A 144179-nucleotide genomic window follows, 5' to 3' on the forward strand; every position below is an offset into this window, starting at 1 on the left:
TGTATTTACACCGTTAATTATGTTCTTAAGTGCAATAGTTTAACATTTACATTCAGATATGTACAAGTAAATGAATTGAAAGGAATACTCTTCAGTGCGCGTTGCACCATAGAGCTGATGTCAACTTATTTCTTTAATAAACAGGATTTCATATCCTTTCATTCCAGATCCCTAATTTCTGAAGCTTCGTATGCAATGCGGTATTCACAATTTCATCAATCATTCCTTCTTATATATTTTGAGAAGAATAATTTAAGTGTATATACGTATATACAGTAAATATACCCATAATGTCTTACTTAAAGGGTGTAAACTCCGAACCACCCTTTTGTGTACGCCACTGTTAGTGTGTATCACTTTGAAATGCAGTGGAACGGAAGTGGCTACGTTTTACTGGTTTACTGACCCCTTATAGCTACATTATGTAAATACCCAAGAAATTGATCTTCAGGTACAACCTTAATGGAAACCGGTTCCTTTTGTTTTATTTCTCATTTTTTTCTTTCTTTTTTTAACGAAGCTAACAACTCTTCTATTCGCCCAGGTGTTAAGTCGATTTGAATCACAATTAAAGGCAGGAAGTTTATCAAAAATGTATAAAATCATAGTCAATCCGCCACCAAAACTTAACCAGCATAAAATCTACAACATATATTAACGGTGTTGACTACGCTACGCCATCTTTCTTTTTTCAATCAATTGATTGATATGAGGAAATTATTTTCTTTTTGTTTAGTTCTTAATGAACAGTGATTTTTAATAATTTCTTCGCGTATAGTTAAATGTCTGTTGCCTTATTTTTCCTTGTTATTATACACAGTGGCAGGGACGTACGTGGAGGGTGGGTCCCGGGGATCCGGACCCCCCTTCCCCCGGAAATTTTGATTTTTGTGTAAATTTAGCCTAATATTAGGAGCAATTTTAGAAATTTTAATATAAAATGCCCTTATTTTGAGTTTGGACCCTCCCCCGAAATAAATTCCTGCGTACGCTACTGCATAGTGGTAAAAGTGGATTTGAAAAGGTAGGGGGACGCATGACGTCACGCCTCCCCCTTTGAATATCTTTGAACTTAGTAATTTTCAGGAAGTGAAAGTACGGAATTGATTTTTTTGAAAGTGGAGGAACGGCATATTTCCTTGGTCCCCCTCACTTTCACACCTGTTTATATAAATTTAATATGACTAAAATTATATTTGAATATGAAATATTTTTAAATTAAATATCACACATTTAATCTATATATATCGTATAAAAATGAAATTCCCTATACTTCTTGACTTAATACCTCTTGAACCACCTAAATGATCTCGATCAAATTTTTAACATAGATGAGATTCGGGCCTGGAATGGATTTTATCATTTCACTTTGATCGTACAACTTAGGGAAGGAGGAGATATAAAATTCATCGAAAATGAACGAAATTAGTGTCGAATCCATTGTTTTCGGTATCATTGAGGTGAACACTGGCATTTCCAATGCTGTTTTAAATCCAAATTTAGCCTCACAACTTGGGGAAAGGGGATATATATATATATATATATATATATATATATATATATATATATATATATATATATATATATATATACATTTTATTGATTTTTCCTTTCAGATACTGCAATAAGCGCCATATAATCTGCAAACCATATTGACCTAATCATTCTATCTCCTACTGAAATACCTCTTCATTTTGTAGGCGAGAGGCAGGATCCCTGTCGAACTTCCCTTCCAACTGCACTCTTCTATGTCATTTCTTACCCTATTCTAATACTTACTTGTTAGTTCATATATTAGTTTCTCATGAGCTTCCGATCTTTCCATTCTAGCAGAACCTTCTTTAGAACTTCCAACAACTATTCCCAATTCACGCGCTTAAAAGCCTTTTCTAGATCAATAAATATGCAAATCTTTCCCTTTTTCTATACATCTTTTACTGATCACTCTTAATAATCCAATTGCATCTCTTGTGCCCTTACCTCTCCTAAATCCTAACTTTTCCTCCTCAACTTTTTTATTTGTTCTTCAATACAACCTTCTGTTCATAATTCGAAGCTTTTTTTTTTTTTTTTTTGCTGCATGAGATATGAGACTAATAGTTCTATAATCCTCATATCTCTTTGGATTCCATTTCTTAGCCTTTGGTATCGTGATTGTCTTCAGGAAGTCTTTTGGCGACTCTTCTGTTTCACATATTTCATTGCACCGACAATTGATCATTAGATAATTTAAGTACATTATTACTATGGTATGTTTCTAATTGATGATTCAATTTAATGGTATGGAATACCTTCACGACCTTTAGTTTTAAGTCCGTTCTTTAATCCATAATCCTTACTTTATTGATTCATATGGGAAATTATTTCTCTCTTTTTTAATCAAGCAGAATTTTACCGATTTCGTCTTCAAAACCATCTAAAATAATTCTTACTTTTTAATGAATTAAAAACAAGCAGAATGCCCGTCCTTCGCAAGGGCAGAATACGTTTCAATTTGGACATAAAGGCTTAAAATGTGTCAGCAATCAACTTAGTAACCCCGAAAACTATGAATTCGAAAATAATATCCGTCATTTTCAATTATTTTTACATGTCATCATCCTCTCTTAAGAGTACAATTGTAATGGGAGGGGGGGGGGTGAATTTGGATTTAAACGGCATCGGAAGTATCACTCTTTCTCTCAGCGTCTCCGAAAAGATTCGATACTAATATCAGTCATTTTTGATCACTTTTATATATCACCCCCTTCCCCAAATTGTGTGGCTGAATTTGGATTTGAAATGGCATCGGCAGTGTCACTGTCCATCTCAGCGACTCCGAAAACTATGAATTCGACACTAATATCGGTCATTTTCGATCATTTTTATATATCATTCCATTTCCCAAGTTGTGGGGCTCAACTTGGATTACAATGGTATCGGAAGTGTCATTGTTCATCTGAGCGACCACGAAAACTATGGATTAATGTTGGTAATTTGTGATCATTTTTATACTGTACAGGGTGGCCCAAAAGTAGATATACAGTCCCGTCCTGAGTGGCTCATGGTATTTTATATCATTTACTTATTGCTATCTAGACAGATAGTGACTTAGTTCCTTTATTTATTTGTTCTCAATTTCTTTTCACTCATACTTAAGCTTGGAACAGAAACAAACAAACTAATCATCTTAATATACTAAAATGTCATACTTGATCAATGCAAGGCGGTATACCTACTTTTGGTCCACTGTGTATATCATCCCCTCCTTCAAGTTATGGGGCTGAATTTGGATTGAGACTAACGGAAGTGTCACTGTTCATCTGAACGACCAGAAAAATTATGGATCCAACACTAATATCAGTCATTTTCGATCATTATATATATATATATATATATATATATATATATATATATATATATATATATATATATATATATATATATATATATGTGTGTGTGTATGTGTGTGTGTGTGTGTGTGTGTGTGTAATAAATATACTCCATAGTTCTGGATAATCACAATAACATTTTGAAACATTTTTCTGACCAGAACAAAATCTGTCTTTTCTCAATGTCTGATGAAGAGGACGTTAGGTTCTTGAAACTGTAACAAAAATCGTATAGTTATTAAATAATTCATTTTGTTCTGGTCTGAAAAATGTTTCAAAATGTTATATATATATATATATATATATATATATATATATATATATATATATATATATATATATATATATATATATGTTCGAAAACGTAAGGAAGGGCTATGAAGAATATGGGACGAAAATAAATGTTAGAAAGACAAAAGCCGTGGTGGTTGGAACGAAGGGGTCTGTGTCAAATATAGAAGTAGGAGAGGAGAAAATAGAACAGGTAAGTAGTTTTCGATACCTGGGTAGTATTATTAGTGATCATGTGAAATGTGAACATGAAATAAAAGCAAGAATAGGAATGACGAAAGAAGCCTTTAGGAGAAAGTAAAGACTATTTTGTAGGACCTTGAATAAAGAAAATTAAAAGGAAAAATGAAATTTTTGAGCTTTACAAAAGACGCGGGGGAGGGTGGAGCGAAGGAGACTTCAGTTAACCCGTAAGTGCTCGCGTGGGGGTCTCCTGGACCCCCAGCAAGTTTCGTTAGTGATTTTCTTGAAAATGGAGTTTGTTATACTGCTGCCACTTACAGTACCTTCCTAAAATAGAACAAGCATTCTATCAAGGCCCGAAAAGAAAGGTTATAAGGAATGTCTGTAGCAATTCTCACCGCAATATTTTAATTAACAGCTAAAAAAACAACAACAAAAATATGGGGGTCTTTGGCACCCCCACGCGAGTACTTACGTTACAAAAAAAGGCGCGACTACTTACGGGTTAATGAAAGATATCAAAACAGAAAAATCATACGTGAAGACGAAGAGAAGATAATGGAACATGGACGCTTTTCAGTTGCAGCAAGTGACCTGCCAATACTGGCAAAATATCTATGATGAAAGGCCAGTAGAATTACGTATCCATCACGGAAGTAATTATTAATGTTCGTTTTATTTTCTTCAGTGTTTTGTTGTAGTTATCTTCTTCATTAAATATTTAAAAAAGTCGTCATTGATTAGATTTGTTCTAAGCCGTCGATTAGGAAAAAATGGCATACAAGGAGCAGCAATACAACTAGACTTGTCACCCGGGGCAAAAGCTCGTCTTAGCCCCCCGGACCCCGGACCCCGGACCAACCAAATCAAAACGCTCCCCGACTACACCTGATGTTGGCATCACACAATAATTCCCCTATTCCATTTTTACTTGAAGTGGTAAAGCTTGATTTCAAAATTACAGTACATAATTTAATTTTTAGTACAAGATAAACTATCAAACTAATTAGTGTTTGATTGCCAAATAATCTAAGAGTAGCATGCATAATTTATTCTTATAGTTTTATCATAATAACTGCAAATCACAATGTTTTTGGAATTATATCGGGATGTACATATTAGTCCAGGAACTGTAGTCAAAAAATGGGCGTTTCTTCGGAAAAATTAGAAGCCAAGGTTTTTCTTCACAAAAACCTTCATTAGCTCATTCTAAATGGCGTATCAAAAGTCCCCGACTTTCTACTGTACGCTTCCCCTTTTTCGGGGGGTGGAAGTGGGGGAGGAAAACGCAATTTAAAATACTATCAAATTCACCTTATTTGCATGTTAACCTAAATATTCCGAATAAAAGAACAAACTTTACCGGGAACGCTTAGCACATTCGCTCGTAAATGTTTCACAGGAAGTCCCAAAGAATATCGAGTCGGGTTTCGGAAATATCACGTCATCAAAATGGCCGACACCAGAATTTGTAGTGTTTTGTGGGAATGGTTATTACTTCCCGCAGAATAGTGGTAAAACCGAAGTTTTTGTTTCAGATTGGAGATAAGTAATTACCAAATATTAGGAATGAAACGTACTGTTTGCATTGTTAATTTCTTTCGAGATACAATAACAAAAAAAAATAGTTTTTGAGTACCTGATTTTAAGTGTAAATGCAAATAACTCAGTAATCATGAGATATTTCAAAATATATCTTCAAATAAAGGTTGTAGAACATTATAAAGCCTTTCGAACGGTATTTACCCTGCAGTATTATGGGACCAGTATTTAGATATGGTGTTAATCCTCAAAGAGTTTATTAGGGCAGAAAGGATGGGTGATTGGAAGGCATATTTGTCTGCAGTGAAGAGGATGATTTCGTATTTCCACGCCGCAGGACATTTTTGTGCGCTAAAAGTGCCAACTTATTTGTACAAGACATGGTAAAGTTGGAGAACATAATGGATGGAGACATCTATAGAAAATTTACTGCAGACTTTTTCACTGTTAAGTGATCAGACAAATTTTTAGTGGAACTCCAACAGATATGGTAATAGAACAGTCACTCATGAAGTCTTCAAAGGTACGAGGAGGCTTTGTGCATGGAAGAAATACAAAAGAGAATGTTTTAACTAAGTTTGTTGTTGGTTTGTTAAGTGCAAGCAACATTTCTGAAGGACTAGAAAACTTTTGTGGGATTTCGTTTTCAAGTGAACAGCAGAATGTAGATGCACTAGAATCTCGAATCAAACGGGACCAAGATGTAAGGAAAGTATCAGAGTGGTTCAGTGCCCACAATCCTTTCCCAAATGTTTAAGTGATCATGTCTATAGCAACATGGGTTGCAGGTAATGTGGAGAAGATAAACTACTACGATGTACTGAACATTAGAGCAACCATGATGGAAAGAAAAGTTTGTGACAATTTTCATGACATAAAATATTCTCGTACTGATAGGGTTTTTTCTCTTCAAACAGTGAACAGTAACCTTACGGTACATGATGTTACTGTGCCTGTCGATCTACTGCTGTTGTTTCAACGATTCAGCGTAATCAAAAGATCAGATGATGACCTTCGAGCATGTTTAAATTTCGAACTGGCTCCTTACCCAATGGCTCTTTTTGATGCAACTGGAATGAGAAAAACGAAGAAATCATCCTTATTCAACATCTTCAACCCGACCAACATTAATCCTCATCTCGGAAACGCAAACCACGTCCTTGATGGAGGATTCCTTCTTCATCGAGTGGTGTGGCGTCAAAACGATTCTTTCATGGATATTTGTGATAAATATGTGGCATATGTGGAAAAACACTTCGGTCAAAACACTGTCATCGTATTTGATGGATATGGTAAGCCTCAGAGAAATATAAAAGGTATGGGGCAATTTCGACGGTGCTCGAAAGCAGCATCAACAACAATTATATTTGATGGAAACATGGTTGCGACTATGAGCCAAGAAAACCTCGCCAATGCAAACAAGAAAAGTAGGTTGATTGATTTGCTCACTGATAAATTCAAGGCTGCCAATATTGATGTCAAACAAGCATAGAATGATGCTAATGTCCTCATTGTAGAAACCGCACTCACGATATCAAAAATGTATTCTAATTCTACAGTTATTGTTGGTGAGGATATTGATTTATTAGTAATCATGACAGCTCGAACCCCGCCGAATTTAGAAATTTTTTTCTTGAAACCAGGAAAAGGAAAGACAGAGCCGAAGATTTACTCATCAAGGAGTTTAGAAGGTGTATGCAAAAATCACATTTTATTTCCACATGCTTTTTCAGGCTGTGATGGAACATCTGCCATTTTCAGAAGGGGAAATCGGCTTGTTTGAAATTATTACAAAAACGTCAAAATTTAAAACATGCCATAGAAATTTTTAATCGAAGTAATGTTTCCCATGCAGAAATAACTGAAAATGGCATACAGTTTTTTTTTGGGGGGGGGGTTATACGGTGCATCTGCAAATGACATTTCACTAAATGATGAATGTTATCATTATTTCACCAAATCAGTGAAGAGAAATAAGTCTGTCGATTTAAAAGCCCTACCACCGACTTCAGCTGCAGCTTCGGGTTTATGACCAAATACAAACATGACTCGGAAACCAACTAAATCCTGAGGAGTGGGGTTGGGTTATGAAAGACAATTTGTTAGTACCAATTCGATCACCTGCTCCACCGTCCCTTTTAAAAATGATTTTATGTTCATGATTTAAAGGACGCGGCAATGTGTATGGATGTCGAAAGCTAGGTCTGTTCTGCTCTCTTGCTTGTGCAAATTGTCACGGACAATCCTGTCTGAATGTCACTTCAACAGAAGGAATCTCTGAACGTGAAATATTCATGGACGCCGAAGAAATAGAGGTAACAAACCAGGTCGACCTGCTATAATTACAATTATTATTTATTAATCAGCAAAGGAACTCAATAAGTAAACCATTTCAGGTAAGTTGAATAGTTTACATTTCTTATTCATTATTACACTGAATTTTACATTTCTCATTCTACAAACGATAAGAATCTATCGCCGAACGTTGTAAATCCTCATTTTTGTATCTGTGTCTGGGGTGTGTGTGAATTACGGATTCTAATGCGATATTGAATCTTATATTCAATCTTTCCAAAATTAAAAAAAAAGAAAATAGGCTTATATTGTCTTTACAAGAGTCGGTCTATTAAATAAAACAACATACCTTCCTTACATTTCAAAATACAAAAAAAAAAAAAAAAAAAAAAAAAAAATGCAGGTACAGGTACCGATGGAAAGGCTTTATAATGCTCTACAATCATTGTTTGAAGATATATTTTGAAATATTTTATGATTACTGAGTTATTTGCATTTATACTTCAAACCAGGTACTTAAAAACTAGGTACTTAAAAAAAGAAATTTACGATACAGACAGCACATTTCATTCCGCACATTTGGTATTTAATTATCTTCAATCTGAAACAAAAACGACGGTTTTACCACTATTCTGCGGAAAGTTACAACCATTCCCACAGAACACTACAAATTCTGGTGTCGGCCATTTTAATGACGTCATATTTCCGAAACCGGGACTTCCTGTGAAACATTTACGAGCGAATGTGCTAAGTGTTTCCGGTAAATTTTGTTTTGTTTTTTTTTTTTTTATTCGGAATATTTAGGTTAGCGTGCAAATAAGGTGAATTTGATAGTACTTTAAATTGCGTTTTCCTCCCCCACTTTCACCCCCCGAAAAAAGGGGAAGCGTACAGCAGAAAGTCAGGGACTTTTGATATGTCATTTAGAATGAGCTAACGAACGTTTTTGTGAAGAAAAACCTTGGCTTCTAATTTTTCCGAAGAAAAATGCTAAAGTTCCTGGACTATATGTGTAGAATAAATCAACAATCTGTTGCTTCAGAATAGAATATTTAATTATGACAAACAGTGAATCTGTTGTCTCAAATATTATACTCCGACATTTTGCAAATTCCTTGAATCTATGTAAGTTAAATGAAAACACAAAAATCTTGATCTAAAATTTATCTTTGCGGGCTCTTTTGACTGCAAAGGTTTTTACAATGTCCTCAAAAGGTAGCTTTAAAGCTAACTTACGCTCTTTGGATATGATCCTTAGATTGGTGAGTCGTTGTTGTCCTGTGAAGTTTCTGATATGTGAGATAATTTTTTATGATCTTTAGTTTGCTAAAACTCTTTTCCTTGTCTTATAGTGAAAAGAAATATTTGTCTAGGGCTGCACCCGGGACACAAGTCCCGTTTGCCCCCCTTGGCCCCCTTAGTTACGTCACTGACTAGGAGGCACATTCATTCAATTGTGGTTAATTTCTATAACGGTTAACTTTAGGAAGAAAATAGGCTGAACAAATTTGAGAGGGGAGAAATTTTCTTATCAAATAGAGTTTTTTGAGTTTTTCAAGACTTATCATTCTTCAGAAATGATTTGTCACTTTTCTTGCAAATTAAAAAACAACTGAGAATTGTCGGTTTTATGTTGAAATGCTTTTAGGGTGTTTTATTATAATTATTATTGTGGAAGGTGAATGTTAGGACATTTCTCTTTTCATGACAATCCCGGAAAATTTCAGGACGTCCTCCTTCCCCAAAATTACTAACAATCAAGATGTTTGACTTCGCGAATCGCATCCCAGACGATTAGTGTAGGCTTGAAATGCAGAATTTTAAATCAAATTAAAATATAATAGTATGCAAATGCATATATAGGCCTATAAAAAGTTTTTTTTTGTGTGTGTGTGTGCTCGCGGACTTGCCAGTGTTGATAAATGATCGCCTCTGAAATCTATCCAAGAAGTCGCCGTCATTTACAAAATCTTTTCCAACAAACGACAGAGACTTCAACCAAGGAAATAACAAACTTGGAGCACAACTGTCTTCACTAGAATAACACCAAAGCAGGTACATGATGACAACTTGAAACGTTATAAAATCCCATCTTGAGAGTCAGAAATTCCCATTTTGGTCTTGAATTTCCCGCGCTACACTAGACAAAGGAAAGGGCTAATTCAAGCATTCGGATGTTAGAATTGAAGTACGTGTTCCTGCTGTGAATATTATTGCTCTTAAAGGGTTCATGTAATATCAAGATTTTCAAAATACATGAATGAATACATGAACAATGAAATTAGTATATATCAGTCATTTTCTTCTGTGTGAGTGAATTATCCAAAAATCCTGATTGTAAATGTTTATCAAACAACTTATTTTTAATTGAAAGAACAATAGAAAATAGTTATGAACATTAGAACATTTTCTTCTGAGTTAAGTGTTTCCAACAAGCTTTTATGTCATAATCTTCCACTAAACATTTGGTGGGCCCAAATTCAAAATGAGGATAAATTATATTAAAATATGTAAATTTTCCCTCAAGACTAAATTTACAGAGAAGTCGGAATTTCCAGGCCAAGTGAGTCTCGGACCCCCACAACCCGTCCTCTACGTACGTCCCTGAATATACTATTTAACATGTTTTAACAGCTGAAGACTGAAGAAAATAATTATAAAATTACATAAAGCATTCTTATCTACAGGGTGTTTCAAAATAACACCGACAACGTTTGGGAGGTGATTGATGACACCAAGATAAGAAAAAGTATCGAGCACCATAAGTGCACAAAAGCTTCCTTTCGGAATTATAGGCTGCCGAAAACATGAAAAGAAAAATAAGAACTTTAACATCCCATAGCTCCAAAACTACTCGACCTACCGTAGCCGAGTCAAGACTTCACTTAGGAACTAATATGCGCCCTATTCAAATATTCATGTTTCAGAATCCTAAGGTACTCATGCAACAATTTTTATAGAGTTAGTTGGTGAGTATTGCAAATTATATGCCTGTAGACAAAGTCCCTCTAAAAGAAATTGTTGCGTGAGTATCTTAGGATTCTGAAATTTGGATATTTGGATAGGCCACATACTAGTTCCTAAGTAAAGTCTTGACCCGACTATGATAGGTCCCATAGTTTTGGAGCTATAGACCTTTAAACTTAATTTTTTTCATGTTTTCGGCAGCCTATAACTCCGAAAGGAAGCATTTGTACACCGAGGTTGGTCTATACTTTTTGTCTTATCTTGGTGTCAGCAATCATCTCCCAGTCGTTGTCGGTGTTTTTTTAAAACACCCTGTATAGAAGGCAAACACATATCTGGAACAAACATGAAATAGAAAGAATAAGTATCGTTGCAGCCAGATTGGTTCAAGAAATCAAATGTTGCTTCCGTCAAAACGCTTTAGTTTTAGATAAGAAGCAGAGTTCGTAGGCTTAATTTTAAAAAATGTCCCTCAACTAAAACAAAAATTTCCCTTTTCTTATGAAATTTTCCGTAGTTTCTTGAGTGTTCAGTTCATACAACAGAAGTTATGTGATAAAATTAATTTATCTGTATTAAAGAAAATGCCAAACACATTTGTTTTATTCATTTGGTTTTTGTTTCTATTAAAAGAAAACATTTTCCTCCACTTTTTTAAACAAAGAATACACATAAATACACCCAACTATTAATGAGTGCAATTGTGCTACTCTGAACAGACACACATACTCACACACCGGAAATTATAGCTATTGTATTGATTTCTTTCTGAAGAAAAAAAAAATCAGCATTTATTTTGGTCAATCATTCAGGACGAGAATTTCCCTGGATTGTTCACGTTTTATCCAAAAATTCCCTTTTTCAACTTTTTGCTAAATTTACCTATGAAATTTCCCTAGATTAGAGAAACTTCCCTCAAAACTACTCACACTAACAAGAAACGACAAAATCCATGACTGAATGCTACATACTATCCCGACATTCTTGTGTGAATGAGAAAACGCAGGGAAAACACTCATTCAAAATGGCTGAGCTGAAAAAACTGTTACAACTTTTCGACCGAGTGTCCACACCAGGAATCGAACCCGCGATCATTCGCACCAAAGGCGAGAGCGTTTGCGACTAAACTACGCGGAGCCACTTAGAAGCTTTCGAAATGTGAGTGTGAAGAAGAATGGAAATATAAGCAAAGTCGAGGTGAAAGTCAATTAGATGAAGTGATAAAAATAGTAAAGAAAAACAACTGAGTTTCGTTTCACATTCTTGAACTACAGTAGGCTTAAAACTTATGCGAATTCCAGTCTGAAACCGGAAGTAGTAGCTCTATTTGCAATTGCAATAGAGGAATATTTTAAGATTTGATGCATGTTCTTCGGATGCTGAATTCATATAAAAAAATAGTTTTAGACGGTCTCTTACAATTACTAGACTTCCAAACTATATTCCGTCCGTCTCTCTATCTGTCGATAGGTATCATAATAGAACGACTATGTACGTCAGTTTCTTTGTCTGTTTGTCGACTTGTATTATTATAGAACTACTATGTCCGTCCGTCTGTCTGTCGCCAGCTATCATTATAGAACTACTATGTCCGTCCGTCCGTCCGTCTGTCTGTCTGTAAACAAGAATCAGAGCATAAACGGTAAGATACTTCCAGGAATGATTTCTTACAATAGATTCAGCGTCCCAAGAATATGTTCCATCTTTTCCGTTATTCTTCTATGTAAACCACAAGTGGTAGAAATCAACCATTTCCGGTTTCAACGTCGATCGCCAAACAATAGAATAGAGTCGGTAATAGACAGCGCTCAGCGACAATCCACTTTAGCAATCGATTCACTGTCCCGAGAAAGCAAACATTTTATTCGTACCCGCAACAGTCTATCAAAACCAGAACTGGTTAAAATTTACAAATACTTCCGGTTTCAGTACTTATTTCTGTACACCAAAAACGATAAAAGATACCGAAAAGATATTTTCTGACACAGATTCAGCGTCCATAGGATCAGTTTTGTTTCGACTTTTTTCTGTCTGTTCAAACTTACGACAGGTGGTGAAAATCTAGTCACTAATGAATAGTTTGGAAGTCTATCGTTGTTTCACACTGTGAAACGGAACTCAACCTTACTACTTATATACAGTAGATATCAACTAGTTTTTACTATTTCCGGTTTTAATAGCAGATTGAGAGTGTATGTAAAATATATAGGAGAAGTTGGGGCATAATGACTCCCGCGGCAAAATGGTCACCCCGGCATATAACGGTGTTACTCTGACGTCAGAGAACTGGTACTACTGCACAAGCCGTAGTTAGTGTGGCGAGAATTGTTGAGAAAGGGAGACGTCGTTACCTTCAATGGCATGTGAAATTAGCGGGGAAAACAATTTTCATGGTACCTCGATATAAGATATGTACTGAATATTCTACATGTTGCTAAAAAAAGTAATTGCTTGAATAAAACATGTTACACATAGATAGTGAGAAAGGTTTGGCCATCAGACAATTAGGCATGATTTTCTTGTGGAACATGGCGGATAGCAGATAAAGGGTTTTGGAAAGATTTACGGGATTGGGGCAAAATGGTCCATTAAAATTGTACAGGGAACCAAAATGTCGTTTCCCATTGATGTTCTTCCAATCTGGAAAATCGCATGCCAGTCAAGCTTGTCGTTCATGACGGAATCAGAAAAGCGATGACGCATGCAATCACAACAGCACGGAATGCACAATTATCGATATACTAGGGTATCTCTTAACACACTGACATAAGAAAGTCATTGCTCCCTGTAACCGAGCGTGTGCCCTTGTTCTGCCATCTGTTGACATGTTAGAGACCTAGTCTTAAATATTTTTGTTAGCCTCTGTATTCCACTTTGTATTTACTTTTTTATTTAGTTTTATTTCAGTTTATTTTCGTTTTTATAGTTTCCCGCTCATTTATTTATAGTTGTGCAACTAATTGTTTCACTTTCATTTTCAATGAATAAGAAAACTAGCATTTCCTTATCCAAATATAATTTTGGTTAATATGTATAGGCTCCAAGGATGGGACATTTTACCCATGGGGTGGGGTAAAATGATCTTTTGCAATAAGTCAATTTATTTGCACATACAACTTGTTTGGTAAAAGTTTCACGCCTTACATCTATTTACATTTGTAGAAGAAAGTATAAAGAGTATTGTACTGCAAAATCGTCGACTTTCCATTCATAGCAACGTTGGCATTTCAATTTCCATCTTAAGGTGTCCATTATGCCCCCACCTCCCCATACTTCGGACTATAAATCTACATCAAAAACAATTTATTGTCTCCTATTACAATTTTCAGTTTATGGAAATCAATATTAGAACCAGGCACGGGTCCAAGGGGGGGCTATAGGGCCTGTAGCTCCCCCTTGTCGCTCAGGTATGCATTGGATAAAATGGACTTCAATCCTGCTTTACACTGGATAAAGCGGCAAACTATGGTTTAGCCCCTCCCTTGATCATATCCTGGATCCGTCACTGATCAGAACCGGAAGTAGCAGATATCTATAAGTTCTTCTATGAGTTAAGGTTGCAATAGAGACGTCAAGTCATGGACGCCCAAAGAAAATTTTCTAGGAGAAGGCATTCCATGGTTGCTATATTAAGTCTAGCATTTAACATACATGGTTTGCTATATTATTTATACATTTTCTTGAGCCATGGGACCCGGCCTCTCTGCCTTCCCCCTCCTTCGGGTTTCCATGCGTAAGGTCGAAGATGGGACCTATCTTACCGAACTGAACTTATAATTACAAAAAAAAAAAAAAAAAAAAAATTAATGTTTCTCGCTAGTTATTAATTACCGTTTCTTTGCTAGAACGACGACTATTGAAAATGAAAATGATAGATTTCAGCAGTTCTGGTTTAAACAGAAGGACAAAGGACGAAGAATATGATATATTTCAGTTTAATGTTCCACAGGTATGGCCTTTAGGCTAAAGGAGACGGCTGATTAATGGGAAAAAATGATGATCAATTAATTGGTGGAATGATAATGTGAGAGGAAACGGTAGAAAGGCGAGAAAACCCACGGACACAATGTTGTCCACCACAAACTCACTTCTCCGGGGGGTCGTATCGGGTACTCCACGCAGCAGAGGTAAGCGCTATGCCACTGAGCTACACTGCCTCACAAGACAAAAGTCAAAATTATACTGATTGATGGCAGCTGAATCAATATGAAAAAGTAATTACACGTTATCACTCACTGTTTCTGCTTTATGAAGATCAATATGGAAACCGGAAGTATTAGTAGATTTCTACCACTTCCGGTTTTGGGATATGGATGGAGATAAAATCTTTCATTGGGAAATTGAATAGATTAAAAATTTCTAGCACTTCCGGTGTTGGGATACGGATGGAGATGAAATCTTTCATTGAGACGTTGAATAGATTAAAAAAAAAAACGTTCCTTGATACGTATTACCACTTAAGTTCCAGGGTAATTAATGTTGAAACCGGAAATAATTGATTAAAGAAATGAAATCTTTCAGTTTAACGTCCCACGTTTTTTCCCTGTAGAGTCAAGGAGACAGTGATTAAGGCAAGTAAATGATGGTGGAAGAATTGGTGGAATGAGAAAGTGGAAAGAAATGGTAAACCCACCTAACACGGTGTTGTTCACCACAAATTTACTTGGCAGAGGATCGAACCTGGGACCAAACGTACTGGAAGGATAGCGTTCTACCACCGGAGTTGAGTCACAGAGTTCCCCAAGGAAATCGTTGATTTCTATCACTTCCAGTTTCAATAGAAGTTAATAGAGAAGACGGATTCTTTTCTTGAAACATTTTATAAATATATATAAAATATATTTCTCCGTCTCTGTTACCATTTTTGTTCGATTGAATTGATTTTGATTTTTACATCCCTTTCAGCAGCGAGGCTATATGAGACGAGACCTACTGATTAACGTGGAATCCTAACTACATGAGCTCCCGCCGGGAATCGAACCCTGATCTCCTACGCCAAAGGCACGTACGCTAACTGCTTATTCATGAAGGAGCGCCATTTTTTGCTCGGACAGACGGACGAGCAGAAACATGGACAACAGAACCGTTCTATAAGATATTCCATAGTTTGGAAGTCTATAAACAATTTTAAGGCAATTAAAAATGATAATAGAAGCTAATTAAAACATTGCTTTAGAAGAATTGTATTCTAAGAGGTACGATAGCGGACATAGTGGAAGGAAAACGAAGAAGGGGAAGCAGAAGACTAACACTGATGGGTGGTATTAAAATGAATGTTTGTAAAAAGGAAATCTTTCAGTTTTCCATGTTCAACGTTATGCCCTTTAGGCTAAGGGAGTAGGATGATTAAGGTAAGTGAATGATGATGGACGAATTGGTGGAATGGAAATGTTGGATGAAACGATAATACCCCTGCTGTGGCGGATGCAGGACGGACATATCTGGGGGGCGGTGGGTTGTAATACTGTTACTTAGAGCTACTTTTAAGATCTCTAAACTCTGGGATGGGTTTTATTTATATATAATACAAGAAAATTTCCTCTTCTGGGGAGAATGGTCGCCCCAATCGCCCCCCTGCATCCGCCCCTGGTACCCTGAGAAAACCCACGGACGCAATATTGTCCACCACAAACTTACTTAGCCGGGATGGAATCAGGGACTCCACGCACCAGTGGTAAGCAGATTGAGCCAAAGTGCTCCCTCTCCTCAAAACGGATGTTTGTGTCAAGACAGTGGCTACCTGAATACCAGAGTGCTTGGAATCTTGTTAGTTGACGGCATATTTCTACCTGCCAGAGCTAGTAGAATATTTATGATCCTGACAAGAGTAGGGATGGTACCGAGACCGAGACCGAGACGGACTTTTATATACCGAGACGAGACCGAGACCGAGACGGACTTTTAAATACCAAGACGAGACCGAGACCGAGACAGACCTCTATAAATCGAGACGAGACCGAGACGAGACTTACGTCAGTCTCGAAAGTCTCGGTCTCGTCTCGAATATTGATATTGATAGATGCTAAAATTGCCATCACTCAAAACTTGTTTCGCTGCTGTGTTAGATAATATGAGAACGGTTGACTGATGTACATTGGCGTATTTATGGGGTGGTTATCGGGCTCAAACCCCTCCCGAAATAAATTTGTGATAATTTTTTTGCATTGCACATACAACGCAAATGTTTCTTACTCGTTTCTCAAGCCTCTCGAGAAAGAAAAACCAATGCTGATGCAAATAGAATTCTCTCTCTCTGTTTCTCTCTCTCTCTCTCTCTCTCTCTCTCTCTATATATATATATATATATATATATATATATATATATATATATATATATATATATGGTCGCGGTGCCACCCAGTTCCGCCCTGCATAGGTTCCCGGGCCCAACTTTAATTATAAATGGAAGCAAGGGGTGAGTGGTACCTCGTTCGATAGACCTTGAAAAACTAAAAAGCGTTGTGGCAAATGATCTTTCATATCGGGCACTGTATTCAAAATGGCCGACAAGACATGTTGCCTCTATCAGATACAGTAAAACGTGCAGTACCACTAATATGAAAACGGTTGAACATAAATGAACCGAACAAAAACTCAAATAGAAAATGTCATGTGGCACATAGCTTGATATTGTCGCGGAGGTTCCCAGGGCCACCCTTCATGGGGGCCCAGGGCGCAACATTAAAATTGTAAATGGAAACATTGGGTGAGTGATACCTCGTTCAACATATCTTTAAAAACTAAATAGTGCTGTTGCAAAAGATTGTTCATATGGGTCACCGTTTTCAAAATTACCACCAAGACATGGTACCTACATCATGTAAAACGTCCAGTATCACTAATATGAAAACACCAGAACAAATGTTCGAATAGGAAATCACAGAGGATATTTATCATTCTATAGCTCAGGAATGTTGTAACAGTCGAAAAGATGATTAGAGTGAAAGTGCCATAATGGAAAGGAAGAAATCTAACTCCTAGAAATTTATCCTAACCTCACTCCGTAAGTGAGTGAAGCGGGAAGGATCGGTGAAATTGCAAATGAAAGCCTTAGTTTTTGCAAATTGTATCTATGAAACAAAGTTATTTGAAATGTGTTTTTATAAGAGAGAAATGTCTCTGTAATGGGATAAAGTATGTAAAATTCTTGTTAAATGGTACCTTCCATTTTGATTGCAGGCAATGGTTTTATGCAAAAATGAATCAACTGAAATGCGATACCAATTTGTCGAACAATGCAATTTTAGAACAATGTTTACAAACGTTGGTTTTGTTCAACAGTCGTCTGCATGATATTGGTTCGCTTCTTTTCCTTCTATGTCTTCTTGCATGTGATAGAATATGAGTTTCACTGAGATGTCCACAGTTACATTCCGAATAACTTTCAACGGTAATTTCAGTTGTGATCCTTAGTAACGAAACGGTACATACTGATGCAGATATGTCCCAAAAATCTTGCACGCATTGCGTTAAATTACCAGGGCGAAGGGGCGGGCAAAATGTTGTTAAACTTCAATTTCACCTTATTTTTATTCACCTTATTTCACTTTATTTTTATTCATTATAGTACCAGTCATTTGTACACACAAGTGTTTCAGACAAACCATATCTATTGCAAATAAAAGTGAGGTTCTCATTTGAAATTTTACCATTCATTCCGGCTTCACCCACTTACGGACAGAGATCGGAAAGATAATTTTCTATCATTTCCTCTTTTGCATCATGTCAATTATACTTTAATAATCTTTTTCTCCATTGCATTATACTCGAGCCGTGGAATGATAAAAACCCTCTTTGCTTTCCTATACGAGTTTTATTCTGTTCATCAATTATTTTCATATTAGGGGTCTAGTGGTACTGGACGTTTTATCTGATACAGGCACCATGTCTTGGCGGCCATTTTGAAAAAGGTGACCCATATGAAAAATCTTTTGATACAATATTGTTTAGTGTTTCAAAATTTATCCAACACGTACCACTTGACCCATATTTCGGTTCAAAATTTCTAAGTTTGGCCCCCTTGAAAGGCAGCCGTGGATCACTGCGAGAACATCACTCGTCGCGCCCCATGCCTTTCCTGTTTCACTTTCTGACTGTTCGTTTATCTCCAACTGTTTTCATATTAGTGGTACTGGACGTTTTATCAGATACAGGCACCATGTCATGGCGGCCATCTTGAATACGGTGACTAATATGAAAAATCTTTTTCCACAACGCTTTTTACTTTTTAAAGATCTATGGAACGAGATATTACTCGCCCCATGGCATTTCCTATTTGAGTTTTTGTTCGGTTCATTTATGTTCAACCGTTTTCGAGATATCTCCGTGGAAAGATTAAAATGGGCCATCGTGTATATATATATATATATATATATATATATATATATATATATATATAGCCACGGACCCAGTATTTGATCAAGGGAGGGGCTAAACCATGGTTTGCCGCTTTATCCAGTGTAAAGAAAGTAGGATTGAAACTCATTTTATCCATTGTATACCTGAGAGTTAAGGGGGGCTATAGTCCCTATAGCCCTCCCCTATTATCTGCGATATATATATATATATATATATATATTAAAAATGCTGAAATTTTGTACTAAGTTTGGAAAGTCTTCTAGATACTCTGCAATATCACTAGATAAACGATGTTGCTAATAGCAAAATAAAGTTGTATTTTCTCAAATTGCGCTACGTAAAGTATTACATATTATATTTCTAATTTAGTTATTTAACAAAACCACAATAGCCCATACATTATTTAGTGTAACAAAGGACAACACAGTACCATTAACATCAACATTTTGGAAATCTCTAATAACTCAAATGGCATGGACGGTGCCAGGGGTGCCCATCCCCCCCAAAGCTGATGGCGCACTCCCCCCCAAACTAATAATCTCTTCCTTCCTCAAAACTCAAGTCCTCTAAAAACAATTGCCCAGTGTAGCAGTAGTTTTTATAGTACTAGTAATTGTTATTTTTTTGTTGTTTTTATTTCCTGTAGTAGTATTATAGAATGCTTGTAGTAGTAGTAGGGGCAGTAGTAATTATAGAAATGGTATTACTTTTATTAGTAGTCTTGGTAATGTACAATACTAAATATGTTCTATAAGGATATTGAAGGTTATAAAAACTTCTACACACTGTCTATGGCACAGGTATTCTTTTTTTTTTTTTTTTTTTTTTTTACAATTAGTAGTATTATTTTTTCCTTTACAAAATATTGATATAATTCCCTTGTACATGAAACGTAAGACGCAAGTTACAAGTTATTGAGTTTGATACCAAAAGAAAATGTTATCCTCGAAATTAGCCTACAAAATGAAGTGATATCCAACAAAAAACATTCCTGTAAAAGAGCCAAGTACGAGTGGCCTTAAAAAGAATTGAAATCACAAAAATAGGCGCCAAGTTCTGGTGGACAACAGTTACAAACACTCATTGGCTCACTTCAAATTTAGATTTGAAACTTGGCTGTTGTCTGTATGGTTACCACTAGCTAACAATTATGTCAAACTACTTTATAATTTTCAACAGACAACATAGGCAAATTTCAAATCTAAATTTGAAAGTGATTCCTTGAGTGTTTGTAACTGTTGTTCACCAGAACTTGGCGCTCATTTTTTGCGATTTCACTTATTTTTAAGGCCCTGTCTCTCGCCACTTTAAGTCATAGAGATAAATACTATACAGAGTGCGTGCTGAGGTCGTTTTATTGGTGTCATTTCACGCAGTATAAAATTATTATAGCAGTACCAAGCTATTTTAACCGATCTATTATTCGGTTACGTTTACATTTATTTATTTATTTATTTATTTATTTATTATGGACGACATATAATACGTAACAATATTCTGTTACTACTTGATGTATGATGAATGATCATATTTTCTATAGTTTTCTATGTGTATGAATGTGTGATTACATTTTCCAGGATCTGCGAAAAACAAACAACTGCCTAGCTGACTTCACTCTGTACAATACATGGAGCTGAATATATAGAATACTTCTGGAGCGACCTCTCACGGAAAGTCTCTATTGTACCCAGTGATGCCACTTTTGAGCTGGTTTTCACTTTACCGCAGGCCCCGCAAAATGTAATCGCACAAACAAGAAAATTATACAAAATATTATCATTAATTCATTTATTATACATCATGTACCAATTCAACAGCATTACTTATTAAGTGTCGTACATGGTATAAATAAGAAATAAATAAATGCTCCCAGCAGGAAATGGGTAAATTACCTACACAAAGCGATAAACCGACCAGCCCATCCTTTCATATAGCAACTTGCGCGGTACTTCATTCATAGAGTTTCTAAGCAGGGGGTAGGGGGATTCATTCTCGAGATTTTAAAAAAAATCGCATCGTGTTCCAATGTTATTCTGACGACAGCAAAATTACTTATTCGACATTAGAGTAAAATTCTTCCCCAATTTTTTTTATCCCCCCCAACTTCCGCCATTCATCCCTCCTGTGGGCGGCCCTTCTCTCTTAAAACGAACCAACCTTTCGTTTCATACGGCTACTTGCGCGGTACTTCATTCATCGAGTATCGAAGCAGGGAGTACGGGGGTTCACCCCGGAAATTTTTTTAAAATTAGCTTCTCAAAATCGTGTTCTAGTGCTATTCCGACAGTAAAATTGCTAGTTCTAAAGTAGAGTAAAATCCCCCCCCCCCAAATTTTTTCTCAATGGCGCAGCTTGCGCCATACATCTTCCCTGTGGGCGGCCTTGGACGGTGCAATGCGCATCAACTGTATCTTAGCGTCAAATACTGTGATCATGGTATAATATATTTCGAATGAATGAGGGAACAAAGTTACAAGAAACGAAAAATTTAAATGTTTCTAAAGACTTTACTTCGAAAACGCGCTGACATATCACGTCTCATCATGCAGATGCTTCCAAAAGACTTCAATGCTTATAACGCCATTTACAACAATTGTTATTTCAAGTCATTTCAGAGATACCAAACACATTGGTAGTGATTGTTGTACTGCTTAAAATGACGTATTTGTATTAAATTTTTATAATGATTATTGCTTTCCTTTGCTTCTATAACATTACAATGATAGTTTTTGGTGGTTTTAATTACAACAAATGGCAGTTACATTATTTTAAGCAGCGTTGCCCACTTAAATAAATTGCTAAATATTATTCTAAATATGTGCAAATAACGTAGATGAACTGCAAGATATTTTAAAATTACTCGTAGTTTGTTTTATGGTGCAAGAATGCTTTCAAGAGAAGACGTTTTCCATAGTCTTTGGGCTACTTATAATGTTAATGTTTAAGTCTTCGTTCCAGCAATACAGTAAATGCAAATTGTAACTGAAATTAAATGTAACTGATACATTTTCAGTAACACTAGTTGTTCCCCCTAAGCCTTAGGCCTGGTGTACACTTTAGATTAAGACCGTGCTTAATTAAAAGTTCTAATTACACACTAATTACATTTCACTTGCTTTAGTTTGACCGCCGATCACATCAAATTCGATCCATACCATATAGCTATATGCAATTATTCAAGGACTTACAATTAGTAATACACAGTGTTCACTTTTGTTTTGTTTTGTTTTAGTTTAACGTCTCACAGTTATGCTAGGGCGGCTAAAGGAGACGTGGAGCTAATGATTATGGTGGAATCCGAACCACTTCGGTCGTTCAACTTTACCCCTACCGGAAATCGAACTCGAGACCACGCGAACCGAAATTAAGAGTGCTAGCCGCTAGACCAAATGGGAGTTCTCACATTATGTTGATTTAAATCATTCAGTCAGTGTTGCCAGATCCGAAGATTAAAAAGTAGCGTGTCTGTACTCGGAAAGTAGCGAATTCGAACTATCGGTAGCCCAAATATATAGAAATGAATACTGATGATGCTAATGAAATAATTTAATATGAGCTGGAAAATGTACTGGACGTATTGCAAGAAGAAATTATGATCGACGGACGAAAACAATTCTAGACTGGACACCACAAGACAAAAACAGCCTAGGAAACCTCCGCATACAAGAAGGTGTGATGAAATCAAGAGCCACTGAGGAGTAACCTGGAAAAGAATTACCCAAGTTAGATAGTTGTGAAGACTTGGAAAGACTTTCATCCAGCAATTGATTGATAATGGTTGATTATGATGATGGTGATGATTTTATTCGTAATTTTATAGAAGCAAAATACTGGTTCCTCAACTAAGACTATATATATAACTTTTAATAGGTAAGATAGGGTAAAAATGGATCCAAAATTTAATGAAAGTCATAGAGCGAAAAAAGTATTTTTGACTATTCAATCCATCATGTTGCAGCAAAACTACGAAAATTAATACAAAAGAAAACTAGAAAGTTAAGAATCACTTGTTTTGGCGAGTGAGAAAAAAATAGATACAGATAACTCGAATTACCTATATACTTACATAATATGTGCGTCCATGTTTCGCAAGTAATTTTTAATCAATATAAAATTTCAACGTAATGAATGCAAGATTAGTTTTCTCGAATAGAGATTGCATGCACCGTTGAGAGCTCAGGAATAAGATTAATCTATGTTACGGCACTGGATATGTGCTTACGTAATGCATTACGACCTTATGAACTTGTATAAGAAACAGAATGCACTTAAAATGAGACGCGCATTATACGAAACATCGGACTTTGAATCTAACTTGTTTTGTGATCCAACTCGAGACCTCACATAGCAAAGATGAGTGTAGTAGCTCCCACCACAAAGTTCAGGACGTTTGTGTTATAAAGTGTCAATTAAACACGGAGATGTGAAATGGTAATAAAGCATTTAATCAATTTCAAACAAAATACGTATATTGTAGTAATAATTTACCCTATTAATAATTTACCCTACTTGTTAAGATAATGAACGTTATATTCTGTTTTTAAAATGACAGTCAAAGCAGAATGTATTGAATAATAAATGAGAAATTGTAAAAAGTTTCAATTTCGGCACGATTAAATACATTCGTGCTGCTATATGTTGCTTTATCCGTTAGGAGGTATTGAACAATTCTGATTCAAAAGAAGGAAATATATTACTGTATAGTACTGGAGTTAATTTAATAGAGTTTAATTGTATAGGCAGTTCTGAGGCTATATGAGACAAAGTCTATTGCTGAAAGTGAAATATGGGTTCTATTAGGGTTTTAGGGTGATATACCCACTGATCATTGAACCTGGAATACGCGCATGGAAAGCATTAGCACTAGCAAATTAGCTATGAAGAGGTACACCATACCATAATTCTAAGTCAAAATGAAAGGAAAAAATAAGCGAAAACGACAGATTGTACGAGAATAATACTTTCACTATTTTAATTTCACACTATTTATTTCGAGACTTTCGAGACGAGACCGAGACTGGGTACTCGAGACCGAGACCGAGATCGAGACAAGCATCTGTTGACCGAGACGAGACCGAGACCGAGACGGTGATTTTTTACTCGAGACGAGACCGAGACCGAGACCGTTATTTATCAACCGAGACGAGACCGAGACTGTACAAAGTCTCGTCTCTTCTCTTCTCGATACCATCCCTAGACAAGAGCACCCATCAACGCTACCAATCCTGTTCGGCGAGGGGGGGGGGGGACAAGGGTACCGTGTACCGCCCAAAGTATACTTAGGCCTATCTAAAATAAAGTGAATTTTAATTTTTATTTAAATCCTCATTGATGTATTGTTAGACGGTGGTACTGCTGGTGTCCACAACTGAAAGAGAGCGGGGCAGGCCCGTACCCACGGGGGGCTAGGGAGCCGGACCTCCCCTAAATTTTTGCTGCCTCTCCTAAAATTTTCACGGTAGACTTGCAAATGGACTATAATATGGCAATAAACTATAATATGGTAGAATCGGGCCCCCCTAATTTCTACAGTCCGCCCCCCCCCTACATTTTAGGCTGGCTTGGAGCGGGAAGCATGACAGAAGGTAAATTATTCAAATTTTAGGGCGGGTTGAAGAAAAATTAAAATTAGTGACAAACTAAATAGATTGTATTCAAAAGTGAGTAATTTATAAAGACAAATATTTTTTTTTTTTTTTTTTAAATCAAGGTCTACCCAGCTTTGGGAGAAAAGGTTTTAATCCAATAATATTGAGTGAGTTTAAAAGTACCGTAGATTTTTCTTTCTTGAGGGAACATATCAGATGCAATTATAGGGATGTGATATAGACAGACTAACGGATGGGCTGTGATGAATATATAATCAGTCTTTCTTCCAGGCATAACTCCCCCCTTTCTCCCCACAACTAAAGTAAATGAAATTTAGATCACATGACTTTTAAGCACGAAACGTCCTACAGCAAATAGTGTCCTAGTGCAACCCCTCAAATTTTGATTCTTCCTCCTGAACACAATTTTCTAACAGAAATCCTGCATTCTGTTACGATAATCTTAATTGATAAGCACATACTTGTTACGTAAAATGTTCGTGGAAACGAATCAGGGGCGTCATTTATGTGCTTGTAACGATGTGTTCATTTACAAGAGGTAACATTTCAAGATATATTAGTCATGAATATAATAATATACTAACGAAAAATGTGAAACTATAGTCATACTGGAACCCCCTTTGCCCCCAAAGAAAATCCTAAAATAATGTTACTGGAACAAGCACTGGTGTGACTATGATATTTTGCTTCAGGGCGTGATCGTTTATATCAAGAAATTGAGAGAGTCTTGTGAGAGTGCGTTAGTTTCTGTACAACATTTGGAGAACCCATACAAGTTTGTCAGATACCATCTAACCAGGAGGGCACCCACGGGGAGGGAGTCCACCGCTTTCGGACCCTCCTGTCCCCCCCCCAAACTTTGCAAATCGATATTTATATATATATACTTTCTTAATAAAATTATACTTGTATAGTAGAGAAATTTTTGATATAGGTTAAAAATTTGATCTTATTCATCATCTATACTATTTCTTTTCTGATAAAAACAATCTAATTTTATCACTTTTAGTAAGAATATAGGTGTAAGTGCTTAAAAATTACTGTATTATTGGACCTCGAAAGTTTGAACCTCTCATAATATTATATATATATAAAGGTACGCGCCTGCCTCCAACATCAGTGAAGATTTTAGTACAAGTATATAGGACCAAATGAACTTCAGGGAATTCGGATTCCCTTGATCCCCAGAATTAGTTCCTATGACTTTCGGTCCAACGATATTCAAGGGGAAAATAGTGTTCTGGAAGTGTTTGTCACCTTCTAGTTACGCCTATAGGAACGAGCCACTATACTATGTTTGTATAACTGAGTCGTGCCTGTAGAAATTTCCCTTCTCAATGTAAACAACATAGCTAAAGTTTGAAGTAACAGTTTCAGTTCATGTGGCAGTACAAAGCGCGAGAGTTTCTTTATGGCTAGTGCAGGGGTTCTCAACCGATGTGTCGCGACATACTGGTGTGTCACACAGTCCCTTACGGTGTGTCACGAAATTTTAAAATTTAAAAATCTTGAAGAATTTAATCATAATTAGTTAAAATCGAAACAGACTGTATCAGTAAATACCTCCAGGTAGCAAGAGTGCTCAGTGCTATATATAAATCTTTAATTTTACGTCCCATGCCTATGCCGGCGAGGCTGAAGGAGACGGTGATGATGAGAAATTAATGAAATGGTGGAATGGAGAAAGTAAGGGAACCCGGAGAAAACCCACGCACACGACGTTTGTCCATCACACAGTTCACTTGGCACCAGCTGGGATGGAACCAAGGACTCCAGGCACCACAGGTAAACGCTCTATCACTGAGCCACTGCGGCCACCAGTGCAATATAGAGTCATTATAAAAGCTAATTCGTTTCATTATAATAATAATAATAATATTAGTTATAATAAAATATCAAACAAGTGCTTCGCGATATCCAGTAAAGTGTGTCGTCAATCAAAAAAGGTTGTGAACCACTGGATAGCGTACACGTCTTTGGCCTGAGGGATTCGGGCTCAATTCCCGGCGAAAGCTTGTGTGATTTGTATTCCACGTTAAGTTTTAGGTCTATGTCTCCTATAGCCTCGCTGCTGAAAGAAAATTGAGTTGATGTTGAGCTTAACGTCCCTTTCAGTAGCGAGGCTATATGAGACGGGATCTACTGATTTACGTGGAATCCGAACCACATGAGCCCTGGCCGGGAATCGAACCCGGGTCTCCTACGGAAAAAGCACGTATGCTAACCTTTAGCCACGAAGGAGCTTACTGCTGCAAGGGACGCGGTGAGCTCCGTGATTAAATGGTTAGTGTACGCACTTTGGCGTGGGAGACCCGAATTCCAGTTAGGGGCTCATGTGGTTCGGATTCCACGTTAATCAGTAGGTCCCATCTCATATATCCTCGTTGCTGAAAGGGACATTAAACTCAAAATCAACTCAACTGAAAGGAGCTCAAATCCAAATATTCGAAGAAAAGAAGAAGAAAAAAACAGAAAAGGGGGCGGAAAAAAGAAAAATATAGTAAAGCCATCATTGCATTAAGAAAGTATACTAAGATCAATGCTGTAGCCCCAGCTAGAGATTCTTAAAAGGTTTAGTCAATGCTCAATTCTTCGAATCGTTTGAAATGTAAAATATATTAAACCTAAAGGTGATTATCCTGCTGGTTAAAAGAAAAAGTCAACGAATCTTGTATGTTAAAGAAGTTCCCACACCATTGACGTCTGTAACAACTACAATGTAACTTATATTGATTACCTCACGTGTCGTATAAGATTCACACATAAAAATGTAGATACATACCAGTTGCTTGTTAAAGTCAAGTAAATGTACAGAACACAATGCAACTATCGGAGACAATTTAATATGTATGATTTCCGGTAGGACTGTAATTCAATGTCAAATCTTCTCATCGTATGACAATGAGGGCATTGCCGAGTATTGTTTCAAGAAATATTCGTGGGAAAAACTGCAGAAATACATTAATGAAGAGGATTGATTGGCCGTTGCAACTGGACACTTATCGCATGGTTCCTTCGTAAACTTCCTGGTGGCAAAGGTTTATATAAAACAACACACTCGTTTGCTTTTGGTTCAGTGGCGAGGAAATTTCTGTTCTCCTTCGTCACCACCGTGTCTATCTCTGAATTCTAGTTTTATTTTTTAGATCTTCAAACAAAACAAAAGGACTTATGATTTTCTAAATTTGCTTCAGTGTTTGTGTACCTCACTTTTATTTCCAAAAAATCGAGAACAAAAGTTTTCCAGTGTTGTTGCTACTAATTTGAAATTCAACACATCGTCCTGAGATTTTTTCGAGGTAAGTATATTTCAGGAAATAATTTCTTACTTTCATTTGGAAATTAATGCTAAATATTTCTGAAATTTGTACTTACTGCATGTTCAGGACAAGCCCTAGAAAATTTTCCGCCCTGTGTAATGGTATCATTTGCGACCCACCCCCTTCTCCAGAAAGAACAAATCTTAAAAGCTACGATGTTAAGTTTGCTACCCCATTATGCACAATGAATGGGAGGGAAAGAGCACTCGCACTCAGAAGGACCTAAACATTATCGGAACTAATAAAATCCCATTGTCTGTCTTTTTTTCTTTAAATAATAATCTATTATGTTAGTGAAACATATAATAAAATAAATATGCGTGTAGAGAAAATATGGCAATCCTTTTTATAGAATTGAATATTGAGATTCAATCTCAATATATCAGTTTGAAATTCCAGTAAAACTAGCTCTTTTATTCTTATTCCTCCTACGTCTGTTAAAAGATTTAAAAGACCTTCGTTTCCACCTTCAGTGATAAGGAACTTGTTTGTGACAAAGACAGGACTAGCTTTCATATCAGAACTGTGATAAATAAGTGAAACAGGTTTACGAGAATTAAGTTCTTGTATTGACAACAATCAAGCAATTCATGCTGGGATTCGTTTGATCATTTACTTTAGCACTGTCCATGTGACTTTAAACTAATGCGATCTAAACCTGATTTATGAATGTAGTATTCAAATAGAAGGTCAGCTTTGTAAATTTAACTACCATCATCATGAAGTGTGTTTCCAACAAGAGACACTTGTTTTAAATAATGTAGTCATGAGAGATTTTGTCACCTTTTGAAACTTACCGTCCCGTTCAATGCACGTGCTGCATATATGGTAGAGACGGGCTGCGCATATTTCATACAAGGAATATTAAAGAAATATTTGGAGAACTATTATATATCAGGGGTGGATCCAGGTGGACGATCGGGGCTATCCCCCCAGAATAGGATATTTTGTATTTTAAAAATACAGTGAAACCTGTCTATGTTGGCCACCATCGGTTCCATTGAAAAGTGGCCAACTTACAGAAAATAAGTGTGATTGGTGTGTTTTTAGAATAGGGTTTCTAGTGTTTCTTGATTGTATAATTTTAATAAGCAACGGCACAACGGATACTTTTAAATAATTTATATAGAGTAATAATAACAATACCAGTACTAGAAAAATTACTACAATATATTTAATTCGTTTCTCTTCCTGAAAACTAGTCTGGTACACTGAATTATTCGGATTGAAAACACAATAACACAAACAACCATAAAATCGAAACGTATGTACGCAGTTTATTGAAATTGATACTGTAGCACACCGAGTTATCCCGACTGAAAATAGGAAAAGCAAAATTATAAGTTGAACAATTTATATGCAGCTTATATGACTTTTTTCTTCGACAGTGACAAATATTTTCTGTAGATACCTTTTGGAAAATAGCAAACCAGTTATTAATAACAAATTTACTCATGATGGTTCATTCTAGACGTATATATTTTATTCTTTTTGGCACATATGCACATTCTAATTTCGTAGTTAACTACCTTTTGTTAATGAGCTACAAGTGCTTCCCTTGGAGTGAAAGATGTTTTGAGAAAATCTTAAGGAAATTCATATCTCAAAACCTCCGCTACCTTTCAACAAGCTGCCAGGTTGCCAATAGATAACAATTGAGATGATTAGCTTTAACCTTGAGAATTTTCCGGAATTACTAAAGCTCGCCACTGATGAAAGGAGCCGATATAGCTAATGGTTTTACCAGAACAGACAAGGTAAACAAATACGTACAACCATTTCCTGAATTCTTGTACGTGCTTTTCCTTATTGACATCTTCCTTCACCTCCCTTTGTCAGGGTAGTGTTCTTGCCATTGACCTCCAAGAACAAATCGGGCGAATCTATGCTTCTCTGTCTTTAGTAACAAATACAAAACATTTGTCTCTCATATGGAAATACGAAAGAGTTCAGAAAAATAACAAAATGTATTTTGCGTGACCAAGATACGCAGGTAAATTAATCATTATCATAATAACATAAACATTGCTTCAATGCGGCCAACTTCCAAGGTAGACAGGTGGCTAACTTAGAGAGTAATAAGCAACGAATGTCTTATAGGAAAATGCAGGTTCAAGACAAACCAGGCCAAGATAATCAGGTGGCCAACTTAGAGAGGTGGCCAATTTGACAGTTACTGTAAAGTCTATCCTAAGAATGTTCACCTTTGCATTATAAATGTAAAATAAAACCTATTGACTTCGAACGACCGCCCCCTCCAAACATTCAGCCTGGATTCGCCCCTGTTATATATATAATAAGACTAAAAAACATTTGTTGTTTCTCCAAGTCTGGCTTATCTTTAAATTTCCTCTAAACTAGCGACATCTTTTGGCATCTGGTAGGAAATAGTGTAGTTAGCGACATCGTTAGCCAGGTTGTGAACTATTAAGAATCTTCCGTGACTGGCAGATTGAAGCTTTTATACTTAATAGATATTAAGAATACGTATCTAATTATGTTTGCGTAGATGTTTCCGCAACACATCATCCTTCGATGTTTTGAGGTTTGCTTATTAGTATGACTGACAGACTTTGCTATTACAATAAGAATTCAACTAAAAGTGGTTTATCCCTTCTTACCGCTAGTGGGGTGTAACGGCAGGGAGGTTTCTTTCTGATTCCGTATTTTGAGTGCTTGCAGCAACTTAGTTTTTAGTCCATTGATTTATAGCGAGATGTTATCTTCTCGTTTCTTTGACTTGATTAGGTTTTTAATAGGTTGATTTATTTTGTATCTTTTTCAACTCTGGTTAAAAGATATTTCGAGTTTCTTTTTTTTTTTTTTTTCAAAAGAACTTTCTGAGAATTGAAAGAACCTTATTCTGTAATCCAACTGTATTCAAAAAAAGAAAAAAAGTGTTTTGAAAGACAAAAGTCATGGTGATTGGAACAAAGCTGTCCGTGTCAACTATAGAAGTGAGAGGGAAGGAAATAGAACAAGTGGCTAGTTTCCGATATCTGGTTAGAACTATTAGTAATGATATGAAATGTGAATGTGAAATAAAAGTAAGGATAGGGATGGTGGTAGAAGCCTTTAGGAGCAAGAAAATACTATTTTGTGAGACCTTGAATAACGATTTGAGAAAAAGACTCCTAAAATGCTTCGTGCGGAGTGTTTCACTGTATGAGTTGGAAACATGGACATTGCACAAATGTGATGGGAAACGACTGGGAATTGTGAATGCAGAGAAGAATGGAAAGACTTAGCTGGATCGGGCGGAAAACGAATGAGAAGATGTTAGAAAAGGTGTGGGAGAAAATAGAACAATTTTAGATATATTAAGAGGCTTAATCACTGCGAAATTAAAATTTTACAGTAATTATGTGATATCTTCAAATAGGTAAAAGCTAATCGAAATGTGGAACAAGAGAGCACTAAATATTATTTTGCATGAGGTATCGTTATCACGAGTCACCTAGTAGCTTTCCGGTTGCAGCCATTTAGAAACGTGAAAATAAGTGCAAATTATCTAAATAGCTGGAAATCAAAAGCAAATAAGTGAGTCGTGATAACTGTATCACATATAAAATAATACTGTCTTGCAAGTGGGACTGTATTATGAGGGACGTGTTAGAGGGTATGGTGCAGGAAAGAGAGGGATATCAAAACAGAAAATCGTATGTGAAGGCGAAGAGGTTAACGGAGGACCGTGGAGTACTGAAGCTTCTCAGCTGCGGCAAGTGACCTGCGAATAATGGCAGAATACATATGATGACTGAGGGATGAGCAAAATTATATAACACTAAACTTACTTTTCATGAACTAGGGGACATTTAAACTAGGTCTGAAGGGTAATTTCATAGAAGGCTATATGAGACGTGGATCTACTGATTAACGTGGAATCCGAACCACATTAGCTCCCACCGATAACCGACACTGGGAAAGTATACGGAATAGAAATCAATTATCGGAAAGTCGAAACTCATGAGGGGAAAACGCACCCTTACGGGTCAGAGTAGAGCAAAGGGAACTTGAAGAAGTCGAGAATTTCAAGTATCTGGGAAATATTTTGACGAGAGACGCTTACAGCACCAAAGAGATTAAATAATAGCCATAGCCAAAGAAGTATTCAACAAGAAAAGACCACTCTTAAAAAGCAGGCTCAATATTGGACTTAGGAGGAAGTTGGTAAAGTGCTATATATGGATCATTGGACTGTATGATGCGTCTACTTAAATAATCTGTTTTATTACTAAAGTCATAGATGTCACATATAAGTGTCGCAGTTCTATCAACATTTTTGTATTGCAATGGTCTTCTAAAAAGCATTGCCTCATCCATTTTTATTTATAATTCTCGAGTTTCACTGTCTTTTTGATTCACATTTAAGCATGAGTTCAGTCTCGTGTAGCCTCAGTGTTGAATAGGAATTTAAAAACTCTATATAGCCTCAATGTTGAATAGAAATGTAAAAAATCTGTATAGCCTCAATGTTAAATAGGAATGAAAAATCTATATAGCTTAGATGTTGAATAGGAATGTAAAGGAGCTCTATATAGCCTCGATGTTAATAGGAATGTAAAAAATCTATATAGCCTCAATGTTGAATAAGAATGTAAAACGACCCTATATAGCCTCAATTTTGAATAGGAATGTAAAAAGCTCTATGTAGCCTCGGTGTTGAATAGGAATGTAAAAAAACTCAAAGTAATACAATCCAATTCAATATAGTTCGTAATGCATCACTGTTCAATCAATTAAAACATATATACCTAATCGTTTACATAATGATACACTTTCTGATTATGGAGAGCTATAAAATTATACTTCAGATTTCAACTTCGGTGTAATCTGAATTACAGGGAAATACTGGTAGTTAAATAACGTACTTTTTACTTTAAAATTTTCTAGATATAATCGTTATACTTACTAAAGAAAAAAGCAAAAGCACATACTAGGAATATGTAAGAACAAATTTACAGTTACATTATTAAGTATAAGTTGCATGATGGAGTCTAGTAGCTTTAACTAAAATAAATTATTTCTATATTTCGCTCATTTTTAATTTTAGATTTCCGCAGCCACCTCCAGAATGTCACGACTTGAAGACTACGGCATTGATCCAGAAGACATTGTTATCTCTGGTTTATCAGGCCGCTTCCCTGAGTGCGATGATGTTCACGAATTCAGAGATAAATTATTTGCCAAAATCGATCTCACAACAGACGATGATAGACGTTGGAGAACAGGTAAGGAACCAAGATTAAGGGTCTTAAGCTAGGGTTACCAGATTTTTATTAATGAGTCAGGAGGTGCTTTTCAACTTCAGTTGCAGAGCATACGGATTTTGCTTTAATACTACCTCGTAAAATCCAGCGACTTTTCTCCAGAAATGGGAATGTCTGGTAATCTTATCTTAGGTGACTTATTTTGGAATCACTTATGGGCAAATGAAGTTTATAAAGTAATCTATTATGTTCATACTGAAATTTTTGCTTCTTGTGAGCATGATCGTTTATCTTAGACTCGTTAATGAAACATTAAATTAACTTGTTTTTCTCCTTTAATCTTACCGTTAAGTTTCTCATTGGCTAACCAACAAGTCAAATAAATGAAAGACATAATCGTTTGACATTCCTCTAGCAGCACAGACCCCCAGTAACAGACGGTGGGCCAGCCAACTACCAATATTAGACTCTATATTGTAATTCGCCGCTTTGTCGAGCATTTTCCAACCAACTTGATTATTATCGTTGGTTCTACATCGTAATTGATTGCTTAGCCGAGGATTTGCCAACCAACTCAATTGCCACATTGGCTTCACATTGTAATTGCCGCTTTATCGAACATTTGCCAACAAAGTCAATTGCCAGCGTGGCCCTGTATTGTAATTGGCCGCTTAGCCGAGAATTTGCTAACCAACTCAATTGCCAACCTTAATCCTGTATTTTAATTGCCATTTTGACGAGAATTTGCCAACCAACTCAATTACCAAAGTGGCCCTTGTCGAAAGAAGACAAAATCGTCGTTGTGAATGCAAGCAGTGCCGGATTTACATATAAGCTACACAAACTATAGCTTAGGGCTCCACGCTCTTGGGGGCCCCAAAAATTCAAAGAAAAACTTGAATACACGTTTCCAAAATATAAGAAAAACAATAAATAAAGTAAAATCTACATATAGCAACAGTGCTTCGTTTGTGTAGGCCCCTATAATGTAAGTCATGGGGCCCCTTCTGCTAGCGTGCTTCCTAAAATATCACTAGTTTCTTCATTTCTGTATATAGGGTCTTACGTTCATCTGGACACATAAAGTGCCCCATTATCTTCAGTATATTAGGGCCCCACCAAACCTAAATCCAGCTCTGAATGCAAGGTAGAAATTGTTGGAAAAATGACGTGTAATTGTTAGTTGGCCAACAAACGCTACGTTAGGCCAACGTATTTTTCAACTTTATGATTACAATTAACAATTCCTAACTATGCCGACAATTACTTTACATAAGGCCTACCAATATATATATATATATATATATATATATATATATATTATTAGCTACAGTTGTTAATAAAAACTAGCTATTAAAAAACAAATGGTCATTACCCTACAGCGCAAGATGGTCATTAACTACCCCTAGTAAACACAATTAAATTAGTTCTTGTGTTTATGGTCTATAATATTCATGATATTAATAAAATTGAATCAGTATTTGTTAAAACAGCGTCAGTCAGTATTTTAAAGATTTTAATTTCTTTTGCTTTCTGGAGTCTGTACGGATGCGACTATTATTTAGCGTTGAAAGAACTTTGAAAGACAACTTTTACGAATAAGTAAAACACTTTGTGTTTCTTACTCAACACCGTTGTATTAACTTATTGGATGCACGAATGACATGATAAATATATCCTATCAACTTCGAAATAATGACAAATCTTTATCATAATGGTACAGAAGCACAGTTAACTCAAATTATTTTATTGTATTTTTTTGCAGCAAATCCTGAGATTCCACAACGAACTGGAAAGATGAAAGACATCGGAAAATTTGATTATACATTTTTCGGCGTTAATCAAAAGCAAGCAGATGTGATGGATCCTCAGTGTCGTATAGGATTAGAAACAACTTTCGAAGCTATGGTGGATGCAGGTATATTCATTGTATTACAATTGGCTTATTATTGAATAGAATAAAATGAAACTTGTAGTTTTATGTTCCACGAATATGCTCTGTAGGCAAAGGGAGACGGATGATTAATGAGAGTGAATGATTATAAAAGAATCAGTGGAATGGTCACGTGGGAGGAAACGTCAGAATCACGAGAAGACTCACGGATACGATGTTGTCAACCACAAACACATATGGCCTGGGTTCAAACCAAGGACACCTCACACTAGAGGTTAGCGCTCCACCGTGTCCTTTGATAATGAATGTTTGTGATATGTCATGACAAGTAATGAACACAAAATTCTGTTCTAGTGAGTAAAGTAATATAGGAGCCTAAGAGAAACCAATCTACACGGACAAAACTTAAGTGTTTGCTTTTATGATTTTTTTTTTCCCTTGTGAATCTCAGAAAACATAAAACGCAATGCTTTCACTATATGATCTTTTGCAAAAGTACCACCATAGTTATGCCAAACATTAATCGCCTTAGAGCTGACGAGAGGAAGAATATAAATAAACTTATGTTCGTATATTTAGAACACAATCTAGTGTGAGGTTATTGAAAAGAACAAGTTCAAGTTTCATTATGTAATATATAATAAATTTCTGTCAATATCCCTCTTGTTCAGGCTCCAAAAATCCCGGTGATTGGAAATACGAGTCTGGCTCCTAAATAATTTAAACCCAAAATAAAATTATATAGAGCCATGTATGAATTGTATTATTATGGTGCCTAGGTTTCAGTACCGGCGCCTAGGTCACAAGAAAAAATTTCGAGCACTTATCTTGTTTGTGATGCTCTTTCGGCAGCCTAACCATCTGTCTGCCTTTATTCGCTAAAGCTTCCTTCAGCTTCAAACCACCGCGGTGACCACGAAAATATTTCTCTTGTAGAAATATGAAAAAAGTAAAGAGCTATATAATACGATTCTTATATAATAGCATTATGATATAATAGCATTACATTATGATACAATAGAGCTATATAATAGCATTATGATAAAAATAGTTATGGAAATGGTGTGGGCTGACGAACCGCTAATATGTACAGAATAGCAGAAAAGTGTAAGAATGTAACAGAATACGGATTTTTTGAAAAAGGATTGCTTTTAAGGAATTCGGAGCTTTTTGGTGAAGAAAGTGCATTTGTAGCCGTAGTAACATAGCATGGAGGTTCACGACAAATCTTCAAAATAAAGAAAAGATATAATATGGTGACCTAGATATTGTAATCTGCCCGTGACTTAATTTGAACTGATATAATACTTAGACTCCCAATGTTTTTGGTGTAATATAATAATAAAGTAATCCTGCTTAAGTGTACAAAGTATTTAAAATATTTATAATAATAGAACATTACAAATGACCTTTAATGCATTTTAAACTAGAAAACAAGTCTTATTAACATGTAACGTTTATATACAATAAACATATTACTTATTTTGCAGCTTTTTCTTTCACTATTCCACTAAATTTACTTGTAATTTGCAGTAAGAAACTGCAATACGAAAAGATTCCCTGAAGCTTCCAATGCAACTCACAGAAGGATATTGAATTATAACGTCACGCCAAAACGCCTGTTTTTGTTGTTGTGTCGCAAAAGCAGCTCATTTTTTGCATTGTTTGAAGCTTTATATATCCGTAACGAAGAAATATGTTTTCTGAAACTTTCGGTATGTGGTATATTAAAGACTAGTTCTAACGCTGATGTTTTTAAATTACAACCTTTGGTCGAAAAGAAAATGTCCATTAATGGTGATCCATTGAGTAGTTCTTAAGATGAACTTCTCCGTGGCTAAGCGGTTAGCGTACGCGCCTTTGGCGCAGGAGACCCTGGTTCGATTCCCGGCCGGAGCTCATGTGGTTCGGATTCCACGTTAATCAGTAGTTCCACGTCTCATATAGCCTCGCTGCTGAAAGGGACGCTAAACTAAAAAATCAACTCAATCAATCAACTAGTTCTTAAGATTCACTGTGTTCTGGATGGACACGTGGTGTAAATATTTGTAAAAGATTTTTGGTAAACTAAGCTCCTGAAAATTAAAATTAAGTGTTCCCCAGTTATACGTATCTTTCATTTGTTTCATGATAAACATTTTTTAAGTAACAGTTATGAATTTTCATCTGTAAAGACAATTAGCAGGCAAAAAAATATGTAAATTTAACTAAATTATAGATATCTATAGAAAATAAAATCTGTGGTTCATTATGACAATTTGTGGTTTTCTTTCTTCAATTTAAATTAAAATTGGATGAAACAAGCTTGTTTTAAATTTACGAAGAAAAGGAGAAAGAAATGAATATCGAGAATATCGGAGCATGATAAATATGTCACAAACATAACAATTAAAAGAGATTTAGTAAAGTTAAATTTATATACACCTAAAGAGACTTTCCATTTCTTGCCGTCCGACAAAAAACAATTAAATTTGTTGCTGCTTACATAACAAACATCAGTTATCATTCGTAATAAACTGCCACATTGCACAGACCACTCGTTAGAACACGAACTCATGATGTCAGCATGTGTAGCTTTAGTCTTGCCATGTAAAAAAAAAAAAAAAAAAAAAAAAAAAAAACAGTCAGTGCCACCTACATATCTCCAAGACTTCATTAATGTTTCCTCACCTGGTATTCTTTTCTTTAAAGTGGTTAAACTTTAAACGTATAGCACTAATTAAATTCTTTAAGTCTTATCCTTTCACTTCTCGTTATCAGGTATAAATCCTTGGACAATTCGAAGATCGAAAACTGGTGTCTACATAGGAACTTGCATGAATGAATGTGAATACTTCTACCTCGAAACATCCAAAGACAAATTCAACAAGTACATCATGTCTGGTGTAAGCAGAGCTATGATAGCCAATAGAGTTTCATATTTCTTTGACCTTACAGGTAAGGATATTTTTTTTTTCAATCTGGTTTTCCATTATTTAATCTCACTTAGCTATTGTTTTAATTTTTAAAAGTTGCAAACTAATTACACATTATATACTTTTACTGCGACAGTTTTATTGGTGTAAATATACAGGGTGGTACAAAAATGTGTCACAGTATTTTCGAAACAGATTACTCACATCTAAATAAGAAAAAAAGTTCATATAGATCTGTAGTCAAAAGTTTTGTAGTTATAGAGAAGTAGGTGGTTAGTGACCAAATACTTCCAAACAACCTGTCTAAAAATGATTGTGCAAGTACCGGAGGTTCTGAAAGATGGATATATGGATAGTTCACATACTAGTTCCTCAGTGATATCTTGACCCGACTACGATCGGTTCTATAGTAGTGGAACTATGGACCTTTAAAGCATATTTTTACACGTTTTCGGCACTTTATAACTACGGAACTATAAACTTCCGACCACAGGTCCATATGAACTTTCTTTCCTATTTTGATGTCAGGAATTAATTCCCAAAATAATGCGACAAATTTTTGTAACACCCTATATAATATAAAGTTAATTTTACTTTTCCACATTTAACGAAAATTTAATATTATCCCGGTAAATAATATTATGTATCTAATGGTATCTAAATCCACATTTAAAGGAAATCACATTAGTAAATTTTCTACATTTTATCGAAAAAAATTGAGGAAGAAACATCATTAGTGATGAATAAAAGGTATTGATATACAACGATCACGAAACGATATATTCCGAAGATATTATAATATTTTGTTTATGGAAAAGAAAAGAAGTATTCTTTATACGTGCGTTTATTTTAATGTTCGTGTTTAAATGTATTAATTTAATATGTTTTTAAGAGTCCTCTACAAGCAATGACCTAGCTGAATTTATTCATAGTTATGTTAATCTTCTTAGCTCAAAAATTTTAATGTTAGCAATTCTTCTTCCTCATATTTTTGTTAGTTTCTCTATTTCTTTAAACGTTTGATCATTTTTGTTCTGTATTTCTCAGTCTTCAGAAGGGGAAAACACTGATAATATATTTTTAAATGAAAGTTGGTTTGATTTATTGGTTTGTCATTTACAAGCTATTTTAAACAGATGTTTTCTGTATTCATTTAAATACAATTTTCTAAGCTTTTAAAATGAGCACTCCCTTAAAATCACTCAGATCTACTTTTTTAAAAATACAAAGTATGTTAAAATATTAAGATTTCATCTTACTGGAATTCTTTTCTATGACCGCGTCTTTGGCGTGGGAGACTCGGGTTCGATTCCCGGCGGGAGCTTATGCGGTTCGACTTCCATGTTAATCAGTGGGTCCACGTTTCGTATAGCCTCGCTGCTGAAAGGAACGCTAAACTAAAAATCAATCAATCAATCTTTTCTATGATGTATACTTCCATCCTTCCCCCCCAAATAAAACTCTTCTTCTGTTTATTTACTTATTTTCATCATAAATACCAACTCTGGCTTCTTTGAATGAACGCGTAATAAAGATTCTTATTTTGTTTAAAAAGAAAAAAAAAACGTTAAATTCACAAATTCAGTAGACAAGCTGTTGGTAGAATCAGCGAAACAGTTCCTGAAATCGAAATAAGTAAATAAACATGACATTAATATGCCTCATTCTCGTTACCGACATTATCCACACAGTAAATGTACATGTTCGTATATCTCGTTCCGACTAAAATTAGAGTCTTTGTATAAATTTAAAATAAAGTTAGAAAAAACTATGAATTTATGACCTTAAAAAACTGTTAAAATATGACCCTGAATCTGATTTTTTCCTGGTCTCATTTTACTTCTAGAAGCAAATAAAACAGTTTATAAATATAAACAAAGAAGTAATAATTTACACCCAATTGAAACTTGGAATTTTAAGAATCTTACGTTAGCTGGTTTATATGTTTCGTAATAAACATTCTTTTAAAGTAACAATCATGGATTTTCATCTGTAAAGACAATTGGGAGGAAAAAATATTTAAAATATAACTAAATTATAGATATCTATAGAAAATACAATCTGTGGTTCATTATGACAAATACAAGGTCTCTAATTTAAATTAAAATTGGATGAAACAAACTTGTTTTAAATTTACGAAGAAAAAGAGAAAGAAATGAATATCGAGAATATCCGAGCACAATAATTAAAAGAGGTTTAGTCAAGTTAGTCAAAATACACATAAAGAGGCCTTTCATTTCTTTGCAATACTACCAAAATATAACAAACTTGATGCATAAGTACTACATCAGTGCGCATTCCGTCATCTTACTCTATAGAAATTAGCTCAATTGAGAATATTTTTCATGTAAGCAGAGCAATATGGCTTCTCTTTGAGATTACATCAGCACACATTCCACCATCTTGTTCTCTGAAAATTAATTCAACTCTGTGTTAAAACGTTGAGAATATTTTTCATGTAAACAGATTAGTCCGGGTTCTTATGACTCTCAAAATCTGTTTCACCTGCGTTACGCTAATAGAGACCACTCCTTGTTGTCCATTCTCTCTTGTATAATGTAACATTAATTAAAAGTTTTGCTAAGAACTTTTATTGGAAGGATTTTGGAAAGTTTATTACTATTTTATTTCTTTCTTTGTTGTACAATATTTTTTTAAATAACTTTTGCTTCATTTGTCAAGACTGCACTTGTTGGTATTGACTTTTGCTTTGTTTGTCAAGATTCCAGTTATAACTGTTAAGTTTTTCTTTGTTTGTCAAGGTCCCAGTTACGTTGTGGATACTGCCTGCTCGTCAAGTATGTTCGCTCTCGAACAAGCCTATAGAGCTATCAAAGAAGGATGTATTGATGCTGCTGTAGTCTCTGGTACCAATCTGTGTCTGCATCCTGTTACCTCAATGCATTTCTATCGTTTGGGTGTTTTAACCAATGAAGGAGAATGTAGACCTTTCGATGTTGATGGTAAGAAATAAATCAAAATTATTAAAAATACATAGTTAATTTTGTCAAATTTATAATACAATGTACGTAGAAAATTAACCTACTTTTAACCATATCTTCACTTTTTACGCACTGAAGATGCAAAAAATAATGAATCAAGTCTTAGCTCGCTATATGTGGATGAATATAGTCTTTCCAATATTTAGGCTAAACGAATGTCAACTTTGATCATGAAGATAAATTATTGGGACACAGGAAGAAGATTTCTTGGACACAGAATTGATTTTACAAATACCGCCATAGTAACAAAATGCGGCAATTTTTGGGACAGAACAATAAGGAAAGCCATAACTATCTCATGGTCACGGGAAAGGAACAGTCTCAATAGAAATAATGGATTTCCACTCAGCAACTCAGCTCTATCTGGTTGGTCTTTTCGTGAACAAGAAACAAACATTCAACAAAGTTATTTCTCGTAGTCACAACAGTAGTCAATCTGGAGCTAGCTTCTCTCAGCTAATCAGAAGCCAGCATTTTCCTCAGCCAATCACGGGCCCCCATTCTAAGCTCTGCCCCTACCTATACAACTAAGGTCTCCGATCTCTTCATTATAATTCCTGAAGATGAATGCGATGTCTGCATCCGAAACGTAGGATATCAATACCTTCATCTGGCTGATAGCCCGGGTAGACTTATTACAATCCCTGAAGATGAATACGGTGTCTGCATTCGAAACGTAGGATGTTAATACCTTCATCTGGCTGATAACCCGAGAAGAGTTACTAATATTTCTAATGTTTCTGAGGAGAGAATTGGACGATGAAGATTTTACAACTGTACTGTATAGCGTACATGCCTAAGGTACGGGAAAACCGGGTCTGATTCTTGGTAAGAGATCAGATCAGGGTTGGGATCCCAACTTCGGCTGTAGGTACGCATCTCATAGAACTTAGGTGTTGAAAGGAACTCCAAACCAACAAACCAACCAACTGTACTGTAAATATTGATAATATCCAGACGAGTGATCTTTATGAATGTACATTCGTTAATTTTATAAAATAAATCTCGATAGCATTACATCAATTCTTACAATGCAGATTTGTAAGTTTGTCTCTCTCCCTCTCTCTCATCATTCCAAAACCTTCGAAACAAACTCATTCTATCTTAGTGATCAAGGACGGTAATAGTCAGCCGAAATATTGAAGAAATCACGTCTTTTCATACACAAAGTATTTAGTGGGATAAAATTGTTTCAGTAGTTTACTTTTGTGATTTTGTAAAGGCAAAAAGTGAAGAAAATAAATAACATGCAAATAATTTGTAATGCAAAAACTTTATTTATAAATATCTTTTTTTATGATTTCGACTACATTTATGAGAAATCTTCGAAATACTTCGTGGTTACTTGGTCATAACCATAGAATACAAACCATCCTTTTACTGTGTTTTTTAGTAACATATTAAAAGAATGTTAAATTCTCTTACTTGTATGGAGTTTTATGACACAGTTAGCAAAAAACTATCTGGATTTAAAATGGTATTTAAGATATGCATATCGCTTCACCTATTGTAGTTTTCTATGCTGAAAACGTATTTTGTCAAAATTGAGATTTTTGTCTATTCTAAAACGTCTTTTGTTCAAGAGTTGAGTAACGGGCTTACGTACGGACGAACGTACTAACATTACAACTTTACAACCAACTAGCGTGATTCTAATAACATTACAATCTTATAAGGTCCACTGATGTGATATTAATAATATTGAAATTTTACAAGGCTCACTAGCGTGATTCTAATAACATTACAATCTTATAAGTCCCACTAGTCTGATCCTAATAACATTACAATCTTATAAGGCCCACAAGCGTGATTCTAATAACATTACAATCTCATAAGGCTCACTAGCGTGATTCTAATAACATTACAATCTTATAAGGCTCACTAGCGTGATTCTAATAACATTACAATCTTATAAGGTCCACTGATGTGATATTAATAACATTGCAATCTTATAAGGCTCACTAGCGTGATTCTAATAACATTACAATCTTATAAGGGCCACTAGCGTGATTCTAATAACATTACAATCTTATAAGGCCCACTAGCGTGATTCTAATAACATTACAATCTTACAATCTTATATACACTGATGTGATATTAATAACATTGCAATTTTATAATGCTCACTAGTGTGATAACATTACAATCATAAGACCCACTAGCGTGATCTATAAATATCCTCATAATTGTCATAGATTCTTCAATATCTAGTTGTTAATACGGAAATTAAATTATTCTGACAATAAAATAGGTTTCTTTGCCATAAAAGTCAGTCCATATACTTTGGTATATTATTTTCTCACTTTCTACTTAAGACTTCCGAATTTTGAATGCTGAAGACAAATCTTAACCAAAAAAAAAAAAAAAAAAGTTATACAACCACTTTAGCATTTTAACGTAAGGTTTCCTTAACTTATAATGTTTCTCTTCTTCATTGGAATATTGCTCAATTAGTTTCACAGATATCATTTAATTATGTTTTGAATGGGTTCTGGTTTAAAAAAAAAAAAATCATACTTTTGTTTTCTTTCAGCTTCGGGTTACATTCGAAGTGAAGCTGTAGTTACAGTGTTTCTACAGAAGGCAAAAGACGCAAAAAGAATTTACTCCAAAATAATCCATGCCAAGACTAACAGTGATGGTTTCAAACCTCAAGGTGTCACTTTCCCATCATCTAAGTTGCAACAATTACTGCTGGAGGAGGTTTACAAAGAATGTGGAGTAGATCCTTCGTCATTGGGATTTCTTGAGGCTCATGCTACTGGAACAAAAGTACGTTTTTAAGTTCAAGTTTCATGATACATTAAGTAAAAATTAAGTTCGTATTGAGATTCAATAACATACTTTTTTTTTAAGTTTCGATATCGTGTTCAGTTCGTTTCTAATATCCTGAAGAAGATTCGTACTGCGGATTTTTAATTGAGCAGCACATGTCTTAAAAGTTTGTAGTATGTTTACTTTGATGAAGGGGCAATAAAATATATGAAACAATTGCTTGAAACATTAGTAACTAGCTTGAAACACTTCCACGATATAAAAAGTGCAAAACTTTTGTTCTTTATTTGGACGGGTATAAATGAGCTTAGTGGAAGGTTAAATGAGTATATTGGAGAATATAAGAAGAATTCGTGGAATAATTAATTTGTTACTAATGGAAAATGAAAATGAAATGAAATGAAATCTTTAAGTTTTAAGTCCCACGGTTATGCCGGCTAAGCTAAAGAAAACGGTGATAATGAGAAATGAATGAATTGGTAGAATGAAGAAAGGAGAAGGAAACAGGAAAACTCCGAGAAAACCCATGTACACGGTATTTGTCTACCACAAAGCTCACTTGGCGCGAGGGGATCGAACCTAGGACTACAGGCACAAGAGGTGAACGCTCTACCACTGAGTCATCGCAACCTCTTGTTACTGATAGAGACAAACTTCCATTAATTTAGTAGAAATTGATTATTCTTCTATATTTATTAATACTTTAATTATCATATTTAAATGGAATGCAGTGTCACAGAGTAAATTATATTGAAAGCTTTTAGAACTAATTTATTCACTATCAGATTGCCACTCAGATGATAATATACTTAATTCATACTGTTAATAAGATGTTACTTAGACTGTAAATGACGTCATTGGGTTAAAGTGGTATCAGGACAAAATATAGTTTGTTTAGTTATTATCCGAGTAAGCTTCATTGAGCCTTTTTTGTGATTATAATATAACGGTATAATTTTTGTTACTTTTTAACGTATGTATAAGCCATAAATCCATGAAACTTATACAGAACCTGGTATCGCAGTGAGACTGTGTAACATCAGTTTTATTAACATATATATTATAGAATAAAATTAAGCTTACTTTTGATTAAGAAACTATTAACAAACAAACTAGAGGCCTTGGTTTCAATTAATGTATAATATAAAGGACAATAAAATATATCCTGTTAGAAAGGAAAATACTACAAGTACTGATATTGGAAGTTACTGAGAAGGATGGTGAGTAAATCATGTAACCTTGAATCTTTATAGGTGAGAATTTGCCTCAAACGTTGAAATATTAGAGCTTACTGAAAAACAAAACGTGTTTAATTGTTCAATAAAATAAATTTTCTCTTAACTGTCAACATTTTTTTCAATATACTTATATTTGCTAAATAATTGAAGTTTATATGACATACAGTATCTTTGTTGTTTGATATTGTTGTTTTGATATTGTCATTCTATACTGGGTGCACAGATATTTATCAACAATGTGACAATTTCCATGTTTGTAAAGTAAACCTTGAAACTATTTTCTTACCATAGGCTGGTGATCCCGAAGAAGTTAAATCTATTGACGAAGTATTCTGCAAAAATCGTAAAAAGCCTTTGCTTGTAGGAGCCCTGAAATCCAACATGGGACACTCAGAATCCGCTTCAGGACTTTGTTCTGTTGCAAAGGTTATTATTGCTATGGAAACGGGATTTATACCTCCAAACATTCATTATGAGACACCAAATCCTAAACTGGCTCCAATCATTGAAGGAAGGTTGCAGGTAAGATTTTTCATAGTGTGATACTTTGTTTCATGTTTTGAAAAATTGTATATTGCTTATAAAAAGAAATTGCTTTACTTTTAAATGAACTTCCAGAAACATATCAAAGAAGTACAGTACTATATTATTGTTCTGTAAGAAAATAAGAATTTTAGTAATGATTCTACGGAATAAGCCCGTCATACTGAGTCAAGTGATAGTTTGGGTTTGGCTGTACTATATGTAGGTCTACAGATATAAGGCCTACTAGAATTTTTTTGATTGAAATATATTGGATCTTTTGAACGAAAAATGAAACTTATACACAAATAGAAAATATTTACCTAAGCAAAACGAACTATTATGTTTGTACTCATGAGCAGCACTTAGTTTATATATATATATATATATATATATATATATTGTTTGCCTCATTAAGCTATCATATTACTGTTTTAAAGGTTTTCACTATCATCTTATCTGGTATTTCTTAAAAGCTCATGGATTTCTTCAGTATGTGATAACTTACTTTTCTTGTGGCAAAATATTAATACCAACAAACTTACGTGGCACTTACATTGTTATTTAGTTGAGGGAAATACTTCAAAAGTTTCAAATAAGTTGTGGTGTCTTTGTAAATATCGCAGTATGATGTTATGCTAAACTATTCATCTTAAAGTTACTGGTATAACTGTACTTAAATAATAAATTTCATTGTTGTTATACTAACAAGATTGAGTATAAAGAAACCTAATACTAAAAAGCACATCTATCAATACTATTAATACTATAACATTTATGCACAAAAGACAAAATTTAACCACATTCTTTTTATTCCATATATTCCTAAACATATGCAGCATACGACATTTTGTGTCATGCAGATGAAACTTCAAGCTGCACTCGTATTCTTCATCTCTCGCTCTAGCAAAAATTTAATTCGAACTTCAGAGCAAGTTTCAAACCATTAGTTCTTTTATCTTTTATACATCAGTGTTATCAAAAGCTAGGGCGCCGATCCTGGGGTGCAGAGGGACCTGTCCATGCTCAAGTGGGCTCCCATGTACTTCTATGAATATGTATTTTTATTGTTATATGTATTTTTTTATAAATATACAACATTTGACATAATTTGAATTCAGTTTGTCTTAAAATCCTCATGTATTTCTTCATAGACTCTTGTCTGCAACCAAACACACATCTGAATGCCCCCCCCCAAAGTTACAGAGAAATTGGCGCCCTTGATCGAAAGTAGCTTTCCTATGATGAGCAAAAAAGTATAATTCCACATTATAAAAATAAAGTCCTCTGAAATTATAAAATAGAAAATAAGGTACAATATTCCTCCATTAATTTCAGCACAAATATTACGATATTAGTATAGCATATTCCTATTTATCTTCGCGCCAATACTATAAACAAGAGTACACCAAGAGAACGGAAAATAGAAAACGTAATAAAATGTTTATATTAAAAAATTCATTGACGTAAATAAGTAGTTCAATTCGTAAGGAAAAACTATTGGAATCCTCCTCTTTCTGAAAACTTTTCAGTGTAAATTTATATTTTCGAAATACCGTTACAACTTGTAATTTTTCTTTTTAATGAAAACGATAGAACAAAACCACATTTCAATATTCAAATAAGATACTATAAACATAAATCCACATTTTACATCAAATTATTACAGTTTAAAGTATAGTTAAATTATTACAGTTAAATAATATTAAAGGTATTAAAAATTAACTTTGAAATCCTTCACTTCAACTTAAGACCGAAGTTAGAATCATCAGAACTACGAGGGTGTGTTGGACTTAGTAATGAATTAGCATTTGAAAGTTGTATTACAGAAATTTTGTTGAAAAGTAAGTTAGTATCAAAACTAGTTTGCAAATTTTAAATTTTGTTAGTCAAATGCAAGCTTGAATTAAGATATTCATACCGACTTCTTTTTTGTAAAGACAACTTAAGTTTAATTCACGACTATTTGTTGTCAAATTTTTAGAAAAAGGAGTAATATTTTTATGCAAGCAAAGTATGAAATAAACTCTATTTTGCCATATTTCCGAGAAAATATTTAAAAATGTAGTGTGCCTTAGATCTACCGACAACTCAAATAAAATAAAAGAGTACACGAAGAAAAATTATCAATATAGTAAGCGGAAAAATAAGAGAAAAATGATCATTGGTAAAAAATAAAATAAAATAAAAAAGTAGAAAGTGATAGTAACAGCGATCGACAGTAGCAAAAAGAATAAGTATAAAATTTTCAGAAAGAATTCGATCAAATAGCTAAATAAAACAATTTTATTAAAAATCACAAAACATTAAATTGTTCAATCAACTTGAATTTTTCTAGGTGGTAACAGAAAAGATGCCATGGGATGGTGGTAAAGTAGGTCTCAGTTGCTTCGGATTCGGAGGAGCTAATGGTCACGTGGTTATGGAATGGTTCAACAAGACAAAGGCTCCACCACAAGACATCAAAATTCCAAGAATTGTGATGGCTTCTGGAAGAACACAAGAATCTGTAGATAAGATTCTTACCGAGGTAATATTTTTAGAAATTAACAGCAATATATACAGACCTAAATTGATAAGGCATGAATTAACTAGTGCTTATGGTTTAGAAGGAAGAAATATTGTAATTTGATAATATTTGAAAAAGATTACTCTTAATTTGTTGCTTAACAATAGTAAAATTTGTGATACGTTCACAGTATTCACAGTATTCTACGTTTCGATTGTTAAGATTTGAAACTGTAATAGAATTTTAAAATGCTGAAGTTCGGATACGTTGAATTTTTCGTCCCTCTCACTCAATTTACATTATAATAAAAATATTTTGATTGGTTCTGGCTCTATGTTTTCCTCTGAGCAATTCAAAATTTACTTCAATAACATTGATATGGTCATTTCACCAGAGTTGGTATTATCTTTATCCTCCAGGTTGAAAATAATTCTACAGACGATGAATTTATAGGCCTTATACACTCTATATTTGAAGAAAACATCCCAGGACATGTATATCGAGGTTTCACGGTGTTGAATGCAGGCAAGCCATCACGTGATGTACAGGTAAGTTATATATTTTCTTTTTCAAGAAAATTATTGGTTCATAATGTAAACTTAACTCGTTTCTCTTGGTTTGAATAAACTCTAACTTTAACGTTATGAAATATATTTCTTTTCCTTTTTCTTTCCTGATATAGTATGTTTTTAATATCGAAAGTTCATTTCTTCTGTGATTTTGTTCATAGCTAATTCATTGTTTGAAGCAAATATAATTATTTTATTTTCGATAACTTTGAAATAATAAGGTTTATTTAAATATGTTTTACCTCATGAAAATTAGAATTTACTTATGGTGAATTAGTTCCATCTACGTCAAAGAAAATTATTTCCAAGTGGGGCTTTTGCTTATTTGTAAATTAATGGTAAAAGAGTATGGAAGGGCCGGTGTACACTATTATGACTAGCGTACTAAATATTTAGAACACACTGGGAAAAGATTCTTCTACCTTGCTTTACGAACTGAGAATCATTACACCTAATATTCTCAGTTTCCTCCTCAATGCATCTTCTACCACTACACCCCTCACTTAAACATTGTCCATTTGAGAAAGCTCACGCTTTTATATAAAGGCTTAGTAGAGAGAACAAAGTTATTTATATATGTTAATGAAAGGAGAAAACAACCGATTTTTATTTATTTTTTTTTTTACTTACACACCGGTCCTCTATAGATGCGAATTCAATAATACAGAGTGAAAAAGTGGACGTCTGGGTCGAGACTCAAACCCGGGATCTCCACCATATTGTCCTGTCAACCATTTTTTCACTCTTTATTTGTTAAAGTTAGATTAATCTACATTTTATGAAAATTATGTTGCTTGATGAAGTAAACACTATATGATACAAAAAGTAATTATAAATCAGAAATGTGTATCATATATCCAAAAATAGTTATTTACTTTTATAATTGTGGTAGTACGTATATTCCTTGTTCGTCAAATTATATCTGTATGCTGTGCACATAGGCCTCTTGAGCTTCTGTTGCTATCATTAACTAACATAAAATGTGGATTAGTCTAACTTTGCACTCTCTACAAACGCTTTATATAAAAACAAGAACTTTTTAAGAATGGATAGAGCTTATAATCATGTTTCAGTGAGCGGTGTAATTGTAGAAAGTACATTGAGGAATGGATAGCTTGAAATTCTTTGCTGTAAAGTTTCTCAGTTACGGATTTTAGTAAGTAGGAACAATTTTAACTATTATTAGTTATGCATTAGAAACTTTTATAAGGAACGTATATTTATTCTTGTTTCTTTATATTATCTTCCTTCATTAATGAGGAATTCTGTTCTTTGATATGCTTTACCAATTATTGACTGCTCCCGCCACCAGAATCCTACCTAAATATTGCCCTTTCGTGAAGTTCTATTATTCACGAAACGCTACATCTATTTGGATAAAAATTGACTTAAAATTATAATTAATAGTCTGCTTAGGTAACCTATCAATTTGATTAAAATCAGTCTAGGTCAAGAGTCAAAACCGACAATGACAAAAATAATATCCTAATATGAAAGTAGAGATAACAGCAACTGTTTAACCGATTTAAAGGCAGTTGATAAACTAGTAAAACAAGAACTTTAGCTTACACTAAAATACAAATGCTGAGCAAAGCAACATTTTATTATAAAATAATAAATGTGACAGTTTCGGATATCTAACATATCCTTCTTCAGACACTATCGAAAATAAATGAAAATGCATATATACAGGGTGTTTCCAAACAACACTGACAACGTTTGGGAGGTGATTCCTGCCACCAAGATAAGATAAGAAAAAGTATAGGCCAACTTGGGTGCACAAATCCTTTCTTTCGGACTTATAGGCTGCCAAAATCATGAAAAATTGAACTTTAAAGGTCTATATCTATGGGACCTTACCGTAGTCGGGTCAAGACTTCACTTAGAAATTAGTATGTGCCTTATCCAAATATCCATGTTTCAGAGTCCTTCGGTATTTCCGCAACAATTTTTATAGACGTAGTTCTTGAGTACTTCAAATTATGTGCCCGTAGCCAAACTGCCTCTATGAAAACTGTTGCGGAAGTACCGCAGAATTTTGAAACATTGATTTTTGGATAGCGTACATATTACTTCCTAAGGGAAGTCTTGACCCGACTTCGGTAGGTCCTATAGTTTTGGAGCTATGGACCTTTAAAGTTCAATTTTTTTTATGATTTCGGCAGCCTATAACTCCGAAAGGAAGCATTTGTGCACCCAAGTTGGTCTATACTTTTTGTCTTATTTTGATGTCAGGAATCACCTCCCAAACGTTGTCGGTGTTGTTTTGAAACGCCATGTATATATAGTCATTGTTATGACAATTTTAAAATTCTTTAACAGACATATATTCATCGTTAAGATAAATTTAATTTCTTTTACCTTATATATATAGTCATTGTTAAGAATTTTTTAATTCTTTTAACAGACATATATAACAGAAACACGGAAAATTCTGAACGCTGATTGGCTAATCAATAAAGAATCACCCAATCATAATAAAAGTTGATCAAATTGAAACTAAACACTAGATCCTCCCTGGTCCAGTGAAAAATAAGCTACAAAATAGCTTGTAGCTTATTTTCCACTGGACGAGGGAGGATCTAGGTATTTAGTGTTTAGTTTCAATTTGATCAACCTCTATTATGATTGAATGGTTCTTTATTTATTAGCCAATCAGCGTTCAGAATTTTCCGTCTTTCTGTTATATATGTCTGTTAAAAGAATTTAAAAATTCTTAACAATGACTATATATACACACCTGTAAGTTAAAAGAAATTAAATTTTTCTTAACAATGAATGTATATGTCTGTTAAAGAATTTTAAAATTGTCATTACAATGACTCTCTCTCTATATATATATGCATTTTCATTTGTTTTCGATAGTGTCTGAAGAAGGATATGTTAGATATCCGAAACTGTCACATTTTATAAATACGTTGCTTTGCTCAGCATTTGTATTTTAGTGTAAGTTATTGAATATAGCAAAGCTGGTATGAATCAGTTAGTTAAAGAATTTTAGAAATGACCAGAAATAAATAAATAAATATTGAAAAAGTAAAATAGAAATTAAAAAAATAAAAGGATCAAAAGATTGCAATCTTGGCCAAGAATTTTAAGGAATGATCCAAAAATGCATCAGAAGATCTCGATCTTTGCCAACAATTACTTTTTGGATCAGCGGCCATAATTTTTTAACGGTCCCTAAATGGAGTTTTCGTATTTTTTTTTACTGAATAAGCACATCATGCTGAGTTAAGTGATAGTTTGGGTTCGTCTTCACTATATGTAGTTCTCCGGATATAAGGCGTACAAGAAAATTTTTGATTGAAATATAATAGTTTTTTTTTTATTTTTAGGGGCCACAAAATTTTTTGAACGGCCCCTAAATTGCATTTTCGTATTTTCTACGGAATAAGCACATCATACTGAGTTAAGCGATATTTTGGGTTTGGCTACACTATATGTAGTTTTCCAGATATATAAGGTATACAAGAACATTTTTGATTGAAATCTATGAACACCCAAAAGCCGAAACTAACAAAAGTATTTCTAAAGTAATGTCCTAGTATAATCTTAGAAATAAGAAGTTCTAGAATAAGTAGTAAGCTAGAAGAGGAAGGAATTAAAATCATAAATTATCAAGTTTATCCATCAGCTAACCCAATCAAAGGGACTTTAAAAAAAGTCTTTCCATTAAATAAATGAATTCTAGTCATTGAGAATTTGTCTTAATAGCATGTTCGTTTTTGTATGTCAAGCTACATTAAGAAATATATTTCTCCTAATATTTTGCATTATATTACTCGTGTAGTAGTGTTGAATATGGCATTATGATTGTTTTGTTTCGTTAGTACTTCGCAGGTGACAAAAGACCAGTTTGGTTTGTGTTCTCTGGCATGGGCAGCCAATGGGCCGGAATGGGCAAAGACTTCCTTCAGTTGAAAGTATTCGCCGACGCCATTGCGAAGTGCGATAAAGTACTCAAACCAAAAGGCATTGATGTCTATAAGATCATTACTCATGATGATGAAAGCATGTTTGACAACATTTTGAACTCTTTTGTTGGAATAGCAGCAATTCAGGTAAGTTGAACCTACAAATTGTAGACAACAAGTAAACAATTGAACGCTGAAGATAGTACAATGATAGTTTTCGTGTTTATTCATGTAGTATCATAAGGATTTAATATTATTGTTAATAGAATTATAAAATTATAATTCAATAGTTTATGTTTTTTATAAAATAAATTAATAATTGAATTACTTTAAAATAAGAACTGAAGCCTTCTTGGCGTCGTGATGCATATAGTTGTTCTCAAATAATCAGCCAGGTGGGTTCTATGTCGTCCAACGTTTCGAAAACCGGCAAGATTGTTCTCGTCTTCAGGAGGGTAAAGTACGAGAAACCAAAAGCAGATGCCTTTATTATGTAGATACTGGTAGGAAGGAGGGCGGAATTTGATTGGTCAATGGCGATGTCCAATCAGCGTCAGTCTATGGTCTCAGTTAATTAATCGTCAGTCTATGGATTACTATAGTTATTGATATACTTTCAAGAGAAAAGGGTTAATCCCTGTAAACACAAAACTCATTTTTCGAAGAATATAAGTATCTATGATGAAAGTGTGTTTGCAGAATATCTAAAATACATAGTTGATTGGAAACCTTTATGTACAGGTATGAGAATGCTAATTACTTTGCAAATATTTCTTGAACGCAGAAATGAAAGAATGCTATTTACATTAAGTTGCAACCAAATAATATGCAACACAATTAATCATTAAAGAGTACGGTAACCTTGAAATTCTGTATTAATATATATATATATATATATATATATATATATATATATATATATATATATATATATATATATATATATATTATATTCATGCTTTAATGGAAACAAAGTTTTAAAACATTAGTATATCGAATTCCAACTTGTTGCTAGGAATAAAATCACTAAAGCGTTTTAAAAAAGGTCCCGGATAAAGGAATCAGAAGTAGTTGTTCTAACTCATTATTTTTTCTAAATTTGGAGATTGAATATTTTATTAGAGACTTAAATTACATTATGGTTTCATCTATTTCCTTGACATTTAAGAGTTTTACTGAAGTAATCAATTTCTATTATCTTTCCTTCAAAATATAGAGTTTTTCATGTGCCATTTAGGGTAGTTTTAGGGTGAATTGAGTGAGTCGGTTTATAGTAGCGATGCACTGTGCATCATATTAAATCCTGCAAGTCAAATCATAACATAAAAGCAACAAATTTACGTTTCTCTTCTAAATGACAGAATTCTGCCCTGGTTCGGCTGATTTAAAAAGGAAACTATTATTGTTCTTATTGGAAAAAGGAAAAGACAAAGATCAGATTTTAAACTTTGTGGTTTTTCTTTTTTCTTTCTTTGTTTGTTTTGTTTTATATATGTAAATATGAAAGTGACTATGTTTGTGACTTAACTCTTGAACCACTCGACCAATCTCAATCAAATTTTCAACATATATGAGATTTGGGCCTGGGATTTGTTTTTAATCATTTCACTTTGACTGCTCAACTTTGGGAAGGGGGAGATATTTAAAATAAATGATCGAAAATGAACGTTATTAGTGTCGAATCCATGGTTTTCAGGGTCGCTGAGATGAACAGTGACACTTCCGATGCCGTTTAAATCCAAATTCAGCAACTATTATTACTCCTAATGAAGGATGGTGACATGTAAAAATAGTTGAAAATGACCAATGTTAGTGTCGAATTCATAGTTTTTAGGGTCTCTAAGTTGATTAGTGACAGTTTTGGTGCTTATGTCCAAAATGTAACGCATTCTTCCCGTGCGAAGAACGGGCATTCTGCTAGTTTTTATTTTAAATTTGAACATCTGTCGTTTTGAAGAAAAGGTGTGGTATTAAAACATTTCAAAAGGATGTAACATTCTTGAAAGAATGTTGTTTACAATAAATTACAATCAAATAATACGCAACGCAATTAATCATTAAAGACTATGGCCACCTTAAAATCTTCATTCTGTCATATTAATTCTGTTTAGTTTTTTCCAGGATGTAAAACTGATTATTTTAGAATTGGTGTTACCATACTTCTTTTATATCTATAGGTTGGTTTAGTGGATGTTTTACATTCCATTGGCATACAGGCCGATGGTATTGTTGGCCATTCAGTCGGAGAACTTGGTTGCGCTTATGCTGATGGATGTTTTACTGCTGAACAAATGGTTCTGTGTGCATATTCCAGAGGTCTTGCTTCAATTGAGACTGTCTTTATCAAAGGTCTCATGGCAGCTGTAGGTATGCCTAATACTCAAGTTGTTTTGTTATATTCTCTTGCAATTTTGCTAACAATTTTCATCATGTTTATGTCATTTATATTAAGCAATAACATTTTGTAACACAATCAAGTATGTTTTATTTCTTAATGGTTTACGTAACTATTTTTTACCTAATTTGCCAACCATACTTGCAGAATATAAGATTTCTGAATATGATCAATTCTTTCTTTTCTATCCTTTTTAGCTGTTTTCGCTATACCTAGGTCTTTCTTTATGTAATATGTAGAAACAATTGAGTTAACATTTAGTACTTTCTTGTAGGTATGTCTTACGAACAAGTGAAGGAAAAATGCCCACCAGGAATTGAAGTTGCTTGCCACAACGGACCAGATAGTGCAACATTATCAGGACCAGCAGAACAAATGAAAGAGTTTGTGAAGGTTCTGCAGGATCAGGGAATATTTGCAAAGACTGTCAGGTGTTCCGACATTGCTTATCACAGCCGGTACATTGCGAGTGCTGGACCTAAACTTCTTGAATATTTACGTGAGGTAAACTTAAAAGATAAAAATATTTTATTTTTAATAAGATGATCATAAGGTGGAGTAATACCTAAAAGATAAGTACCAAAAATATTTCATGAATTAAATAATAAAACTAAAACTATTACGCAAGTAAACACGGCATATATATATATATATTTATATATATATATATATATATATATATATATATATATATATTCAAATGTTCATTTAATTTTATGACTATGAAACAAAATGTGTAATTTTACATACGGATATAAGCACATCAATTAAATACCCTTCCGGCATATTTTTAATTAATAATTGAAATAAATTTTCTTTGATATAAAGAGAACTTCGTTCTATATAAATTTACTGATAATTGCACTTAAAATGGGCCTTCGTTCTGAAGTTACTGATAAAAAATATATAGGAAGAACGTAGATATTTTCTAGAAAATTGAGATACTTTTTCAAAATGTAAATATAAAAATTTCCATAATTTTAAATATGATTGTAGAAATTATTTTAACGTTTCAAGTAGGCAAATATAATCACAAAATAAAATAAAACTTCCAGTAACACTTTTCTTGAATATATATATATATATATATATATATATATATATATATATATATATATATATATATATACATGTATATAGTGTATTATGGTACATTTGTCGCCTTTGTCAGAAACATGTATTATCTACCATAATACATGTTTCTGACGAAGGCGACAAATCTTGAATATTATAAGTAATGAAGTTTGAAAGAGATCTTATGAATAGATGTTTAGACTATTGATACTTCCTTATTTTGAGCAGTGATTATTATATTTTTGATTAGCATAATCAGAAATATTAAACAGTGGTGTATATATCAACATTAAGTTGAGGTTATATATCAAAATGTGTTTTGCTTTTTAAAGAAGAAACTTCTACAAACGTAAGTTTTCTTCTTTTCGTTTAATTATTTATATAGTTTTCAGACAACTTAGTAATAATGCTATGCTAGTTTCTGTTGAAGTTAACCTGGTCCAGACTTAACGATAGTTTATTAATAAAAATTGAAACAGAATTCTAAAATAGACCTTTATGCTTTATAATTGTGTATCTTATAGACACTTTCTATTATATCGTTTTCAATAAACGTTGTAACAGTCGAGTCCTACCCGCTGGTCTAGTGGCTAGCAGTTATATCTTTAGTACATACAGTCTCGGATTCGATTCCCAGTGGGACAGCACAAAAAAATAATTATACAGGGTGTTACAAAAAAAATTGTCACAATATTTTGGAAATAGATTCCTCACATCAAAAAAAAAAAAAAAAAAAAAAAAGTTGATATGGACTTGTGGTCGGAAGTGTATATTTTCGTAGTTATAGACTACCGAAAACATGAAGAAATGAACTTTATAGGTCCATAGTTCTACTACTATAAGACCGATCGTAGTCAGGTCAAAACATCACGAGAAACTAGTATGTGAACTATCCAAATGTGAACACCCTGTATAATCATTCACTTTCATTAATTTTTTATTATTTTTTTTTTTAGCCTAAATGGTATAATAGTGGGACGTAAAGCTAAATAATAACAATACGAAGAAAGGTTTAGAATTGTGTAATTTGTGGATACTTTCTATGTCGATTTCAATAGATGCTTTGACAAACCTGAAATAGTCGTGTCAATATTTTTATAACACTTGATGGAAGGTCTTTATTTATATACACATATTTATATACTCATTGTGGAACATTCGAAGAGTTTCTGCATTAAAGTTTTGTCAAATAATTTCGTAAGCTAATATAATTACTTTTTGATGTAACTACATTTTTCTTTCTTTGAACAGGTTATACCTGAACCTAAAGCAAGATCTTCAAAGTGGGTGAGTTCTTCCGTTCCTGAAAGTAATTGGGATTCAGATCTGGCCAAATATTCGTCTGCAGAATATCATACCAACAATCTTCTATGTCCAGTTCTCTTTGAAGAGGCTTCTAGGCATATTCCGGACAACGCCATTGCGATTGAGATTGCACCTCATGGGTTGCTGCAAGCCATTCTCCGGCGATCTCTATCCAAGAATTGCACCAATGTATCTCTGGCAAAGCGAAATTACGAAAATAACGTTGAGTTCTTCTTCACAAATATTGGAAAGTGAGTTCTACATATGTGTATTTTTTGAATTATGATATAGTTCACGTTGTAATCTACTGTCAAACACATGTAGAAGCAGCAAAAAGTTATCTGCTAATTTGCAATTCTTTCAGTTTATTATTACTGTTTATTACTCAGTTTGTTACCCTTTCAGTAGAGCTTTCATGTACTTTTCAGTACATTTAATCTAATGATAAACAAGGGAAGAAAAAGAGAAAAAACTACCACAACTTAAGATTATCTTGGTAGACATATAGACGTATTTTCTTGAGACATTATTTAAAACTTCCATATTTCTCTAAACGTAATTGCTTGAAGATTTCCTCCCCCCCCCCTTTCTTTCCTAATCAAGTAAGGAGTAGTTGATATGGAAGCTAGCAACAACAATTGGAACTACATTTAAGAACTTTCTTCTTAATAGTACTAAATACTTACTACGAGATACGCTTTGATATGTATCACTGCAGTTGAATTTCAAGTAATTTAAGTTTAACGAGATACGTTTTGATATCACTGTAGTTGAATTTAAAGTAATTTAAGTTCAACGAGATGCGTTTTGATATCTATCACTCTAGTTGAATTTATAGTAATTAAGTTCAAAAATTAACTATAATAATTTTACCAATAAGCTCAGTCATTGTCGTTCTTGCTTCTTCAAATTCGTGTACATTATTTAATATATATTAAACGTTGAATTTTTTATGTCAACGTTGTTAAGATTTAGATAAGGAACTGTATTTGATACAATGTAAACGTTTATTTTCCATGCACCTTAATCTTGCCAAATTCTGTTCTTTACTTAAGTCTTGGCAATGTTGATAGGACAGTAAGTAGTCACAGAAAATTTGACGTTCGATACATTATATATATAAAAAAAAAAAAAGTTAGTGGATGAGTACCTTCTGAGTTTATTGATCCGACTTCTCTTCAAACCGCTTACATTACAATAACTAGTTTAATACTTAAGGGATACACAGGTTTAACTCAGAAAATAGATAGAAATAGATGTTAGCCAAATCAATTTGAGATTTGATTTAACTAAAATAGATGTTAGTAAAATCTGGAATCAATTTGAGATTTGTTTTAACTCAGCATTTGTTGATATGTTTGTTTTATGACTTAATTATTTGGTTTTATTATTTTGAATTTTTGACTATATCTTTTTATATGGAAATAAATGTTGAGGTGTTTAGCTTGTATTACAACTATTTTACATAATTTACACGTGTAATGTTGTATTTACGAAGATTTGGCTTATGGAAAGTTATAATATTTACATATTTATATAAACAAGAAATTTTTGTTATACAAGGTGTTTCAGAACAACACCGACAACGTTTGGGAGGTGATTGCTGATACCAAGATAAGACAAAAGTATAGACCAACTTGAGTGCAGAAATGCTTCCTTTCAGAGTTATAGGCTGCCGAAAACATAAAAAAATGAACTTTAAAGGTCCATAGCTCCAATACTACGGGACCTACTGTAGTCGGGTCAAGACTTCATTTGGAACTAGTATGTACCCTATCCAAATATCATGTTTCAGAATCCTGCGATACTTCCGCATCAATTTTTATAGAGGTAGTTGGCTAGCACTTCAAATTATATGCCTGTAGCCAAACTCGCTCTATAAAAATTGTTGCATGAGTACCGTAGGGCTCCGAAATATGTATGTTTTGGAGCGCACATATTAGTTCCTAAGTAATCTTCACTCGACTATGGTAGGTACTATAGCATTGGAGCTATGGATCTTTAAAGTTCTTTCTTTTCATGTTTTCAGGAACTCATAACTCCGAAAGGGCGAATTTCTGCAACTAGGTTGGTCTATACTTTTTGTCATATCTTGGTGTCAGGAATCTCCTCCCAAACTTTGTAGGCCTTGTTTTGAAACACTCTGTATAAAGTTGACAGTTTAGCCTTTGTTATTTTATTTTCATAAAGTTAGAATGTTGCAAATTTGTAGAAAAACACTTTTATATAATAATAATAATAATAATAATAATAATAATAATAATAATAATAATAATAATAATAATAATAATAATAATAATAATAATAATAATAATAAATAATGTTATTTTAAGTGCTGTGAGCAGCTCATAGCTAAAAATGCAACATTATGTTAAAACCATTATATAATCATTTTCAACTGACCAGAAAACTTGTAGTATAGAATGAATATTAGAGAAGGTTAAGGTACTTATCAGAAGGTTAATATATTTAAATTACAAGGTTCAAATTGATTTATAAAACAGGATTAAAATAAAAACAGTCAATTTCATAAAATACTATTTACAGAACTATGCAAATTAAAGCGTCATTTAATTATCATTTAAAAGAATGAGCTTACCTTGCTTAAAATTGCAAATCCGGCATGCAAAAGATCCTGGTCACTTATTGTTATATTCCAACGTTAAAGATTGGTTCTTTGAATAAAAGATTATAACTAAGATATTCTGAAGATACACAATAATTATAAAATAAAGATTGGCAATTAAATCCCTTGTCATAAAGTTAAAACAGTTCATTTTTTGTAAAGATTGCTCTGTTACTTCTCCCAACATATGTTCATTTTAAATTGTTGTAAGACATTGTTACTCTTCTTAATATTTCTCCTTTGAATTAGTACTACCAATGTCGATCTACTCCTTAGACTATACATCGGCACTCATCATCATCATCATCATCATTATTATTATTATTATTATTATTATTATTATTATTATTATTATTATTATTATTATTATTATTATTATTATTATTATTATTATTATAACAATAATAAAAATTGAAATCAATAAAATATGGTTACTACAATATGTATATAATCTTTCAAAAACTTATATTGAAGCATCTCAACGACAAAATAACTTACAAACGGTAGCATATTGTTTCTGTGAGCACATTCAAATAAATCCATAAAAAAAATAAACAAGAAATACATTAGCTGTATGAATACATTAAACTGTTTTCCTCCTTCCAGGTTATATGAAGCAGGGCTACAGCCCAAAGTACAGGAAATGTACCCCAAGGTCCAATTCCCTGTTGGCAGAGGAACTCCAATGATTTCTCCTCTTGTAGTTTGGGATCATTCAGAAGACCTTAGTATTCCTGATTACAACCCACTGGTAAACAGATGCTCATCTTAATATGATAATCGATCAATAAAAATATAATTTCATTTATCTATATATATATATGTATGTTTAAAAATGAAAGTCACTATGTTTGTGATTTCGTACCTCTGGAACCACCCGATCAATCTCGATCAAAGTTTCAAAATAGATGAGGATAGGGCCTGGGATGGTTTTTATTATTTTACTTTGCAACTCATGGAAGGGGAAGGGTAGAGATACTTGAAAATGATCGAAAATGACCGACATTACTGTAGAATTTAGAGTTTTCGGATCACTGAGACGAACAGTAACACTTCTGATGCTGTCTAAATTCAAATTCACTTTTTATGTCCAAAATATAAGTATTCTCCCCGTGCGAATAACGGGTATTTTTCTAGTGTTCTATAATGATTTCTCTTTCATAAAGAAACGAGATTCATTCTTCATTATACTCGTACAATTTATATGTATTTTGAGTAATGCAATTTTTATTGTTTAGTTTCGTACTACATTTTTATACATGGAACAAAAGGAATTAGGAAATTGTGATTATGGATAACATTAAACAATGTGATTTTGTGTGACTCAAGAAGTTAAATCGCTGTTTACTGCAGGTGTCTGCAAGAAATTTAGAACCAACGCATACAACAGAGAGAATACGCAGAGATAGATATTTTTATTTCAGGCCAAACGTAACTGTTACAAGATTTTTAATACTTCCAGTTTTTGGTCCCGAAATAAAATATTTAGTACGAAAAATATGTTTAAATTCATATACATGACAAAATTCAGCAATAATAGATAGCGACGTTCACTTAGTTTAACATTTCTCTTACAGTTTGCAATTATTTAATACACCATATCAACAAAAGTTTTTGAAAGATTTTATTGTAATTAAGGTCTTAGTTAGTCACCATAATTAATAAATCAGTTATCACAACCACTCAAATGAACTTTAGGTATTAAATATCAATAGTTTATACAATGTCATCACAATTTACATGCAAAGATCTCTGAAACAATATCAAATACTTGTGAGGCTTCATCAGCTTTGTTGTACAAAGACGATACATGAGAAATTCCATAGTTTTTCATATTATAAATTAGACGAGCAATAGACAAAAAAATAATACACTCTATACAAAGTTTTTTTTTGTTAAAACAATAAATAATAGCTATGCCATCAGAGTAAATGTGCACTAAATTTGGAAAGAACAATACTACCGCAAATGCAGCTGCAAGAAATTCGATAACAAAAATAGGACGGGTGTGTAACCCTGTCTATTGAAACAATAAGTCATTCTTTCTGGGAAGTGACTGCAATGGAAGTAGGAGTAGCATCTACATAACATATACTTGCAGGTTGAGAATTTTCCCAAATACACCGAGGTTGCGGTTCAGCATTGTATTATACAGTGTAAAGAGAAATTGAATAGTTTTTGATGAAGAATAACAACAGCTAAAAGAATTTGCATTCTGAATTTTAGGAAAATTTTCAGCGTCTCGAGTTACACTTAAGGCGGTCATATTACAGTATATAACGGAAGCTATTCAAAACATTCACAAAACATCCAACATAAATTTTTAGTGACATTCGTAAATTTTGACCCATGATATCAATCTGTGACTATCGAGATTTCGCTATACTTCTATCGTTAACATTTCCTAGCAATAGTGTTTGTACCAGTAAAATCACAACCAATGACGTTATTCTTTGACCAGTTCAAGGGCTAATAAATTCAGTTCAACTGACCGCCAACAAGCTCACGTTACGGGCTTTCTGTTTCATTTGATTTTTGGTTTAAATTTCACTACAATTTTCATCCGTGAATATATGTATTTCTTCCTATTATTATTAATAGTCACATGTACAAATTTGGGTATGAAGAAATGGTGATTTGCACATATTCGATAAGTGTATCCCGTTTTGGGCTTACCGAAAAATAACAACCCTAATGCACAAATGCGTCATTTTGGAGTTACACCCTGCTCAAAATAGTAAATGAAGGTTGAAACTTTAAAATGAAGAGTAGTAACTCGAATTGTAGGATAAAGATCAGGTGAAAGTACATTCTTATTATATTGACTCTAGATTCTGTTAATGTTGATGTGGAGCTGGGGCGATGGTAAGATTAGCTCCGTAGCATAGAGAAAATTCATGAGATCTTCTACAAACGAAGAAGGAAAGATCAGGAACTGAAAACTGGTATACATTCCATATCCAGGCACAAAATAACTAATGTTCTTTCACCTGATATTCATCAAACATTTCGTTCTTGAGTTATGACCCTTTTTCATTTCATTTCGACCAATCCTTGGTGAGTTATAACCTCAAAATGACGCATATTCGTCTATATATATTTGTATTATGAAGGAGGAAACAACCAATTATATTTTAAACAGCAGATCCTCTGTAGGTGCGAATTCAATAAACACAGAAAGAGTGAAAAAGTGTATGACTAGACACGTGACTCGAACCCGGATTCTCCTTTCATTAATATACACGAAATTACAACCTTACAACCGAAAGGTCTTCTCAATGTATGAACTCTGAATTGTCCAAGCACAGCAGAAGGCTGACAATATACAGTCAGAAACAATATTCAATATGGGTTGGAGGTATAAGAAATGATAGCTCCAACCTATACTTAACATTGTTTCTGACTGTACAAGCCAAGTAGTCTCAGTGGAAAGCACAGATTTCGAGAGTAAAAGAGTGTATGGCTATTTTGGGAAGCACACTGAGTAGCTTAGTGATTATCGCATTGGCACGGTATACCAGAGATTCCGGGTTCGAGTCTCGGTCCAGCCATTCACTTTTTCACTCTTTGTATGTTATTGAAACCTATTTCGTTGGCGATTATTAATTTCACAGCAAACTGTCTTTCATATATATCAGAAATTTACCAAGTTGATCAGCAACTTCTACTTGAAAAAAGAAAATCGGCCACAAAGAATAGATGAACACATGACAGAAACGACCAACCGAAGAGGTCGGCGTTTTAATAAATAAATAAATAAATAAATAAATAAGAACAAAATCACCTAATCACTAATTTATGCTTCATATCTTACAGCGCCAGAAGGATTCCACAACAGATTATGTGGTTAAAATTGACGTAAGAGATGAAGATGATGAATTCTATCTGGGCCATACTATTGATGGAAAAGTTCTGTTCCCTGCTACAGGTTATTTGGTAAGTAAAGTTGCTTATTGCACTCTTAATAATTTCAGAATAATATTTATTTTAACTAGGAAAAGCAATAAGGAACCACGCACTGATATACAGATATATTACAAACAAGGAAACAAAAAGTCAAGAATAAAATTTTCTATTTATAGTGATTTTGTAGCGATTTTGGAGTTTGCAGTGCATCGGGAGAGAGGAATATAATAAATTTGTCAGTGTAACATAATATATTTTTATTTAATCTCATAAAATGTTTTAGTACTTGATTTCAGATAATCTGGAATAATGTATGTTCCCTTTCAATAGATATAAAGTAAAATACAGGGTGGACATAAAGTCTCTCTCTGAATACAAACATTAATAAAAGGAAATCTAAGAATGATAGAAGCATGCGGTTTGTGGAAAATAATAGGAAAACTCAAAAAATTTATATTTTAACCAGATTTATAGGATTTCCACATGTGCTTCATTAGTTGTTCTCAAGACATCCATGCGATATTCAATTTCCATCTATGTGTTACTCAGCATTTCATGAGTCACTGTGTCTATAACGATTCTTATCCTGTTTTCGAGTGTTGCAATATCACGGAGAGGTGTTGCATAAACCCTGTCTATAATGTAACCCCACAGGAAGAAGTTCGCAACGCAAGGATTTCTGTGGGCTTCGGGGTTGAACAACACGAACAGCTTCTACACGTTCCTCACTAAGACTCCATCTACCTCTTCTATCACCTAAAACACTCCTTGTTGCAATAAACTTGCTATACCATTCGTTTATTCTCTTAACATCTGGTGGCTGTTATCCATGCTCTCTCCTGAGTGTTCGTTGAATTGTATTTCATGATACCGCAACACACACTTCGCTTTCCGCTGTACTGATGCCATTTCTAAACAAATGACTGTCGCACTGCTGTCAGCTGCAGTAGATGGTAGCACAGGATCTGGCAAAATCTTAAAATAGCAAGCAATATTTTCAAGCAACATGCATCTATCATTTTTTTTCTTCTTCTTAATATTTGTTATCAGGAAGAGACTTTATGTCCATCCCGTATTTACCCTCAATAAAAGAAGCTTTACAAACTTTCAATTATTACATGGACGAACTCTTTTTCTTTTTGCAAAGGAAATTTTATCATGATCATAAAATAAAGTCTAAAAAAAATTGTTACTTGTCATTTTTGTTTTCAAATTTCTATACACGATATTATCGACGAGTTAGCCACATGAAGTCTTTAAGAAGAAAATATTTAAATTCATAACCATGGCTGTAATTGATACTTAAATGTACTTCGTTTTCATTTTGTTTCTGAGTTTTATTGTTTTTTTGCAGAAACTTGTTTGGGAAGCCTTCGCCAAAATGAAAGCTTCAAAATACGACGACTTTGGAGTGGTATTTGAAAATGTAAAATTCCTTCGAGCTACAACAGTCCCTCGAGAAGGTAAGGCTTGAAACAAATATTCAAGATTGTCTTGTTAATGGTTATAACATTACTGTGTGTACAGCGAAATCATATTACATAGCGGTATAGAAATTGAATATTGAATGGTTATTATTTCTATGACAGAAATAATGTTTATTTTGCCTATAGTAACCACTTGTTTTAAGAGTATAATTTATATTTTTTTTTATGTTTACTCTAGTAATACTTTTAATGAATATTCACATGTTCTTTTTAAATCACAAACTCATAATTCACTTATTTATAATTAAATTATCTCATAAACTATATGCTCAGTTTGAAGGAATACTTGCTCCTGGTATAATCCTGCTGTGGGAGTCCATTAATGGGTTTTACCATACGTCACTTGTATCAAGTTAACTTCTAGCATACATAGAATGAGAAATGCTTTTCGAAAACATGCAATTTATTTCATTAAGTTTCAACATATGTAAAGAAGCAACAAGTAATAACAAATATATATATATATATATATATATATATATATATATATATATATATATATATATATATATATATATATATATATATATATATACTTAACAAGTAAAGCTTTCTAAACTGTTTTCGAAAAGTGAATTTAAATTTGAGTTTGTGTTTAATCCATTATCAAATTCGGAAGTGAAAAGTAGTTGTATAACAACAATGCAGAATCTTCATTAATTTTGAGTTATTAATTTCAAAATAGAGTTTTCCCAAAACAAGATTAAACATGCCAGAAGGGCTGAAAGACGTATTGTCCCTTGTGTGCAAATGCATACCAGCACCCAACAAGTTCAGTTAAAATTTCTATTATATCTAAAGAAAGAAAAAAATTAGGTTCAAATTTAGAAATAGTTTATATAAACCTTTTGAATACTATGTGTACATTTGTATACAAATTTATCCACTACATATAAAGCCCCGTTCTTCACACTATTTTCATAATTAATTTAACATTACTTTTCACAAGAAAATCAACACGAACTGATGTTCCATTAAACGACACAGAAAGCGAAGCTTCTTTATGTATTCATTACTTTTGGTCAAGTAGGCAACTCTCAGCGCGAGTACAACGCACGTAATTTCTACCTAAATGGCAACATACATCAGAGTCCAATCAAATGTTTACAGTTTTGCTATCTCATATTCCACAGTAATTTTTTTCCCTGTGAAATGTTACAAGTTTCACGAATAGTTTATCGTATAGCTTATAAGTAGTAAAATGGAAAAACAATAGTCCTTGAAACTAAACCCCTTTATTCCCAAATAAGTAACTAAAGTAACTAAATACAGTTAGCTTTGGCAATCTCTCGTAGTACAGAAAACTGCCTAAATGACATAAGCTACATGTTATATACTAGTAGTAAAACTTGTTTATTTATTTATACCTCTACAGCACAGCGGCCAAATTACACCTAAGGTCAATTTTATAATGGTGGCCCACTCTTTCAGCTTTCTGATAAAATTTTTGTCTTCTATGGTGGTACACAAGTGGCCAGCTAACAGAGTAATAAAATCATGTCGATCTTGTATCTTGCACAAAAGTAGGGCCAACTGAAAGGGAAAAAAAAACTTAAAAATAATTTATTTTACAAACTACAATGAGGTTGAAAAAAAGAAAAGTAGAAACTATTGCAGAAATAATGAAATTTTACACTATTATCTCCAATGATTTTGTAACACAATACTTGCTAAAACAAATGTTACATTTACACAATGAATGGTGAATTGTAAGCTAATCAGAAGCACATAAATACTATGAGCTATTGCATGAATAATAGAACGTACTCATGAAACATTATCATAGGACTATGCTACGAGATCTATAAAAACTGAAAATTTTGTTAACTTTTTAATTTGTTTTCTTAAGCACGTTACAAATTTGTTTAGCTTCCTGTTTCTTGCTTTCCAGGAACTATCAAGTTCTCAATTATGATCATGTCGGGAACGGGAGATTTTGAAATTAGCGAAGGTGAAAGTACAGTCGTTACTGGAAGGATCAGGATACCGTTGAATATTGACAAAGAGATTGTAGAATTGCCACCAGTGGATGCCGCCACTACAAAGTCTGAGTATTTGCCTCTAAACACAAACGATGTGTACAAAGAATTGAGACTTCGAGGATATGATTACACTGGATTGTTCCAAGGAATAATGGAATGCGATACAAAAGGTAGGTACACAAAATAGACTCAAATAATTACAGTTTCTTTCTTTTATATTTACTACAAAAATAAAATTTTACCTTTCCTTACAAATTCTTCCTCGAATCACTGGAAATTCGAAACGTGGACACTGAACTTACTTCAAGTTCAAACTGATATTATACTTTCTTATTTATTTTCTCAAATGATATTCATGTTTGATTTGTAAAGTTATACATTTATTCTTTCTCTCTCTCTCTCTCTCTCTCTATACTTGTACATATTCTCTTACAGGTGAAACCGGCAAATTACGTTGGGAGTCAAACTGGATCACTTTTATGGACACAATGATGCAACTATCCATTCTTGGTCAAGAATCAAGAGGCCTCATGGTCCCTACTGGTGTAGAAAGGCTTATTATTCATCCAAGGAAACATCTTGAAATTGTGAACAAGTTAGAAGAAAATGAAGGTACACATACACACTTTTTGTTGCCAAATATTCAGAACACAAACATAATCAAAAGATTATATTTAAATCTATTTTCTGTTCATTAGGGAAAGCAAATTCTTCAAGCCGCAAACAATTTTTATATTCACATGTTTATAAAATTTATTTCTCAATTTCTGCCTTACAACTATGTTGTGTTCAGTTTCCTTTCAGATATAAACTCAAATTGTGGTCTTCCGTACACAGCAGTTATCAATAATAGTTCACGTAAGTTGTGTCAACATAGTGGTTAATACTTCTGTTACACAAAGTGTAAGAAAAAAAAGCCAAAAATTATTTCTTTTTACCGTGACTCTATTTTCTTTTCTAACAAGAACCATTTAACAAAACGTAATTTTTGTTATGAAATAAAACGAAATGTTTAAGTTTTACGTTCCACGCTTATATCGGCTTGGCTAAAGGAGACGGTGATGATGAGAAATGAAGGAAATGATGGAATGAAGAAAGTGGGAGGAGACGGGAAAAATCCAAGAAAACCTATGAACACTGTGTTTGTCCACCACAAAGAACGCTTATGCGAGCTGAGATCGAACCAAGGACCCCATGCACCAGAGGTGAGCGCTCTACCAATATTCTTCTGCTGTACTTCATTCTATAAGTAGATGCATTCATTCATATAACTTCTAATATTATCTTTTGAGATTCTTATCAAATCCTCTAAACAGGCACGTAGCAAAGGGGTGGGTTCGGGAGGTCCGGACCTCCCCTCCAATTTGGAACTGGAAAAGAAAAAAATAAGGAATGATGAAACAAAAAGAAGCAAGAAAAAGAAGAATCAGCGTTAAAAATATAAAGCTACAGCAAGTTACTCTTTCTTATGAGGAGCTTTGTATTGAGGAAACGGGAGGGGTGGAGGTCAAATTGCAAATGGATATTATTGTAACAGAGCATTCCGAATTCGACCTAGCTCCATGCTAATCCTATGGACTACAAATGACAATCGATAAACCGGTTCGATCAGATAGACTCTCAGGTAGAACTTAAGAAATGACCACAATCACGAATAATATGAGCCTGGCAACATAGATTCTAGTTACATTTGTTAAAGAAACTTTGAATTTTGCGGCAACACTAATCCATTTTATAGAATGTCTTTACTGCCGAAATAGATCTCGTTGCTATTCTTGACGGTATTAAATGAAGATAAGAAAAAGAAGGAGAAAGAAGACAAGAAAAACCGACTTCGAATGACCTCGGAAGACAACATCTTTTTCAATACTTTTTATAATATTCTTTTACTCGAGATTTCTTCATAGTTTGTTATTAAAATACTTATTAACAAATCCCCACTTTATTGTCCTAACAAATTAATATATGTTGCCTGTAAAAAAGTTTAGATTGATCAAGCCCCTGGTGTGTAACCACAGTGTTTCATGTCACGCACCCCCTCCCATTACGAAATCCTAGCTAAACGATCCAATATATGTTGGCAGTAAAATAGTTTAGAATCATCGGGCCTCTGGTATGATAATCACAGTGTTTCATGTTACGCCCCATTATCCATTACGAAATTCTGGATAAACGAACCAATATATGTTGCCACTAAAATAGTTTATAATGATCAAGTCAGTGGTGTGATAACCACAATACTTCGTCACGGACCTTCCCTATTACAAAATCCTGGCTACATGCCTGCTCTAAATCTTCTTAAGTCAGGTAACAAATCTGTTGAGGTCAATATTTTAAGCTTGATATAGCAGAAGATAATAGTACGTTTGTTCCTAAATTTCTTAATTTTAAAAACATTTGAAGATCATTATTATTATTATATATGTGTACGTTATCGAAAGCAATTTGTCAAAAGATGATTTAGTAGCTTTAATTCTGGAACTTTCGATGTTTGGGATGTTCCTCGCAGTGGGCGACCATTCACAGTAAAAGTGGATTGTATTCTGGCGAAAGCCGAGGAAGCAGTCATGACCCAAATATCTATCCATCATCACATAGTGTTAAGCCATTTCGATAAAGCTGGCTACAAAAAGAAGCTCGATCCTTACGTACCATATAATCTGATTCAAAAGCATTTACTCGATTGAATTTCTATCTGCGAATCTCTACTGAAGCGGTTGACCACGAATGATGAAAATTGGCTATCCTACCATAACAAAGTGTGTAAAAGATCGTGGTCGAAACAAGAAGAGGCTTCACAGCCTGTTTAAATGCCCCCACTGACGCTCAGGACCGTTACGCTATCATCTGATGGGATTTGAAGAACACTGTGCATCACAGACTGCTTCCGCCGGGCTGAACGATAGACTCGGAGTTCGACAATAAGAGCATTTAGCAATTTAAAAGCAACGGCCTGAACTGATCAAAAGAAAAGATGTCGTATACCACGCTGACAACACCAGACCTTCTACATCTTTAAAAATATTTATCAAAAATTGAGAGAAACTGAGAGGCTTTAGAGCGTTTACTGTATAGTCCAGATCTGGATCCGTCAGATTTGTTTCCGTCTCTGAAAAACTTTCTGAATGGTGTTAAATTAATGTCAAGCGAGGCTTTTGAAAACCACGAGAGGCTTGTGGAAACCACATGTCACATTTTTTTTTGACAAGAAACCACGCAAGTTCCGTAGTTATGCGATGATGGTGTTGACTGAAAAATGGCAGATGATCGAACAAAATGGCTCATATATGTCTTCATATATATATATATTTTTTTAAATCTCAAAAATGTATCCTCAATTTTGACTTCTAAAGGCTCAATACTTACCGTATTTTACGAACCGTAAGACACACCTTAATTTATAAGCAATTAAAAACGATAATACCGTAATATTTTTCCATTTTTTTTCCCGCAGAGTTTACGGTCTGTATATTCTAGTCTGTGTTTCTGGGTTTGTGATGGCGGGGCGGGAGGGAGACAGTGTTAGCAAGCTTGTGAATCTCCGCAACTCATGTTTGTTGCATCGGTGCACTGCTCCTGCCAGTTGAATGTTACCAGATAGAGATATGGTTTCCCGCGGCATTGGACATTTTTATATTAACTTACAGTATAAGACGCACCTGAATTTTGGAGGCAATTTTTCGAAGAAAAAAGTGCGTCTTATATACCGTAAAATACGGTATTTAGACAACCCGAATACGCTAAATATTTGAAAAGTTTAATTTGCAAATGTATATTAATAGACCAAGTTAAAAAACAGCAAAAAAAAAAAAAAAAAAAAAAAAAAAAAAAAATGTAGCCTAACCACAAAATTGCGTCAGTATATTTCGGACAACAATCTTTGTCCATTCTCAAAACAAGTAAGTAGAAAGACCACAGATAAAATTTCACTGCGGGTTATTTAATAGGGTACATATTATAACGAAATACTTTGGATAGATTAATAATTACCTGCACCTTAGGCAGAAAGTGCTCATACACAAGCACTATACCTAATATAATGTTAATGTAAAAATAACAAAAGAAGAATGTTTTTTATATAACGAAATACTTTGGATAGATTAATAATTACCTGCACCTTAGGCAGAAAGTGCTCATACACAAGCACTATACCTAATATAATGTTAATGTAAAAATAACAAAAGAAGAATGTTTTTAATATATGTAAAAAAATATATTATGGGATAGTGTTATGTAGTTAGTTGCTATGTAGTTAGTTGCTATGTAGTTGTTGTTTATGGATACCTAATCATCTTTTATGTATTTTCATTCAAATTGTCATGCACACATACAAGATGATTAGGTATCCATAAACAACAACTACATAGCAACTAACTACATAACACTATCCCATAATATATTTTTTTTTACATATATTAAAAACATTCTTCTTTTGTTATTTTTACATTAACATTATATTAGGTATAGTGCTTGTGTATGAGCACTTTCTGCCTAAGGTGCAGGTAATTATTAATCTATCCAAAGTATTTCGTTATAATATGAAGAATTATTTAAAAAATTGCAGAAAGTGTAGACGTTACAACTTCTTACAATACGTTGTCCGACATGATATAAATTAGTGAATGATACAGGTGTAACATTTCTGTTCTTAATTCTTACAGAATGTACAACTCAAGTTTAAATTCAATTTAAATCCAATTCTATTGTGTTATTATGAATGAGTTACATTACTTTCTCAAAGGCTAACAGTTTTTCTTGTCTTTTTGTAGGTATTTTTGTTCAACTAGAGAAGGAAAGCAGCATTGTCACTTCTGGTGGAATTCAGCTGAAAGGGCTGAAGGGAACTTACATAGCTCGTAGAAAGCTGCAGGCTTCCCCAGTATTGGAGAAATTCCAATTTCTTCCTTATATTAATCCGTTCCCAGCGAATGAGGAGAATATCAAACAGACATTGCGAGTTTGCTTAAACTTAGTGCTTGAAAATGTCCAAGAGATTCAGCTAAAAGTGGTAGAAGTTCCTGATGACATCCAGCGATTCCTTGCGAAAGAAGTTGTAGATTTCCTTGGAGATATTCCACTTATACAGGTAATTTCAAATTCTGAGTTATAAAGTTGTGAAGTCGCTAAGCAAATAACTTTTACTAATAACTTAGGAATGATAAGCTTCTTGGTCCGTATATAAGCGATTAATTATTATTATTTTTTTTCGACACGAATGCTCTTCTGAAAACTATGTACAGTTTATTCGTGTATAAATATTTTACATCATTCTTGAACCCATGAAAAAAAGAATATAAAAAGATTGATAGTGGTAAACCCATTTTCAATTAAGTAATGTGACCTGAATAACTTTAAAAAATAGTAAAACTACAAGGAAACAATAGAAGAAACTTAGAGACAAAAATAGGAGAAATAACGGTTAAAATTAGTTAATTAATTAACTTTTTGATCTGGGTGGTGTATTCGTTTATTGTAATTTCTAACACTGTTTTACGCTGCATTAAAAATCTGACTTGTACGATGCGAGAACACCACACTTAACAATGAAAATGAGACGAAAGGATTTATGCCAGATAGTTTTTCAGTTCGTATCCCCAAAATGGCTGAGTACCATTATTCATTCCTCTGTGTGTGCTGTTACACTATGTTATATACGTATATAAACAACTATTAGCTAATTCAGTGGTGGATCGTAAGGGAAGTCACATCAGTAAAAATTCTAAAAAACAATAACACCATAAACTAAGGAAAGAAAACTTACCTACAATTTTATCGCTATGAACTAAGGGAAGAAGACTCACCTACAATTTTATCATTACAAACTAAGGAAAGAAAACTCACCTACATTTTATCGCTACAAGCTAAAGAAATAAGATTCACCTATAAACCTATAATTTTATCATTACAAACTAAGGGAAGAAGACTCACCTACAATTTCATCACTATAAATTAAGGGAAGGAGTCTTACCTACAAGCTAAGGGAAGAAGACTCAGCTACAATTTCATTACTACAAGTTAAGGGAAGAAAACTTACTTACAATTTTATCAATACAAACTAAGGAAAAGAAACGTACCTAATATTCTGTATTTTTAATACAAGAATTAGTTGGGTAGAAAAGAATTCTTACCTTAGTTTAAAGCGTTAAAAGTTTAATTTTTACCAGTGTAACAAGAGCCGTTACTTCGAACACCCGAATTTAAACTTCACTGTCCAAATAGACGTTTTTATATTGATAACTGAATGCTTTTTTGCGCTAAAATGCTTCCAGATGTATTCAAATTAACAAAAAATGAAATATTTTAGTTTAATGTTCCTCGATTATGTCCTTAAGGCTAAGGGAGACGATGCTTACGACAACTAAATGATGATAGAAGAATTTTTGGAATGATAAAGTGGAGGAAAGCGGGAGTATCCCGAGAAAACCGACGGATACAGTGTTGTACACCACAAACTTACTTGGCCAGGGGTCGAACCAGGGACCCCCACACCACGGACCAGTGAGCCACCATGCCCCCTACCTGAATCACAAGTATTCTAAATTGATTTTGATTCAGAATAAAAAGCAACACTATTATATTTTATCATCAATCTCATATATATAAATTATTTACTACAGTTGTTTTCTTGTTTTACAGCCTGATGTCACAATCAATACACCGTCAACGTCTACTCTTCCAAGAAACGAATTGGAAGCACTTAATATCAAGGTTGAAGAAAAGAGATTACTTCAAGAACCAGCCTACGATTTAGTAATTGGAGAAAATCTGCTAAAACGCTCGCAAGTGTTATCGGAAGCTAAGGCGTGCCTAAAGAAAGATGGTTTCTTACTTCTTCGTGAAGGACATGGAGCAGATCTTAGTTCACTTCTGGAAGAAGGTTATGAAATCGTTCTGAAACAAAGAAATGTGGAAGAAGATGTATTTCTTCTGAGAAAGGTATAATTCTTATGTTCAGTAATGTTTAGTTTTGTATGTTTCCAATAAGAAACAGAAGTTATATAATGTATATACTGATTTCTTTAATCTTATTCCGAATTTCAGTAAAATTTATAATGGTTTTCTTCTTACTGTCGTTATAAACACAAATTGAGTACGAGTAATTGCGTTCTAACGTAATTACAAGACTAAAAGATTATATTTACTGTTCCAAATGACATAACTTATATAAGTAAAGAAAGCATAAGTTGGCTTAAATTTCGTGTTTATTTTCACACAAGTAAGTTTCTTTTTCGCTTACCTTCCATCTCTTTATTCTCGGAACTTTCTTTGATTGGAAAATTAAACGGAAAGTACAATTTTCCTTGCACTAATATGTTTGTAAGTCAACAAAAATCGTTGCAATTTCTGTATTTTGTGTATTCGTTTGGTAAATTATGCCGACAGTAGCAGACTTGACCCATACGTCATACTTGACCCATTAATTTCTTTGTATTGTTTCCCTTTATAATGTTGGCCACGTTCTTCTTTCATAAAAGGTATCAATTAGTACTCGTACTAAATTTAAAATGATAAAAAGCATCTTACCTTACATTTTTATAGTAATTTATAACATATACTGTTTCAAGGTATTGCTTACTTCTTTTTCGGTGACTTTTCAAATTGTACTGCTAAATGTATGATATATTGATAATTTTTTTTATTCTCTAAAATCCTGTGACTTGAATGAAATAATCTTAAAATTAAATCCTACACATGTTCATTCCACACAAAGAAGGTCGAAACCTTACAACAGTATATGCTACCATTTATTATCATATAATTGTGTAAAGCAGGCATGTGCAAGTTGGAACAGAGATTGGGCCAATCACAAAGGACTTACTGGTGTCGAGGGCCGTATATGCATTTTTACAAGAATTAAACAGCTATGGAGAACGGAGAAACTTCTTCATTGCACAGTTACATCACAGAAACATGAAAACTGCTATATCTGCAACTAAAATATTTACTTACTAAAATACGCAGAAAAATTTATTTACTTACTATTTTAGTGGAAAAACTTGATCCTTCATGTTTTGAACTAGTCTTTCAATGTTCGGTGGCAAACTGGATGTTCCAACGCGAAAGGTAATTTCAAGGGGGCATCAGTTATCCAGGAAAAAAATATCAATTTAAGTTAAGAAATTACGTAAGAAATACATTTCTAATAACGGATCAGGCGGGCCGGATGAAATAGTTCAATGGACCGCAACCTGCCTAAGGGCCGGCTGTTGCACATGGCTGATATAAAGTAAAATGTAAGAACTATAGTTTATATTATATAAATTTTAATACTTCTTTTTATTTCACTTTTGCCTTTATCTCGTAGGTATTTGAACTAGAGAATGTGATCACTGTTCGTATAACACAGAAGAGCTTCGAATGGATAGAAGAATTGAAATCTGAACTAGGCGATAACGTATCGTCTGGAAAGAAAGTTATACTCTATTCTGAAGGAGAACCACTGTGTGGAATAGTAGGTCTTACGACATGCCTTAACGCTGAAAATCCACGAGGAAATTTGAGGTAAACTTCCATTAGCTATATCTGTGAAATGTTGAATTCAGATATTTTGTACTCTTTGTTCTTATACTGTTTGCCATTGTAATCAATAATATTAGGCTTAATGTAATGTAATATAAAGTAACAACTACATATATTAATTATATTAATCATATTTATCAATATAATTATAATAAGTATTTTACCATTACTGACTGCCAAAAGAATGCAACAGAACAAATGTCAATAAATTAGACAATAATACGTACTTTGTAGTGATTTATCTTATATTTATAAAAGTATTGTGAGAATAGTTAATTATTATATAATGCTTGTACATTAAAAAAAGAAAAAAAAAACAATAAAATCAACAAACTTATTTTCTTTTTGAAGGAAAAGTAATAAAGTTTGTATTTGTATATTATTTAGAATGGTGTTTATCCGAGACGAGAATGCACCACCCTTTGATTTATCGAATCCATTATATGCGAACCAGTTAAAGAAGAACGTTGTAATGAATATTTACCAAGATGGCCAGTGGGGTAGCTTCCGACACATACCTTTGGAAAACATCGAGAAAATCCCTGTACGTTACGCCTTTGTTAACAACTTGGTCAGAGGAGATCTGTCTAGTTTGGATTGGATAGAGAAGGCTGGAAGGTAAGTCAATGTTAAAGAAACAGAGCATGATTTTCAACAATGCATGCTTTTTTATAATTTAGTTTAGTTATGGACTGTTCCAGAGAAAAGTACATAATGACTTTTGAAAATACATAATAATATTTTCTAAATTGCATTGATCTTTCTTTTAATCCTTATAGGCCACCAAGAGATATTGAAACCTTTATTGAGATCTACTATGCTGGTATCAATTTCCGTGACGTTATGGTAGCTTCTGGTAGATTAACACCCGAAGTTATGGCGAAATCTCCACTTCAACAGGTAAGAACAAAATCCTTTTAAAAAAATCTCTAAATTATAGCTACATATAACATAGCTTCTTATGTGCTTATATTCAGTACATTGAAAAGTAATAAAAGGTATATTAGAATTGAATATTATCTTCAGAAAGAAAATACCGCATTAAATTAGTTAAGCCTTGCCATTTTATTCAGTGTCATTTAACATTGCAAAAAGCTAAAAATAAAAGAAAGTATCAATGAATGTATTTAAGTCAGTTACAAACAAGTATCTTTTGGACAATTGTTTTTATTCAGTAGATGAATACCTGTCTGCTAAATGCAGCTTGTAGATTGTATAGTGTAATTTTGCCTCATATAACACCATAGCGTTATTGTCTTTTAGTATGTAATAACTATTTCTTTGTACCTATTTATTGACGTGTCCGATTCATACGCTCGTCTTCCTTCGAGCTTCATGTATGACTTATGGATAAAAATAAAGTAAAATGAAATGAAACGAAAGTAAACATAAGATTTAAGTACGATTCATTCATGAAGTTTTTGAAAACTAATATGAAAGTGTCACTAAATTACAAATTCTCTTTTGATAGTTTTTATGGCTTTTGCAGACATACAGCTTTTCATATAAATAAATAAATCCACTTATTTAAATCTAATGAACGTGAATTGTTGTACAATTTGGTACAAAAGAGAGGCGACAACAAAGTTCATCCAGCCATAATGAAGTTGGATGTTTGTAATAATATTGCCCGAAATATGCTTTCATATAGATCTTAGTTGGGTAACATTGAAGATATGTCCGAGATATTTGTCAACACAAATTAGTGAGTTTTTCAAAAGATAGTAACTTTATGAATTGTTCTATTTTTGCTTCAAGATATTCTAATTGAAACATTCACCTAAACGCGTATAGTCCTGATCAAAACGACTGACCAGCCACCTCTTTGAAAATCTGTGTATTCTCAGTGTTCGTAGTTTGAGGAAAAAGTTTCCTAATCTAAGGAAATTTGTAGTTAAATTTAGGACAAAAAGGAAAGGAAGGGAATTTCTCGATGAAGCGAGAAAATCCAAGGAAATTTTCGCGCTGAGTGATTGACCAATACAAATGCTTAAATTCTTTTTGTTCTTCAGAAATAAACCAATACAATTGTAATAATTTGTGTGTGTCTGTTAAAAGTAGAATAATTTTGCACTCATTGTTTGATGAGTGTATTTGTGTGTATTTTTTGTGAAAAGAAAATGAAGGTAAAAGTAAGAAAATAGAAGCAAAAAGCAAATGAATTAAACAAATGTGATTGACACTTCCTTTAATATAGCTAACTTAATCTTATCACATAACTTCTGTCTCAAGAATTGGACACTCAACAAACTAGGGAAAATTTTATAAGAAACGGGAAAATTTTAAGTCAATTGAGGGAAATTTTCTTAAGGAAACCTAAGAAACACTGTTTGCTCTAGTCTACTGTTAGAATTATATCAAACAAATGCGAATTTTCTTTGACAAATTGAAATTTTTATTTAGAGTCGAAGTATTAGAATTTCCAATGCACGGTTGCTTGGAAATATCGCTTTCTAAAGCAAGGTGGGTGGCCAGAGTTTTTTTTAGAACAAGATTCTACATGCATCATATACGTAGACAACAGCATAAGTCTTACGGTACTACAATACTAAAATAATCTAGTACTCGCTTTTTCGCTTCAAAAACATGCTACAGTTGATCTTCTTTATTGTTGAAAGGAAAGTTTTCACATTTTAAAATATCTTTCTGTTTCTACAGTATACAAAATATTGCAAAGTATGAAAATAATACTTTCAATATTAGTTTCGAATATGTATTCTTGAAACAAACCTATGGATGTTTAGTTAAAAGAACAGAAAGCCACTATCAACTCTCAAATTACTAACCGAGAAATGCGTAAGCGGTTAATGAAGATAATCAGAAATTCGTTTTTTCTGAAACGGAGAAGTAAGTGATAGAGTATTTTAATACCCATAAAAAAGAAAGTGCTCTGCTTACCAAATGCAATAGTATATGTTGTGTTATTTTCTAATTAATTTGTGCCTTTCAGGACTGCGTTCTGGGTCTAGAGTTTGCTGGTCGTGATCCTAACGGAAGACGGGTAATAGGTGCTGTTCAAGCTGAAGCTCTTGCGACAAACATTGTTGCATACACAGATCTGCTAGTTGACATACCTGATCATTGGACCTTGGAGGACGCCGCAACAGTACCTATCGTTTACTACACCGTAAGTATCCTTATATGAAGGAGTAGGACTTAAAATTCAATGACATTTTATCTACATATCTTAGTTTTCTGTATAGTACATAGGAAGATTCGATTCCCAGTGGCTTGCCTCCAAACAGAAAAGAGAAAAGATACCAATAGGTACAGTTGATACTTTGAAAGAAGAAGTAGAATAATACAAACTGATATTAGAACCATATGCCATTTACCATTATAAGTAGTAGTGAGAAATAATAATAATAATAATAATAATAATAATAATAATAATAATAATAATAATAATAATAATAATAATAATAATAATAATAATAATAATAATAATAAACAAGTGTAAACTTTGAATATGAGTCAATCATGAAGTTCTTTCAAAAGAAAAATAATATTATAGATTTTGTTGTATTAGTTTTTTTATTTCTTGTAGACACAGTTTTTCACATAAATAATATGCTTAGTGCACTTAATTATGTTCAACGAAAGTGGAGTTTTATATATTTCTATATATAAAAAAAGAAAGTGCTTACAAGTATAAAACATTGGTTCAGTCATAGTGGAGTGATAGTTTTGTTTGCAAAGATATGTTTTAACATAGATATCAGTTAAGTAACAAGTTTTGAACAAGAATTCAAAATATATATTGATATTAACACAATTTATTCAGTTTTTTAAAAAAGGCAGTAAATCGAGGTTTTGTGTATGTAAAGAGGAATATTTTAATTTACATAGTAAAAGAAGTCTTAAATGCTCATAGGTATGGAGAAGGGGGGCAGTTAGACTCTACGCTATGATAGGTATATCGTGAGTTTACTATACACTTTCAGAAACCTATAAATAATAGCTTAAATTATATATGTCACTCAAAAACTGGGGGTTTAGATCTCCCGGCCCTGGGCTAGAACCGCCACTGGTTATGGTGTACAAAGAAGATACATTTAAAACACTACAATATAAATTCGACTATGTATTGTTCTAGTATTTCAATACTTCGTTGCTGATAAATTCACTGACTCGAACTGAACTATTTCCTTTGTCACAGCAATGAGAAAGGATGGACTAAAGAATAATAAGTGTTACAGAAGGTACATTTATGAAAAAGGAAAACAATTGCCAATTGTTAATTTAAATTCTTCGTTACAATTATATGCTGAAAAATTTCATATCACTTTTCAATAACGATTTGTTCTTTTATCAATGTTGCCAGAATAATAGCCATAGCTGTTGTAATTGGCAAACTGTGAAATTGTAAGTCATGATATAGCCATCAGGTAATTTTATTATCTGTTAATTAAGCCGTTTATTATTGTGTTTCAATCTTTATTTACGACTTTTCTTTTGTAACTTTCTTACAAATTTACCTTTGCAACGCCTGTAATTTACTAATTTAGTCTCTCCATTTGTCTGATGAAGGTGGCAGTTCAGAAACAAGTCACTAAAATTATAAGCAATAAAATATTCAAACAGCATTACCTAAGTATATTTATTGTTAGAAATGAAATTATTAGTAATATATAAAATATTTAATTTCATTCAATTATACTTTGGGATCAATATTTTAATACTTTATTTAATTAACCAATTATTTTAATAATTGATTGATTATTTAATCAATTATTTAATCAATTATTTTAATAATTTTATCGTTATTTCACGAAAGAAAACAATAATTTGTGTTAAGATGGCATCTGAAAGTTATTAATATTTTCGCATTACATTAACTGTAGGACCCAAAATAACTGTAATCTTTGCGCAATCTTGTCGACAAGAATGATATTTGAGAAGATAGGAAAAATACATTTAATTGAGATTCAAATGTTTTTAAGTTAACCTGAAATTTTTCTTCTTTCCGACATGTTCTAAGAATTTCATGCCACTTATACTACGAATAGTTTATTGCATTTTTTTCCATTGCTACTATTACATGGATGAATGTGATGTAGAACAGCTATTATTTATCACTAGTAAAAATATAGCATAAATTGTTTAAGCATTATTTTTATTTGTCATTCTTATTTCATGAAAGGAATTACGAAAGAAGCCTTTAGAAGGAAGAAAAGTATGTTTTGTGGAATCTTGAATAAATAGTTGAGAAAAAAATTATAAAATATTTCGTATGGAGTATTACACTGTATAGGACAGAAACATGGATATTAACAAACATGACGGAAAACAACTGGAAGCTTTTGAAATGTTGGTGTGGAGAAGAATGGTGAGAATTAGTTGAATTGAACGGAACACGAATGAGAGGGTGTTAGGAATGGTGCAAAATAAGCTGAGTTTGTTTATTCTAACACGTGCCTTGTTGACAATATTTGTTTTCCTCATTTCAGGTACTCTATGCGTTAATTCTTAAAGCTAATATGCAACCTGGAGAATCCATTCTTATCCATTCAGGAAGCGGCGGTGTTGGACAAGCCGCTATTAATGTTGCACTTCATATGGGATGCACTGTGTACACTACAGTTGGTACCAAAGAAAAGAGAGAATTTATAAAAAGCAAATATCCACAGGTAATAAGGAAAAAAAAAAGTACATGTTATTAATCATTATTTGTGATGAAAGAGTTCAGGAGAAGAATATGCTAAGCGCTATTTTTAAAACTTTACAAGAGATAATACTATTATAGATAATATAGATGGTTATTACTTTGTAAAGACATTTTTCTTCTAATGTCAATATATTGTTTCCTTGTGTCCTTTACTACATCCTAAGCTTAAGGAAAGTAAGACATTTTACTAGGCAATAACAGATGAACCAAGATTTTGTACACGAGAAACTGCATTAACCAAAACTTCCTCTTTACTAATCATTTCAGATAACTGACGATCATATTTTCAATTCTCGAGACACATCATTTGAACAAGATATCATGAGAGTTACACGTGGTAAAGGAGTGGATATCGTTCTGAATTCCTTAGCTGAGGAGAAACTTCTAGCTTCCACAAGATGTCTGGCTTTCCGTGGACGATTTTTGGAAATTGGAAAATTTGATTTAGTGAGCAACAATCCTTTAGGTACAGTATCTCCTGAAGTAATTTACCTATCATAGCTAGATAAGGGATATTAATATAATAGAACAAGAGTAGGCTGGCCAGTTTGTTTCTCTTGTGGTTTAGGAGAGTATGTAGGTAAATGAAATTAGGGAGCTCGAATGACGAAAGATACAACGAAAAAATGAATAATTACGGATTCATTATACAAATATCTACTTTCACATGTGAATTGAAATAAGGCATTCTGATTTCCTGTATTAAGAAGTTAAACAGAGCAATTGCTTCTAGGTATGATGCAAACGAAGTGGCATTCTTTATAAGCATGATTTCAGTTCTGAGTTACTAAACTTGAAATGTGATTTTGAACGTTCAGCTAAGGATTAAGACTACACTTACAAACACTATGAGTCACGTTTAAGAATTGTGTCATTATTAGGATTATATACGTCAATGTTAAGAGTTGTGTGTCACTGTTAGAGTTATAGGCTTCACTATTAAGAGTTGTGTCACTATTAGGATTATATGCTTCACTATTAAGAGTTGTGTCACTATTAGGATTATATGCGTCACTGTTAAGAGTTATGTGTCACTGTTACGATTATATGCGTCACTGTTAAGAGTTATGTGTCACTATTACGAATATATGCGTCACTGTTAAGAGTTGTGTCACTATTAGGATTATATGCGTCACTGTTACGAGTTGTGTGCACTATTATAATATGCATTAATGTTAAGAGTTGTTTGTCACTATTAGGATTATATGCGTCACTGTTAAGAGTTGTGTGTCCCAATCAGGACTATATACCTCACCGTTAACAGTTGCGTCACTATTAGGATTGTATGCGTCACCGTGAAGAGTTGTGTATCATTATTAGGAATTCAGTAACAATTCTAATAACAAAATGTACACTATTGTCAGTAGTTCTACAAGTAATAAAACGCCATTGCTGAACATTGAAATTTCAATAATATTGCTTCATATTACTCTCTTTCACTTAATTTTTGTAACTTTTTTGTGACTTTAGGAATGGAGTTATTCTTAAAGAACTGCAGCTTCCATGGTATTCTATTGGACGACTTAATCGAGAATAAACCAGAGGTTACTGTAGATAGGATGAAACTGAAGAATCTTATGATTCAAGGTATAAAGTCAGGAGCTGTACAACCAATAACTAGAACAGTCTTCGCAGAGAATGAAATAGAAGCAGCATTTAGGTAATTACATATATATATATATATATATATATATATATATATATATATATATATATATATATATATATATTAATCGTAAGTAAAACCATTATATCATCTTAATTGATTCTTTAGATCAAGTCTTTATTATAGTATTTTCTTCATTCTTTTTCCTAAGAGAAAGAGGGTTTTTTAAAAAATATTTACTGATTAAACTCAGTTACCAAGTACTTCAGGAAAATTAAAACTAGTTAATTATAAAACTTAATCACTGTTTACACACAAGCGATCTTTACCAATTACAATTGCTTATTGCAACGTGCCTTCCTACAAAGTTTAACATGTTCGGTGCCGAGTAAGAATACTCACACAAATAATTAAGTATACATTCAGCTGAGTGATACTGAAATTCATGGTTTAATTATTATTACGTATGAATATTTTATAGAGTCACTAGGAATCAGTTCATGTGGTTCTCTTAAATAAAATACTAAAATTTCAATATTCACTGTGCAACTTTAACAATCTCTTCAAGAAAAGAAAATTCTTTTAATATTAAATTACATTCAATCTAATTAAGTTCTGAAAGTAAACTGTGGAAAATTATTCTTTAAAATACGGAAAACGTTAACTATTAAACAGAAACAATAGAAATCCAATAGTCTTGTGCACTTAATAACAGCAGTTACTTATTGTATTTCACTACCAGAATAAGTTGCATATAGTTCAATTAAATATTAAAAAATGCCTACTTACCCGGATATCCATAGTGTTGGGTAATACAAAGAATTTAACAGGAATGACAAATGCTTGTCTTGAAAAACTCTCACATGAGCTCCAACAAGAAGGTGTTGCTTATACTTCAGTATCAGATTACTATTTGTCAAATTTTAACTTCAAATTATAACATTCCAAACACTGCCCTTCTGAAGTTAACACAGATTCAACTGTTACTAGTTATTAGTATTTCAGGCGACGAAACTTACTCAAACTAATTATATCATCTTGTAGCCATTTTTAGTGAACCAACTTTTGACACCAAGCACTAGCACCGTTTCCGACATAGAGAAGGACCCTACCTTCACTTCGGTTATTCAAAGACCAAAGGTGTCTCAGAAAACGTAAATTTTAATAGTTATACAAAATTCCGCTATAAACTGAGGACGCTACTAGTAATTCTTTTTAAACAGAGAAAAAACTAATTTCTTTAACATGTTACATTATTTACAATTATTAGGTATGAAAAGCCTTTAGCAGATCAACTGAAATAAACTAACTAGTAAATTTAAACACTAGTAAATTGAAACTTAATTTAAATTGTAATTATTCGTTTAAAAAAATCTCAAGAGTAAGATAATATAATCATAATAAGATTTCTTTTTCTAAAACAGAAAGATTATTTAATTACCAATACTATAAATTAAATGATTAAATCTGTTACTTGATTGTAACGATTCTTATAAGTTTTCAATAAACAGCAAGAAAAATTCCATATTTTAGAATTTCCTAATTAGAAATAAAATTGCCTACCTATGATCTGGACAATCCAATTGCTAATAATTATAGATTATCTTTTTCTGAACTTTTAGATTGTAGCTCTTCAAATAACCAAGCCACATACATTAAGAAGTTTATTTAATTACTTAATATTTTTCATATATTATTTGATAATTAGAAGTAATCTATCTCAGTTATGAGTACAATTATTAATTAATTGCATTTTCTTAATATTATTATCACTACCCTATACTGATTATACATATACATTGAATGTTATTTGATATAAAACAAAATAAATGGTAGACATCTTATAAAATGCAATATATCTTGAAAGGAAATTAAGATTTTGTTAAGATAAATCTAAAACCAACTAAAATAATTATTATATAATTATTAATTATTATAATAATGTTTTCCATTAACAGGTACATGACAACAGGAAAGCACATAGGAAAAGTTTTGATCAAAATCAGGGATGAAGAACCAGATAAGTTGACTAGTCCAGTTCCTAGAACAATAATGGCAGTCCCCAGATTTACCTGCACACATGACAAATCTTACATTATCATTGGTAAGTTTTATTTATTTTGTTTTTATTTACTTTTCGAGGATATTACATTAATATAAATAATTTTAATATTTGAGTAGAAAATATTGTTTGGGTTTATTTTCTGGTCTAAGAATTACACACACTTATGAGAATTCTACTTTAAAATATTAAAAATATATGAGTAATATTAAGAGCATAACAAATGCATAAAAGCATATAGTATATCGTATAATAGCATAGCCAGAGCCATATGTGAAACACGTGCATTTGCACGGAATGGCAAAAGCTGTCATAACTATTATACTTAAAATAAATATTTCTTGTTCGAAACAGACTTCGTGATGATGATAATTAAATTTACTAAGCTGCCTTTCTATTTTAATACTACATTCATAAATCATGTTTAAGTTGCATTAGTTTAAGGTTACATGGACAGTGCTAAAACAAATGGTCAAACAAAATCCCAGCATAAATTGCTTGATTGTTGTCAAATACAAGAACTCAATTCTCGAACAGTAGCGAACACCTGTTCAATTTAGTTAGTTATCACAGTTTTGATATGAAAACTGGTCTTCTCTTTGTCACAAACAAGTTCCTTATCATTGGAAGTGGAAACAAGTTCTTTAATTATTTTAATAGATGTAGTACGAATATCAAGAAATAAAAAGATGAAATAGAAGTTTCACTGGAATTGAAAACTGATATGTTGCGCATTACTTTTATTTTCTTATCACTGATGTACAACGAGAGATATATTATTAAAATACAGTTTTGCTGCCTTGATAACATTTGACCATCACTTACTTTACTCACTTACTTACATGACTTACTTATCATTATTCACTTACAGGAGGACTTGGTGGTCTCGGTTTGGAACTTGCAAACTGGTTTGTTCTTCGAGGGTGCAAAAAGTTGGTTCTTTCATCAAGAACTGGTATTCGTACTGGTTACCAATCGCTCTGCATGTATCGGTTTAGGAATTTTGGTTGCGATGTTGTGGTTTCTACAGCTGACGTCACAACCAAAGAAGGAGTAGAGAAATTAATCCGGGAAGCATGTGAATTGGGACCTGTGGGTGGTATTTTCAATCTTGCTGTGGTAAGTATTATGATACACGATCACCAACTAATAATCTTAACTACGTAAGAGTTAGATTTGAGACATTTTATGACTTAATACAAAAAAGTTTTATTTTCTAAATTCTTAGTTTGTTTTAGTATTATAACTTACAATTTTATGATGGTAAAAGAGACAACTTAACTGTTATAACACTATTTTTGTAATTATATGAACGTTCAAAGTAATACTTGCATGTTTCAGAAAGAAGATTTCGTGATATTTAATTGAAAACTTTTATCCACATTTTATGTAAGATTCAAGTAAGTGTTTATTCCTTTCCACGTAATTAAATATTGGTATAATTATTATTATTATGTTAACACTGTATTTAACTTTTCATCAAATTGCACTGAAACTTGCGAAATTGCACACAATTTAAATTAGATTCATGTTAAAATAACGAGAACACACGCGCTAATAGATTTTTCTGCAATAGTGGCAAAAATAGTAAATTTTCATTGTCATTGCCTGCTTTCAAGGATTTTCACTATGTTTATTTTTCTTGTCTTTTATTGAAGGCAAAGCTAATTTATGTAACGTTTCTTAATGTTAATTTTAATACTAGAAATAATACTGACGGAATTTACTTTTTTTCTTTTTTTGAAAAGGTTCTTCGGGATGCTATGTTCGAGAATCAAACAGAAGAAAATTTCCAGACATCTCTTCTTCCTAAAGCTGTTGTAACCGAGCATCTTGATGTGCTATCCAGACAGCTATGTCCGGAACTTCAATACTTCGTTGTGTTCTCCAGTGTCAGTTGCGGACGGGGCAATGCTGGTCAAACGAATTACGGCATGGCTAACTCAGTGATGGAAAGGATATGCGAGAAACGTCGTGCTGAAGGTCTTCCAGGAATCGCTATCCAATGGGGAGCAGTCGGTGAAGTGGGACTCGTAGCAGAAATGCAGCTGAAGAACCGAGAGCTCGTTGTTTCAGGCACTCTTCCGCAGAGAATTAGCTCATGCATTCAAGTATTGGACCTGTTCTTGAGACAAGAACACCCTGTAGTGTCCAGTATGGTTGTGGCGGAGAAATCTAAAGGAGGTAGCAACTTAAGTATTGTGGATGCTGTGGCAAATATTATAGGTAATTATTCATAATAAACTATTTGAACGCTCGTTTCTCGCATGGGGAAAATAGATTTATGGGAAATATTTGAATGGTGCATATGAATTTTTTTCAATCCTCTAGTATACATATTTCAATTGAAATAAAGTATTAAGAACTCAGCTCTACCCAAACGCTAATTATGTTCACTTGTTTCCCTCGTTGTCAAACTGCTGCTGTGTGTTCCTCTTTCTTCTGCTATTCTAAATCTGTCATTGGGAATAGCATGCCTCATTTTCTTTCTTAAATCTGATTGTTTCCTCAGTGGCATTGCGTGTTTTATGTAAAAAGCGTAATAATTAAGGAACACATCCTTGCAGCGCGAAATATTAGGTTTTTGCCATAAACTTTGAACTTCCGCTACTGCACATATGTTTTAATAAAACTGCATGACAGAAATCTAATTCGAGCCCGGTACAAACTATATTTAAAAAAATGTCTATGGGTTCAGTCGTGGGGGCGCGGTGGCTCAATGATAGAGCATTCACCTCCGGTGCTTGGGGTCCCTGGTTCGATCCCAGCTCGCGCCGTATGGCCTTTGTGGTGAACAAACACCATACTCGTGAGTTTTCTCGGGGTTCTCCTGTTTCATCCCACTTTCTTCACTCCACCATTTCACTCATCATCACCGTCTCCTTTAGCCTAACTAGCATAACCGTGGGATGTAAAACTTAAAGATTTCATTTCATTTAATTTTTGGGTTGAGTCGTTTGTGCGTGATGTGATGACAAACAAGCTTACATTTTTTTTATTAATGGAGAAGATTAGAATTCTCATTCTTAAACTGTTTGTCACTAGAATTACACTTAGCAATGGAAATTATACACTAGCCATCTTTTTTTTTTTTTTTTTTTTTTTTTTTTATTGTCATTACAGATGCTTGAGAAAATAAAGCAATGAAATGCGTTGCTAAAAGTACAATTTTATTTATAATGTAGAACGAAAATTATTATCAGATAGATTTTATAAACGAATTAAGTTTCAAAAAGTAAAATTAAGGACTTTAATCATACATCAAATTAATAAATAGAAAATTAACTTCTCTTGCAATTTTAATGGTTCTTAAATAAAAAAGAAGGATAAAATTTGAAAAATAAAACCCCTAAAAAAACATATGTAATCTCGTAATTATAAACTAAAAGGTAACATACTAATAAAACTCCAACTGACCAAAGCAGTATATATATTTTAAAATTATATATTTGTTTTGCAGTTTCGGCTATGTAACATAACCTTCCTCAGACACATTATGAAAGAAATATCCAATTTTGACAGCTTATATACAATCTGGATGCAAGACACGCCCACTTTCTCTTTATAAAACATAAAATTTTAATTGGTTCTAAAAAGTAAATTTTTTAATTACTGTAAACGTAAACTTTTAATTGGCTCAAAACGTAAATTTTTAATTACTGTAGTCACTTTCTCTTTTTGCATACCTGTTACCCTCAATTAGGTGTTTGTCACTTACACTTTCTATTCGCTATTGCCCATCTGCTGTTCTCCGTAGTACACGTGCTCCAACAGCTCGTGTTGATCCTTTTAATTCTTTCTTTCTATTTTGTCTATCATCTTTTCCCATAATTCATGTATTACAAGTCCACTAGACCAATTCATCAAATTCTTCTTCCCGTATTTCTTAATCCACTGGGCTTCTTTCCACTTTCTTATCACACTCCTTTTCTCCCTTTCTAATCCTTTTATTCCTTTCCAATCTATCTCATGTCCTCTTTCTTTAATGTGTTTATATATTGCGTTGTTCTCTCGTTTTAGTCTAGCATCATCCTTATGTTGTTTTCCCCTTTGCTCTAATCTCTTTCCTGTTTCCTTTATGTACTTCATATCGCACTCTTTACAATTAACTTGGTACACTACTCCTTCCTCTTCTGATCTTATTTCATTTTCTTTCTTCTTTCTTTTCTTTCTCATTAAGTCTATTATTCTCTTTCCTCCTTTCCTGTATGTTTTAATCCCTTTATTCCTCAACAGGTTCTTCAGTATATCCGTTTTCTCGCCTAAACTTTCAATACCAAACCATCCTTTTCCTTCTTTCTCTGCTTCTTCCTCTTTTCTTTCTTCTAAATCTTCTCTTCTGTATCCGTTTCCCTTTAATAATTGGCACAGTATTTCTATATCTTCTTTCCTTCTTTCTTCGTTGCTATCTATCATTTCTATTCTCTTTTTCATGTTGTGTATAAAATTGTTCTTAGTTCCCCTGTCTACATCACTCCTCTTGTTGCAGTATATCGCGGCTTCGCATTCTTTCCTGTACCATCTCGTTTCGAATTTTCCTCCTATTTTCTCTATAGTCATGTCCATGAAGTTGATTTTCCTCTCTTCTTCTATCTCCATTTCTAGCCTAATCCATTTTTCTTCATCCTCAATTATTTTAACAAATTTCTCCAACTGAATCTTAGTTCCTTTCCATATTCCAAGGCAATCTACATATCTACAAAACATAAGATGTTGTCCTCCTTCTTCTTTTACTTTCTGTTCCCACCCGTTTACTTTTTGAGCCAATTAAAAGTTTACGTTTAAAGTACTTAAACAATTTACTTTTTAGAGCCAATTAAAAATTTGTTTTGTAAAGAAAAAGTGGGCTTATCTTGCATCCAGATTGTATATAAGCTGTCAAAATTGGATATTTCTCTCCTAATGTGTCTGAGGAAGGCTTATTACATAGCCGAAACTGTAACACAAATATATAATTTTAAAGCATATATAATGCTTTGGTCAGTTGGAGTTTTATTAGTAATCTTGAATTGTCCAAAACTACAATGAATAATTTACAAAGTAAGATACTTACAAGGTATGATTGGAAAGTTTTAAGACTGGGCTTGTAATTTAAAAATGGAAGTACTTACAGGCTATTATGATGTATCTCCTTCAAAGTAGTACCCTGCTGCTAAACATACCGATTTTAACAGTGTTTCCACTTTTGGAAGCATTCCTGGAAAAGATCTCTCTCCATATTTGCCTGAATGTCCTCAATTGATTCAAATTTCATCCGTTTCAGCGACAATTTTAATGTAGGAAACAGATAAAAGTCGGCGAACCTGTTATTACCTTTTTAACAATTCTGGGTCCGTTTCAGCCCGTGATACTTTGTTCCAGTTTTCATCAATTTTGTGCAAATCCGCAACAACACACACCCACGTCCGCTCTCAACAGGTTGCTACGCTGTACTGAGCAAACATATCTCAGTGATTCTTGCAGATCGTATCACGGTCACACCAAGCCACCGCTTCTACGCTAACAGACAATTATATCTACTCATCTTGAGCAGGACGCGACGCCACCTGTCTTAAAACTTTCCAATCACACCTCGTCCATCTTTCCTCCAAGCACATATACAAAAGCATCAAGGAAGAGGAGTGTGTAGTTTGGTGTACACAAAATTTCATGAAAGGAGACAACGGTATAAGCTTGCAAGTTCATCAGGACTTTCTTTACGTATCTTAACATGGATTCATTTGTGCTTTCATAAGCCAGAAAACCTTCATTTGCGTAAGCCACTGGTTTATACCGTATATGTAGATTAAAATTAGAAGAATAAGGAGAGAAAAATTATCAAATGAGCTTTTCATTAAAAAGTGCGTCTTTATATTATCAAAACATTTACTTTAAGATTTTTTTATATAAATGATTCCGTTTTCTTTGTTTCAACACTGGGAAAGAATGAATGTATTCAGTAGGTTGATATTACTATTCCTCTTCTAAATAAAAATACTTTACTAATAAATCTTATTTTTTGGTAGGTGTGCGTGACATCAAAACGGTAAGTTTCCACTCAACATTAGCTGAAATCGGAATGGATTCCTTGATGGCTGTTGAAGTGAAACAGACCCTTGAAAGAGAATATGAATTGTTCTTAACAGCACAAGATTTGCGATCGTTAACATTCGCCAAGCTTGCTGACTATGACGCTCTGAGAGAAAGCGAACAGGAAAAAGAAGATGACTATGGAGATGAAGATATAGGTACTCAAGTCAACAGATTATTCTTCAAGTATATTGGAAAGCAAGATGGATTCTTGACCCCATTAGTTAGAATCCCTTCGGCATCTTTTGATGAGGTTCAATCACTGCCATTATTCTGCCTACCAGGCATTGAAGGATCTGCTCAAATATTTGATAATATGGCCAAAGCTATTTGCTGCCCTGTGTATGGTTTACAACTCAGCCGAGACACTCCTATTTCATCCATAGAGGAGATGGCAAAATTTTTTATTCAGGTAAATATTACGCTTGTTAATAACAAGTAAATGGCATGAAATCTTTAGTTTAATATTCTATACTTGAGCTTTAAATATAACAGATTGTCTCCCCATTCAGAACAACTAATATAAAGGGTGATATTAATACACTTAGAGACTCTGATTATAAGTTAATGATAACAATAATATTAATGCTTTAATATTACTTGTTATTACAAGAAAATACAGCTCGTATGAAGCTAAATTTTCCTGCCTTTTTCATAGTTTGAAATTACTTATAATAAAATAAATAAATAAATCACAGCAAATTGTTAAAAAAAAAGTGAAACTTACTAATTACCATACGCAGGTATTCTTTATTCTACAGATCCTGGCAACCATCTTTTGTCAAATCACTAAAAAACAATAAATGAATATATTTTAATATTTTCATATTTATAACCTGTTACTATTTTCTTGTCACTCTAGTTATTACACTTCTTCCATTGAAGATGTTCTCACTTACATTTATTTCATATCTTTAGCACATACGATCTGTAAGACCCAAAGGACCATACAACATTGCTGGATACTCCTATGGTGGTACCTGTGCCACTGAAATTGCGTTGCAATTGGAAGCTGAGGGAGAATTTGTCAACCTTTTCCTCTTGGACAGTACTATTGATTTCATGAAGCTACTACTGGAAAGAATGATCACAAAACCAGCCAACAATGACAATAATGTATTCCAAGCTCTTCTGTTATGGTCTGCGGTGGTTAACTACATCAATATTGACACACAAACTGTAAGTAGCTCTAGTTACTTATTTTATCATTGATAACAATTGTCGGTGCTAGGTTATTAAAACGTGCAGTATGTGTATACCATTAACCATATTTTACAAATTATACTTGTAAAAGAAAAATGGCATATATTCAGAATTAAATCAGATTTAATAATTCTTTCATGACATGCAATAATATGGCAGTTGCAAGGCTATACAATTTTATTGTAATGATTACAATATCAGATCAATTCGACAATAAGTTTGGTTGTACGAGTGTAATACGTATTGCACATCAGTAAGTTGTATCCTCTTTGGGTACGGATATATTCATTGATACATCTTTGAAGTAAGTGGTAGAGTCATTGTGTCGTTGCCTGAGGCAAGTCAGTCCATAGCTGCTGCAACTGAACCTCGAGATCTTGCACATCAGCAGTGCCGCGGAATTGACGTTCGAACTCGTCTCAAACGTGTTCAATTGGAGAAAGATCTAGTGACTTTAATGGCCAGGAAAGAACCTCAACATGACATAGAAGTCCATAGACACACATATCGTGTATGGTCGAGAGTTGCGTTCTTGAAACATTGTACCACTATGCTCTCCAGGGGATGGGGATGGGGGTGTATGTAACACATGCGGATGCACAATCTCACCTACGTACCGCTATAGCTTAAAAGTTCCGCGAATGACTACAAGAGGTGTCCAAAAATCATACGCGATGATTCCCCATACTATGATTCCATGGTGTGCTGTGCCCTTTCACAATATTGGGTGGATATGATCTCTACTCCCCCTGGGGCTTATAAATCACACCTGCCCTTTCCATCCAATTTTTTTAGTTTATATACTACACCTGCCCTCAACGAAACGATCGACGTTTATCTCTAAAGGTTTTAGATGGCTATCAGAGACGCGAATAAATAGACGGCCCCTAAAAACCATCCAAGCCTGTGATTGGGAATTGAAGAGTTATTTGACAAATTAAACGCAAATAAGCTTATAAACCACACCTACCTTTTCTTCGTTTAAATAGCGTGTTTATATACTACATCCGCTCTCAACGAAACGATCGACTGTATGCTTACATGAAACACTCGTCTCTAAAGGATGTAGGGATGGCGATCAGAAACGCGAAGAAATAGACGCCCTAAAAGCCATCCTAGCTTATGACTGGAAATTGAAGACTTATTTGACAAATTAAACGCAAATTAAACCTGTCTCTTCTTCGTTCAAATAGTGTGTTTATATACTACACCCGTCCTAAACGAAACGATGGGCCACGCCTATCTCTAAAAGGTTAACCAAAGGAATTGCTCTTTTATTTTTACAAGTTTTGTAACTACCTATATAAGAAGATATTTGAAATTAAGGTCAGTATGGGTGTCCAGTTTACTATCGAAATTATATGATGGAAACCTTTCAATTGCCAATCATAGTTTCAATTTTTAACTAGATATACAGTACATGTATGTTTGTTAATACGTGCTGTGATTTTATTTCCTGTGCTGCCCATGTATGCAATGTAAATTAATTAATATTTTATGACTTTATTTTTTCAGATTTTGAAAGAACTCATTGGTTGTGAAGATTGGGACTCTCGTGTGAATAAAATTATTCAGCTTGTACCAGAAAGCGCTGTACTCAATAGAGAAGTGTTATACTTTAGTATGCACAGTGTTTACGGCAGAGTTAAAGCTGTCGAAAATTACTACCCTACGAGAATGTTTAAGGGCGCAGTAACATTAATTAAACCGTCCGAGAAGATCATTAATTCCAGTGAAGCGTATTCAGTGAAAAAGGTAAATATAAATGAAAACAAATATTGAAAATATAAGCTACAGAGAAGTTATAATGGTTCGTTTCAGAGAATATCCTTCTATCGCAAAAGTGCTGTAGTGAAACATTACCACTACAGTAGATTAGTTGTTAATGCTCGAGTGTATTTAAAGGAAAGGAAATAACAATGCATAAGAAATGGTAGGGTAATTTTATCCATATGGTAAGGTAAAAGAAAGAAACTAAGGTAGAAAGTAGGTTAATTATTTACCTTGATTTGTTAGCCATATACAGAGGGGAAAGAAATTGTATCTTCTGATAGGAAGTACATGATATATTTCGAACTTAATATAATAAACTATTACAAGAAAGGACCAGCTATAGCATACGTGGAACACAATTTGTACAGGGAAGCAAGTTTCTAGGGGTGGCAAAATCTGTCATTACTTAAAATAAATATTTGTGGTTGGAAACAGACCACTCGGAGACGCATGATGTGCAAACTACTCATGCTACCGTGCTGCAACGTTCTGATGGATGGCACCCTGGTTGAAATAGTATATTGGTTTCTGGAATATCTGAATTATCTATGGTTCCTTGTTTTCGAATTCTTAAATCTATTTTTCGAAATAAGATACCGTGGCTTTTAGGAAAAGTGTTTTTTTTTTTTAATTTAATTTTAATTTTTTTAATTGTGGTAGTTGTTAATGTCTTAAACTTTAAACATGGTAATTTTTTTCAAAATATTATTAGTCTTCCATCATATTTTATGTTGAGTTTTTTTAGAAATTCATTTTAAAAATGTGGAAAATTATTATTTTTTAAAAGAAGTGTATAAACAGGGGCTGTCTTATATGCCACTGCATCCTGTACGCCTGTAAATACGATTAACCATATAGTGTTGCTATCATTACAAGTGGGATGTCAGTTGCTGAAATTTGTGCGTTTTTTAAGCTATGGTTTCTAGCAGTTTCGGTGTCTTGATGTAGACATTATTTGCTTCAATACTACTTATTAATTACTATGATTGTACATATGTTCCCTCTTTTTCCGTGCATTTTCTCAGTGTTCTGTGTAGGTAATCAAAAATATATTTGTTCTTGTCCACCATAAAGCTTCCAGTATTAACTCATTGGTTCTGTTGGAGCCACGGTGGATCAGTGGTAGATCTTTCACCTCTGGTGCTTGGGGTTCCTGGTTCGATCCCAGCCCTCGTCAAATGAACTTTGTGGTGGACAAACACCGTAGGCGTGGGTTTCCTCGGGATTATCCAGTTTCCTCCCACTTTCTTCATTCCACCATTTCATTCATTACTCATCATCACCGTCTCCTTTAGTCTAACCGGCATAATAGTGGGACGTAAAACTCAAAGATTTCATTTCATTTCATTTCATTGGTTCTGTTTCACTCACCTAATACCGTTAATTCTTAAATACAAACAAACTATTAGCTGAGCAAAATAATATATTCATATTTAAAAACCTCATACGTGTTACAGTTTCGCCAACTAACACGTATGTAGTTTTTTTTAATATGAATATATTGTTTTGCTCAGCTAATAGTTTGTTTAAGTATATACCAAGCAAATATTCTCCTTAGTTCTTCATTTCTAAATCTTTTCTCTGTTTTAACCTGCCCACTCCACACAAAACATTTGATGAATTTATAATTCTTTGGAAATAACATGTTCGTGGATGTCAGGAGTATGCTTGTCAGTTACGACTCTGTGCATTGATGTTAAGGCTCATTGTGTCACTGCTAGAAACAGTGTCTCAGAACCAATCTGCTTTTGAACAGTGATTTTGTTTTACACATACAGTGCAAAAGTAAATAAACAACATTTTATAGGAACTTGACAACAAACGACACACATGTTAGCACCTATACAATAAAAGACAAATTCTGGCCAAAACATACAGTATATTAACTAATAAATAATAGCATTACAGTTTCGGCAAAGTTTCTTCGCCTTCATCAGACACATTATAAAATACAATCTCTAAGATTACCTATCTCTGAAAATGAAAGAAGGTCGTATCTAGGAACCAATAAGATCTGTCCTTGCATTTTTAACAGTTTTTAATTAAATACATATTATGAATTGAAATAGTGGACTAAATGCACATGATATATGGAGAAGGATATTGGGTAAAGCAACACATGTGTATTGAATAACAGATAACCAATTAAAAGTTTAAGGTTCTCCAAAAGTGAAAGTTGTTCATTAAAATAACACAGGTGTGCAATTAAAAGTTTAGCTCTCAAGTGAAAGTTGGATCAACATTAAAAGCAGGAAATATGTAATCAATTAAAAATTGTTAGAAATGTAAGTACAGATCTTATTGGTTCCTAGATATGACATCCTCTCATTTTCAGAGATAAATAAACTGTGGTCTTAGAAATTGTATCTGATGGTGTCTGATGAAAGCAAAAATACTTTACCTAAACTATAACGCTGTTATTTATTAGATAATATATGCTTTGCTCAAAATTTGTCTTTTATTGTGTACAATAAGTTCCAAAGCTAGAATGAGTGTTTTTCAGATGTTAGCATCATATAAATTATTTCTTTTCTAATTTTTTTATCGAAACCTATGCATTATAACTTATTCTTAATTTTTGTATCATATTTGCATAATCTTATAGTTAAACAAAATTTAAAGTTTATGATTAAATCTTCATAATTTTAACCTATATTTTATTAACCGCACTGTGTATTACCATCTCGTAAGTGTCATAGTGAATAGCTTCATGATAGTATATGCCAGTTCCAGTTCCACAGGATTCAGTTCAGGATCAGTTACAATTCACGATCAGTTACAGTTCAGGATCCGTTCCACATTAAAAGCCGGCGTGGTTATTTTAAATATATTTATAGGTTTAAAAAAGTATTTATTGACTTTCTCGAAAACTACGTATGTGGTTTTCCACTTAGCCATACCGTTTTCTTCGTTAAACGCTCATATTTTAGAACTAAAAAGTATACAAAATGCGATTTCCAATAGAATATAAATTTCTAGTAATTCATGTCAGACATAACTGCAATTGATAACAAACATAATTTGTTACTACTAATAATACTTTTTCTTGTTTGTTTCAGTACTGTCTTGAAGAACCATTTGTATACGTGGTGAAGGGTAACCATATGACCGTGATTGACAGCAAGGAATTGACAGATATTATCAACATGCGATTGTTTTCTTGAGAAGCATAATAAAATTATTCCAATGACAGGGACAGAGAGAGCACAAGAATTACATGACTTCTGTATCATCTTTTCTTCTTATCAAAATAACGAAGAAAATACACATATTTTGTATGACCTCTTCTTTAAAATTATTTATTGTTCTATCATTATTTCACAAACATAAAAAAAATCACAATTAAGTTATAACTGTAGCATTGTACAAAAAAATCACTGTTGTTTCATTTAACTTTAAATTGTGTTGTTCTGTTTTCTTCTTCTTCTTCTTCTTCTGCTCTGTAACTAGTCAAGAATTTACCAATAAAATAAACATGTTGATGCTTTTTACATGTAGTATTTTCCTTGTATTTCCTTTCTTTCGTTATATAAGTAGTAAATAATTTAGAATTATGCGCATTTTAAACAAGTGTAAATTTCCCAATTGTAAAGAGAAAAGAAAAAGAAAAAAGTCGTTCTTCATTCATTGGCGTCGCCAGGACTGCCAAATGGGGGGAAATGGAAAAGTACAGGGTGACCGTAGTAAGGTCGAAGTTCTTAATTTTTTCCTCCCCTGCTATTGGGCCTACGCCACTCATTTTTTATTATGTGCGTGGACCCAATGTCTAGTCTACATATGAGAATTTTTTGCGTGCGTACGCCAATGATCACGCTTACCAGAACCTAAGAATTTAAAAGAAAGACAATTTTCTTCTTCTTCTTCTTCTAAGGATATGAAACGGAGAGGCATGAGTAATAGATATACATCGTTGGAATCTCTATTCCATAAGCTTTCTAACAAGATATCATTCATGTCTGTGTAACAGTTAGGGACATGGCCAGGGCTGCCAACGTGAAAGTCTACTAATCTTTCGAAATTCCTATCTGGCGTCTCTAGAACAATAATAATGATGATTTTTTTAAAAAGGAAAACGTGGCGTGATGGGCAAATTCTGACTATATTTTCGGACTCAACGTCCCAAAATATATAAGCAACAACCAAACTGTCCGGGGTATCATTTTGGCCGCAGAACTGTCTTATTAAAAGAAACTTTTATTAAAATTGTATTGCGAAAAAGTCTACACCGCATTTGATGCTCCATAACTCGGGAATCGAAACCCTCCATACCGTAAAATTTCCGAAGCTTGTATAACAGATCAAGGTCTTTTGCTATGGCAAGTCTTGATACAGATCGAATAGTTCAGTTGATTTTTGTGTTTGCGAAAATTTGATCCCAAATTTTATGATGCATAACTTTTGAACCAAAGCTTGCACACTAATGTATACAACAGGTCAGGCTCTACCACTATGCCAAGTATCATCAAACTAGATGAATTCGTTTAACTCATACCGAACTTTTTGATTTTTGAGGAAAAAATCAATGAAAGACGAACATATAGGGAACAACCGATTGTTTCTATACACAATATTCTCTAGAGTTACGAATTCAAATATAACAGAATTCAAAGAAGAGAAAAACTTTCCTACTACTGGACCGAGAACCCTACTCATGTTTCCTTCTTTTTAATCTTTTCCCTTTGGTTATATGTCATGCAAATGGTGTCTCATCTAACTTGAAGAAGTTCTATACAAAATGATGAGTCAAAAATGTGTTGAACTAGCCAGGCGAACTACTCACGTCCAACACTACTTATGGACATTGTGCAAACGGGGAACTTCTTTGCCACGGTTAACATTATAGGTTTCTCTAATGATAGGAAGGCGAACAGAAAGGCTGATCACCGACATGCCTTGCCAGCATAGAGAAGGAATAAATAGTAAAAATAAGTAAATAAACAAAAATAATACACAAAATAAATAAAAGAATGAATAATAAAAAACCGAGACTCATTTTCTAGAGACCGAAGCAACATTCAGAATGAGGTACAAGAAGGAAGAAAGTGCTAAGAATATGCTGAATGACTTAGTAGGTTATTTAAAATTGACCATTACTATGAATAAGGTGAAATATTTCATTGGATGCAAGACTTCAGGAATCAGGGAAGATTAAAAAAAAAAAAAAAAAAAAACAATTGGCTTAATTAAGGAGAATACTATACTGTTACTATTCTGAATACTATTTTGTTACGGAGAGGTAAGACCGGTAGAAATGGATTTCATATGAATGAGAAACTGAAGAACAGCTTGGACAGTGTTGTAAGGAAAGGGGCCCGGCTCCCCAAATTTTTCGACAAGGTAGTTTCATGTTTGTATTTTTTTTCTGAGAACAAACAACAATTGCCTTTCACGTACTCTATTTCAAAACAAAATATGTCACTAAACAGTTTCTAGACAAGCTGTGTTTGCCAACGTTGTCTTTATTCTTTAGAAACGTTTGCATTTGGAAACCGTGTTTTCAAACGGAAGAAAGGAAAGTGAAGGAAGAAAGGAAAGAGAGTGAGGAGGATATATATGCATATGGTAACCTTGAAGTTATTGTTCTACTATTTGACATAACAATGACCAAAGTTCTCATGTATGTCTTCTTTGACCTAATGCCAAAGTTTACAGACTGAACCAGGCAATACTGAAAACTATCAGTTAATTTCTAATAAAAGGGGGTTCCGAAAAAATCTAATGTTTACCTTAGTTAAAGGATTAAGAAGAAATGGTCATATTTGAGCCCAAGAAATCATTGACCTCGATAAAAATAACAAAACAAGTGACCTGCCATCGTGTTTTGAATCATTTACCGCCTTTCCCAATAAGATTAACTAAAACAGGAAACCTTGGTTTAATACCACTCACTTCTAGCCGCAATTGGCATCAAAAAAGCGGCAATCAATTAGTTTTGATAAATTCTCAACAGCTAGTTTCCTTAATTTACAAAGCAAAAAATGAAAAAAAAAAAGAGAGAAAGAAAGTAGGGGTAAAAATATAAATATTTTCCTTTGTTGTTTTGGTTTCATTCAGAGGAAAAATTGTTAACTGGAAATGGTGGAAAACAACAGTAAAAGCTTGTAGCGTACGACTATGTCACAGTCATCTCGGATGTTTGATTGTTAGAGTAGCTCAGAAGATTTGCTTGAGTTAGACATGTTTAGGGTCCCGAGATATGAACTTACGATACAATTACAAAGTGTCGGAAAACGTTTTACGAAAATGGTTATGACTGCAAAAAGATTATTGTGTTAATTTCGGCGAGGAAAATATGTAAAGAAAGAAAAAAGAAACAACGGAGAAAAAACTAAACAAGATATTAATTCACAGATATACTTGAAAAACGTTTTAGAAAGTAGCTAGAAAATAGCTAACAGACAGTAGTGGTATTAATTTTGGCGAAAAAAATGTGCAAAAACAACAATCGAGAAGGAATGAAGAAATGTTTGAAGAAGTCAGCACTTCAGAGAAACATGAAAATATTATTATTATTATTATTATTATTATTATTATTATTATTATTATTATTATTATTTACATTTTCATTTTTTATTTATATATATAGGGTGACCCAAAAGTAGGCATACAGTCCCGTACTGATCGGCTCATGATACTTATTATCCATACAGGTATTGACTTAGTTCCCTTATTATTTGTTTCTAATATATTTTCACTTACACGGTAAACTCGGAACAGATTGAAGAAAATAAATTCATTATTTCAATAAAGTAAAATGACGTAATTGAGTTTGGAGACAGATGGTACTTCTAGTTAAGTAACAAGACCTATCATTAAGTTGTCTCCGAGATACAATTATAAGTCATTTAAGACTATGCTTTTTCAACATGATATTCAAGAGAAGAAGAGAAAGGATTCTGTGAAGAACATAAATAATTTAACAATAGAAAAAGTACGTAAATATCACGAATGGAAGATTTCAATGCCAACAACGCACATTGAGGTCTAAATGAAAAAAATAATTAGGACATTTCGGATATGACAAAATAGACGGACGTGGAAATCTTTTAATAGAATTTGCCACGGTCTAAGATATAGTCTAGAAGATAAATTCTATATTCATGAAGAAGCACCACAGAAAATGAGCATGGTTATACTTAAGTGAAAGAACAAATGTAATTAAATATACCATGTCAAAGAGAAAATAAATGATTCAAGACTACAATGTGGATAAAATATTCAACACCAGAAGGGACCATCGAACGATAAAGTTCAACCTGCACCTACTGATTAAGCTCGAAAGCAGAAAGTTTGTTGGACGGCAGATATGATTAGGAAAAAGAGTAGTCAAGAGCAACGTAACGTTCAACTGTAACTTAAGAGTATGTGGACAAAAATAGAGGCTAAATTAGGATGTCGAACATTGTAAAAGCGAGCGAAAGTTCTTAAATTTCCTTTTCCAGTTTCTCACTTCAGAAAAATTTCATAGGCCACAAACAAGAGTAAGTTTGAATGTCCCGTATTCCTGAAGTAGTATTTAACTAGTGACGCAATGCAGAGTTAAATTCGAAAGCCTTGACGGAAACGGTATAAACTTCTATATTGACGCTACAAAAATTCAATGGGTTCTGCTCATTAAGTATGTGAAGATGATTAAGGACGGCCGAATAGCGTGAATAATCAGAGATAAAAGTGTTGACTGAAAATGTTAGCTATCTCGGTAAGATTAGGATATGAAGATGAAGTTAGCAAAATGCCTTCAAAACTGAATATTACTCAACTACCCAGGTAAACCTATACGGCTAAAATAATGAAATTTAATTCAAGATTCAGACTGGAAAAAGAATATTATTTTTTAGCAATTTGTTTAACCCGAAATTCGGTTAATCGGGAATCGGTAAAATGGGACTGTAATTTAGTAGGTTTATAATTATTGGTTGCAATAGAGAAAGAAGGTCAGAATGGAAACTTGCTCTTCGGACGCCAAAACAGTTTCTCGCTATCTCTTACTACGTAGGAAAAAATATTGATATAACTCTTCCTACATATGAACAAATATTGATGTATCTCGTACTATGCAGAAACAATATTAATATATCTCTTACTATGTAGGAACCAATATTAATATATCTCTTACTACATACGAACTAATATTGATAAATCTCATATTACATAGAAACCAATATTGAAACAAGAAATTGTACTGGCTTTTACTACTTCCGTCTTCAGTAGAACAGTTGAGTTGATTTTGAGTTTAAGGTCCCTTTCAGCAGCGAGGCTATATGAGACGGGACTTACTAATTAACGTGGAATCCGAACCACATGATCTCCCGCGAGGAGTTTCAGAAGAATAGTAAGAACTGAGTTAGAACTTATTCTTAGAACGCTGAATCAACTACTTCTAGCTTCAGTAGAGATTAAGAACTGAGTTAAAAGTTATACTTTTAACGCTGATTCAACTAATTGTAGCTTCAGTAGAAGAGTAAGAACTGAGACAGAAGTTATTCTTGGAAGCCTGAGTCAACTACTAGCAGCTTCGGTAGAAGAGTAAGAACTGAGATAAAACTTATTCTTGGAATGCTGAATCAATTACTTCTATCTTCAGTAGAAGACTAAGAACTGAGTCAGAAATTATTCTTTTAATGCTGAATAAACTACTTCCAGCTTCGGTAGGACAGTAAGAACTGAGTTAGAACTTATTCTTAGAACGCTGAATCAACTACTTCTAGCTTCAGTAGAGATTAAGAACTGAGTTAGAACTTATACTTTTAACGCTGATTCAACTAATTGTAGCTTCAGTAGAAGAGTAAGAACTGAGACAGAAGTTATTCTTGGAAGTCTGAGTCAACTACTAGCAACCTCGGTAGAAGTAAGAACTGAGATAAAACTTATTCTTGGAATGTTGAATCAATTACTTCTATCTTCAGTAGAAGACTAAGAACTGAGTCAGAAATTATATTCTTTTAACGCTGAATAAACGACTTCCAGCTTCGGTAGGACAGTAAGAACTGAGTTAGAACTTATTCTTAGAACGCTGAATCAACTACTTCTAGCTTCAGTAGAGATTAAGAACTGAGTTAGAACTTATACTTTTAACGCTGATTCAACTAATTGTAGCTTCAGTAGAAGAGTAAGAACTGAGACAGAAGTTATTCTTGGAAGTCTGAGTCAACTACTAGCAACCTCGGTAGAAGTAAGAACTGAGATAAAACTTATTCTTGGAATGTTGAATCAATTACTTCTATCTTCAGTAGAAGACTAAGAACTGAGTCAGAAATTATTCTTTTAACGCTGAATAAACGACTTCCAGCTTCGGTAGGACAGTAAGAACTGAGTTAGAACTTATTCTTAGAACGCTGAATCAACTACTTCTAGCTTCAGTAGAGATTAAGAACTGAGTTAGAACTTATACTTTTAACGCTGATTCAACTAATTGTAGCTTCAGTAGAAGAGTAAGAACTGAGACAGAAGTTATTCTTGGAAGTCTGAGTCAACTACTAGCAACCTCGGTAGAAGTAAGAACTGAGATAAAACTTATTCTTGGAATGTTGAATCAATTACTTCTATCTTCAGTAGAAGACTAAGAACTGAGTCAGAAATTATTCTTTTAACGCTGAATAAACGACTTCCAGCTTCGGTAGGACAGTAAGAACTGAGTTAGAACTTATTCTTAGAACGCTGAATCAACTACTTCTAGCTTTAGTAGAGATTAAGAACTGAGTTAAAAGTTATACTTTTAACGCTGATTCAACTAATTGTAGCTTCAGTAGAAGAGTAAGAACTGAGACAGAAGTTATTCTTGGAAGCCTGAGTCAACTACTAGCAGCTTCGGTAGAAGAGTAAGAACTGAGATAAAACTTATTCTTGGAATGCTGAATCAATTACTTCTATCTTCAGTAGAAGACTAAGAACTGAGTCAGAAATCATTCTTTTAATGCTGAATAAACTACTTCCAGCTTCGGTAGGACAGTAAGAACTGAGTTAGAACTTATTCTTAGAACGCTGAATCAACTACTTCTAGCTTCAGTAGAGATTAAGAACTGAGTTAGAATTTATACTTTTAACGCTGATTCAACTAATTGTAGCTTCAGTAGAAGAGTAAGAACTGAGACAGAAGTTATTCTTGGAAGTCTGAGTCAACTACTAGCAACCTCGGTAGAAGAGTAAGAACTGAGATAAAACTTATTCTTGGAATGCTGAATCAATTACTTCTATCTTCAGTAGAAGACTAAAAAGTGAGTCAGAAATTATTCTTTTAACGCTGAATAAACTACTTCCAGGTTCGGTAGAAGAGTAAGAGCTGTGATAGAACTTATTCTTGAAACGCTGAATCAATCTCTAAAAAGGTACTTCTGGGTCTCAAGCCATTTGTGCTGTACGGGGGTCAAAATTGAAACTTCAAGTGGTTATTTCGTATTATCACTCAGTATCGGATACCATTTTCATTCTTTGAATATCAATGTTGAAATCGAAAGTTGTAGTGGATTTGCACCACTTTCGACTTCAGTAGAAAGATAATAGTGAAGACAGAATCTATTCTTTGAGCGCTGAATCGATTGCAGTAAAGAGCTTCTCTCTATCTTTTACTGTTTTCCCATCTATGACATTCAACTTTGAATCCAGTAAATGTCTATCTGTACTTCTTCCGGATTGAATATTTTGAAGCATGAATTGGGCTTATTCTTGGACAGTGAATCAACTCCAAGAAACGCTTCTGGACGGATATGTTTCACCTGTTTTGATTTGATACCTTTTGGCAGACAGACGGACAGACATATAATTATTATCAATGATACTACTACCACTACAACAACTTATTATTATTTATTAATTAATTAATTATAACAACACTGTATAAACATGAAAGATAGGTGGTTTGTATTTGAATGTTGAAAAACTAGTTGCTTGCCAACCTCGGTAGTCGTGAAGTCTAGGAGTCAAGAACATTGTTCTCGAGCTTCTGAATTTGGGTTGAGGATCTAGGTTGAGTATTCGGGTACGAGCCAAACATTGTTAAAAGTTATAGGGCACTGGTCAAATATCTTCAAAACTGTTCGGCCCGGGTTAAGAATTGTCAACGACTCGAGCAGCTCGGCTCACAGCTCATTCACTATCAACCCGAACCAAGAAGTGAGCCGAGGCAACAGCTCACCCAACCGACTCTGCTAGAGCCCTCGGCTCAGTTGAACCGAACCGAGCAGATGGATCATCCCAACCAAGCCAGTGCGAGCCGAGGGTTCACCCCAAAGCGAGCCGGCTCGAGCCATCGGCTCAGTTGTGCCGAGCCGAGCTGAGCAAGTTATAAAATATCTCTTGTGGTCTCGCTATCGAGACGAGACGAGATGCAAGCAGTGTCCCCTCTCGTAAGTAACACTGAAAGTATCCCATATTACTGCTTAGCTTACATTTCTCATGGCTTTCGCTTTTCAAGGTAACCAGGCCATGATTTCAAAACGAGCGAGCCATTTATCAAACTCGACTCGACTCGAAACTCGACGCCAAAAACAGTGAATCGGCTCGGAACTCGACTCGAGAATATGACTTGAATTCGAGTCGAGTTTTAGCTTGACTCGTGCCCATCCTTATGCGTTAGAAAGAAATGGTTGCTTATTATTATTCTACTAAACTAATTATATAATAATAACAATGTTGTTAGGTAAAATTAAAAATACAGAATATAGAGAAGCATTACACTACAACTAATAAAATTAGAACAGATGAACTGGGGGTGAATCAAAACTTGCCAGTAACTCTAAAATCGATACATGCTTTTAAAGCTAATTGTTCCAAATTCTATAATCAATGAGAGTTTAGGATACGCAAACTGATCTAAAAGACCTCTAATATTACATACCATCAACATTACGTGAATAAAGTAGGCCTGCTCATCAGAACACAGTTTATCCATAATAACCCGTTACTGTATATCGTTAATTACGGGACCCTAGTTGTTGATAAATATTTCCCGCCGGGGCACCACTTTACTTTTAAATTCTGTCCACCATCATCTTCAGGTTTAAGCAAAAGTATTCTTTCAAATGTTCGAACGATAGGGGGCGCGGTGGCTCAGTGGTAGAGAGTTCAAATCCGGTGCTTGGGGTCCCTGACTCGATCCCAGCTCGCACCGTGTGGACTTTGTGGTGGACAAACACCCTGCTCATGGGTTTTCTCGGGGTTTTCCACGTTTCCTCCCTCTTTCTTCATTCCACCATTTCGCTCATTTCTCTTTAGCACCGTCTCCTTTAGCCTAACCGGCATAATTGTGACGTTAAACTTGAAGATTTCATTTCATTTATATGTTCGAACGATAAAATATTTTATTTCTCCATCTTTATAAAAACTACACCAATCAAAGTAAAATAGACTACCGGTACAATTGCACTCGTAGTGCACTCACTGAATGTATTGATTTGGAGCTGTCAAAATCTACGACAAAATCTTCCAGGTGCTTGCAATCAGTACACGTGATTTCCCTGAGGCTGTCCTCATCTTGCAAAAACAGCAAGTGGCACTATGATCGTATCTGTTTCTTTGTGTGTCGATGACCGACTGTCGGTCATTAATATACGTAGTTCATTTTCCATTGTTTCATTCTGAGAAATTCACTTACAAGGAAGAAACATTTGTTTCCAAAAAAAAAAAAAAACACATATATTGTAGTTACTCATCTGAAATGTAATGCAAAAAAGTAACACAAACTAGGTATGTTACTTGAAAATTTGTAACGCGTTACCGTTACAGTTACTCTGGAAAAAATGTAACGCGTTACTAGGAAACGTTACTTAAAAAGTAGCGCGTTACAAGTAACGCATTACTTGCGCTACGCTACTTCCCATGACTGGTTACACGACTAACTTGAGCTGCAAAATGCCGCTAGTGTTGATAGAAAACGCAAATTGTCCGAGCTGTGCGTTTCCGTTCTAATCCATGATATAATGACCGTAACGAAATGCTAAATGTAAGTATACATTAATATAAGTTTCGACTTAATACGGGTTTTTGCACTGTACAGTGTCAATTGATAGGTTTACAAACAAACAAACGAAAAGAGACTCGACTTTCTCGGAAGCTATATATAAGTAGGCCCTATTTACACTCATTCATATAATTGGATATATGCATCTCACAAACATTAACTTAAAATATGAATATTAACGTACTAATGACTATACCTGCCGCTATAAAAACAGTAATTAATAATAATTGAAACTATCGTAGCAAAGCTTCTACCGTTTTACTAGATTGGCATTTGTGTCTGTCCGTCTGTTCCAAGATAACTCTCGTAAAATTTACTCAATATTAACGGAACTTGGAATGTAACTTCCTTCAACATACGGACATAGCCCTGAAGTTTAGATTTGCAATCTATCAAGTATAAGGAGGGTAAAAGGGGATAAAATCCACTCAATGTTTCAAATTTGTAATGGACGACTTCGCGACTAATTACAACATTGTATTTATGTTTGTTTTCTTGTTTCTTTAGTTTAATGTGTTCTGAAGTTCCTTATTTATGATGTTAACTTCTTTATTGATCTAATAAGTTGCTCTGTCATTTTACATTTATACAATATATGCGTCTTGAAAAGTTTATACAAGTAGGAGGACACTTGGATTTTCAGTCTGTTCTAAGTAGCTACGCTGTTATCTAAAAAGAAAAAAAGAATATAAAGTGTAGCATATTTGAAGACAAGAAATAATTGTGGAGAGTGAAAGATATCATGTTGTCAATTGGAGTGTGTGTCTAGCAAGGATGTTATAAAATAGAGGATCTGTCCATACGTATCGTCATCATATGAACTCAATGAAGGCAAAAAACAACCGAGCATCATGTGAGCCGGCACATCTGATTGGTTACTCTCGTTTCCGCCATGTTTGTTGCCTCGAAACCTTGGGATCTTAATGGCGCGGAGTGGGCAGAGTAGGTGTGGCGAAGCTGTGACGTATGGCTTCACGATTTTGTTGTACGGGCAGATCCTCTATTTTAAAACATCCTTGGTGTCTAGTGTGCATGATTTTATGGAATCTTATACAAATGCTTTATAGTTCTTTATCTTTCTTTTATTGTAACATAAAGTCAATCAATTGTGAAAAACATCAACGCTTTATAGTGTACAGTTACAAATCTATATTTTATCTATTAAAATAAGTTCCCTTTATAAACAATTGACGATCATTCATTACTATTACTATATATATATATATATATATATATATATATGTACCGTGTCCTGCGAAAGCGAACTAAGCGCCACTTTCATACTTTTGAGAAAATTACGTTTAAAGGTTGATGTCCAGCATTAATGTAGACGTAATCAAAAGTGAAATTATGTTTCTTTTTTTGAAAGGTGTTGGTTTTCCTCTCTTTTCGATTGTACAAAACGTTCTAATGCTTATCAGGAACCAATTGTCGCATTTACGTGGATTTTCAACTTTTGGCGCTTAGTTCACTTTTGCATAACACGGTACATATATAAAGTTAACAATTACATACTAATCAATTGGCTTGACTTTACTCAAAGACTTACTAAAACTTTAGGCAATACGACGACTTTTAGTGGCAATAATAGAAGTAAAAAAAAAAGCATATCAAAGAAATGTGTTTAATACACTATAGGAATAACTTTCAATAGCTGAACTTCTCATCTAAATGGTGGCGGTTACCCATATTAAATATCACCCAAGAAAATACAAAACACACGAAGCAATAATAACTCTTAGCAACTTTGAAAATAAGAACAATTAACAATAATAGTATTTCAATACCGTCTTCATGGAAATGTTCAACTTTTATTTATATTGTGAAACAATTTAAATATAAATTTATTTAATATTTGTACTTAATATGCATTTTATCATACTGGGACGTAATGTCTGGTACATCTGGCCTACTAAACATTTTTCAAAAGCTAACAATTTTTCTTTTGCTAGTTTTTCGCAAGTGAAAAGAGATAATGAAATGTAACTTACCTCAGTAATAAATAATGTTATTTTACATCCGAAAATACGAATCGGAAGAATTTGCAGTGCTGCCAACCATAGAAATTACAGTATGATCAAAATTTGAATTACCCAAAAATCTAGGTTATGGCAGCGACTGGAAAAATGAACTCAACGGTAATTGATGACTTATCATGCTATCTGTGTTCCTTGTTAATTACTTTTTAAATAATATTTGTATTTTAATTCTCTGTTCATTAAAAATTATTTATTTTTTACTCTTTATTACAAAATAAATACAAATATTATTTAAAAAGTAGTAGTTACGTGGTTTGCATTCATAGAAGTAAGCTACCTCATAACGTTATTTAACCTAAGCTAACTAACATACTTACCTGAGACCTATAGCATAATCTAACCTATCAATTATACCTAAGTCATGAAAGGAATTAAAACACTTTCCTTGGAATGTTGTAGGAACGACAATCATCTGCTGGGCATGAGTACCTCATTCGGGAAGAAAAAGGAATTTCTGCAAATAATAATAATAAAAAAAGCGAGTGAAAGTAAAGGTTAACTTCAGTAGTGCCGCAACGTTTTCACTAAACATTTGGACATTTTACAAGAGAAAGGAGGTAAGAAATGTTGATTTGGTGTTCTTATGTGACCTTTAGGTGTGTAAGCTCGGAAGTAAAGTTATGTTTAATACGAGTAATTATATGTAGAAGTTGGTACTATTTGCAAGACGCGGAAGCTTTGGATGCTTCAGGAACATGATAGTCTTATGGCAAGGCGAATCTGTGAGTTAGATATGATATTACTGCGTTGAGCTTAATTGAATTATATAAGAATAATAGAAAGGATCTATTGAATGTCTATGAAGCACAATTACTCAAGTTGAGAACACATAGTAGAAAGTGTGGGAAGCAGGGGAGTCATTTAGGGGGCAGGGAGGGGCATTTGTTTCCCCCCTGAGTTTCAGATATAAATGTTATCAATAGAATAGTAGTAAGTCAGTGAAAACGCGAAATTTTAGTTATATCAATGGGTCTTGCCCCCCAAGCCAAATCTGAAATGACACTACTGGTGGGAAGGAAGTGAAAATCAACAACTACAGAGGAACTTATCGTTTCTGTTGTGATGCAAGATACGAAGTGCAAAATGAATGGTAGAAAAAGGAGCAAAAGTGGGATCACTTTTCAAAATGTCAATATTCCCTAATGTAACCTAACTCAATCTAACTTAACGTAACAATTTTTAGTGTTTTAAAAGATAATGCAACGTAACCTAATCTAATGTATCGTAACGTAACTCAACGTGATAAATCGTAATGTTTTAAGTGCTTCTTTGTAGGTTTGAAACTGAGGGGTACTCTAAATTTAAAGCAAAATTAACAAAGCAAGTACCGGTATGTTATTAAACATCTCGCTAATATCTGCTTACTCTCTCATCTACCAGTCTCACACCCATTCTTCCTTGATACTCTTCAAGCTGACGCTGAAAGTGACGCCCCGTATAAGTATAAAGATAACCGAAAAAGGCTGTGTTCAATTGGCCTTCAGACCGTAAGTGGAATGCGAGTGGAGATAAGGCGAAGATCAGTTGTTGGTGTGGGTATATCCAACATACCACCTGGTTGTGGCAGTTCAGTTACACCGTAAAGTTGCGTAAGGACAGATTGAACATAGGACTTCTACAGAGCGTCATTATGCGTGTATGCTGTACGAGTTCAAACTGGGGTCAATCGCCGCCTCAGCGGTGCGGAAGTTACGCCAGGCCTTTGGGAGGGGTCGTGACTACGCAGACAGTGGATTAACAAATTTAAGGACGGTGACAAAACACTCGAGGATGCATCACGTGCTGGAAGACAAACACGTGTACAAAATGAGGATATTCAGGCAGCAATTAAGGCGAACAGTGGCCAGACGTCAAGAACTGGGACTACAATTCAATGTGAGTGGCTAAACCATTCGACAGCATTTCCATCAACTTGGGAAGCACTACAAGTGGGTCGATGGGTCCCACATGATTTTACTCTGGGCCAAAAGGCAACACGAGCAGACACCTATGTTTCTTTGCTGTCTCGTCTGAGAAATGAGCCATTTCTGGACAATAAATTGACATGTGATGAGAAGTGAGTCCTGTACGAAGCTCCATGGCTCCGTCATCATTGGTTAGTATCGCACGAACCGGTTCCTAAAGAGCCGAAACCAACACCAAAAGAAGGTCCTCGTGTGTGTTTGGTAGACTGCTCGCGGTATAGTGCATCTGGAACTGCTACTAGCTAGTCAGGGCATCAATCCAACTGTGAACTGTCATCAGTTGAGGTTGTTCAAGAAAAACTCAAAATTTTGGAGCCAGAACTTCTGAATCGCAAAGGAGTTCCTCCTGTTACAGGACAACGCTAAGCTCCACGTGGCTAGGCTGACCCGAGACACCATTCTACTCCTTGGATGGAAAACAATATTGCATCCTCCATACTCCCCGGACATTGTACCGTCCGATTTTCACCTGTTCCATTCCTTGGACAATCACTTAGAGGACGCCAGTTCAAATCCCTAGTAAAGGTGCAAAATGCACTTGATAACTTCTTCGCTTCACGGCCCACAAAGTTCTACCGCGATGAAATCCACGGTCTTCCAGAACTTTGGTAGAATATCGTCGATGCTGATGGGATAGTTTTGATCTTCCAGGTACATCTTAGGTGACATCGATGTTTAAAGATGGTGGATGAAAAAGCGATAGAACTTTCTTGGCTACCTATATACTTCTACATATCATTAAATGTAATTATTACGCTGTATCTCAATATTGAGCATCCTAACGCCGACCTCATTTGTTTCCATTACCGCACTATGTCCAATTTCAGTACTAAAACTGGACTTTCTTCATGTCACCATCAATTTTGAGCCTTCTCGAGACAAAAGAATTAATTTGCATTAGTCTACTTAACCATATGCCTATAGTTGTTGCGTGCATGCACTTCACTTCATCTTTCACCGACATCATATTTATTTCATAAACATACCTCATGGCATAAACACTCTTTTCTTTAAATACTAAATAATATAAAAATAACTTCTTTTGTTACTACTTGCATCAATATACACACGTGTTTTGTCTGCATTCATATTTAAAGTTATTCTACACCTACATTGAGTTTATATAGGTTTTTCAATTTTTTACTTTCACAAATTACACATACCTCATCACCCAACACATCTCCCAAACATTTCACAAGTTAAATGTTACAAAACCTCTACCAAAGAGAGGGCGTAACCCTCTAATGGCTAGGTTTAGGAATATTATTCCCAATAGCTTAGAATATCGCCTAAATTAAAATAATTAATAAAGAATTCTCTGAATCCCTAATCCTTTATCTTTTATCACCGGTATCTTATCATTTTGGTCATTTCCATTTATAATTTCATTCTCTCAAGCGGCAGTAAAGTAGGCCCGGGTATCAACGTCTATACCTACAGTAAACATATGATGAGCTCTGGGTATTACCCATTGCAGTGGAAGGTTTCTAAAGAATACATGTTCCATAAAAAAGCCCATTCGTGATGATAGTTCATATCGGCCGATTCAATTAACTTCCGCCTTTAGCAAATTATTCAAAAAGATCCTAGTAAATCGAATTGATGTATATATTAAAGCATATGATTTATTACCAATACACCAAGCAGACTTTCGGCCCAAATTCTCTATTAGTGACCAACTGCTCCGCTTAACTTGTTATCGCAAATCTACAATAGGGTTCTTCAATTCTGTCTAGTCCTCATGGACTTAGAAAAAGCTTTCGATAAAATGTGGCATTATGGTTTACTACGCGAACTACAGCTGTTCCGACTGTTCACTTGTTATTTTCAACTTATATACTCCTTTATAACTAACTGTGTCGCATACATTTCAATGACAGATGTACTACCAAGGTCCATTTTTCCTCATACAGGTGTACCTCGGCGTTCCATTCTTAGTCCATTACAGTATATATTATACGCTTCCGACATGTCGAGCCCACCGTCTAATGTGTACCTCTTTCAATAGGCAGACGACACTTTCTTTTCATCGCTTGGGACAACAATTCTTCAGGTCAACAGAAACATACAAATAACCCTTAACAACTTTCTTACTTGGTACAGTAAATGGAAGTTAACTGTGAATACTGCTAAAACATAAGCCATTGTTTCCCTAATCAAAAATTGCGAGAATCGTATGCAGAGACGAGGAAACATGGCACTGGGAAGCAGATGAAATGTCAAGACAAGAAATGCAACGGAACACGGAAGTACTGATGTGTGGAAGGTGGTGTGTGGAAAATGTATGCATATGTGATCTTGAAATATTTCCTAATATAGACAATAATCTTCACATGTAACATATTTACAACTTACATTTAAAATTAATTACAAAAGAGAGACGTAATGTCAGTGCAATTTTGTGACACGATATGTCTCAACATCTCCTTACACATTTAGTTATTATGGGTAATATTTGGCATCATTTAAAATAGCTTGTGTATAAAAATTCTAAAGTTATTCGGGTGATACAACGTTAAAACAATCCCCTGATGTAATATATTTAATCGTGTTCTCCATCGTTTCATTATTAGGTGAAATTGTATACAAAATTTAATATAACATGCATTTGAACCAAATTTAAACTTTCGGATTATTATAAAAAGTTCCGGGAGGTCCAATGGATCCCTATAAAACTTTTAAAATGGACACCTTCTAAACGGATTAACTCAGTAACACATAAATCAATATCTAAGATGATTAAATAAAAATAGCTCTTAAAGTCATATAATTCAAATGTGGGAACAATATCTTAGCTCAAATGTGTATATGAAGAACCCAGACTAGGATGAACGTTATATGCACCTCATTAAACATATCTAGTACAGTTCCAGCCAGAGAAAATTTCTCATTTATTCATATTTGTCATATTTGTTTCTACACTTTCAGGAAGAGTACTATCGACCGGATTTGGAAGCTGTATGAATTACTCAAATACGTTATAATCTTAACGTATCTACCATAGGTAAAATTATAAAACAATACTTAAAATGGTTTTGAAGCAGGAAAAGTATCTACCAAAATCTTCTATTAAATTTGATTTCTAAATCTTTAGAATGATACTTTCGACCAGGTACCATCTAATTTTCAAACAGTCAAACAGTACATGAACCTATACACCACGTCACAAAAAGTACCATAAACCTAATTATTGTTACAAAATGGTAAAACGTAATATTATACGAGTACGTTTGTAGAAAAAAGTTTATGGAATAGAATATACAATAACTTAAATTACTGTACTGGACTTATATAAGTTCATTGTGCATCAGTGAAAATTCACATATAGTGCATTGTTACAATTAAAATACATTAGTAAATTCAAAAAAATATAAGAAACAACAGATATATGTGTAAATAAATAAATAAATAAACAAATAAAGAGAGAGAGAGAGAGAGAGAGAGAGAGAGAGAGAAGGAAGTAAAATATCACACAGAAATTGGATAACCAAATTGCTTACATTTTATATTTGATACAATTTTTTAAGATAAATAGATATCGTCTAAATTTGTCACACTTTTATTTGTTTATTTCATTAAGGGAATTGGTAAATCCAAAGTTCCGATATGATAAGATATATTGACAGCTATTGAAGATATAAAACGTATAGAATGTGAATAACGTTGACCCAGAGAGTACTACTACACACACTAACGGACTAAATATTTCTATTTTGTAGTGTTGTTTGTATTTTTGTGTCAATATATCTGCGTCTTATATTTTTATTTTTATAACTTACATTATGGTTTATTCACTACGTTTAATCTAAACGTATTTTTAATTTACTTTTTAAATAATGGGCACACAATCATAGTCATACGTCTTGCAAATAAAATCAGAAAAATAAACACACTGCTGAACAAGACTGCACTTATTTAATATAAAAACACATTTACACGTGACGTTTCGATCTTCTAGCCAAGATCCTCATCAAACGTACACTTCTGTGTACGTGTACGTCTGATGAGGATCTTGGCTAGAAGATTGAAACGTCACGTGTAAATGTGTTTTTATATTAAATAAGTGCAGTCTTGTTCAGCAGTGTGTTTATTTTTCTAAATAATGGGATTGATTTAATATCTTTTATACTTTTCATCAATGCATTAAATGGTTGAGTAATATTATATTTAACTTTATTCATACAATAAATTGCTGAATTAACAACGTCTATTACAATTTCATTCTTTTTTCTAGTTTTATCAACATTCGAAGTAAATTACTAAGTATATTACATGAAAGCAATTACGTACAAGAATGAATTTTTATTAGAAAATTGAATAACAGCATAGGCCTATGTCATTCCATAAACAACCTTCACTTGGAGAATACATAGGACGAAAGTAAATTGCTCTTACGGGTTTCGTTTGCTATATGTTTTGTGAAATTGGTTTCTATTCTTCTCAGTACGAGTACTATGGAACAGATACATGTTATGGACACTTAACTTTCAAATAAATTCAGGTCTGTAGAATTTACATTACTCAGTGTGCTGTGACTTATATATTTATTGAAGAGATAAAACGTTACTTGTACGTACTATGAAAACATCCTAATATCTTGTGCCAAAATTTAAGAAAGTGCACCGTAACTTGGTATTCCAAAGATGCTAAATGCAAAAGCGATTTCAAAGTCATATTCATGAAATTCAGTTCCTGATTCAGTACATTGAACCGGGTGCAATCTATCGTTGTGGCATATTCATGGACTTAATATTCAAGCTATGATACAAATATCAAATTATTACTTTTGATCCAATCAAACTCTCAGATTTACATCTCCCTAATTTATTTATGACGAATAGAAGGGGAATCTGAACCAAGGAAAGATCTATCATTTAAACACATCTTTCAGGAACCTATCTATATCTTCACAATATTCTATGTATCATACATTTCATTAATTCACTTCAATAATTAGCTATAATACAGTTCAAATGAATCATAATGTACCTCTTCCAAGGATGGACCTAGTGTTTAATCTACGTAAGCTAGAATATAGTTCTAAATAAATGAGAGATCAATTACCTTCCCATTCCAAATATAGTATTTGGCAATTTTGTACCCATCCAATCGAACACCCAACTTTATAGAGGTATGTTCCATACTTCTATAAAATATTTATCAATTGTAATCATTTAACAATTTCCTAATTTACAGGGTGGGCCAATATATCTCTTCAAAACTTCGACTGGTTTGTGCCATGCTATCTATGTTCTATTCAAAATAATAGACTAATGCACTCTTCATATGACCATATGCCGTAATACTAATTTCCGATGACAAAATGGAACAAAATCCTCCCTCATGTGAAAAAGTATTGATTACGTATAGTTTTGGCAACTTTTTACCGGGAACGGGACAATTTAGAACCACCCAAATTTACAGGGATATATACACAAGGCCTATACAACAATAGTCAAGTTTTGTTTGATAATTTCTAGATTTAAGGGTGGGCCAATACATTTACTTAAAATTTTGGCAGAGGTGCACTATAGTCCCCATATAATATGAAAAAAATTGTCACGTGTACCCATCCATAGAATTAAACATTTTCATCTTCATAATTCCTCATCTTAGGGGATAGAATTAGAACATAAACTTCCCAAACTTGATTTGACAGTACCAAAGCACGGCTGTATATAACCCTACCAAATTTTCAGTTTTGACAAAAATAAAGAAAGTAGTCTAATGCAACTTCCCTAAAAATTGAGATGATGAACCATCATATTCATGCCAAAATTTAGAAGGAGTGGTCCTTGTTACCAGTAGCCCATAGTCTCTTGGCCAGGACCCAAGGCTCCTGAGTCAGGTACAGTTTGACTAAGTGGAAGATATACTAGTATATATGTATCATCTTTGAACATGTTTTATTTTGTTAAATTTAGAAATATGCATGAATTTGTTGTTTAAGAATTCAAAACAGAAATAAAGTTCAAGTTATTGCATCAACCATGAATGATTCGATTTAAGATTACGACCCACTTTTGGGAATAGTGGTTACATGGAGTAAATCTGAGTTACGAAGTTATGATGTACGTGTAGCAGTACTATGGCTACGATGAAAACAAACATTGGTTGAAGGAAGCAAATGGGGATTCCTTTATGGATCTCAAAGCAGACTCTATTAAAAAAAAAGTTAATGAAAAATACCCTTATTGGCCGAAAAAAGAAAAAAGTAATGTTATAATAACATTTTGTAGGGTTGAAATAATGAATGGTTTATTGTTCTTTGTTCATCACGTCGGAAAATCACGTATCGTAAGTTCAAATACTATTCCTGATGTACGTGAGACTGTTGATCAAAAGTCTGTTTTAAAGGTCTTCATTCTCGAAAAAATACCAAGAAAATTTAAGTACTTTGTCTTGCATGAAGATATGGATTGGCAAAAAGAAAATTCATTTGAATTCCTCTTAAAAAAATAAGCGAGGATATTTTTCAAGAGTCAGAGACTAGATTTTCTGTACTGAACAATACTGTACCTTATAATATACATTTCAATGTTCAGTATAAGACAGATTTTCGGTCACCAGTCCTCAATAAAGAAGTGCATAGAGGAAAAATCACGCATTTTCTTCTTAGTGACATTTAATATCATGTGAAACTTACTGGAGATTGCGTGAGAAGCTTATCAGTAGGATTCAGATGTTTAGGTGCGCATTTTTTCTTTTAGAGCAACAACGAGCTCCCTAAAAGAAACCAGGTGTGAAATAGGAAATACAGGTACTTTTCCAGGATCATTTTTCTCCCCTTTGATCCCGTTCTCTCTAACATGACCCTAATTCATTTTTCTATTCTTCTACTAACACTCTTTAAACATTTTCTATTCACATTTCCCAATCATCATAGACTGAGTGTGCTGTTGCTTGATATTGGATCTGAACGACGAAGGTGCAATTTCCAAGGCAAACTAACTTCTTCAGCCAGAGAAAATTAAAGATTTGCAGGCATAACTGTTTTGCATCTATAGCTAGAAAAACTGGTATGTGACTATTGTCTTTAAAACCTTACAACAACAATGTATGGAGAAATGAGTAGGCTATTCGCTTCCATGAGGCAACTGTTAAATTGTCTTACCGACGAAAAGCTTCAGGTTAATTTTTAAAAGAATAGGGTGTTGTCAATTCAGGTCAATTTGCAACAATTTGTCATTCCGAATGAAATTGAAGTTTCACCAACTGGAAACTTTAGCATTTACAAAGAAGAATTATCTTCAAATACAAAGGGACTTGTATTTAACAACTTTGAGATGCTTAATGTTGTTAAGTAGCGTTTTAATACTTTTGCTTTCAAATTCTATTCTATCCAATATCATAGAGAAATACGTAGTTTGATGTAAATAGATTCAGGTTGATTTAAATTAGATGAAAGTATAATTTCAAAAATAGCTAACGAGGAAGGTCCATAAACCGTGAGAGTTGAATTTTGATAAAAATTAGTGAGAAGATTCAGTTCGAGTTGCTAAGTAACGTAGTAATAGTCACTCGATGCGCAAATGCTTCGTTGAGCTGCTACACCGACGCCATCTTGAAATCCTGTAGGCAATGTCCAAGAATACCCTTTTAGCACAAAAATGAAAAAGCTTTTGATATATATGACTTCAGTATTGTAAACCAAGGTAAATGATCTATATGTGAGAGTACTTCCAGTGCATCGCCGCCATCTTGAAAGGCGCCATATTGAATCGTCGTCAAATATGATAAATGGCAAGGGGGTCATGTGGGGTATCAAATAGAACTGGAATTTACTCCTGAATTCATTTCCGTAACAAAAATTTAGATATCTGTTTTCACTTCAGAGTTAAGAGCTCTCTCGCTCACAGGAACATACAAAAACTAAGCAAGTAAAATTTGTGATATGAAATGCGGTCGTGCAAACACTTGCATGATTTTAACTAATGCAATAGTAGTTATTTGATCTACAATAGCCACTGTACCAATCAGATCTTGAGACTAGTGAAAGATAATGTTAATTAAATCGAAATGCCTGTAGTGAAAAATGGAATAGCAGCATTGTAGCAAATTATACCTATTTCAAAATCGCTATATATATGAGTCTGTGTGTGTTGCGATTATGCATAGCATTTAAATGCTGTAATATAAGTTAGGTGAAAGGGCACATATGGTTTTAAAGAATCTGTCTTGAAGTTATTAGAAACTTAATAGAAAAATATATTAGAAAAATAATATAAACTATTGCACATAAGCAAATATTAACTTACTAACCTTTTGCTCTTCAATTGTGATTAGGGAGATGCAAAACGTAGTGATTAGCACACAGCATCATGGAGCAGTGCAAACACTTAACAAATGCACTTTCGTCACAATCTTCATGACCACAGACACTATTTTCTACTAGTCTTGAGAACATTTGTAAATGACCCAACTATTGCTCCTGTTACGTACTCACATTTCTGCCATGCATATGCGAGCATGTCCTTTAGGACTGGCGCACAAAATTGATGATACACAACAGAATGCATTTTCTTTATGAAAATTCTGCCATATAACTTGTACACCGAACAAGTGAACACCTGCTACAATCAGTTATTTATCACAGTTTTGATATGAAAACTAGTCTTGCCCATATTATAAGCAAGTGTTTTATCGTTAAAGGTGGAAAGATGCAGATATTTAATTATTTTATATTGAAGGGAAGAGTAAGAAAGAGGCTTGTTTTATGGATTGCAACTTGGAATTGAATCTTGTAATAATCTTTACTGCCACATATTCTTAGCAGTTGTGCATGCATTCTCTTATCACTAATAGCAGAACAGACACAAGAAAACTGAATTCTAAGTTTCCAGGTGTATCTTCTAAGAATTGGCTGTGAACTGATAATTTAAATCTCCTTCATTGTTCAATGTGGCAGCAATAAATCGATTGTATTTAGAGAAACTGTCAATAAATACATTAAAGTATTTTAACTTCTAATATGCACGGTAAATTATAGGTCGTCAAATATGAGTATTGGAAAGGAACGCAATATTCTGCAACAATGATGGTCTTTGCGTAAGGGTTTTAGATTGGAGAATAAAACTTAAGACACTATAACGGACCACGTAAAATTGCCTAAAAGAGATTTTTGGTTTGATACAATTCAACGTCCCACACGCCTGCTACGCTAAAGGAGACGTGGACCTACTGATTATAGTGGAATCCGAACCATTTTGGTCTTTCAACTAATATGTACCAGTTTATATATTTTTTCTAACATATATCTGAACAATCCCTTTGGTATTCTCTGCTTGTCAGTACTATTAAGCATGTGTTTCATCGACCAACAGTCTATTCCATCGCACTTTGAAATAGGTATAACTTGTAGCATGCTGATATTCCATTTTTCACTACGGACATTTCAATTTAATTAACGATTTCTCTTACTAGGCTCAAGATCTGATTGGTATAGTTGCTATTGTACTGCATTAGTTAAAATCATGCAAGTGCTCGCACGACCGTGTTTTATGACACAAGTTAAACTCGCACAGTTTTTATATGTTCCTGTTGGTAAGAGGGCTCTTAACTCTGAAGTGAAAACAGATATCTAAATTTTTGTTACGGAAATGAATTCAGGAGTAAATTTCAGTGCTATTTGATACTCCACATGACCTCCTTGCCATTTATCATATTTGACGGCGATTCAATATGGCGCCTTTCAAGATGGCGGTCATGCACTGAAAGTACTCTCGCATATAGGTGATCTACTTTAGTTTACAATACTTAAGTCATATATATCAAAAGCTTTTTCATTTTTGTGCTAAAAGGGTATTCTTGGACATTGCCTACAGGATTTCAAGATGGCGTCGGTGTAGCAGCTCAACGAAGCATTTGCGCATCGAGTGACTATTACTACGTTACTTAGTAACTCGAACTAAATCTTGTCACAAATTTTCATCAAAATTCAACTCTCACGGTTTATGGACCTTCCTCGTAAGTGAAATAGGACTTTTTATATCCTCTTTCTGTTTATTTTAACAAATTTTCTCCTGTTCATTTGTATGAAAATTGCCTCTGAAATTTAATTGTACTTTTAAGAAATAATACTTTCAACAAAATGAATACTTTCAAATATCTGGGACTAATATTAACAGACCAAAATCTTATTCAGGGAGAAATTAAATGTACACTAAAAGAAAGAAATTTGGGTTATTATTTAGTTCAAAATCCTTTGCCGTCGAGAATTCTGTCGAGGAATTTGAAGCTTAAAGTATATAAAACAATAATCTTGGATGTTGTATTGTATGGTTGCGAAATATGGTCGCTTTCACTCAGGGAAGAACATAGACTGAAAGTATTTGAGAACAAGATCCTAAGACGAATATTTGGACCCAAGAGGGACAGGAATGGGAAATTACAGAAACTTCATAACGAGGAATTGAACAATTTATACCACTCACTAGGCATTGTTAGGGTCATCAAGTCTAGGAGGCTCAGGTGGGCAAGTCATGTAGCCAGAATTGAAGAAACTAGGAACACTTTCAAAGTTCTAACTAGAAATCCAATCGGAAAACGACCATTAGGAAGACCTAGGCCCAGATGTGAGAACAATATAAAGGCGGATCTCGCAAAGATAGGAATATAAAGTAGAAACTGGATTCAATTGGTTAAGGATAGAAGTCAATGGAGAGCTTTTGTGAACGCGGCATTGAACCTTCGGATTGCATAGGCCGTAAAGTTATTTAGTTTTATAAGAAATTTTGGGACACATAAATGCAAAGCTTTACTCGTTAAGCTAAATTAAAACATAAATTGAAACAATACATGATATTCGTAACTCAGTTATGGTGTGAGCAGCCATAGCACTATTTATTTTTTTATTTATTTAACAATCACCAGGTACAGCTCAGAGGCCATTTTACATTGGATATCTAACAACAAGAATAACAATGGAAAGGATTTGGAAAGGTATCGGCCAGGGCTTATTTAGTGTTTACTATCCCGGAATTTGCCGAGTGGGACTGAGGAAAGCCCTGGAAAACCCGTCAGGATGTTTGGCAGCGGGAATCGAACCCAAGACCTCCCGAATTCGAAGCCAACACTACCGCTACTTCGCTCGATACTATACTCTATACTCAGTATCAAGTTAGGGTTTCAAAGTATTAATATGGTATTATTTGAGGCAACTATTTTGATAATTGTTGTGTTAAACTGGCAATATTGTTACATTATATTTGAAAGTTTTTGCATACATCCCTTCGTATATTGAGTGCTGATTATTCTTAGCTTTGAATTTTTAAAATAAACTTTGAATTTCATTTTCTTCCTCAATTTTATTGTCACAGTTTGAATATATGTGTATATGTTATTAGTTAAGAGTAAAAACAAGAAATATAAAATTTAAAACATTCTGGATTCCATTTTATTATTTTTTCTATTGTTGTGCTGTGAAACATTAAATTTGACTCAATAACGTACGAAACGTCATAACATATAGTATTTTTTTTTCTATTTGCAGTATGATGCAATTAAGAAAAATAAAAAGAATGGGACACAGATAAGGTTGTTGATACTTTTATTCAAAGTAAATTAAACACACATTTGTACCACTTACACAAAAAGCTGTTCATTAAATTGCACTAACGTACATCTATTTTTGATTTGTAAGCACTGGCGCAAATCCCGGAGGAATAAGGGGGGCATGTCCCCTCCAATCTTGGAACTGTCCCCCCAATAATCTGATTTGAAATGTGTTTTTGGGGAGAAATTTGATGATTTTTGTCCGATTACGACAAAGGAACGTGAGATGAAATTGATGTTTCCTAGAATAAGTCTGAAATGTGCCCTCCTCCCAACGTTGAAGACAACTCTGTAGGGATGCGCACAAGTCGAGACATGTCTCGAATCTCGACTCGACTCGACTCGAATTCTAGTCGAGATTCGAGTGGAGACAAACTTTGTAAAATTCGAGTCGAGTCGAGACAGCTCGTGAAAGTCTCGACTCGACTCGAACGTCTCGGAAATCTTTCTGTAATTTTTAATATTATTTTGAAGAAAGTACTCATTCAGAAACACTCGGTACGAGAATTTCGGAAACTGCAGGACTTGTCAGGTGTTCGAGGAGTGCTGTGGTGAGTGTCTTCGACAAGTAGCGAAACCAAGGGGAAACGACGTACAAACGTCAAGGTGTTGGGCGCCCCTCACCTCATTACATATGTCGGACGTTGTAGGCTGAGCAGACTGGTAAAACAGGGCAGGCAGCGAACTGCGTCTGAACTAACATCAGAGTTTAATGCTGGGCCAAGTACAAGTGTGTCTGAACTAGTGTTGTAAAATTTCCGGAAATTTTGAACCTGTTCGTAAAAAACGGCATTTTTTTTATTTCTTTCCGGAAAAAATGGAAACATTGAAAAAGTTTAAAATGTTTGTATAAGGTTAATATTACTAGTAATGATATCTTTTTTTTTTTTTTTGAAAAATATAAGTTCAAAAATTTCAATATTGCGAATATTAAAATATAGCAATCGAAAATAAAACTATTCCAATTATTATCTGTATTAAAATACTAGATTTACGCGTTTGTGTTTGTCCCCACAGAAAAGTTTATATGTTTGTCTCCACCTTTCGACAATGAGATATTGAACCCACAAGTGCTAGAAACGTGCCGTTTTCATTGTTCGATTCCAAATTTTGTGTAAATTGTCCAGTTCTAATGAATATTTTAAAATAATGGCCATTAGTTCTTTATTAAATTTTTAGGGGTACACTGGAAGTACTGAAAATATTTAAAAGCTTCATACCCTACGAGTTATATATTTCAACATCACATCGTTGTATATAGGGGTTGTATATCTCTCAGGTGTTTGTTTCATGGCCAAATGGCAAGAAAACGAAGGGTAACCATTTCTCTAGTCTAAGATGAATCTTCATTGTTTGGAGAGTTTTTTAATGAAATCCGTATATAACTGGTATAATTAATTGTGTGTATAATTTATTTACTTATTACATAATGCATGCAAAGAAAGAAAACACTGGTCATATATGAACTAGAAATTCCAACCACAAGTCTGCTAAAATCTTGCAAACGGTGCGAGATAGTGAAAAAAAATAGTCGAAAAGATTTCTCCTTTATGATACCCCTCCAATTGTATCTGTAAAGGGACATGTACAGATATGAGGAATGACAAGGAGATTCATGCTCATATGTGAATAATGCGCTGTGTAGAGAGCTCAGATCAGCTACTTGAAAATTAATACTCTGCACTTATTTCTATTATGTCCTTTGTTCTTGGATGTGCATTAAGTACAGAAGTTACAGTTATATACAGTTACATGCATTAATTACAGTTACATACAAGCCTACCAACATGAAGTGTTCTGTTGCAACAAATAGGTCTCTTAAATAAAAATGAGTTCTCAATATGCTCTTTGGTCTGGTGAAGGTTTGTTAATTTTAACCAAATTACTTCTTAAGAGAAAGAGCAGTTGGCAAATTTCACTAATACTTATGCACTAAAACATATAATTACTATTATTTAATATTTTAATATAGGCACTTATATAAACTTTATGTACAAAATCCTGTATGTAAACAAATATATGTTTTCTAGTGCGACAGATTATCTATTACAATCGAAATGAAAGTGACTATGTTTCTGACTTAATAACTCTCGAATCATCAGACCAGCCTCGATAAAATTATCAACATAGATATGGTTCGGGATGGTTTTTATCATTTTACTTTGGAGGTGCAACTTGAGGGAAGGAGAAAGAGGAAAATGACATATTAGTGTGGAATCCTCAATTTTCGGGGTCGCTGAAATTAACAATGACACTTCCGATGCCATTTAAATCAAAATTCAGCCCCACAACTTAGAGGAGGGAGGAGATATATAAAAGTTATTGAAAATGACCGATATTCGTGTCGAATCGATAGTTCCCGGGGTCGCTAAGATGAACAGTGACACTTCCGGCCGTTTAAATCCAAATTCAGCGGAAGGGAGAAGTGTCTTATGTCGATTTTTTGTCGGTGCGCAACGGTAGGCATACTGACACCTTTTAATGGTAGCGGAATATTTCCTTTTCTGTCTTAAAAATGGATTGGCAAGAAACTTAAAGAAAATACCAAATACCGGTAGTAAATGTATAGCTTTATTGGAAATCAGAGGGTTCTTTTGTTTGTTTTCGTTTTCCTTTTTTCTTTCAGGAGAAAGAGCTGTGAATCTTTGTTCCTTCTTGAAGCCAATTAATAATATTCAGGGATTTTTTTCCTGTTCATTCCATGTTCGCACGGTAATATAAACCATAAAGGCTCTGAACCGACCAGATTTTTTTTCCTGAAAAGACTGATGTCTCCCAACAAATTTGTCTGTCGCTAATTTAATGGCCATTAGACCTTTGGGGATTCAATGGTATAATTTGTACCATACGGGTGTTTCATGGTACATTGCGTTATAACTCTCCTATTTGAGCTTTTCCGTCCGCTTTTTGTTTTCCAAGTTCGGAGGCATTGTAGAAGACCTTACGTATGATTTCACACCTTCCTGCGTCGAGTCATAGGAGGTGATGACGTCATAATTCTGAAATATATTTTCTTTTATTAAGCCTATGTTCATTATTTCTTGGGGGCTTATTTTTGCACGTAGAAGATTGAAGTCTTGCACAACATTCAGTCCACCGAGTAGTATTTAGCAGATTTTTTCAGATTTCTGCGTTAAAACAGAGGGGATCCAGAGGTGCAAAAATTGAAAAAAGGGATATTTTTACCAAAAAATCTCTTTCTTCGAGATTTTCCCGCCTTAGATACGTGATGGAGACATGTGAATAGTACCGCCTAAAACGCAGTTCTATTCTGAAGAAAATTATGTGCAAACCATGATCCTAGGGTAATTAGGGACGTCTCAGAAAATTTTACAAAATGTCCTTCTGTATACGGTAATATGGTACATTGTCGATATATATATATATATATATATTTTGACGGGCTTACTTTTGCACCTAGAAGATTAAAATTGTGCATAAACATTCAGCCCACTTAGTAGTATTTATCAGATTTTTTCAGATCTCTGCGTTAGTACAAGGGGGTTCAGAGGGGCTAAAAATTGAAAAAAGGGATATTTAGACCAAAAAATCCTTTTTTCGGGATTTTCCTGCCTTACATACATGATGGAGACATGTGAATGGTACCGCCTTAAAGGCAGTTCTATTCTGAAGAGAATGATTGGCGGATTATAGTCCCAGGGTAAATAGAGATGTCTTAAAAATGTTTTACCTGAGATCATGGTGTTTTGTGGTAATTTGGAGCATTGTGGGAATTCTTGATAGAAATTTCTTCCGCCCTTAGTATTCAAGATAGAAACTTGAAATTTGGCACACTCATTCAGTATACAAAGTACTATTTATCAGATGTTTTGGAGATTTCTACGTTTACACAGGGACGCTCCACAGGGGCCCAAAATGTAAAAAAAAATTCACCCGAAATTTTCCCTTTGACATAATTTCCCCTCTCCTGGTATATGGTATGAGCATGCAAGTGGCACCATTTGAAAGCCAGCTTTATTCTGAAGAGAATGAGGTATAAACCATGATCCTAGGATAAATAGTGACGACGCAGTAGCTGCTTGACTGAAAGTCTAAAAAAATACCCCAAAAACCCCGGATGCCGAAAGGGTTAGAGATGGAAAGTTGAGGGTTGAATTCCTGAGATAAACAAAGCAATAAGGCAAAAGTGGATGGTGAGCAAAAGTCAGACTCTGTCTCCCTTTCACAAATGGGCATTCAGTAAATGGAAATGTGCATTCAAGATATAGAATTCAATTATCTATACAAGCCAGTTACGAGTCTCTTGTTTTGGCCACGGGTGCAGTCCAAGCTACCCTTTCCTGCTACAATTTTACAATTTAGAATTTAGCTTCATACGACAATTTAGGATTTAGCTTCATTGTGTAGCCTACCGAAGGACCACACAGATGTTGTCGAAACTATGATGCTATTGTTTCTTTGTATACTTTGGCAGAAACTTCTTTGGATATCGAAGCCTGCTCACTTTTGTTACTTGCAGGCACGTTGAGAAAAGCAATTTAGTAAACCAAGCTTTCTGTCTAAAATCTTATTTTTTTCGCATTGAGAAGCAACTTCAACTCTCGAGTTTGTGCTCAATTACAGGTGGAAAAGATTGAACTTCCAACCATAGCGGCTCAAGAGATGTTGTGAGTCTCAACATTTCGCAAGCGGCTTCGGTTTCGGGGACACTAAAACATCGTTGGATGAATTTTCAGCAATGAAATATCTTTCATTTAGTTGGTCGTGTGATTTGTTGCGTTGTGTGGCAAACAAGAAAGCTGTAAATATTTTCGAATTATGAAAATTTTAATTGAATCTTAAAGATACGTATAAGTGTGTAGTGTGTAGAGGAACATCGAGTAGTTATCTCCAGATATGACAAAAAATATAGCGCTTTTTTAAAATTGCCAAGGACCATGTGACTACATTTCTTATCTTATGAGCCATGTTTTAAAATATTATACTGTCTTTTCGTAATTTACGTTGCTGTCTGGAATAGGCTATAAAACGTAGATATTTCAACGGGGACGAACGTAGGGGGTGGAATTTGGGGGTCCGGACCCCCGAAATCTTGATTTTTGTGCAAATTTAGTCTAATTCTAGGAGCAAGTTTACAAAGTTTAATATAATATCATCAAATTCAACTTGAAGCCCCCCAAATACCTTTGATCCTTCCGAAATAAATAGGGGCATGGTGTCTCAGTGGTAGAGCGTTCACCTCCGGTGCTTGGGGTCCCTGGTAGAAACTTTAGAAACATTTTTAAACGAACATCACACTTGCATTGGCAATAGTTTTGAATGCCATTAAAACACAATAATCCTGAAATGGAAAGGAAAATAGATGCATCTTAAATGTAGAAAACTAATTTTAATTTAATGTCTAAGCAATCTATGTCTAAACGAATGGAGTTAAAATAGCTCAAAGATGGAGGTAGTTTAATTCTTGACTGACGAGGAACTTACAGCAATTTGGACAAATATTTATTGACTATTGAAACTAGAAGTATTTATTTAGGTAACTTCTATTACACCCTTTCTTCCTCCACAAATTATGAAATTATAAGCAAAGAGAAAGTCATGAAATAGCTTTCATTAGAAAGAGAATATATTTTGTTTAAGATTCAGATAAAACTTCGAAATTGATAGTAAAAAAAAGTATTAATCAACATTTCGTTGATAAAATGGTTACATCTATGTTAAGTTGTGAAGTTATGAAGTTATGTTATGTACTTTCAAACATTTCGCTTCTAATGTACAGGTAAGCAACATTTAAAGTTCCTTTCGGTACTATTGTTGTAAATTTGTTAACAACGATATTTAGATTAGTAAGGTAACAAGTGCTTCACTATAAAATCATTGTTATTTATTTATTTATTATATTTTTAAATGCGATTAAACTAGACGCTGAGCAAAACGATACGTTTATTATAAAAAAATATTAACGTGTAATAGTTTCGTCAACTATTCACTTGGCTTCATCAGACACTATGAATACACAGGTAATGATATATTATATGTATGAGAAGCAGCAAAAAATCCCTGAATGCTGATTGGCTACCACTTATGTATTTATAGTGTCTGATGAAGCCCAAGTGGATGGTTGGCGAAACTGTTACACGTTAAAATTTTTTTACAATAACGTATTGCTTTGCTCAGCAAGTACTTTAAATTGGATTGAAGTCTACTAAAAACAAAGCTTGTACAATTATTATATTTATTTATTAAAGAATATGAGAAACGATAAAATAGTAATATATATATATAGTTTGTATTATATTAATATATAATTAACACAAGTGAAAATATTGTTATAGAAGATAAAACATTAATAAAAGTAAAAATATAAAATACATTTGTATAGAAAATCAATATATATAATACTTATACTTTACTTTTTATATTTATACTTTTAACTATTTATACTGTAAAATAGCTGTGCATTAAATGTGAAATAACTAAGTAATAATTGTGTAAATTTTTAAATTAATTTGCTAAATTTAATTACTTTATTAAATTATATTTATTAATAACAAAACTATAAACATTTAACACTTAACAAAACAAAACTTTTATTAAATTTGTACATTGCCAAACAGTTTAAATAAGCACGTATTTGTTAATTGTTACTTTTCAAATTATTAATAAACACAACTAGTTTTTTTATTTTCTGTATTTTCTTCTGCGTAGCTTAACATTTTACCGTTTTTTGAATGCCAGACTCAGGACTTTACAGCCAAACAAAACCACGAAAAACAAATTATAAAGGGGTATTCGCCTGACGGTTTAGAAAGGTGCAGAATTGTCGGAGAGAAGCACGTTGCACCAATAGAGGACAACCGACTCTATAATTCAAAAATACCATTCTGTACGTTCATCGTCGCAAACACATTTAAATCTCTCATCAAAGTAATAAAATAAAGGTAAAAAACATTATAAAAGGCACATCGTAAAGAAAAAAAGTCGACGCTCCTAGCAAATTAACGAAATAAAAATCCAAATTTTGACAAATTCCAGCATTTCCAAAATTCCAAATGACCAAAACAACGCCATCCCCGTTAAAATATCAGGCTAGTGCTCATTCCTTTATCTTAGTTAAAACCTTTCTCTTTCTCTTACCTTTCCCACAACTAGTCATTTTCAAATAGAAACATTTAATTTTCATTTAAATTCAACCATAAATTTACAGTGAAGTACTGTGTTGTGCATCAGTTTCATCCCCAATTGTTACATATATTAAATAAATATTTTAAGAAAATTATTCTGAGCTACAACTGATGGCACAGCAACGGCACAATACTTTAATTTTCTATGTTTCTGGAATATCATATAAACTATATCATTCATATACTGCTATTAATATTATGTGCACTTATTGCATGCTGCCAATTTTGTAAATGTACGAATACATTAATTAATTTTATCCGTAAGTGTCATTTGTGAAGAAAGAGAACAATAATGAAAGCAGAAAATTTTATTTAATTTTACTGGTATAAGACTATCACCTTCGATTAGATGTACTGTTCACCATTGTATTACATTTAATAAATAAAAGGATAAACCTTGTTTCATTGTAGTATTACAAAACACTAAGGTCATTCAAATATCAATACGGCGAATTGAGAATATTTGTCTTCACCATCTGACAACATTGCTCTGAGTGTACAAACTGACTTATATTTATAAGAATAGTTAGTCTGGTAATTTTAAAGTAACTCTTTTCTCCTTTTCTTTTGTCTTTCTAAAGGAAAACATAACTTTTCTCTACCTACCTTTGTGCATTTATTATCTTACGTGTTCTTCAACTTTAGTATAGAAAAAAAAGAAATATTTCATTTTCTCACTCGATCGTTCTTACAACCATGCAAAGGTGTAAACAGCTGTCATAACAAACCTGTCTAGTTGGTAAATAATCGAAATATACTCTTAACCCAAAGACAATCGACTGTATACAATATTGGTGTTTTTGTTTTCTTCGTTAACTTTTACAATTTTAATATGTTCTGTGTTGTTTGTGTTCTGTCATTGAGAAAAAAAATGTTTCCGATTCCTAAAGAGTTTTTAATCTCACCATAAAAATAATGGTTGTAGATAAAAAACATGACTTTTTTAGTATTAAAAAAGAACGTTTTTTATACTTGATTGGACATGTTCTATTCTTTGCTATTTTAAAGACCTGAGTTTTCTTAGGCATATGTAGCGTTGTTAATCCGTGGAAAAACCCTTGTGGAGGACTTTACTTTTTTATTTGTATGGGTTAGATGGTTGTTACACTTCAGGTATATATATCTGTTGTAAAAATAACTATAAACCAACGAGAAGTTCCAACTTTCCTTTTTTTCCCGATCAATATTCTTTTTTGCTTTAAGTGCACGATTTTTTACATGCTCTTCAGTAAATGAAGAAGAATGAAATGTGCCACGAAGTGGGTACCAGTGCTGTTCAAAATATTATACACCATACAATCAATTCATTTTCAAGGTTTGATTTCAAAATTAGTTGTTTTTCTGGACTAAACAATATAAAAAAAACTTTTATTTCTTATATCCAATTAGTTTCTGATTAGTGTTACTAATGCCATGCTTTGGTTTTGATCTATATCGAAACTTTATATTTTAAATATTTAACATATATTGTTTTATTTGTAAATTTTAAACTGATGTTTATGGAAAGTGCTTTTATGGGGAAGAGTATGTGTAAGGGCATAAGCGCCTATACAATGGCTGGAAAATAATCGTAAAACATATTATGACATGATATTGCATCGTTGCATCATATTCACTTTGATTGAAACTTAGTTTGATCATAATAATAATAATAATAACAATTTTATTATTATTATTATTACACTCTGTGATTGACAAAATATTCTAATATTACATCAATATTCGTAATTTACAGAAATATTATTGGGTAATTGTAGCATAAGTTCGTTGGGTGAGAGATCTTGATGTTCTTTTCCTTCAAAGTCTTCGTACATCCTTGATGCAACATATAGAAAATAATGGGTGGATTGGTGCTACTAAACGATTCTAAATATTACTAGGTTGAGTTGATTTGCTTTTGAGCTCAACGTCCCGGTCAGCAGCGAGGCTATGAGGCGTGGACCTACTGGTTAACGTGAAAATCCGAACCACATGAGCTCCCGCCGAAAATCGAACCCGGGTCTCCCACACCAAAGGCGAAATATTACTCGGGTTTGCCATCAAACACGTTGTACTCGGATAGGGTTTCCGCCTCTGCGTAGAAAGTTAGCGCTTTAACCACATGGTTTCGGGTAAATATAAGAAAATTTGTGATTGTTAAAATATTTTTAGTATTTTTTTAAAATCTGAAATAAAAGTCTTGGAGTTACTATGTTAGTAAGGTGACAAAAGTGAAGAAGTTAATACGTTCATCTCAGAAGGTTCAATATTTAAATTGTGTTATGGGCTACGTACTGTACATGATCTTTAACAGTTCTGAGTTCTACCAGTCCAATAAAGAGTTGCTACTTTTAACATCTTTAACATCTAGATCCCTAGTCGACTTCCTTCCGAAAAATTGCTTCCTGAATTTAGGTCGTCAATATTTACAACGTGAGACATTACCACTGAGTTAGTGCAAAATTGCAATTTTATGATACACACAACACTTTATGATACATACATAGATTCTATACTATCATTGCAAGATGTAACTATTATAAAATCAACCGTTGGAAAATTCTTGTTAGCATATCCGGTCAGAGCAATATTAGCATTTAAAACCACTTAATTACAAAGCAAGAAGTTGAACTGGTGACGTAGTTTACATGATAGTTACTTCGTGCCGATCTTTATTCATTGTCAATACTTAATCTGGTTTGGTAATATTTAATGTATTTCAAAGTCTAATTAGCATGTATGTAATCATCATAAGAGCAAAATAAACTGCTGGAATTGATATTGTTGATATGTCAAAGTAAATCTCTAATATATTTTGTAAATGGTAATTGTTTTTAAAAAAATAATGATGAATGGTTCCTTGTCAAATGTATACATGGAAAATGAGTGTTCAAAGACTGCAATAACTTTGTAAGTCAAGTGGCGAAGTAGCTCAAGTGGTAGAGCGTTGGCTTCGCATTCGGGATATGGTGGGTTCAATTTCCGCTGTCGACAATGCTGACTGGGAATTTCCAGGTTTATCATCAGTCCTACCAAGCAAATGTCGAGTTGATAACTACTAAACAGGCCCTGGCCGGTATCTTCCCAAATCCCTTCTATTGTTATTGTTGTTGTTAGATATCCAGCATAAAACATCCTCTGAGCTGTATCAAGTGATTATTAAATTTATTAAATAACACTTGACCTTAAGAATTGCTGTAGGCTCAATAACAGAAAACATATTGTTTGGTAACTTCTCTTTGAAACACAGAGTGATTATGGGATATGGTTTAGTCCTGGATGGCCCGTAGAAAAAGAAATAAGTTCAAAAGCGGAATCTAGACCCTGATGAACCTCGGATTTTTGTCGCATTCAAGGTTGAAAATTGAACTATAATATTACTAACGCAGAATATTAGTTTGTTTCCTATATGTGTTGATCAAGAAATATATGGTAATTTTAAGTAGAAAAATTAAATATATGATGATGATGGGGGATTTTTAATCTAGAACTATTAGAAAGATCGACATAGAAGTAAAGGGAACATCATGACTACAAATTGACTACAATGATTAACAATCTGTTTCACGCGATGTCTTTCTTGTTTCACTGTCAATTGAAGATTTCCTAAAGCGTGACCTTGCCCAGTTAGTTTCATTGAAGCCAAAGTTAGGAGTAAATTATGAAAACTCTATCAAAATCATCAAGATAAAAGCAAGAATATTTGAAAAGTTTCTTCTCCTGACCGGAAACATGTGATTCATCCCATCTAGGGACGTACTCATTTATTTCGGAAGAGGAAAGAGATCAAAAGCTTTTCCTTGGGAGTCAAATTCAAAATGAGGACAAATTGTTTTGGATTTTGTAAAATCGTCCTTAAAATTAGGCAGAATTTGGTTAAAGTAAGAATTTCGGGATTCCCGAATTTGCAGTCGGGCAGAAACGGGAACTTTCTACAAGTAGGAAGTAATAAACAAAATACTGTTGGTAACTTGATTAAAGTACTAAATATCCCGAAAATATATAAGAAACTGAAAAATAGCTTAATTCATGTTATAATAGTCCTAATAATGGAAAGAGAAAATAACTTACAAAACGGAGAAAGTCGGAAAAGGTGAAAGGCTATTAGCCACTTCAATTCATACAACAAATACACGTCTCTGACTTAGAGCTCCTCCGTGCTAAGTGGTTAGCGTACGTGCCTTTGGAGTGATCGACCCGGGTTCTATTCTCGGCGGGAGCTCATGTGATTAGGATTCCACGTTAATCAGTAGGTCCACGTCTCATATAGCTTCGCTGCTGAACGGGACGTTAAACTCAAAATCAGCTCAACTCAATGTCTCTGATTTGAACACACACACATATCAGAACCTTATGTGCAAAATCTAGTGAAATAGAAGAATATTCCCTTACGAAAAGTATTGCGAGATGGAAAATTAGATAAAAGTAGAATGTTGAGTACAACAGAAAGAGCAGAGTGTGTAATTGACATGCTGTGGTAAATACATTGTTGTTCTGTAATTAGATTTTGTTAACTTATTACATCCAAACTAATCTTTCAGTTTCCTAGATTGGGGGATTATTAAAGAAAATAGTAGGGATTATTTTAAAGAAAATAGTAGGGGATTATTAAAGAAAATAGTAGGGGATTATTAAAGAAAACAGTAGGCGATTATTAAAGAAAATATGTAACTTTACTCGTTATTTGATGGTCGTTTGACAAAACGAAATGACTGCTATCGGTTCGATATGAATGCAGTATCCGAACCTGTATAATACGCACTTCCTCAAAGGAGTTTTTAGTTGCTTTGACTTCAAATATTGCTTTCTCAATACCTTTGGATCCTTCAACTTCCTTTTGCACTACTTACTTATCTTACTTTGTTATCGTTCAGTTAGTCTTCACTTTTGTCTTTCAATTATGAAACAATTGTTTAAATCCCGTCTTCGAAATAAGTACAGCAAAAATGAAACTGTACAAAGGAAAATGGCAGGTTTAATACATTTGGAATCGATTTTATAAAAGGACTGTATGAACACTTCTTAAATGTGATTAGTGTTAATGAGGATTTTCGTGCAAGCATCCGTTGTGTTCTTTGCTTGCGATTTGGCTGAATAGCTAATTGGGAAAGTTGTTAACGTCTTCCCTGTCTTTGTCGGAATGATCCATCAGGAGGGCTTGTTGCATATTCTGCTATTGACGTAATATTACATGCTGACATGGGAGGGTCCCACAAGTTGTCGCTAAAATCTGATTACCACATAGCACATCTGATAGAGCATCATGAGAAATGAAAATGAGCAAAATTTAAGGTGCCATGGACTAGAAGGATAGGAGCTAGGGGCTTCAAAATTTGAATATCCAAAAAATTATATCATGGAATTATGTACGTTCAAAGTGAATATCTTGAAAACCGTTAAACAAAGTTGCACAATGTAATGAGAACGAAATGCCCTATCGAAAAACATAAACAATAATGCCATAGGTGAAGCAGTGTTGCCAACTCAGCATAAAAATATTTTGTTTGAAATACCACCATATACAAATGTGCCCAGATTAAAACGCACTATTATCACTAAACATAACAGTGAAGTGTAGTAGTACAGTGTTGCACACTATTGGAGCTACACGTGCTGAAAATGTGCAATAGAGAAGTCTGATATAGGGTAATAAAGGAATACACTAGAAACAAGTGAGGATTTTGCATTATACTTCTGTAGCCCCGATAAATAAGCAGACAATTCGCGAAAACAAGATGATACACGCGAGGAAAGAAACACGTGTTTTCTAATTCTGTGAACTGGTTCTCGATTATCTTATCAATATATAGAAGAGTACTTTCTTGGTTTATGTTTCTCGTGTTAAGTGACATATTCTTTTACTTCCTCTCCTCTATACCATATGATTATGTTTGTACATTGTAATATTACCATATTCACATTGGAAATATAATTATTTTATTACTACCTCGTTTCGTTTCTAGTTGACCAGGATAGCCGTGTTGTCTAGAAGGTTAGACAAGCGGCATATTAGGCATTGCGGGCTCCAATCCTGCCTAAAACATGATTTGTTGTATTCTTCACCTTACATTTCATTGTAATCTTTCTCTTTCATAGTGATTCGGATCCCACTTTACACTCCTATATAGATTTGGATCTGACACAGGACGTAAAAATGGCATCGCTGAATTTCGTTCTTCAAATGCATCAATATTTTGTGACACTGCTGACATTTTGTTATGCTATACTATCTGTGTTATGCATTTGAACTAATGAAAACCAGATTCCTTTATCAACATCTGTTTTGTTACATATCAGACTTCGTCATTGTACATTTTCAGCACACGTAGCTCCAACAGTGTTCAACATTGTACCATTATATTTCACTGTTATGTTTAGTGATAATAGTGCATTTTAAATCTGGGCACACTTGCATATGGTGGTATTTCAAACAAAATATTTTTATGCTGAGTTGGCAACACTGCTTCACCTATGGCAACATTGTTTATGGTTTCCGATAGGGCATTTCGTTCTCATTATATTGTGCAACTTTGGTTTTGATTGCTTTAACGGTTTTCAAGATATTTACTTTGAACTACGTAATTTCAAGATATAATTTTTTGGATATTCAAAATTTGAAATGGGACCGCGGTGGCTCAGTGGTACAGCGTTCACCTCTGGTGCTTGGGGTCCCGGGTTCGATCCCAGCCTCCGCCAAGTGAACTTTGTGGTGGACAAACGCCGTGTGCGTGGATTTTCTCGGGGTTCTCTCGTTCCCTCCCACTTTCTTCATTCCACCATTTCATTCATTTCTCATAATCACCGTCTCCTTTAGCCTAACCGGCATAACCGTGGGACGTAAAACTCAAAGATTTCAATTCATTTTTTTCAAAATTTGAAGCCCCCTAGCTCCTATCCTTCTAGTCCATAGCACCTTAAATTTTGCTTATTTTCATTTCTCATAATGCTCTATCAGATGTGGTATGTAGTAATCAGATTTTAGCGACAACTTGTGGAACCCTCCCGTGTGAGAAGTTTGTTTGTATTTGGACCTGTGTTTGTCTAAATAATCCGTCATTTGCTAAAAGCATAACTTTTCTTTTTTTAATTTTAGAGTAAAGGTTTTAATGTTCAGAACTAGCTAGTCTATGGTAGATGTTGTATTAAAAGAAAAAGAAGAAAGAAAAATTCATTAAAATAACTGTTGTATTAAAAGAAGAAGAATAAGAAAGAAAAGTTTATTAAAAAACTGTCACTGCAGGAATGTTTTTGTACGTCTCTGTGGAGAAATTAGTTGGTTGTTTTCGCGATTATTCTGTTATGGCGACATAGTATGTAACAATGACAAGTAAATACAATTTAGAAGAAGATGATATTGCTTCTTATCTTATGAATTCTAGCGATAGTAATTCAGATTGTTCATTCTCTGATTTATCATCTTCTGACAGAAATTTCGTAAAAAACAAACAGCCAAATAGTCGTGATTTAGCAACCTGGATTCGCAATCGTACTCCTGTGTACCTATTCACCTCATCGACCTCGAAAACTATGGATTCGACACTAATATCGGTGATTTTCGATGCTTTTTCATGCCACTTCTTCTCAACCCCAAAACTAGTAGTTCTGCCGTCCCATTATGAAGAACGACCATTGACTTACACGGCAGTGGATATGTTCCTATTTAGTGTTGTAAATAGAAATAAACAGTTCGTATTTTTTCAGAAATGTACGTTTTTTAGGAAAAAAACATTGCCTCTCGTTTTTTCTATATTTCGTTTTTTTCAAATAGTCATTTGTAATGATTTTACATCTATTTAAGTATGAAATATTTTTATGTAGGTGTAATCACCGTAAAATGCAACATAAATTAAACGCTAGATACTGATACGCTACAAATATTTTACAATTTACATGAATACCATACCTAATAACAATTCGGGTTTCAACAGTTTCCAACAGCATCAACTAAGAAATAAAAGTAGAAATGAAATTTTGTTTTTTCGTGAAAGCAGGCCTTTAATAATTACGAATATGTCACGAACAGTATAAAATTCCAATAACTTGTCTAAAGGTAAAAACTAATACTAATTTGCCTAATAGTATTTTTCTAAATATCATATATAAATAATTTGTCAACTAGATATGTATTATATGTAGAGATGGCTCTACCGTATATGCAACACGTGCATTGGCATGGAGCGGCAAGTTTGGAGGGTCCGGCAAAATTTTTCATAAATATATTATTTAAATTAAATATTTTTTGTTGGAAACAGACTTCATGATGATGGTACTTAGATTTACTAAGCTGACTTATTTGAATACTACATTCATAAATTATGTTTAGGTTGCATTAGTTTAAGGTCACATGGACAACGCTAAAGCAAATGGTCAAATAAATCCGAGTAGAAATTGCCTGATTGTTGTCAAATGCAACAGTTTTGATATGACAACTAGTCTTGTTTTTGTCAGAAGTTCCTTATCATTGAAGATAGAAACAAGTTTTTTTAATGTTAACAGATGTAGAAGAAAAATCAAGAAATAAATATAAAAGAGCTAGTTGCACTGGAATTGAAGCAAGATGTTGAATTCTATAAAAAGGATTACCAGGTGTGTTCGCTTTATCTTTCACTAAAATAATAGATTAATATTTAAAGAAAAAAACAGACACAACGGGATTGCATTTTTAGTAAGTATTTAAGCCTTTCTAAGTGCTACTACACTTACCTTCCCCTTCGTTGTTTATGCTGGAGTAGCATACTTAAAATCATGACTTTTAAGATTTGTTCTTTCTGGAGGAAGGGAGAGGCGGTAAATTATGCCATTGCACGGGGCAACAAATTGCCTAGAGCCGGCCCTGATTATATGTATATACAAGACATGAATATACGATGACACAATTTGAAGTAATGTAGGGTGTTTCAAAATTAAGATAAGGGATTTGAAACTTTGTAGTATCTATTACAATTAACTTACAATTATAAATATTATATCAAATGAAAGAGCAACTGAAACAGTTTTGTACGCACGCATGTACATGCATTGTTTCTTCTGTCTACCGTTAGAAAAGGTAAGTAGCAAAGATGGAGACTAGTGAGCAGAAAGCTTTTTGTGTTTTAATAAAAACTGAATCTGTAATTACAGTGCAACCGTCTGTATGAAGAATATTAAAGAGACGCTTGTAACTACGTCCTTATCGTTTGCAGTTTCTAGAGATCTAAAGCCTACAAACTACGGTTTACGTGCCAATTTTGCAAGTGAAATATTGCTGCATAACAATGAAGATTTTCTGGATCGTGTCGTCTTCAGTGATAAATAGACATTTCACCTAAGAGCTAATATGAACACTCATAATGTTTGCATCTGGCCGTCAGCAAATCTTCAGGACATGGTACAGTTGAAACGAGACTCCCTTAAATTAAATGTGTTTTGTGTCATATGGCGGAAAGTTTATGGGCCTTTCTCGCCTATCGCCTAGATGTGTGCCGTGTGACGAATGAATCTCACATCGAAAACTTGTAGCAAAGACTGTTTGGGGTGGTCTTTTACTTGATGCATTGGTTATAATTGTACGTAAAATGTAATAAGTACTACGAAGACTTAAATCCCCCATATTCATTTTGAAACACCCTGTATTTCTCACCAACAGTGTCGGAACTAAGATGTAAAAAGGAGAGAAAATTTTCCTTATAAAGTTATTGTTTACAACGTCATTATTATTAGTCGAGACTTAAACTACAACAACAACACGGGTTAGTAGTAAAAAAAAAATGTAATCAAATGTACACTCGTAACCCTTTCGGACCCAGGTTGCCAAAGTGGCACACACGGGTGTGACACTTTTTTAATCCGCTACTGTGTGGACACTAATTAAGATATCGGGTTATTATTCTTGCCAAATATGGTTAGACCGTAGTTTATTATATTAATTTCTTTCTCTTCTGGTGTCGAATTTCCTTCTCAAATTCACCCCAGTCAAAAATTTGAGAATTTTCTAATTTCGAATTTCCTTTACTTTTTTTTTCCTGTAGCTTCCTTCGTTGTAGAAATACCTCCTTAAGACTTGCCAGATACAGTAGATACCTCGGATGGATACCTAACTGTTGACATTAATTGGACAGGCCTGCGCGTAGTGTTGCCAATTAGGGAAATTTAAATTTTCTTAAATTTGGGCAAAAAATTCGAAATTTTTGTTTATAAATCCGTAACTATACGTCCGACTGCAAGTCAACTTACGCCAATCGAACATTTGTCCTTACTTAACAAACGCAAGTACAGATCGTAACAATGGAATAATTACGTGGCGCACGAAAAATTCATATTTAGGTTCTAACCCTTGATTTTTCTAGTTTTCCCCTACTTTCCTGTTTATCTAATATATATTTGGTAATTAGAAGCTTTGTTCCTTAAATATCGCCATAATCCTGTAGGATATATTAGTGGTATACCAATGTTTAATTTAAGATAGTTTGCGTCTGTCTTGTAGCAGGGTTGCCAGCTACAGAAAATTTTCATTCCAGATTTTAGGGGGAAATTTTGGAAAAATTATCTCTTTTGTCTCTATTATTTTCCCCTTGCTGGCTACATCGGAACAAACGTACCAGTATCTGGAAGTCTCGTCCTTGCCCTACACAACGCACTATAGAAAGTTTCAATAGGATAATTAGGGGAAGTACAGTTGAGATTTACAATAGACCTTGTTCTCTAATTGGAAAGATAACTGATTTTTTTAAGGTAGAATGAGATATTTTTTATTGACATGCTTAATTTATTAGATATCGATACAATACTTGTAGGATATATTAGAGGGATAACAAAGCTTACTTTAAGATAGTTTGTGTGTGTCTAATAGCACTGTTGCCAGCTACAGAAAATTTTAATTTCAAGTTTTAGGAGGAAATTTTGAAAAAAAAAATCCCTTTCTTATCTCTATTATTTCCCTGTTGTTGGCTACGTTCGAACAAACGTACCAGTGTCTAAAAGCATCGTCCTTAGCCTACATAGCGCACCATAAAAAGATTCAGTGAAATAATTAGGTGAAGTACAGTTGAGGTTTATAATAAACCATGTTCTGTAAATGATAAGAAAATGGTGAATTTCTGAGGTGGAATGAGGTATTTAATTTCATGCTCATTTTGTTAGATATCGCCCTGATACATTGTAGGATATATTATTGGAGTACTAAAGTTTATTTTCAGATAATTTTCGTCTGTCTGATGGCAGTGTTTCCAGCCAAAACAATTAATTTCCGATTTTAGGTGAAAAATTCTGAAAAATTTCTCTTTTTCCCTCTATTTTTTCCTCTTGCAGGCTACATTGAAACAAACGTATGACACTACATGAAAGCTTCCTCCTTGCCCTACAGAACGCACCATAAAAAGTTTCAATAGGATAATTAGAGAAGCTGTAGCTTTGGCCTATCTGTTGATTTTTGCTTCTGAGACATAAGTGTCAAAATTTCATGTGTATGATGACAGAGAATTTTTTCTTTCCCTCTTTGAATGGAAGCCAGCGATTTCATGATTTCACTGTACCTTGTCAACACACCAAAGAAATTTTTAGGTGACTTGAAGCATATAGCAGCAGTGGTGCTAGATACAAAAAAATTGAAATTCGGTTTGGGAATTTTTTTGTAAATTTTCACCCCTACATTTCCCTCAATAATTTCCCACCCGTTGGCAAGACTGCAATGCAACTTACACCAAAAGATAGCCACACCCATTTTCTAAAAAAGCAAGGCCTAAACCATATCAATCGAATGAATGGTTTTTGAGCAATAAGCCACTAATTGAAAATTTAGGAAAACGCCAAAAATGACCTGGGTCCGAAAGGAATAATCACACAATTTTGCTCGTATAGATACAAAGAAACAAACGATTTGTAAGTTACGAAGGCTTCGACTCAAGTTCTGCTGATTATTTCAATAGTCTGAAACATAAATCAATAAATAATAGTTGCCAGAAAAAAGCAGACATTTGAAACAAAGAATGAAAAAGAACGATGTTTTTTATTAAAAAAAACTTCACAGAAAAAAGGTTTTTCCAACACTATTCCTATTTAACTGAGCGACCCCGAAAACCATGGATTCGACAGTAATATCGGTCATATTTGATTATTTTTGCATGTCACCCCTTCTCACCACTGCTCTTCACCCCTGACAACATGGGGTATCCTACCCACCCAGGGTTCATCTACAAGTTTTAGGTCATCAACATGCAAAGTTTGGTTGAAATTGTTCCAGTTGTTCCAGAGTTATTCTAAAACATTTCTGTACAAAATTGTGTAGCATTAAAAACAAATACACAGGTAAGGACAAATCTTATTCCGAAAACTACACAGGCAAGAGGTTAAGTGCAGTTCTATGTGTAACACAGCTTTGTGTTGGAGACACATAGAAATCGCAAGCAATGAACTCAACGGACACCTGTATGAAAATCCGACCTTAATCGGCATTAGGTAGAGGCAAGTTATTTATTTAGATATCCTCGAACAGAATACAACTCTTGAAGGCATCCGGAAAACATGTTTACAACAAAATATCATTCATTATATGAATTTAATCTGATTAAGATATTGTTATTTTAACCATTCAGTTACTCTAATCTAAATTGGCAATATTATTTTCGCCTCATTAATATCAGTCTTTAGTTTGAGAGCAACTGCATACTTTCTCCACTATGGGGTGCAAGGGGTTTGGGCTGAAGTTGAACTTTGAAAAAAGATGTTGTATGTGACTCCAAAATGATACAAAACTTGTCACCGTACTACGCATTCAATATTTAGTTCAACAGAATCTGAGACAATGTGTAATAGAAAATACTATCCTATTCATTATGTTTCGTAGGTAATGTTGCTCAAACGTCTTCCAGTGGGTAGAATAGGTTCTGAAGATTCAGTTTCACGACTGGTTTGCTACATATTCTGCGGTAAATTAACAATGGTGCATTCATTTCACAAATTGTAACTAGCTTATTCTAATAGACCTGAGGTTTGAGGTAATTCCATAGACAATAACTCAGAGGGAAGAAAGTGATCACATGATACGGTTTATCAGTTCACATCATTTCTTGGAAGAAGGCATTTAGGGAACTTTTCATGTATAACGTCAATAATCCCCGGCGAGCTGTGTGATAATCCATACCATCTTGTTGGAGAAAACATATTTTATATCACAATTTGTTAGTTTAGATAGTGGAAAGAACCTTATAATATTCCTGTATCGCCTACCAATAAGAATAATATGATTAACATGATGCACGAAATGTATCTGACTATTTATTTGGATGATAAATGTATGAAGTTTTGAATTGTGTATCTACCTTTTCAAGTTCGAACTAAATAGCACCAAATAAGATATAATCGTATTTAACAGTTATATCATTGGTAGATACGGATAACATACATCTCTATTGTAAGACTTTATAGAACTTATTTTTCTTCAGTTGAATTCTCTCCGAGGTATTAACAGACTACAAAGAACATTATATTTATTTACTTAATTTTCCTTGTAAAATTTAAAGATAAAATAAGATGAAGTGGCACATTTTTTTAAATAGTGTAGATTGAATACAATAAAATACCAAAGAAATAACAGAAAAATAAAAGTAACAGGATGAGGTTGGATCGAGTATTCTGCTTATGGCTTTTAATGTACTATTTCAAATGCATCTGAGAGACGCGATATTTGTTGCTATCCTCATATTGCTTTCTGTTAAAATGTCAGGCTGCGGAAAAGTAACTTTACCGAACTCTGGAATCCATCATATTTTAGACTGTATATCTGGAAATACTTATGGCTTTGATTGTTTAAGAGCAAGGAATTATAATCGAATTTGTCATTTGAAAGTAAAAAAATATATGACAAATGATAACGCATCGTTGAACTGCTAGAGAATTGAATATAAGCTTCTTGTTTGATAACGGTTACTCTATGCATGTAGTAGTGTAGCACTTACGTAATTGAGATATCACCTCTTCTCTGTGAAAGTTGTATGGAACTTTAAATTCCATTTGTCTAGTAGTCGCTTTTTTATTAATTAATTCGTCAATTATATTTAATTTAAGATCTTTACAAAATAGTTTATTGACTCTGTTAAACAATTTATAGAACCCGCCTGCTTATTGAAGGTTTATTTAAAAAACTCTCTAATTCAGGGACCAAAGACTTTCAGATATTCGGTAGACGGGATTCAAATCATCGCTACTCAAGCTACTAGATTTTTATTTTCTTTATTTTTTTACGTTTTATATTGCTCTTCACACTACGTACTGGATGGGAACTATAATGGTGTTTGAAATCACCGCTCTGAATTCACTGTAAAAGTTGTTAGCAAATGAGCGTGCTTCCATTTTACCAGAACACGAGAAGTACCCGTCAGCTTCTCACGTGCCAGCTTTCGTAAACG

The 144179-nt window shown here is 33.7% G+C and overlaps 2 protein-coding genes across 2 annotated transcripts in view; both read left to right on the plus strand.

The window, feature by feature from the left end:
- Positions 1-27705: 27705 nt before the first annotated feature.
- On the plus strand, positions 27706-97654 carry LOC145692830 (fatty acid synthase-like). Its single transcript, XM_081768328.1, has 34 exons — positions 27706-27915; positions 32990-33167; positions 34912-35064; positions 37801-37977; positions 40718-40918; positions 43491-43729; positions 45262-45492; positions 47831-48022; positions 48421-48549; positions 52404-52634; positions 54665-54854; positions 55157-55386; positions 57208-57512; positions 60494-60638; positions 63704-63823; positions 65148-65256; positions 67172-67432; positions 67698-67874; positions 72032-72348; positions 73899-74198; positions 75568-75764; positions 76170-76400; positions 76562-76682; positions 78733-78909; positions 81233-81412; positions 81718-81916; positions 82921-83110; positions 85015-85160; positions 85990-86237; positions 86867-87344; positions 91124-91599; positions 92106-92366; positions 93906-94145; positions 97223-97654. Exons 2-34 carry the CDS (start codon positions 33011-33013, stop codon positions 97325-97327), a joined length of 7113 nt encoding a protein of 2370 aa, XP_081624454.1. The 5' UTR covers positions 27706-27915; positions 32990-33010; the 3' UTR covers positions 97328-97654.
- Positions 97655-131004: 33350 nt separating this feature from the next.
- LOC145692078 (uncharacterized) overlaps positions 131005-144179 on the plus strand; it is a 91906-nt gene continuing 78731 nt past the window's right edge. The window contains exon 1 of the mRNA XM_081767370.1: positions 131005-131134. Within this exon, the coding sequence (XP_081623496.1) occupies positions 131062-131134 (73 nt within the window). The 5' untranslated portion in view covers positions 131005-131061. The remainder of the gene's footprint in view (positions 131135-144179) is intronic.

This window comes from Thermobia domestica, chromosome 8, assembly GCF_964235325.1.
Source record: "Thermobia domestica chromosome 8, izTheDome1.hap1.1, whole genome shotgun sequence".
Classification (NCBI taxonomy): domain Eukaryota; kingdom Metazoa; phylum Arthropoda; class Insecta; order Zygentoma; family Lepismatidae; genus Thermobia; species Thermobia domestica.

What these genes read in the sequence shown, in the direction of transcription:
- LOC145692830 (XM_081768328.1), top strand. Translation starts at nt 33,011, where the DNA reads ATGTCACGACTTGAAGACTACGGCATTGATCCAGAAGACATTGTTATC. An exon ending in TTCTTGAATATTTACGTGAG is followed by an intron (nt 55,387 to 57,207) that starts GTAAACTTAAAA and finishes TTCTTTGAACAG; the next exon opens with GTTATACCTGAACCTAAAGC. An exon ending in TGGCAAAATTTTTTATTCAG is followed by an intron (nt 91,600 to 92,105) that starts GTAAATATTACG and finishes TCATATCTTTAG; the next exon opens with CACATACGATCTGTAAGACC.